General features: G+C 47.5%; 2 protein-coding genes across 4 annotated transcripts; one reads left to right on the top strand and one right to left on the bottom strand.

The window, feature by feature from the left end:
• The first annotated feature begins 38,380 nt into the window (after window positions 1-38,380).
• Window positions 38,381-82,254, top strand: PNPLA1 (patatin like domain 1, omega-hydroxyceramide transacylase). 3 transcript variants are annotated; one of them, XM_007972800.3, is made up of 9 exons: window positions 38,381-38,984; window positions 60,297-60,529; window positions 62,014-62,079; window positions 63,149-63,358; window positions 64,320-64,380; window positions 70,743-71,351; window positions 74,808-74,892; window positions 76,093-76,218; window positions 79,934-82,254. In XM_007972800.3, the coding sequence occupies exons 1-9, from the start codon at window positions 38,780-38,782 to the stop codon at window positions 80,058-80,060; spliced, it is 1,722 nt and encodes a 573-aa protein (XP_007970991.3). In that variant the 5' UTR covers window positions 38,381-38,779; the 3' UTR covers window positions 80,061-82,254. The 3 variants fall into 3 exon arrangements, with proteins under 3 accessions (XP_007970991.3, XP_037861942.2, XP_037861943.2); XM_038006014.2 differs by lacking the exon at window positions 79,934-82,254 and having other exon boundaries at window positions 38,780-38,984; window positions 60,297-60,531; window positions 62,013-62,079; window positions 76,093-76,493; XM_038006015.2 differs by lacking the exons at window positions 38,381-38,984; window positions 79,934-82,254 and having other exon boundaries at window positions 59,634-60,529; window positions 63,125-63,358; window positions 76,093-76,493.
• A 4,820-nt stretch (window positions 82,255-87,074) lies between these two features.
• BNIP5 (BCL2 interacting protein 5) lies at window positions 87,075-100,560 on the bottom strand. The gene is made up of 10 exons (XM_007972798.3): window positions 98,229-100,560; window positions 96,486-96,602; window positions 94,897-94,961; window positions 94,382-94,619; window positions 93,184-93,315; window positions 92,098-92,159; window positions 91,267-91,507; window positions 90,298-90,429; window positions 89,137-89,201; window positions 87,075-87,606 (listed from the first exon to the last, which is right to left on the bottom strand). Exons 1-10 carry the CDS (start codon window positions 98,836-98,838, stop codon window positions 87,313-87,315), a joined length of 1,956 nt encoding a protein of 651 aa, XP_007970989.2. The 5' UTR covers window positions 98,839-100,560; the 3' UTR covers window positions 87,075-87,312.
• Between the last annotated feature and the right edge of the window lie 25,416 nt (window positions 100,561-125,976).

Consider the following 125,976-nt stretch of genomic DNA (forward strand, 5'->3'; position numbering starts at 1 on the left):
GGCACCTTATGGTAGCTATTGGAAGGTCTGTCCTACCTTCCCATGCCTCACCTTCCCTGAGGCCGTGTTCCTTTAGGAGCCTCTGCTCCTCATTCAGAAGAAAAGTGACCCTTTGGACACACCTGGCACTTACCAAGCTTGCTGAACTCGAGACTCTAGGATGCGCACACCTCCAGTTTCATTGCTGCTGTTTTAATTCTATAGATGGGTAGCTGGGACACACACACAGGGGAATATAGGCCTCACTCCTCTTAAAGCTGGAAGGCATCCTTGAGCCTACCTGGTCTTCATTTTAAAGACAAGGACACAGACCAGCAAAATGAAAAGACCAAGGTCAGCCAGCTAAGAAATTGTGGCAGAATTCTGGGACAAGGATCTGGCCAAGGCTTTCTTTATGGACTCCACAGCATTTCAAGACTCCACCGGCCTATTCTGTATCGTGTTCCTCTCTCAGTGGCTGTGGCTCTGGCATTTCTGGGTGGGAATGTCCTGAAAAGCAGAAGCAGAGGAGAGTTCCCAGAGACAAACTGCTTAGTTGCTGGGCATGGAATAGCTTTTCACCTGTCCCTACTATCCCATTCTGGTCCTACCTGGCTCCTACGCTTGTCTCAGTGGTGTGGCTGAGGACTCAGGGGTCTCTTGATCACTTCCTCCATGGGGCCTTTGACAGCCTTGTCACTGAAGTCAAAAAAGTGTCGGAGTTCTTGTTTTGGCCTAACTGACAAAGTATGGCCAGTGTGGTGATAATCCTTGTATTATGTGTTGGGGCTGCAAAGACACACACCCTGGTCTCAAGACACTCACAACCTGATTTATGAGCTACATCTCACATAGCTCCGCGTAAGACCAGTGTGGGAGTCTCAGACATGTGGAAGCGTGTAGGAGAGTCATGTTTGGTTGGGCAGTAATGAAAGCTTTCAGAAGCAGCAATTAATTCAAGCCTTGACAAATGGGGTTAAGAAAGACTTTATGAGTTGTAAGTTGAATTAAAAAGACATTTGCAAAATATTTACAAAATAGGGTGAAATTACAAGCTCATTCTATAAAACATTTTAGAAATAAAAGTGGCCAGATGGGTAGGATTTTAGCACGCGAGGCTAAGAAGCGGAGGCAAAGTCATGGCTCAGAGAGAGATGGTGCATATTCCAGCTCCAGTGACTAGCTGACCTCCCACGTGACTGGAAGCCGCCAAGGTGGCAAGCAGTATACAGGGCTTAAAAGCCCTGTCACTGTCACTCACTGTGTGACCCTGGGCCTCTCTGAGACTGATGTAATAAAGGATCCCGAAGACAGGGCAAGGTGGGTGCCATTCATATATGGCAGGTAGCAGCATTCATTGAAAGATCTGAACAGGGCAGAGACTTGACCACAGCTTGGCAACTAACTAAACTCAAAGTTAAAAAGCAGGAGTGTTAAGACAGGATACCGGGTGGCTGCTGGAGGGATCACTGTGGGTTTTGAAGGGAGGAGAAAGTATAGTTTTTTGATGAGTTTGTGTTGTCTATGGGACATCTAAGAAAAACCTCCAGCAAGCAGATGGGAGTTGAGCCCAGAGTTCAAGAGAAAGATGGGAGCAGATGACAGAAATGTGGGCACACTGGAGGCCACCTGGGCAGTTAGAAGAATGGCCAAGGACAGCAAGGAAGGCGAAGGACAGACCTGAGGAAAGCCCCTTACATTTAAAGTCTGGGATTGGGGAGAGGGAGAGACAGCACCTTTTGAGGGGTCTGTTCTCCAGGGAGGACCTCACAGGGAATGCCAAACCCTCATACCACAGATGGAAGGGAGAGGCAGGTCAGAGGTGCTCGGCATCACAAAGCAGGCAAAGGCAGGGCTGGACCAGAACTCAGCACCCAGCCCTTCCTGCTCTCCACAGACTTACATATTACTCAAAGTAGGCAAAAGTGTCCTTAATAAATTTTATCAATGCTGTGATTGAAATTCATGAACTCAAGTCTAAAATGATACTGTGATATTGGGACTTGTGTTGGAGACACTCTAACTCTCGGAATAGAGAATCCCATTCTCCTAACAAGTTTAAAAAAATCATTGAAAGCATTTGCCAAAATCCCTGGTCAGCTTGGCTGCTTCCATTAATGTATTAGATGCCATTAGCACCTGAGTGTGAATGTGCCGGTGTTCAGACGGGCTCTCCTGACCTGGCTAGGCTCTGAGCTTCACTTTGAGAGAAGAGCAGGGGCTAGTGGCAAGACTACCAAGATCGGAGCAGTGCTGAAGGAGAGATGCAGGGTGTGGGCCTTGACTACCCCGAGTCTGCAGGCCTTCCACAGTGTCTGCAGTAGGGCAGTAAGTGTGCAGGTCTCTGGTCCTGCTGGCTGCAGCCACCTGGCCTCTACTGAAGCTGGGGTGAGGGAAGGAGGTCTTTGGAGGAGGGAAGTGGTTTCTCCAAAAGGTGGGGCAGAAGTTTCTTACTCTGTGGTAAGGAAGAAGTGCCAGGGAGATACGTCCTGGGCTAGAGCTGGGGGGGAGTGCTGGCTCCACCCTGGTGATAGGGGAGAGCGGCAGGGAAGTGGTGGGGAGAGAAGGGCCGGGCCCCTGGTGAGGGCGTGACCTTCAGGCCTGGCCCATGGACCTAGGTGAGGACAGGCACTCTTGTTTTTGAGCCCAAATGTTGCATTTTCTAAGACCACTCTGACCCACCACGCTCCCGACCCTGGGCCTATAAAACCCGCGAGACCCTGTCGGGCACACACACACACAGGCGGCTGGAAGTCCAGAGGAGCGGAAGAACACACCGAAAGGCACCAGCAGATGCCGATAGGCTATCCACGGCACGAAGACGTGGAATTTGGCGGGGGCGGTCGGAGTCCGGCTGCCGGGCAGCCCAGTTCCAGGGGAACACCACCTTTCCACTTCATCCTCCTTCTGGCCTCCCCATTCACCTCATTAGAGCTACCTCCACTCAATAAAACCTTGCACCCATCATCCAAGCAAGCCCACAGGTGATCCTATTTTTCTGCTACACCAAGGCAAGAACCCAGGATACTGAAAGCCCTCTGTCCTTGTGATAAGGCAGAGGGTCTAATTGAGCCGATTAACACAAACTGTCTGCAGGTGGTTAAACTGGAAGAGCACAGTGTAACACACACCCACTGGGGCTTCCGGAGCTGTAAACACTCAAACCTTAGACGCTGCAGTGGGGTCGGAGCCCACGCTCCCCACGACCTGCCTGTCTGCATGCTCCCGCTAGGGGTTTTAGCTATGGGGCACCAAAGAAGTGAGCCACAACCCCATCGCATGCCCAGCGAGGGGGATCAGGGAACTTTTCCCATTTCACTGGCACCTGGGGTGACCTTCTGTCTGCCCTTTCCCTTCGAGGGTGGCAGAAGGTAATCGGGGATAGAAAGAAAAAACCTGTGTGTGTGTGTACGTATACATACGTATTCTCTTCAACTTTAATAATAAGGCCAGAACTCCCGGGCTACACGCAGTCACACACTCAACTACTAAGCTCTACCCCCATCACAGGCTACATAGAGTCAAAAAAGCTAATTGTCCCCAAATTTCAGAAGGGCTGTGGTGCTGTTTCCGAGAACATTTTGTGTCCTTTGCTTGACACCCGTAAGGCTGGTTGGAAGAGGGTGGATTCAGTTGAACTCCTGAAGCCGTGTCTCAATCCCTTCCTCTTCCTTTCTGCCTGGTATTGGTCCCTTTGGGGGATGCAGAAGCCATACTGGGGATGCGACGTTGATGGTTCCTCATGGGCAGGGAGTGTCACATAAGGACCCAGGGGTAGACCCCTTCCCTCCAGCTTCACAGTCCTGGGTGACACCTGAAAGCGATTTTATCTAAGCTGGTCATGAAAGATTATAAAATTTGTGGGAGTTTTTGTATGTAATGTGGGAAAATTTTTAAGTGCAAAGGAGAAATTAAGAACTACCCTTATTCTGACCACGCAGAAATTACCATTTTAATGGTCTCTTGTTTTTTCTAGGTAGAGCATGTATTTTAGTTTCTTGTACTGGGTAGTTGAGAAGTCTGTTAGCTCTCTCACATCACTGTGGAAGTTCATGGCACAACGGGAATTCAAGTCCTCCCCACGCCTCCTCAGCCTAAGTCTGGCTTTTTCTTGCTTGCTGTGGATTGTGGTCTGGCCTAAACCAAGCATTGTCTGTTTGTTCCTCTGTTTTGTTAAAATATTGCTAGTCTCCATAGCATTTGAAATTAGATGGGAGCTACATATCTTCATCCTGACAACTTCGCTCTCTCGGGTCAATTTCCATGGAATTCAGTCCTAGACCAAATTCTGCCCCATGTACAAACACCTAATGAGTGAGGAAGCTACCATATGGCCATATAATTCTCCTCTTGATTGAGAAGTTCCCACCTCTGCTTTCGGGTACAGCCATCAGCATCAGGAACGAAGATCACTCCACAGCAGATACAACATGCTTCCGAGGGCAGGACCAGTTAGTGGAGTAGTCAGGTCGGGAGCAGGAGGAACAGAGCCGGAACTTTGAGTATTTGCATGTTTTAGATATAGTTTTATATACAGTAACTCTGGCACACAAATCTTAAGTTTAATCTCCATGAGTGTTTATATGTGTACCCACCCATGAAACTGGGACCCAGACCAAAATACAGAATGTTTCCAGTGCCCCAGAAGGTTCCTCATGACCCCGCCCAGTCAGGACCCCCTCTGCAAGTGTAACTACCATCCAGACTTGCATTGCCCTGAGTTAGTGTTGCTTCTTCTTGAACTTCACATTAATGGAATCGCACAGCTTGTGCTCTTTTGTGTCTGGCTTCTTTCATTTAACATTGTAGCTCTGAGCTTCACCCTGTTTTGCATGTAGCTATAGTTTGCTTTTTGTTGTTGCTGAGTAATAGTCCATCATCCAAACACACCACAGTTTGTGTATCCATTCTCCTGCTGATGGGCACTGGGTTATTTCTGGTTTAGGGTTGTTATAAATAACACTGCTGTGAACATTCTTGTACATGTCATTTGATGGACATAAGTGCTTGTATGTCCCAGGAATGGAATTACTAGGTCACGGGGCAGATATATGTTTAGCTTTAGTGGATTCTGCCAGTTTCCCATTTGGCGTTCAATTTATATTCCCGCCTGTATTCATCTGATCTTGCACAGCTCCCCACTTGTATTAGTCTGATCTCTCCCAGCTATAAATACATACCTGAGACTTGGTAATTTATATAAAGAAAAAAAGAGGTTTAATCGGCTCATGGTTCTGCAGACTGTATAGGAAGCATGGCTAGGGAGGCCTCAGGAAACGTAGAATCATAGCTGAAGGTGAAGGCGAAGCAGGCACATCTTATGTGGCCAGAGCAGGAGGAAGGGAGCAAAGTGGGAGGTGCTACACACTTTAAAACAACCAGATCTGGTCGGGCACGGTGGCTCACGCCTGTAATCCCAGCACTTTGGGAGGCCGAGGCGGGCGGATCACGAGGTCAGGAGACCGAGACCATCCTGGCTAATATGGTGAAACCCTGTCTCTACTAAAAATACAAAAAATTAGCCAAGTGCTGTGGCAAGCGCCTGCAGTCCCAGCTACTCTAGAGGCTGAGGCAGGAGAATGGCGTGAACCCAGGAGGCAGAGCTTGCAGCAAGCCGAGATCATGCCCCTGTACTCCAGCCTGGGCGACAGAGCGAGACTCTGTCTCAAAAAAAAAAAAAAAAAAAACAACCAGATCTGAGTCATGATCCAATCACCTCCCACCCGGCCCTTCCTCCAACACTGGGAATTAAAATTCAACATGAGATTTAGGTGGGGACACATATCCAAGCCATATCAGAGTGTAGTTGCTCCACATCTGTGCCAACACACAGTACTGCCGGCCTGTGGCGTTTGCTCCATACCCGCTTGTTGAGTGACTTCCATTAAGCTCCACTGTGCACCAAGGCCTCTGTTTTCCTTTATAGTACTTTCTGGCTTTAGAGGGAGAGTTATGAACTGCCAAGGTGTTTTTCAACTGGGGAATCCTGACTGAGAGGATGGTGGGGGGGGAGAGCTCCCTGGAGTGGATTCGCTGCTGATCCTGTCCTGGACGCCAGGGCATGAATGCACCTGGCTGTGCAGCCCAGGCTTCTCTTAGCACCCACTTCCGTACTATGGTGCCACCCAGATCCCTGCATGGGCTGTTTGGGAAATAGGGTCACACTGGACAGTCCTTTTTAGTTCAGAGCAACACAACCGTTCCCACCTCATCCTCCCCGTCACTGCCGTTGGGCTCTGAGGACCCACTTCTGCTCGAGGGTTGCTTTTTTATTTTCTGTTTTTGTTTTCTTGAGATAGGGTCTCACTCTGTTGCCCAGGCTGGAGTGCAGTGGCTCGATCACAGATCACTGCAACCTGTGCCTCCTGTCGCTCAAGCGATTCTCCCCGCTCAGCCTCCCAAATAGCTGGGACCACAGGTGTGTGCACCACCATGCCCGACTAGACTAATTTTGGTATTTTTTGTAGAGATGGGGTTTTGCCATGTTGCCCAGGCTGGTCACGAACTCCTGGGCTCAAGGGATTCACTGGCCTTGGCTTCCCAAAGTGCTGGGATTACAGGCGTGAGCCACTGTGCCAGGCCTGAGGGACCCATTTTTGAATACAGACCCCAGCCTGTGTCCTGAGGTGTTATACTTACCGGTGGTGCAGAAAGGACCCCTGCACATCGCACCCATTGTGTCCTTGTCTACTGGCTGATGCCCAAAATTCTACCCTTAGTGCTTCATGCTTTTACCTCTCAAGGGCATGATCCTTGGGGACATGGCAGTGACCCTGGTTAGGTGGGCCTGTTTTCCTTTAAGTGACTGGTATCCCAGTGTGAACAAAGGATGTGTGAGCAGGTTTCGATAACGCAATACAGCAAGGACACTGAGTCCTTGAGGGGAAGGTTTAAAAGGAGATGAAAAGGGCCTACTTGCGGCTGGCTGACCTTGGTGCCACAGACGCACATTTCAGCCGTCAAGGATGAAGGCTCAGAAGACTCTGAAGCAACTTCAAAGGAATCGCTCGGATCACAGGTGGGGTGAAGGTTGGAGATAAGAAGGCAGGGCCAGAGAAAGAGACCCAAGGGAGCCTCGTTTGGAAGCAGAGCTCTGGAAACAAAAGACTGCAGAGCCAGAGTCAACCTGGGCAACTGTTTGAAGCCGGCCCCATCCTCAGGTGCAAGAAAGAGCATCCTCTGGGTCTAGGCCTGAGTTGTGTGCGGAGGACACAGGCTTTCCTGGGTGGGCCCTCAGGCTTCTGGTTCCACTTGTGCCTGTGGCACACACACAGGTTTTGATAGCCAGAGCCTGGCCAGTCCTCCTTTTTCTGTTCCCTGTTCCTCCCAGGACCAGGACTTGGCCTCTCCCCTCCACCCTCCCTTCTCTTCCTCCTTCCCCTGTCTCTTTCTCTTTAAATTTTGTGATTTTTAAGTTCAGTTGATTTATTGTCCCTCCTTGTGTCCAGCCTCCCAGTTCTCCTCCCCAGAGGAAACCAATTTCACCAGTTGCATGTGTAACTTTCCAGAGACACTTTATGCACACGAGTGATGTGCATGTCCCCTTTCTCTATACAAATGGTAGCATACTTTTTATACTGTTCTAGGCCTCATTTAAAATTTTAAAATTAAATATCGAGTAGATACAAAAATAGTATAGAATATATATACATTTTAAAAACACTCACTATACAATAGGCCAGCATGGGTACCCACGCCCTGTTCTAGACAAAGAAACTGGGCTTTTGAAACCATGTACCTCTCTCCAGCCCCACCTCCTCTTCCCCTAAATACTACCATGAATTTTACACTTATCCTGCCCTTTTTGTTTCTTTATAATCCTACTGCTTGTTTATAATAGATTACAATAAATATACTATATTTTTATACTAAATAAGATAAATGTAATAAACATTATATGTAACGGACATAAATATATATAACACATTAATATGGCATACCACCTCACTTTTTTGGGTTATGAACAGAATAGTTTTCTACAGCTTGCTTTTATTTCACCCATAATTATAGTTCTGAAGTTCAGTGTACTGACATGCATGTCTGGAGTTAGTTCATTTTTCACTCTTGTATAGAATTCCATTGCATGGGGATACTATGATTCTCTTCATTGGACTATTTGTTTATTAATAATAATTATTATTGTTTTCTAATTTATTTTTTGAGACAGGGGCTCACTCTGTTGCCCAGTCTGGAATGCAGTGGTGCAATCATGGCTCACTGCAGCCTCAACCTCCAGGGCTCAAACAATCCTCCTACCTCAGCCTCCCAATTAGCTGGGACTACAAGCATGAGCCACCACACCTGGCTGATTTGTAAAACTTATTTTATAGAGAAGAGGTCTCACTGTGTTGCCCAGGCTGGCCTTGAACTCTCAGCCTCAATAGTCCTCCTGCCTCAGCCTCCCAAAGGGTGGCTTATGCCTGCTGGGATTACAGGCATGAGCCACTGTGCTTGGCCTCACTGGACTATTTTAGGACATTGGGTTGCTTTCAATTTTGGGCTTCTAGGAACAGAGCTGGTACAAATGTTCTTAATTGTTTCTTCTGGTGTGTGTTGGGGGGAATGTTGAGGGGTGGGGGTTGGGTAAGAACTTCTCTAGGGCATTTGCGAGGTCACTGGGAAAGTACATTGTCAACTTCAGTAGATAATACCAAAGTTTTAAAAAGTGGTTATAACCATTCACACACCCGCTAGTAGTTTGAGCATTCCCCTGGCTCCACTTCCTCACCAACACCTGCAATTATCAGCTTTTTAATTTTGTAGACGGTTTTGTGTGAAATTGTAACTCACTGTGGTTTTAGTTTTCATTTCCCTGGTTATGCATGCTGCATTGTTTTACTTAAAATATGTCTTGGTGACTATTCCATATCAGAGCAGTGAGGACTTCCTCCTCCTTTCTTGGCTGGAGAGTGTTCCATCGTCATATGAAAATCTTGTGGTCAATTTAACCCGTTCCCTATTGATAGACACTGAGTGGGCTCCAGCCTTTTGCAGTCAATTCTGCGATGCATAACTTTGTGTATAGATAGCAGGGCGCAGCTGCACATGGGGGTGTGGACATGGAGGTTTTTCACAGGAACTTTCTGAGATGCTTATAAGAAAAGGAAAGATAGTGTTTGCTCCCCCTGGCCCTGTGCCTCCCTATTTTCAACAAATTCCCTTAATTCCATGAGTGCCCCAGGGTCAGAATGGCATCCGTCCTGTCCTGTTTGTACTGCACCATCTTTTCTCTCAGGTGATGATGTTCCTCTCCCACCCACGTCCCTTCAGGCCACCCCCACCTCCACATAGACTCCTCAGGAATTGTCTCTACCCGGCATCTCTTACTTTTTCTTTTCTTTTTCTTCTTTTCTCTCTTTCTCTGTCTCTTTCTTTCTTCCTTGCTTTCTCTCTCTCTTTCTTTCTTTCTTTCTTTCTTTCTTTCTTTCTTTCTTTCTTTCTTTCTTTCTTTCTTTCTTTCTTTCTTTCTTTCTTTTCTTTCTTTCTTTCTTTCCTTCCTTCCTTCCTTCCTTCCTTCCTTCCTTCCTTCCTTCCTTCCTTTTCTCTTTCTTTCTTTCTTTCTTTCTTTCTTTCTTTCTTTCTTTCTTTCTTTCTTTCTTTCTTTCTTTCCTTCCTTCCTTCCTTCCTTCCTTCCTTCCTTCCTTTCTTTCTTTCTTTTTCTTTCTTTCTTTCTTTCTTTCTGCCTCTCTCTTTCTCTCTTTCTCTCTCTCTCTCTCTCTTCCCCCCTACTCCCTCCCTCCCTCCCTCCCTTCCTTTTCTTTCCTTCTTTTTTTCCTTTTTTTTTTTTTTTTGATCAGGGTCTTGCTCTGTCACCCAGGCAGGAGAGCAGTGGTGCAATCATGGCTCACTGTAGCCTCAAACTCCTGGACTCAAGTGATCCTCTTGCCTCAGCCTGCCAAATAGCTAGGACTGCAGCTGCTTGCTGCCATGCCCAGCTATATTTTTTGTAGAGACAGGGTCTTGCTATATTGCCTTGGCTGGTCTCAAACTCCTAGGCTCAAGCAATCCTCCCTGCTCAGCGTCCCCAGTCACTGCCAGACAACTTTCTTATGAACATCCCCATCTCGAGAATTCAAGTTAGTATTAACTGAGGGATTAGATTTTGCCTGACCCTGAAAGAGAGAAAGATAAACTGACCACCACTCTAGAGAGTGTTTAGTCTCAAAAGTGGGCACAGTAACACACACACACACACAAAACCAACCAACCAAACAAAAAAACAGGTAAAGGCAGACAAATCCCAACCCATCCCCTATGTGCTATGCCCTGGGCAAACCCTCTGACATCCCTCAGACTCAGCTTCTTTCTCTATGAAAAGGGACAATAACACTTACCTCTTGTGGGTGTGAGGCAGATGAGGGCCAATGTTAATAAACCACTCACATTCATGCACTCACTAGTCCAAGCTTTCATTGTTATCAATGATAATTCTAATTCAAGCAAGCTATGAAGAGGCTATGACAGACACAAAATCAGCCAGAGGGGAGCCCACATTGGAGGGCAGCCCACATCGGAGGGCGTCCTGGAGGAGATGATTGAGCTGCTTCTATCAAGGTAGGCATTGTATAGGCAAGTGGGAAAATGTGCATGAATGCATGGTAGGGGATGGTGCGAAGATTCTTGGAGAGATCTGCAAAATCAGAAGCATGGAGAGTGAGGGAGGAAAGATTTGGACATGTTTGGGAACCAGTGCGTAAGTGGGGAGAGATGTGGATTGTAAAGGGTGTGGGACCTACTGCCCGAGAGGTGGCAAGAGCTCCATCTTTGAGAACTCAGTGGGCAAAATGAAGTCCTGGGGTGGGCCCAGGAATTGGCCCTGCACCAGAAATTCAGATGCACACTTGTGTTTGAGAATTGCTATTTTCGTCTGAGGAAGGAGGTGCCGCCCAGGTTGAAGGGATGTGGGGTTCAGTAGAGCAGGACCCTACTACCAGAGAGCCCAGCAGTTAGTCTGCAGGGGGCTTTGCTGTGGGAGGAAGCCTGGGGGCTGGTATCGCATTTGGCTCAAGATATTCACCTCCCCCAACTCTGCTTTGATGTGGTATCCTGCAGGCATAAGGACTGCCATGGGCTGGTGCCTGGGGCATTGCATGGGAAAGGAAAAGATGAATTGCATGTGCCCTCCAGGAAGTTTGGAAGCCAGTCTGGAGAGTGGGAAGCCAGGGCTGACTAAACATCTATAGCAACCATTTCCAGCTAAGAGCTTTAAACTCATTAGTCTCAATCTCCCAACAGTCCACAACGGTCAGAGGCATTATGTCATTGTCATGCCTCTTTCCTGCACAGATTGAGCCCCAGAGAAGTTGAGTAGCTTGGGCAAGGTCACACAGCTGGGAAGTAGTGGAGCTGGAATTCACAAGTCCATCTGATTCTAGAGCCCATGCACAGTGTTTCTTTCTCTCCCTTCCTCTTCCACCTCCTCTTTCTCTTCCTCCTCCTTCGTCTCTCTCTCTTAGATATTGCATTTACATGGTCTCAAAATCAAAGGGTACAAAAGGATATACAGTGATAATCCTCCTCCTACTATTTCCCAGTTTTCCTTCCTAGAGAAAACTAAGGGTACTCGTTTCTTGCAACCAGCTTTAGAATATTCTGTTCATATATGAATGAGTATATTCCATAGATATTCTTCCCCATTTTTTAGACACACACACACACAAAAAGGTGGCATCCTATATGTACTGTTTGGCACTGAGGTTTTTTTCTGTGTGTGTTTTTTAACTTAGTATTTATTGGTAGTCTTTCTGTATCAGTTCATAAAGAGCCTTTCCTTATTCTGCTTTATTATCTGCATATTCAACTTATCCTCTATTTGGTAGATGTAGAGGGGGCTTCTGACCTTACGCAGTTACAACCCATTCTGTGTGAGCATCCCTGACCTCAGGTGCAGAAGGCATGAGCAGCACATCTGTCAGATAACACATCTGTCAGATAACACCCTAGAAGGGGAGATGCTGGTGCCACTCATTACCTTCTCCTCAAATCTGTTCACAGACTTAACCATAATGACACTTCTTTCTTCTATAATCTGGCTGCTCAGGCATGTTCCTCTGACAGCACTTTCTCCCACAGACTCTGTTGCCAAACTTGGGTCAGCCCACCAGGTGCAGCAAAGCCAAGCACTGACATTGGGGTTTGCAGCAAGAGAAAGCGAGGCATTTACTGCAGGGCACCAAGGAATGAGAGTCGGGCAGCCCATGCTTAAGTCCCGAACTCCTCAGTGGCTCACAGGTAAGGGTTTTTAAAGGCAGGGAGGCAGAGGTTACAGGCAAAGTCATAAATCAATTCGTGGAGGCTGTGCATCGGTTTGACCTAAAAGGGTGGGACATCTTGAAGCGGGGCCTGCAGGTCATAGGTGAATTCAAAGACCCTCTGATTTGTGATTGGTTAAGGATGCAAAGCTTTGTCTAAAAACCTGGGGTCAGCAGAAAGGAATGTTGAGCTCTGGACTGTGGGCATGACTTCCTCCAGGCCCCTCAGGAAGAAATGTTGAACAAAGAATGGTGGTCTGAGTTCAGTCCTCGGCTCCCAACTGAAGTCTCCGTGCCAGTGGATGGCATTTTCCACTGTGGGGGGCCTGGGTTTCTGAAAAACAACTCAGAAATGTACATTAAGATGTTATCTTAAGTTTCAATAGGGAACCAAGTATTTTGTGACTAACTTCCTTGGCTATTTTCTTAAAAAAGCTATTATTACCTTCTTGCTTATTGTGTTCATTTACTCTCAGAACTAGCTAGGTGCCTGGAATTTCCCTTGAAAGAACTCAAGATTTTCCTTTATTTCCATTCCTGGCAAGGGAGTTATGCCTGGCAGGCCCTTAAACTCTGTCTCAACTCTGACTATCTGGATGCTGGTCCTGTCTTCCGGGCACTGCTGCGGGGAGGGGTGGGTGGCTCTGCCCCTGTGCCCAGCACACAGTAGGTGGGCACTCAGCACGGGGGAGCTGTATCTGCTCTTCTGGGGCATTGTCATTTACCTTCAAGGAGCATTTCCTCATTTGGTCCTCACAACAGCCTTGTGGGTACCTGGCAGGAACCGTCATCCCCACGTTACAGGTGGGCAAACAGGGGCTCAGGGACATCCTGATTTGGCCTTGGCCTCATTGGCTGAGGAGGAAATCCAGGCCCCCTGACTCCCCACACAGTCTCACTCCTCGCCCCGCCCCTCCACACTGCCTCCCAGCGGCTGCTGAAATGCAATTAGTCAAGGAAGGACCTGCTTTTCAGCTTTATACTGTCTCGTTATTCCACACACAGAAATACCAATGGCACAGGGCCATCTCAGCCTGTTTTTGTTTGCCAACAAACATGAGAAAGATTAGGATATCTAGCCAACATTTTGTGAGTCCTCACAGCACTGCAGGCAGGTCTCTGTGCACATATGTGCTCATGTACTTCTCAGAAACAGAGGGGTGGGGGCTGGTATCACCCCTGCTGCACAGATGAGGATAACGAGTAGCAGGGAGCAGAGCGAGGGTTTAAACAGATCCCACAGTTTTAGATTTTTTTTTTTTTGACAAGGTCTTTCTCTGTCACCCAGGCTGGAGTGCAGTGGTACAATCATTGGTTCACTGCACCCTTCGCCTCCCAGGTTCAAACGATTCTCCCATCTCAGCCTCCCAAGTAGCTGGGATTACAGGTGCGTCCACCACCACGCCCAGCTAATTTTTGTATTTTTACATGTTGCCTGGCCATGTTGCCCAGGTCGATCTTGAACTCTTGAACTCAAGTGATCCACCCACCTTGGCCTCCCAAAGTGCTGGAATTACAGGTGTGAGCCACCGTGCCTGGCCAGATCCCGTGTTCTTAATTCCTCCTATCAATCAATTACATTAGTTATATGATACTGATAAATTGTCATTATCAATATAATTCAAGCCTCTGCTGAAACGGTGGCGATCTACTTGGTATGATTTCAGAGACAACAGGAAGGTCCTTTACGCATAAGAAACTAGACGCCTTCCCACCCAGCTTCGAGTCACTCACAATTGCACAACTTGAGCTCCATCCTTTTCGCCCATGACTTTGAGCCCCGTTGAAACAAGATCCTGCCAGGTGTTTCTCAGTCTTCTAATGCTCAGGCCTGCTTTTCATGACATAAACAGCTCTGTCCCTTTCTGTAGTTCTGAGTATGAAAACAAAAGTTTCTTCCCACATGTAAAATTACATAGTACTCTTAAATATGTCTTCTCGAACTCCATTGCACCATCCCAGACTCAGGACCAGCCTCTGCGCGCTTACCGCTGTCTCTGCTTTCTGCACTCCCTGCAGATTTTAGCTCCCATCTCATGTCCTCTCTCCAGCTCCTCCTGCCTCCTGCATGTTGGTTTCACCATCCACTTACCAGCCCCGCCGATGGTGCCCTGGCCTCCCAGTTCTTTGACCTCCTCTCCCCAGTGATCTTCTGGGGCTCAGCACTCAGGTTCACGGTCAAGCTTGAGCCCTCCAGAGAAGCCACTGTCAAACGTCTTTCTGGGTCCTACCTTGAAGCCATCGCCCCCTCAGGGCCCTACAGTCTACTGACCTCACCCCCATTCAAATCCCTACTCCCTCCTTTACCAGCCTAAATTCCAGGGTTAGTTATTCTAGTCCCTACCTTTTCTATACTCTCCCCTCTGCACCCCAAGCTGGACTGTACTCGCTTGGCAAAACCCCAATCCAGTTAGATCCAGCTCTCCACCAGCTCTGCCTGGTCTACTGTGTGTCTTACTTGCTTATTTTATTACCTCTGATGCCCCCACCAGCATGTTGACCCCATGGGGACAGGGGCTACGTCCCTGCTACTCTGCCCTAGCAGCCAAAGAGTATCTGGTACATAGTAAGTGCATATTCATTAAAGTATATAGTTGAAGAACAATTTTTTTCCTAGGTGTGGAGAAGGATCTGAGAGCAGGTTTACCATAGTATCTGGAAAAAAGTAGAGGGTGGAAGTTGCATTGTGTCCAAGTGGGCTAGAGGAGGGTCGAGGAAGCAGACGTGAGGAGGCGAAGCCCAGGGGCTCCTTCAGTTTGCCCAAGAGAATGCCACCATTCTTTCCTAATTAGCTCTTTTTGGTCTGAGAGAAGATCTTAGAAGAGTATTTCATTCTTGAGCTCTAATCATAGGATTCTGAACCTTTACTAAACTGTTGCTTCCTCCAGTCTTGGTTACTCAAGGCTCCTGAGCCCACTTTTGGACAGCTGTGATTATCTGGGATGTCTCAGGAGTGACTAACCACTTACCTCTTCCAAGTTCTGAATTTTACAACAGGAAATTGAGCCCAGAGAACAGAAGGACACATGGGTGCTGCTGGTAGAGCTGGAACTGGAACCCAGATCTGCCTCCAGTCCTGGGCTCGTCTGCCACCGTGTGCCATGCCCTCTCTCTGTTGTCACATGCAGTCACTTGCCTGATTGTCCACACCCTTAAAAGAAGCAGAGAAAATGTTTGGTGTAATCCACACTGAACACTCAGATGAACAATGCTGTGGGAGGGAGATGGTTAAAAAAAAAAAAAAAAAGTAAAAGAGAAAGAAAAGAAAAATGCAGCAGAGAACAGATTGAAGGATCCGACAAGGCTCTGGTGAACCTGCAAAACTTACTTCCTGGGCGACAGCACAGTTCTCGGGACTCTGCATATAGCACCTCATCTACTCCTCCAGCAACCCTCTGAGGAAGGCTGTTATTATTATGTCTATTGTATTGAGACACAAGGAAGTAAGGAAGTTGTATAACCACACACATTGTTAGGAAGTGACAGAGCCTGAATTCAAACCATGCTTGACTTGGGCTCATGCTTTATAACCTTATTCTTTAGGTGTCTTAAATGCTGCACCAAAATTGCTTTTCAATTTTTTTTTTTTTTTGAGACGGAGTCTTGCTCTGGTGCCCAGGCTGCAGTGCAGTGGCGCGATCTCAGCTCACTGCAACCTCTGCCTCCTGGGTTCAAGCGATTCTCCCGTCTCAGCCTGCTGAGTAGCTGGGATTACAGGTGCATGTGACCACGCCCAGCTAATTTTTGTACTTTTAGTAGAGACAAGGTTTCGCCATGTTGGCCAGGCTGGTCTTGAACTCTTGATCTCAGGTGATCTGCCCACCTCAGCCTCCCAAAGTGCTGAGATTACAGGTGTGAGCCACTGAACCTGGCCAACTTTTCAATTTAAGCAAACTTCCCCCCCAGAAGACTGAGTCCTATTGAGAAGAACTTGATCTTCTGAAACAGGATGGGTGTGGGCAAGGTCGGCACTGCTTGTTACACTGGATGCTGGCTGCATATCTGCCCTAGAGAGGCCCAACAGGGAAGGTGCAGAGACCAGGGGAGAGGGAACTTGCTCTTACAGAGTCCCACTTCATGCCATGTGTTTCCGTCCGTTAGTGCTGCTTAGTTTTCGCTAGGGGCCGAGTCATGGGGTCCCACAGCTAGGAGGTGGTATAACCTGCACACTGTCTCCTCCAAGAGACTTCCCAAGGCTTGTGTTACACAGGACATGATTAAACGTTACTAATAAGGCATTTCTGGGTCGTGAGCTTGGGGTTGGAAGTCATCTCAGTACATCCCAGCTGAGGCTCTGACCTTACATTCTTCCTTTTATTTCCTGAGAACTAAAAAATATTATACACACTGGAGTTTCCACTGAGATGAATAAAAGAGTTGGAACCAGCTTATCATCAGGTTTTGACTCCAAAAAAGGAAACAACTTGTTCTAATTTGCCAAACCTTAAGTCAAATACAGTTCTATTTTTAACCAAATTGTCCACAAGATTCCAAATTTGGCATTTTTTCTTTTTAAAGATTAGTGAACTGATGTGGAGTTTCTAAACAGAGGATGCCCAGTGTGGCAGAAAATAAAACAATGGCCTTGGTGTTGGGACTCGTGGGTTCTGGGCCTGGCTCTGACTTAAGTTTGTGCTGTGACTTGGAGCAGGTCACCAGCCATCTCTGGACCTCAGCTTTGGTACCATGGAAGTAAAGGGTTTGTGTGTGATGAACTCTAGGCTCCCCTGAGATCTAACTAACATTCTAGGATAGGAACATGGGCTCTGGACTCAGACCATGAGAGTTTACATCCCTGTTTCGTCACTTACTAACTGGTAAGTGAACAAGTTGGACAAGTTGCTTAACGACTCTGAGATCCAATTTCTTCATATGTAAAACAGAGATTGATATTATCTCTGTGCTAGGGTTGCAAAGACAGAAGGAGAAAATTCATATAACTTGCTTAGCACAGAGTTCAAGATGAACAGAAAACGTGTTCAATAGTGGTTAGTCATTACAATGATGAATTCTTTATATGCTATTATAAAGGAAGAAGCAGACCATAAAAATCTGAGCCTCTGGCCGGGCGCGGTGGCTCACGCCTGTAATCCCAGCACTTTGGGAGGCCAAGGCGGGCGGATCACGAGGTCAGGAGATCGAGACCATCCTGGCTAACACAGTGAAACCTCGTCTCTACTAAAAATACAAAAAATTAGCCGGGTGTGGTGGCAGGCGCCTGCAGTCCCAGCTACTCGGGAGGCTGAGGCAGGAGAATGGCATGAACCCGGGAGGTGGAGCTTGCAGTGAGCTGAGATCGCACCACTGCACTGCAGCCTGGGCGACAGAGCGAGACTCTGTCTCAAAAAAAAAAAAAAAAAAAAATTCTGAGCCTCCGCCAATAAATGTTTATCAAGCACATATTCCTGATTTGCGGTGGACGCTTTTGGTTGGCTACCCAAACCATTCCCAGCCCCTTCCTTGCCATCTGCAACCACAGAGATTGGAAATCCAGATATTCTCTTTCCTGGCCTTGTTCTGCCACGTGATCATGCTTTGGCTGTGAGATGTGAGCTACTGGGTGGCTTCTGGGAAGTCTTTTGTTCCCTGCTAAAGTGACAGTCCCAAGAGAAGAGCCCCCTGTGGTCCCTTCTGCTTCTCCCGCCTTAAATATGAATACTGTATATTATTTGGAGCTGTGGCAGCAGTCCTGTGATCATGAGGCACAGTCACAGGAAGGAAAGCCCAAAAGCTGAGAATATTATGGTGTAAGGCTGGGAAGAGCCTGGGTGCTGGGTGACATTGCTGAGCAGAGAAACCAACCCCAGCAGTTATTGGGTGTTAGACTTTTTGCTCTGTAAAAATACCACCACCACCCATGCTTATTTAAGCCAATAACAGTTGGGCATTTTATTCCTTGTAGCTGAGTTCATCCTCTCTCATACATCATTCAACAAATATTTATTAAGTGTCTACTAGTGCTAGGCACCATTCTAGGTATAGTTCATAAGAAGAGATAACCATCTTTAAGTTTTATAGTCTATTCAGGGACACAGGCAAGTTGTTGTTTTAATGCAATAGAAATGTAAGAGGCAGGCTGGGTGCAGTGGCTCACACCTGTAATACCAGCACTTTGGGAAGCCGAGACGGGCAGATCACGAGGTCAGGAATTCGAGACCAGCCTGGCCAATATGGTGAAACCCCGTCTCTACTAAAAATCCAAAAATTAGCTGGGTGTGGTGGCACATGCCTGTAATCCTAGCCACTTGGGAGGCTGAGGCAGGAGAATTGCTTGAACCTGGGAGGAGGAGGTTGCAGTGAGCTGAGATCATGCCACTTTACTCCAGGCTGGGTGATAGAGCAAGACTCTGTCTCAACAAAAGAAAAAATAATGAAATGTAAGAGGTGGTACAACTGAAGTCTCTATATGTTAGCATGAGGGCACAAAGGAGGAGATAGACTGTTCTTTGTTTGTTTGTAAAGGCTTTTTTTTTTTTTTTTTAGACAGAGTCTTTCTCTATCGCCAGGCTGGAGTGCAGTGGCGCGATCCCAGTTCACTGCAACCTCTGACTCCCCGGTTCAAGTGATTCTCCTGCCTCAGCCTCCCAAGTAGCTAGGATTACAGGCATACACTACCAGTCCAGCTAATTTTTGTATTTTTAGTAGAGCCAGGGTTTCACTATGTTGACCAGGATGGTTTCGATCTCCTGACCTCGTGATCCATCCGCCTTGGCCTCCCAAAGTGCTGGGATTACAGGCATGAGCCACAGCGCCCGGCCTTCAGAACAAAAGGCTTTCAGAACACATATTTCGTTTTGCTCACCAATGCATCTCCAACAAGGAGAGAAGGCGAAGGGGCCATTTCTAGTAGGGTAGGGAACCAACAGTTCTGTCTCAAACTTCCTCACCTTGGGTCTCCCGACCCCTTCACTTCATTTCTGATACTGCCACTATTCATTCATTAATTTAACTAAGCATTCATTCATTGCGTTAGTCAGCTTTGGCTAGATCTTTTTGTTTTTTTGGAGACAGGCTCTTTCTCTGTCATCCAGGCTAGAGTACAGTGACGCCATCATAGTTCGCTGCAACCTAGAACTCCTGGGCTGTTGGGGTAGGCTTCTCTGCTTAGCAATGTCATAGTAGATGCTTAATAAATATGTGTTGAGTGTGGTAACTGTTACTTCTGTTCATCCTGCACAAAGGATGATTGCTCTTCTATGCCCTTTCGAAACTAGGTGTAGCTATGTAACTTGCTTTAACTAGTAAGATGCGAGCAGGAGTGATGCATGTCAAGTTCAGGTGGAAGCATTTCAGAGCTGGCACAGGTCTTTTTTTCTCTTCCCCCTATTGCCAGTGAAGGTTTAGTTGATACCATGGCCAAATATATAAACTTGTTATTCCAAGTTACTGGTAGTTCAAGATTGTTTGTTACCACAACATAGCCAGGGGGTGGCTCACACCTGTAATCCCAGCATTTTGGGAGGCAGAGGTGGGAGGACCGCTTGAGGCCAGGAGTTTGAAACCAGCCTGGGCAACATAGCCAGAGACCTGTCTCTAAAAAAAAATTTTTTTTTAAAATTAGCCAGGCGAGGTAGTCCAAGTCTGTAGTCCTAGCTACATGGGAGGCTAAGACAGGAGGATTGCTTGGGCCCAGGAATTCTGGGTTGCAGTGAGCTATGATGGCATCACTATACTTCAGCCTGGATGACAGAGCAAGACCCTGTCTCCAAAAACACAAAAAGACCTAGCCAAAGCTGACTAATGCAATGAATGAACAATTAGTTAAATTAATGAACGAATGGTGGCAGTGTCAGGAATGAAGCAAAGGGGTGGGGAGACCCAAGGTAAGGAAGTTTGAGGCAGAACTGTCAGCTCCCTATCCTAATAGAACCTGCCCCTTGCCTTCTCTCCTTCCTCCAGGCAGAGACTGCGTCACTGTAGAGATGGAAAATGCCAAATGAGGGCTTTCCCAGCCTCCCCTGCAGCTCAGGCATGGATGCATGACCCAGTTCCAGCTAGCAGATCCTGAGGGCTTTCTAGAAAGAGTTTTTTTCTCCCCAATAAAACAAATAGTCTTGCTGTGTAATCCACTGCACATTGAGTTTTCTGTAACTTGCAGCCCAAAGCAGCCTAACAGTGACAGCATTGATTGCTGCAGTAACACAGGGAGAGATGAGGCAGCCCTGAACACAGACCTTCACGGAGGGGAGAGAGAGGTGGGGATGGAGTAAGGAAGGGAGGAAGCGGAATCGGTAGGACTTGGTGAACAATTGGGTTCAGGGGTTGGGCTGTGTGTGTGCATAGCAAAAGGGGTAAAAAAAAAAAACCCGGGCACATGTCAGGGAGCCCAAGGGAAGAGACACCAACTCCACAAGACACCAACTCCACAAGAGTTGGTGAAGACACCAACTCCACAAGACAGTCTATCCGAGGACCGAAGTGTGCTGTAGGAGTTGTGAAAGGAGGGCTGAGGACTCAGGGGAAGCCTTGTGGAGAGAACAGGACATGAAGCATGTCTGGGCTTCAGATTTGAGTGGATAGAAGAGATGGTAATGTCTAGGTAGGCCCTTCCTGGTATATCGTAGACCAAATGTTACAGCTAGTACTTCACAAAAAATCTTTGCCTTGCAATTTTCATTTTTAACTTTGTTTCAACCATTTTCATCTGTTGGACAGAAAGGCAATAGAGGGCTGGGCATGGTGGCTCACGCCTGTAATTGCAGCACTTTTGGAGGCGAAGGCTGGTGGATTGCCTGAGCTCAGGAGTTCGAGACCAGCCTGGGCAACATGGTGAAACCCTGTCTCTACCAAAATACAAAAAATTAGCCAAGCGTGGTGGTGTGCTCCTGTAGTCCCAGCTACTTGGGAGGCTGAGGCAGGAGAAATGCTTGAACCTGGGAGGCAGAGGTTGCAGTGAGCCGAGATTGGGCCACTGCACTCCAACCTGGGAGACAGAGTGAAATTCTGTCTTCAAAAATCAATCAATCAATCAATCAATAAAGGCAATAGAGGGGAAATCTAGTTCAATACCAAATATACTATGAATGTCAACATCATTTAAAATATGGCTACTCAACACAGCATTGGGTGGATACACTGTAGATCATTTTACTACTCCCTTACTCTGCAATGTAGCTTTACAATGCTTGAATAGTTAAAATAATGCTGCGGGGAGCTCTTTTGTTTAGAGTTAGGTTATTTCCTTAGAATATATTTCCACAAATGGGATAACTAAGTCAAAGAAATATTGAAAACAGTGAGTCTCACCTAAGACACAACTGTTATAATTCTTGATAATATTTTTTTTTTTAAAGACAGGGTCTTGCTCTGTCACAGACTAGAGTGCAGTGGTGTGATCATAGCTTACTGTAGCCTCAAATTCCTGAGCTGAAGCAATCCTCCTGCCTTAGCCTCCCAAGTGGCTGGGACTACAGGAATGCATCACCACACCCGACTAACTTTTAAAAGATTTTTAGTAGAGACTGGATCTTGATATTTTGCCTAGGCTGGTCTCGAACTCCTGGCCTCAAGTGATCCTCCTGCCTCAGCTTCCCAAAGTGCTGGGATTACAGATGTGAGTCACTGCTCCTGGCCAGAATTCTTGATAAATAGCAAATTGCTTTTTAGAATGGTTCTGTCATTGCACATGAGAATTTTGTTCAACATTTAAAGTGCAAGACTGGCTCACCTGAACCAGGAAGAAGTTAATGTGTCTTTCGGTTGTATTCTCACCACGTGAGCTCAGCCCTCAGCACTGTCCTCCTCTTAGATTCCTTACAGTCAGGGTATGCTGCTCCCATTCTGAGGTCATATGGTCTGAATACAGAGCTAAAGTTGTAGCTACTGTTAACTGAGCTAGAAAGCAATATGTTTTCTCACCTTAAAAAAAACAAAATTGCAAGCCTTTATTAAACAGCTAAACAACCATTAAATAGCTAAGTAAAGAATGCATCATGAATTGTTTTTAAAGATAAACCTTTAAATAATACTTAAATTTCTTAAAAACTAATTGCTTCTGTTCTTTTCTCACTAATCATGAATTCTTTTCAATCACATCCTAATCTCATCCTGGTCTTGGTTCCCTAATTGATTAGATGGGGCCATTCTAGGATGGGTGGGTGGCTCACACCTATAACCCCAGCGTTCTGGGAGACTGAGGTGGGAGGACTGCCTGAACCCAGGAGCTCGAGACTAGCCTGGGCAACATAGTGAGACCCTGTCTCAACCAAAAATTTAAAATATTAGCCGGGCGTGGTGGGGTGCACCTGTAGTCCCAGCTACACTGGAGGCTGAGGCAGAGGATTGCTTGAGCCCATGAGTTCAAGGTTGCAGTGAGCTATGATCGCACTACTACATTCCAGCATAGTTGATGACGGAAGACCCTGTCTCAAACAAAAACAAAAACAAAACAGAACAAAAAGAAAAGAATGAGCCATCTTAACTGGAGTGGACTTTAAAAGTCCTTGCAGGCTGTAGGCATGGGCCTGGCTTTCTCAACCACGAATTTGTTATTGTGGCCATTGGGTCTACCTAACTCTGAGCCTTGGATTCAGGCCTCTCTCAGGGGCTGAGACCTCTCTGGGCCATTAGTAGACAGACAGAAGCGGCTGCTTAGGTGAACTGGATTATCATTTCTCTCCTTCTGGGGCACAGGACAGCCCTGGGCATTGAGAGAGGAGCACGATCCAAGTAGAGACTGCAAAAGGATGTTCAAAGGGATAGCAGGGGCTTGTCTCCAAGTTTAATTGGGCATCAAATGCCTGCATCATTGAAAACAAAGACATAGTGCCTGGACAATGAATTGCAACTTCTTTCTCAACTACGGGACTAATCATAACTCAATATAATCTGTCACTTTACTTTGCTGAATCTTATTTCCTCTTCTATAAACAGAGGTTTAAAAAAAATCGAATGCCTGTAATCCCAGCACTTTGGGAGGCAGAGGCAGGTGGATCACTTGAGGTCAGGAGTTCAAGACCAGCCTGACCAACACGGTGAAACCCCTTCTCTACTAAAAAAATACAAAATTGGCCAGGTTCAGTAGCTCACGCCTATAATCCCACCACTTTAGGAGGCTGAGGTGGGTGGATCACCTGATGTTGGGAGTTCGAGACCAGCCTGACCAACATGGAAAAGTCCCGTCTCTACTAAAAATATAAAAATTAGCTGGGCATGGTGGCTCATACCTGTAATCCCAGCTACTCGGGAGGCTGAGGCAGGAGAATTGCTTGAACCCGGGAGATGAAGGTTGCAGTAGGCCAAGATCGTGCCATTGCACTCCAGCCTGGGCAACAAGAGTGAAATTCCGTCTCAAAAAAAAAAAAACCCAAAAAAAACCCAAAACGAAATTGGCCAGGCATGGTGGCACACGCCTCTAATCCCAGCTACTTCAGAGGCTGAGGCAGGAGAATCACTTGAACTCAGGAGGCAGAGGTTGCAGTGAGCCAAGATCATGCCACTGCACTCCAGCCTGGGCAACAAGAGTGAAACTCCGTCTGAAAAAAAAAAAAAAAAAAAAAAAAAAAAAAAAAATCTAACTGACAGCATCGCTGTGAAAGCCAAATGAGATGATTCTGTGAAGGTCTCTGAAATAGCAGGCTGAGAAATTAGTAGTAGTAGTTTTTTCATTAATAACAGTGCCACTAACATCTCTATTGCAGTTTATAGCTTACAAGAGTCCTTCTCAAACTCTAACATGCATATGAAACACCGAGGAGTCTTGCTGAAATGCAGATCTTAGATTCAGTAGGTCTGGGCTTGGGCTGAAATGTTGCCGTTCACATACCACACTTTGAGTACCAAGAGTTTCCAGCAATTTGCAAACATGAAAATTTCTAACAGTAGGTTCCTAGCAGACTTCTAGTCACCAGTTGTTTGTGTATCTCACTTGTTATATAGTCAAAATAGCCTGGGTCTTTAATATCCTGCAGGTGATATAATTGAATGATGCAGATTTTTAAGGTAGGAACTAGGGTCTACACAAGATTTTCCTAAGCGTGCTTGATATGTCAATAGATGTTACTTTAAAAAGATGTGGTCGGCTAGGCATGGTGGCTCACGCCTGTAGTCCTAGCACTTTGAGAGGCCAGTGCAGGAGAATCCCTTGAGCCCAGGAGTTCGAAACCAGCCTGGGTAACATAGGAAGAACCTATCTTAGAAAAAACAACAACAACAACAACAAAACATGTAGTCACATACATTTGGTGAACCTTAGGTTAAACAAATCAAGCCAAATTCTTTACTTCAGAGTGTTATCACTTATGATGCTCTAAGAAGCTACCCCCACATTTATTTGTTTATTTATTTTTGAGACTGAGTCTCACTCTGTCGCCAGGCTAGAGTGCATTGGTGCAATTTTGGCTCACTGCAACCTCCACCTCCCAGGTTCAAGCAATTCTTCTACCTCAGCCTCCCAAGTAGCTGCGACTACAGGCACGTGCCACCAAGCCCAGCTAATTTTTGTATTTTTAGTAGAGATGGGGTTTCACCATGTTAGCCAGGATGGTCTTGACCTCTTGACCTCATGATCCACCCAACTCAGCCTCCCAAAGTGCTAGGATTACAGGCGTGAGCACCGCATCTGGCCTACCATATTTCTGAGGTTTGATAATTTCGTCTGAAATAAACAGACAGTAGACAGACTAATAGGAGAAAAAGCATAACAATTTATTAACATGCAAATGAATGGGAGTCACACAAAGCTTGAAACTCAAAGAAGGGCAAGATGATTAAAGCTTAAATACCCTCTTCACAGGGGAGAGGAAGTAGGGGGATACAGGCAATTTTAGAAGAAGATTAAATGATTTTTAGGGGAGATGAATAGTTCCAAGGAACAGAAAATAGCCTGGGACAAATTTTGCCTGGGCTCTGGGTGTGGTGTCAACTCTAGTCTTCCTTTTTGCAATATGCATCAATTTCCTCCAGTAGGTGAAATATGTGGGGAAGGGATTCACAGCAATTAAATATCTTCCAGAGGAACCTTTAGGTAGAGAACTTCAGAGAAACCCTTCCCTGCATTTGCATGTACTCTCAGTTTGAAGTCCAAAACAGCATATTTTAGGGTATCATTTTCTGAACCCTAACAATGCTTTCTTTCTCATATTAGTAACATAAAATCCAAACAGAAATTGCTTAAATAAGGATATTTTATTTTTCTCCCAATACAAGAATTCTGGCAGCAGGGAAATTCTAATTAAATCAGTGGCTCAGAGACATGATTAAAGATCCAGATTCCTTCTATCTTCTTGCTCAGACATAGATGGCACAGCACGTAGGCCTTGTCCTCAGTATGGCTATCCTTGTGACCAGAAGTTGACTGTAGCAAAATAAACATTACATCCTGATGATGGCCAAAGGCAAAAAATGGGTTATTGCTTGTTTTTTTTTTCTTCAGATGTTGTATTTTTCAGTGCTAGAATTCCCACTGAGGTCTTTTTACAGTTTTTGTTTATCTGCTGAGATTTCCCATCTTTTCATTCATTGTGAGCATATTTGCATTTACATTCTTGAAAATGGTTATAATAACTGCTTTAAAATTTTTGTCTGTTAGTTTTTACATCTGGGTTATCTCAAGGTTGTTCTCCATTGATTCCTTTTTCTCTTTTGTATGGACCACATTTTCCTGCTTCTTCTAATGTCAAGCATCTTTGAACTGTCTCCTGAATATTGCAAGTGTACAGTGTAGGAACTCTGGATTTCTTTTGGTCTTCTGAAAAATATTACTGTTTGTGTTTATTTGTTTTAGCTAGCAGTTAACTTGGCTGAACTCTCAAACTGCAAATGCTCTTCCCTCTGCTGAATAGCAGCTGAAATCTTTATTTTAATTTTTTATTTTTATTTTTGTAGAGATGAGATTTTGCTACATTGCCCAGGCTGGTCTAGAACTCCTGGTCTCAAGCAATCCTCCTGCCTCAGCCTCCCAAAGTGCCTGGATTATAGGTGTGAGTCACTGCACCTAGCTGGGAGCTGAAATCTTAGTTTAGATCATTTAGCCTTAGCCATGCAGCTTGGAGTCTGTCCCACACATGTGGGGTTCAGAGATTTGAGCAGAGTCTATACACAGAATTTGAGGCTACTCATTTGTGGCTCCTTCTCCTTTCCAGGATTTCCTTCCTCACTTTCCAGCTGTGTAGTCACCAGAACTCTGTCCTCTGATTTTTCATGCCAGTACAAGTGTGAGCTTTATATCCTAGTTTTATCTACCCCACATGCCCCTGACTAGGGGTTTCCCTCAGCAAAAAACTACAAAAAAAAAAAAAAAAAAAAAAAATTCATTGCTATTCCCTTCTTCCAAGTATTGACTCCCTTCCAATATCCATGACTTTTGATTGCTCTTCAGGGTTTTCATAGTTGCTTTTCATAATTTTGTCATGTGGGAGGTTTGTGGTCCCATGGGAGTTACTCAGCCGCTACTGAATGCAAAATTTTTGTTAGTGTCTTTTTAAGGAGTGAAGACATCTTTTTCAGAATTCCCCAGCAGGTTTATTCTCTGTCTTATGGACCAGAATTGTTTTCATCTGCTCTTTCTTAAACTCCTTTGTTCTGGGGTCTTTTTGTCCTGTGGGGCTTGGCTGCCCTGAAGAAGGTAAACAGAATTAGGACTTGTTTAGTTAGGAAGAAAGGGACCAGAATCCAATGAAACTTGCCACACAGAACTTTTCAGTGCCTTTAATATGAAGGTTTGCATTGTCGCTCTCCAAGTGCTTATCCCAATCTCACCTGCAATCGTCCTGAAATGTACTTATTTGATTTAGAAGTCTTTTATCCACAGAGATTTGTCAGGACTGGTCTGAACTTCTGGAAGCAGCAAGGTTTCAAGGCCACCCTTTGGTTACAATGCTCAGTGTGCTACCCCGCTATGGCAGTCTGGCCAGCAGGCTCTGAGTTGTATCACCATTTCCAACTCATCATGTGTTATGAACCACAGCAATAGTTCAGAGCAAAACTTGAGGTCTGAACCAATTGCTGGAACAGACCCTCCTGGTGACTAAGTGAGTATTTTCTCAGTTTTGCACAATCTGTTCCTAGAAGGTGGATTTCTCATGAAAAATCCAAAGACAAAGGGTCTTTCCTTGGAACTACAGCTGAATTTAGGACTCAGGGCTTTATTCTGCTAATTATATTTAAGCTAAACTAAGCTGAGGAGGTGGTGACTTTCATGGGGTTATTGCTTTGCAGGTTATCTAGGGAACTCCTCCAAAACTGTTGATTATCTGCTGAAAGCAGTTAAAATATGTTTAAAGAAAAAAAATATTGAAAAGATGATATAAATATACTAATAAAGACTATTTTGATAAAGAAAGATCCCCGTAATCCCACCACACAATGGTTTTCATTGTACAGTCCCTCTCCACACACCCACATTTTTATGTACTATATTTCCTTGATTATAAAATGCTATCAGTTTTAAGATCCAACATTGATTTAGTAAAAGTTTTTCAGGAGAAAAAAAACACTGCAAGAACCTAATAAGAATGACCATTAATACTATACAACCATAAAAAAAGAACAAAATCATCCTTTGCAGCAACATGGATTTAGCCAGAGGCCATTATCCTACACAAATTAACTCAGGAACAGAAAACCAGATACTGCATGTTCTCACTTATAAGTGGGAGCTAAACAGTGGGTATTCAAGGACATGAAGATGTAACAGTAGACATGGGGACTACTAGGGAGGGAGGGAGGAGGGCAAGGGTTGACAAACTATTGGGTACTATGCTTAGTACCTGGGTGATAGGATCAATTGTACCCCAAACCTCAGCATCACAAAATATACCCAGGTAACAAATCTGCACATGTACTCCCTGAATCTAAAATAAAAGTTGAAATTATTTTTAAAAAAATGAATGACCATTGAGGCCAGGCTCATACCTATCATCCCAGCACTTTGGGAGGCTGAGGCAGGAGGATCGCTTGAGGCCAGGAGTTTGAGACCAGCCTGGGCAACATAGCGAGACCCCATTTCTACAAAAAATTTAAAAATTAGGCAGGTGTTGTGGTGTGCGCCTGTAGTCCTAGCTACCAGGAGGCTGAAGCAGGAGGATTGCTTGAGCCCAAGAGTTCAAGGCTGCGGTGAGCTATGACACACCACTGCACTCCAGCCTGGGTGATAGAGTATGACCCGGTCCCTAAAATGTAAAATAAGGATAAAAAATAATAAAATGGCAATTGATGGTGAGATACATCTAAATATCAGAAACCTTACAACATGAGGGGAAAATATGTGCCTTAGGATTGAAAAATATATGGAAAAAGTATATTTATTTTACTTTACTATGTATCAGGAAGTGTTTTAAATTATTTAATTTTTGAATCAGAGACACATTCACATGGTTCAACATTCAGAAGGTGCACAAGTATTGTCAGGGACATGTTTCCCAGCTCTCCATCTCTTGGTCCCCCCCCCAGAGGCCACCAATGTTTTCAGTCTCTTGTGTCTCATTCAGAGGTAGTTTATCCTTATATCTGCAAGTGAAGTCTTACGTTCTTTGCTCCCTTTTTTACACAAATGGTAGCATATTATACACCTTCTTCTGAACTTCATTTTTTACCTAAAATATCATACAGATGAATCCACATCAGGTCTGTTTCGATTATTTTTCTTTTGTTTTTCTAAGATTACATCATAAGCATTTCTCTATCTTTCCACATGATTGTTTTCTGGGGCAGGGAGGAGGGTGCAGGCTCTGTCGCCCAGCCTGGAGTGCATGCAGTGGTGCCATCACAGTGCACTGCAGCCTCGACCTCCCGGGCTCAAGCAATCCTCCTGCCTCAGCCTCCCAAGTAGCTGGGACCACAGGCATGCACCACCACACCCGGCTAATATTTCGTGTATGTCTTTTGTAGAGGTGAGGTTTTGCCATGTCCCCCAGGCTGGCCTTGAACTCCTGGGCTCAAGCAATCCTCCCTCCTCGGCTTCCCAAAGTGCTGGGATTACAGACATGAGCCACCAAGCTTGACCACGATCATTTTAATGATCATTTTTAATGATTGTTCAGTTTTGTGAGGTGACTAGACCACAATTTAATAAAAAATCCCTGTTGTTGGACACTTAGGTTGTTTCCAGTGTTTTGCTATGACAGAGAGCACTGTGATGACCATCACTCATTCAACAGATATTTTTCTGACCACCATGAATGGCAATCCTCCTGCGTACCAAAGTGTCTTCCCCTAAGGGGCTTACAGTCAAACAGCAGGAACAGCCAGGGAAGTAAATAAGGCACAGAAGTGCTCCCATCCCGCAAAGAGCCTCTGAGGACAGTCTGGGCTCCCACATGAGGAAAAGGGAGGAAGGTGTTGATGGGTTTACCTAGGTGTTCAGGCCAGTGTACATTAACAAGTTAGGTTACAATTCATTCATCAGGCTTGAGAGTTTGGTGAATGTGTGTCCACCTCAGACGCAGTTCGAATCTTCATGCACTGACCATATCACTGTCCTAGCTCCTAGCTGCACTAAACTTACGAAAGTGAGAAATAAAGAATAAAAACAATTAACACTTTGTAAGCACTTGCCATGTGCCAGGGGAGGCAAGTTTAATTCTTTTCCCGTTTTCTAGATGAGAAAACTAAGGCACAGAGATATCAAATAACTTGCCAAAGGTGCAACTAACATAGCTGTGTCTTGAACTAAAGACAGCCGGACTCTCTAAGTGGCCATACTGTACGGCCCTGAGAAAGGCAGCTGGACTTAACCCTGGCGGCACAACTTGTCTTTGCTCCATGGATGCTGACCCGATCCCTTTCTCTTCTTTAAACCAGGGTAAACTCAGGGTGCCTTTATTTCTCGTTTATTGGATGAACATATTCCTAGGAGGAGCATGGCTTTTTTTCCTCTGGGGAGAATCACCTGCCAGACCTTTGAGATTGGGATTCTCCTCCTCTACTGCAGGTTCTTCCAACCCTGCAGCCAGGCAGTGCGAGGACAGTGAGTGCCTAGGGGTGACCCAGACCTCACACAGGTGGTCCTGGAGCTACAGAAGCCCAGGCTGATCCTCTGGCTCAGACCGTCCCACCTTCCATCCACTTTCCCCTGCCCCCACCTCGTCCCACCCCACTCCTGTCCCACAGACAACCCTCCCATGCCCCCTGCTCCCACTCTGCCCTCAGTCCCCAGACAAAGCAAGCCTAAATCTCATCAGCCAGGCAGGGCTACGCAGCACATGTAATGAAACCTCCTGCCCCATTTCTAATAATTCAATTTCTTCATAGCTATTGGAACAAAAGGCCCTCTTCACCTCAGAATATTCCAAATGCCAAAACAAATAGCAGCGCACGGAAAATGTGACCATCCACAGCAATCCTTCTTTGTTTACTGTAATGGAAGTAACAATGAAAACAACAGAAGAGGCTGGCAGTGAAAAATAGGTTTCCCTCCACTCGCAAGCCCCAGTCCCCTCCTCAGAAGTAACCATCCTCAGCAGTTTTATTTCTGAAATGTTACGTGCATATACATAGAGAAGCGCTTCCCCTGCCTTTTAGACATAAATGGTAGCATACTATATTGCTTGAATCCTTGTTTCTTTATTGTTATTTTTCCTTCTTACCAATATATCTTGGAGAACTTTCCCTATGAGCACACCCAGGTCCACAATTATTCTTTTCAATAGCTGTAGAGAATTGCATTATGTGGCTATACCATCATTCATTTAACTAGCTTGCCATTGATATACTTTTAGGTTATTTCTGGATCTTTGCTATTACAATTGATGCTGTATTTAAAAATCCTGTGCATATATTTTTGGAGGACTCCTATGAGTATTTCTGTAGAATAAATTCCTGCAAGTATTGATTTTTAAATAGATGGTGCCAAATTGCCCATCAGACTGCAACATTTTAAAGGAGACTGAATGAATAGCTTAGGCTTGACGGTCAAATCATTTAAAATAACCAAGACTTTATTTTACATGGGAGAGAATCTTGATGCCTTTAAAACATAAACCATTAACACAAAAACATAAACTATAAAAGAAAAGAATGATACATGTTATTGCATTAAAATTTAAAACTTTTGTATCATCGAAGACACCATTAAAATGTTGATTAAAAACCGCACACCGGGAGAGGATATTTGCAGTGCAGTCAACGGAGCCGATATTAGTACCAACGTCTACATGTTATTAACAAAAAGACAAACACTCCCCCCGCCCCGCATTCCCAAATGGAAAAAGGCTAAGAACAAGCCATTCAGAGAAGAGGAAACTGGAACAACCAGTGAACGAAATGGTACCCAGCTTCACCAAAAAATAAGGAAAATGTAAATTAAACAACAGTGAGATAGCATTTCGCACCCTTCAGACTGGCAAAACATTTCAAATCTGGCAATAACAAGAGAAGTGACGTGATTAGGTCTCTTATAAACATGCAGTGGGTGTGGAAACTGGCACGCCAACTCTAGAGAGCAATCGAGCAGCTCCTTGTAGAAATGCCCACTGTACTAACCACGCTTTCTCATTTTGTGAATTTTTTGTTGTTGTTTTTTTGAGACAGAGTCTTGTACTGTCACCCAGGCTGGAGTGCAGTGGCGCGATCTCGGCTCACTGCAAGCTCCTTCTACCAGGTTCACGCCATTCTCCTGCCTCAGCCTCCTGAGTAGCTGGGACTACAGGTGCCTGCCACCGCGCCCGGGTAATTTTTTGTATTTTTAGTAGAGACGGGTTTCACCATGTTAGCCAGGACGGTCTGGACCTCCTGACCTCGTGATTCGCCCATCTCGGCCTCCCAAAGTGCTGGGATGAGAGGCATGAGCCACCGTGCCCGGCCTATTTTGTGCATTTTTGATGTTCTGGCATTTATGGCCTCACTGATGAGGGAGAGGCTGCCCCTCCCAGGGCTACCCCATTCTTAGAGATGGCAGAGGGGTGGGGTGGGTGGAGCAGCAGCGCCTCTCATATGTAAGCTAGCCTGTCCAGAGCCCATGCTCTGATCCACCCTCTCTATCTGGCTCTTATACTCCAAGAGGCAAAATCACCCAGAGCCAGGCACCAGTCAACTAGAGACCACCCCTATGACCCAGAGCCCGCCACCTTGATTTGGACCAACCAGTCCTAAGCTGCTTCCCTGCCCCGACTTGCCTTTCCCACGGAAAACACCGTAAAGGCTCTGGGCTGTGCTCTCCTTTTGTCTCTTCTGCCCCCTGAGCGAACCTGGGGCTTTCCCATGTGGTCCTGCATGGCAAGGAAATGTAAATACGTGTAATAGAAATCTCTTCGATGGTACTAGCCTCTCCATGTGGTAACTCAGTCACCTTCATCAACTGAAGTCCTGTGGGTACCATTGATAAACCCACATTGTGACCTGAGAAATTCCTGTGCAGGGCCAAGGAAGGATGTACACAAGAGCATTCACTGTGGCATTGCTGGGTACAGCAAAACACTAGAAACAATCCAAATGTCCATCAGGAGGAGAATGATACATGTTGTCCCATGGTCTCATAATGGGTCACCAGAAAGCAGGAAAATGGAAAAGACTGGAGCCAGGGATCATAATACTGAGTAAAAACAGCAATTTGCAAAATAAATGCAACGTGTTTGTTTATGTGAAATTTTTAAAAAGGTTTATAAAACAATAGTATATATTGTTTACAAAACATATCCATGTACTGAAAGTATAAAAAACATGGAAGGGAAAGAGTCCTTTCAACCTGGAACACGGTTCTCATGGGAAGGAAAGTGAAGGGTGATACTGATTAGGAAACAGTTTGAGGACGTTTCACCTTTACTTGTGATGTCTCATTGCTTTAAAACCAGGGAAATAGCTGAGCCAAATGTAGTAAAATGTTAAGACTTCTTCAGTCTGGCTGGTGGGTATATGAATGTTTGCTGCACTAGTTTGGGTACTTTACGCTAGAGCTCTTTCATTATGAGAAAAAAGATACTATTTAGGCTGCATGAATAATCTCAAGGTCCTACAAAATAACAACAGCTCAGGAAGCCAGCAAGCTTCTCAACTGTGCCCATCTCAGCTGTGTCAAACTTTCTCCTCTCTCCTTACATCATATCTTTAAAACTTCCTGATTTTTTGGAAATGCTTAAACACTTCTACCCCCATCATGGATATGTCTACATGTTTGGTCAAGTATTCAAATATTAAGTCACACACCTCAAAAGGCCAGTGCTACATTGGAGGGCTGTTTAATTAGTTATCGGGACCAGGCATGGTGGCTCATGCCTGTAATCCAAGCACTTTGGGAAGCTGAGGCAGGCGGATCACCTGAGGTCAGGAGTTTGTGACTAGCCTAGTCAACATGGTGAAATCCCATCTATACTAAAAACACAAAAATTAGCTGGGCATGGTGGCACATACCTGTAATGCCAGCTACTTGGGAGACTGAGGCAGGAGAATCACCTGGACTTGGGATGTGGAGGTTGCAGTGAGCCGAGATAGTGCCATTGCACTCCATCCTGGGCAACAAAAGCAAAACTCCATCTCAAAAAGAAAAAAAGAAAAAAGTTATCAGACCCCTACTCAGCCCAGACAAAAGGCTAAGAACAAGCCATTCAGAGAAAAGGAGGGGTAGGGAAGAGAAAAAAAATCTACTTCTCGGCTTCTAACAAAAATAAGTTGGTAAACAATTTCTAAAAGTATATAAAAATTTTCAAATTAAGTTCTTCAGAATTTTCATGAATCAGAGTTATTTTACCTACAATAACAAAGTATCTATACCTTAAAATATTTCTTTTGTTTTTACCAAAAGCAAAAGGCATATTTCATTCATTCTTTCAAAATAAGAGTTACATTTTACTAGAAATATTTAAGAGCCCTTGCATTGGCCATGAGGTTTTCAGCAGCAAAGATCAAGGGAACAGTGACTAGAAACAAAGACATTGAGTTATCTGTCGTAATAGGAAGCACACACACAAATGGTGTAGGGATTGGTGCAGTCACACAAGAATCTCATCCAGACCCAGGATTTTTGTTGCTTTCTCTTATACAATTTTTGGTGCCTTAGCCAGCCTTCAAATTTGCCCTTGATAATACCCACCCTCTGGTATTCACTTTTCCTACATTTTACCAGGGCTGGTCTGTGTGACCAATAGAATATAGCTGAGATTACATCAGAGGTTAGGTTATAAAAAGGCTGCAGCTCCTGTCTTGGGTTCACATGCTCTCCTTCTCTTGTTCTCTCTCTTACTCTCTTCATCTCTCACTGAAGAAAGTCAACTGCCACGTCATGAGCCACCCAATGGAGAGGCCCACTTGATGAGGCACTAAAGCTTTTGTCAACATTGACCAAGAACTGATACCCACTGGCAACCAGAAGGGTAGGTTTGGAAGTGGGTTCTTTAGCTCCAGTGGGCCTTGAGACGACTGCAACCCTGGCTATTAGCCTGAATGCAACCTTGAGAGACAAGAGTGAGAACCACCTGCTAAGCTATTTGCAGTTTCCTGACCCTCAAAAATGGTGTGAGGTAATACATGCTTGTTTGAAAGTGCCATGTTTCAGGGTAAATTGTTACGAAGCAATGGATAACCAATACACTCAGTGTGTCTGCCACGTTTCCCCTGACGGAGGTAAAACAGCTATTATGGATCCACACACCATATGCTCCCAGGACAGTGTCTCTGGCAGGAAGAAAAGGGGATGGAGCTACCGGGGTCTTCCTATGTGCCTTTTACCTTTTATCAAGGAGGGAAATCTTTCCAAGAAGCAATCCAGCAGAGTCCCTGTTACTTCTCATGTCCAGGGGGTGGGGTCTGATGATCACCGTGAGCTCATGATTCACTCTTAGCTGAAACCGAGGACCAGGCCTTTCAGCTGCTTTACAGGGAGGTGAGCAAGGAGCAAGTGGGCCGGAGATGGCTGCTGGTAACCAGCAACAGTCTCTGCCAGCCTCCCACAGGCTCCGTTTATCTAATTGTTTGCACCTGGCATCCTTCGTGCTCCGTATTTACTGTAAGCTGGATGTTAGGCCTCAATTAGATTCAGGTGACATCGTTTTGGCATGAATATTCACAGGTGATGTTGTGACCTTCCTACTCTACCGAATCAAGAAACTACCAGGTTCTTCACTAAATTAACATTTTCAGGATGTAAGCAGAGGGTGATACGCCATCAGGCAAAAGCCAATCTGGAATCTATGTGCATCTTTCTCCCCAGTATCTGTCCTGGGTGGCTTCACATATCTCAAACTTATGGGAAGTCCAGGTTCCTCTAGAAATTCATTTTGGGTTGTCTTGTTGGAAGTGTGTGTGATAAGCAAGCTGTTTCTCCCATGTGATTTCCTGGGATGGATGAGTCATACAAGCAGTGTTAACTTCGTTAAAAAACACCTGCGAAGATCATGCGACGACTAAAAATCAAATGCAGAGATGCTGGAAAGCGATTCTTCCTCGATGTCATTCGCTTGAAGTTCTTAGGGTGCGAGCAGAGGGTCAGGAACGAGGGCAAATGAAAGGAACCTTCTCAGGAGTTTAGCACCCAGCAGAGGACAGGCTGAGGCCTGCTACTCACCATCCCTTATTAGCTGTGGAGACCGGTCTGGCAGGCTCAGTCTTTGGGGTCCAGGTTAGCAGCTCCTTCACAGCCTTCCCAGGCACAGTCACGGATTTCTGGCTGACGTGTTTGCATGGAGGAGACTGTGCGGCACTGCTGTCTCCTCGTCCACAGGGAACAGAAACATATGTGCATTCGTGGAAGTCAGCCAGGTCCAAGGAGGTGGGGACAATGCAGGATGCGCTGTCTCTGAACGGGTGGTGCGTCCCCAGCGGCCCCAGGTGCCTGCAGCTCATGTACAGCAGGTGGCCTTGCTTTCTGTTTCACTGGGATGACCCGGAAAAAGAAACTTATCCATAGCTGTCTTCCCCATGCCATCCTCCACCGCTTACCCTTCTCTGCTGCTCAGTGGCAGGGGTCTCTGTCCTTGGTTCTGGTGCCATTCCTGCCCCCGCATGGACAGTGCCCATGTCTTGCTGTCATCTCAGATGCATCTTAAAGTAAAGTCATCCTTCACCCAGCTTCCCCACATCTGTCCCAGTTTCCCCAACTCTGCTGAAGACAGCCCCACTCCTCCCTACCCCCAGGCTAAAAGTGAGGCCTCAGCCTGGACTCGCCCTGCCCATCCAACCGGTCCCTCGTCCTGAGAGTCTTCTGCAGCAATAACTTCATTAACTTGTCTTCCTGCAGCTACCACCCTGGCCTGGCCACCATCATCCTAGGAGAATGGGCCACCATCCTCCTTCCTCATTCTCCATCCCCATTCTCATCTTCCTTCCAACGCTCTGCTGCTTGAGACCTCTCCAAGCTCCTCCTCATGTCGCATGTGGATCAAGCCTTCCCCTTCGGACCCTGCCTTTCTATTCCACCATATCTCTGGGGTCTATCTGTTCCAGAAGCCTTGACTCTTACTACCCTCTGATAACCTCAGACGTGCCGTGTGTCAGGCATCCTACAGCCATTACCTTTAGCCTTTACAGCTACTGTGCAGCATAGGAATGACAGTATTGTCCCTTTCACAGATGAGGAAAACTGAGGCCTAGAGAGATCATGCACAGGTCACACTGCCTGTAAATAGCAGAACTGGGATCCAACGTCATGACTCAGAAGGGCTCTCATCCAAAGTCCTTCATCCTGTGAAACAGGTCCCATTACACCCCTTCCCTCCTCTACCAGGGGCTCTTGCTGTGCCTTGTCCCAGTGCCCTGCCTGCTCCTCCCAGCTGCCTCCAGTCCCGCAGCCCACACCTCCGCACAGTGCCTCAGATGTTCCAGCCCACACTGCTCAGCCCTGCCTCTTAACTTTTCTGGCAGGAATCTCAGCCCTGCACAGTTTAGTACTTAATTATAGATTGCCTTGTATGGGTCTCTGCTTATTTCACATTTGCCTGTCTTGTTCCCAAGAAGCCTGCAAATGTCTGAATTGGGGATGGAGCTTCTATGTTCTCTTGTCCCCCCAGGGCCCCGACACGGCACAGGACTGGGCACACAAGCACTCAGTGGAGCTGACTTGACCTCCCAGGAAGGGGGCAGGGTCTCTGCTGTCCAAAAACTGACTGAACTCCACCCTGACACACCCGCCCCCACCCCAGCAATACGCCTCGGATATCTGCACACACACGCACACATGCATACACACACGTACGCACACACACTTTATCTCATCTAAAGCTCTCTTTTCAACCTGAGGCAATGATATGCCTGGAATTACCTACCCAAGACGGAAAACTCCCTCCTAACTGAAGCCTGGCCTTGCCCTCATTGCGGAATTCCCATGCAGATCAGTGAGTCCACCAGAACGGTGCGAGCTCCCCAGGAGCGGGGAAGCCACTGATGTCACATCCTGACAGAGAGCCTGGAGCTGGATTGGCACTTGGTGGAGGCCTTGGCGTCTTGATTCTGATTCTGGTCCTGTTGCTGTGTGGTCTTTGAGGGGAGCGGGAGATGCAGTCTTACCGTCTTTGTTATATCTCCGTGAGGGGACATTTTGTGGGTGTGAGGATCACTCCTCCCCATCAGGACCACATGATACAGCTCCTCAGGGGGCAGAACCGCAGCCCCTGGAGCTAACCCTGGTCCTCTCACACCACCTCCCTTACCAAAATGTCTGTCTGCCCTGACCCCGACATCCCCACAGGTGACCTCCCCAGCTGTTCCTCCTTGGGGTTAAACATTGCTATCTCAAACTTCTCATTTCTGAGCGGGAGGAAGAGCACGCAACACGAAGCCTCACACACTTAGAATGATCTAGATTTCAGGTTGATTTCTTCCCGCACACTTAGAAGATAGCATGAGGGCTTGGGGCTTCGCGAGATGGTACTGACCAAGGTCACAGGGTCCGTGAAGGGCCCAGGAGCAGAGACAGAGAGAGGTGCAGAGGCGGTGGTGGGTGGGGCTCCCAAAGTCAAACTTCTCTTACAATTTTACCCAGGGCCGATGCTAACATGTAAATAAACAGACAAGTGAATAAACAAAGGGGTGTTTATATAAGAAAAACAAATAAAAATGTTTGTGTAACACATCACACATACCACACAGCCTGAAGGAGCCCAGGAGGGGCATCTCTTTGGGGATGTCCTAAAGAGACAGGGTGGGCACCGTCCTCCTGGAGGGAGGTGGGCTTGGAAGCCCTTCACTGCCGCAGGAGCATGTTGGGGAGGGAGGTGTCCACCGATAACCATCACGGAGGTTTTGCAACTGAATGTTGCAGCTGAGGACTGGGCAGAGCCTGCCTCCTTGGGCATGGCCCTGTGTCGGGGAGCAGTGAATGCGCCCTGGTGTACCACGGATGGGCAGAGGGCTGAGGATCCTGTGCCCGAGATGAATCTAGCCAAGAAATGAAGCCAGCGGGGGGCTCACAGGATCAGGACCCTGCTCACACACCGGGGGACCGTCTGCATCTCATCCTGGGGCCCCTTTCCAACCTTTGGGGTTGCCTCCTGGCGGAGCTTAACAGGCCGAGGCAGCTTCCTGAGCAGCCTGAGGTTGCTCCAGCTGGGTAGAGACGGCCACATTCCAAGCTCCGGGGTGGCAGGGAAGCTGGGCAGGGAGTTCCTACAGGGAGCGGCAGCCCAGGCTCGGGCAGGCAAGCACTGAAGGGTGGTTCCTCCTTCCGCGGAAAGCCAGAGGCCGAGGAGATGGAAGAACAGGTGTTCAAGGGGGACCCGGACACCCCTCACTCCATCTCCTTCTCGGGCAGTGGATTCCTCTCCTTCTACCAGGCCGGGGCCGTGGATGCCCTGCGGGACCTGGCCCCCCGGATGCTGGAAACAGCCCACCGCTTCGCGGGGACATCGGCGGGTGCTGTGATCGCCGCCCTGGCCATCTGCGGGATTGAAATGGGTAAGGCCTGTGTTCTGGGTCCCCTGGGAAGTCTCTTGGGGGATTCCACAGAGACAGAAGGAGCCTGAGGGAGGCTGGGGATGCTTTGGGGGACAAAGCCAGGCCCGGATGGCAGGAAGGGAAGGGAAGAGCTGGTTGGGGTAGGACAGCAGCAGCTGTGACATTTGAAGGCTGGGGTCTGCAAGGCCCCAGTCTCTGACCTGCAGGGTGAGCCTGGACCCCTGTCCCTCTCCCTCGGTGCCCTTACCTGTGAGATGCTCTGTCTCCCTGTGCCTGGGAGAGTGAAGGGCAGTATCTCCCTCAAACATTGAACATGGTGCTGTCAGAAGCTACACCGAAGCACAGTCATACATTGGGGTTCAGTGTTGCTCCTGCCTGGCCTCTTTCAAAATGAAAATACCCTTGGAAGAGGCAACTCTTCAAACCTCTATCACCCTGATTGGGATGTATTGTCCACCATTTCCAGGTGGCTGGAAAGACGAACGCCCCGAGGCTGGAAGGGTAGAGAGGAGAGAGCCCAGAGTGGGAGAAGAATAGGAAGGGGTGGGGAGAGAAGACAGAAGCTCTTACTTCACCTTCTGTCCTGCTGGTCCAGGAGCCCCAGCGAGAAGGACTGCTACGCTGCTCACCCAGAGAGAGAAACTGTCCCAGGGAGCAGATGCGTCTAGCAGGCCCGAGGAACAGGCCCAACAGCCTAGTGGGCTACCTTGGAGGGGCATTTATTCATTTACGGAGCTCCTGTTCTAGACGGGGCCATGTTCCAGGCACTGAGGACAAAGTCCCTGCCCTTCTGGAGCAGAAATTCTAGAGAAAAGAAGCAGATAATAAACATCGAAACAAGGCATCTTCTAGGATAAGGTCAGGAAGTGATATGATCCATGAATAAAATTAAAGCAGGAAAAGGACTGAGAATAAAATGGAGACTATTTTAGGAAGGTGGTCAGGGAAGCCTTTCTGAGGAGGTGACATTCAAGCCTAGAGCTGGGTATGGTGACAGAACAAGCTACTGGGAGCTCCTGAAAAGAATTCCTGGTGAAGGAGCAGCCACAAAGCCTGTGGTGTGGAAAAGGTGGTGGGAGGTCAACACGGGCCAGGTCATGTGGCCTCAGTAGCAAGCTCTGATCTCACCTAAGAGAGGGGGAGCACAGGCGGCTGTGACAGCGGGTGGGGAGGGGCAGAGAGCGTGAGCTCCTCATGTGGGATCCCAGCTCTGCCGTTTCATGATGCGTGCCCAAAGCAAGTTATTGAACATTCTGCGCCTCTGTTTCTCTAGAAAAGGGAGATCCTAGTCACGCCTGGTTCCCGGCATTGTTATAGCAGCCGTCTCCAGCCTTTTTGACACCAGGGACTGGTTTTGTGGAAGACAATTTTTCCACACACCAGGGTTGGTGGGGGATGGTTTCAGAATGATTCAAGCGTATTACATTTGTTGTGCAGTTTACTTCTATTATCATTACATTTTAATATGTAATGAAATAATTATACAACTCACCATAAAGTAGAATCAGAGCCCTGAGCTTGTTTTCCTGCAAGTAGACAGTCCCACCTGAGGGTGATGGGAGCCAGTGACAGATCATCAGGCGTTAGATTCTCATGAGGAGTGTGCAACCTAGATCCCTCCCATGCACAGTTCACTAGAGGGTTCACCTCCTATGAGAATCTGGTGCCGCCACTGACAGGAGGCAGAGCTCAGGCGGTAACGTGAGCAATGGGGAGCCACTGTAAATACAGATGAAGCTTCCCCTGCTGCTTACCTCCTGCTATGCGGCCTGGTTCCTAACAGGCCACAGACCCGGGGCCATGGCCTGGGGGTTGGGAACCCCTGGTTATAGGATTGACTGAGCTAATATGAATCCCTGCTTAGAACAATACCTGGCATATGGCAAGTGTTCAGAATGTGGCAACCATCTGATTAGGCTTCTTACGATCTCTGACCGATGGGCAGAGTGCATTTGAGGGAGCAAGGTGGAAACTAGATGAGGGAAGAGATTGGGTTCAGGATGTGCTTTGAAAGTAGAGACCATGAGACTTGCTGGAGGGCTGGCTGGGCTGTGTGAGGGAGAGGCTGCAGACAATAGCCTCCTCCCAGCCCAAGCAGGGTACTTCCTGGCTGGGGACCTCTATGCTGGGTGGAAAGTCTTTATTTTAAAGAATAATAGTAATGCCCATTCACTGAGTACCTCTAATATATAAGATAATTTTTTCTTTTTAATATCTCACAAGTAATAAACACATTTTTCTTATTGGACAAAATTCAAACAATGTGAAAATGTATAGAGTAAAAGTAGAAAGTAGAAAGAGGCCAGGCGCGGTGGCTCACGCCTGTAATCCCGGCACTTTGGAAGGCTGAGACAGGTGAATCAGGAGTTCAAGACCAGCCTGGCCAAATGGCAAAACCCCTTCTCTACTAAAAAAATACAAAAATTAGGCCGGGCGCGGTGGCTCAAGCCTGTAATCCCAGCACTTTGGGAGGCCGAGACGGGTGGATCACGAGGTCAGGAGATCGAGACCATCCTGGCTAACACGGTGAAACCCCGTCTCTACTAAAAACACAAAAAAAAAAACTAGCCGGGCGAGGTGGCGGGCGCCTGTAGTCCTCGCTACTCGGGAGGCTGAGGCAGGAGAATGGCGTAAACCCGGGAGGCGGAGCTTGCAGTGAGCTGAGATCTGGCCACTGCACTCCAGCCCGGGCGACAGAGCAAGACTCCGTCTCAAAAAAAAAAAAAAAAAAATACAAAAATTAGCCAGGTGTGGTGGTGCACACCTGTAGTCCCAGCTACTCGGGAGGCTGAGGTGGGAGATTGCTTGAACCCCAGAGGTGGAGGTTGCAGTGAGATCGTGCCACGACACTCCAATTTGGGTAACAAAGCCAGACTCTGTCTCAAATAAATAAATAAAGAGTAGAAAGAAAGCCTCCATTTGCCTGGGTGCCCCTAATCCCACCATCCCTCCTCTAGCCAGTGCTAAGGGCTAGGCATGGATCTTTCCAGATCTTTTTAACGCACAGTCTTCTGTGAATGTAGCCGTTAATGGCTCTTCCACAGTGAACTCCAGGCCTTCAGAATGGGGCTAGGGTGACAACCCCTACGCTGTCCTGGAGTCACAGAATTCCTGCCTTGGAAACACCTGGTGCAGGGATTCTCCTTCCTTTTCCAGGCACCTGCGTTGCTCGTCTGCTCCATTACTCTCACTTTTCTGTCTTTATGTCATCTTAAAATATAGCATCTGGGCGCAGTGGCTCATGTCTGTGATCCCAGTACTTTCAGAGGCCAAGGCAGGAAGATTATGTGGGTCCAGGAGTTCAAGACAAGCCTGCGTAATACAGGGAGACTCCATTGCAAAAAAAAATTTAAAAATTAAAAAAAAAAATAAAAAAAAAAAGAAGAAGGAAAGAAAAAAAAAGACTTTTCAGAACTAATTTAACTCATTCAGTTTGATGAATACCGCTGCAAGCCTACTTGGCCAGGCTGTGATGGTCATGGATGGCAGTGGTGGGAACTAAAACCTATAAAAAGGACATCAAGCAGGGGGGTGTAATCAAGGACTAGACTGTGGGCTGTTCATAATGATGGCAGAAGTCCAGGGAAGGGTGAGGGAGGTATGTGTGGGACTCACTCTGTCCACTCAGTAGCATGTTTATGAGACTTGTCAGTGTCACTCCAGTCTAGTTCATTCACTCATTTAACTGCCATACAATTTACTCTTAACTAGCACTTCCTTTCTATCAGGCACCATTCTACCTCTGGCATATTAACTCAGTCCTCACAACAGCCCTCCCAGGTGAAAACTGTTATTATACCCATTTTACAGAGGAGGAAACTGAGTCACAGAAAATTTAAATAAGTTGCCTACAGTCACACGGATAGCACTTGGTAAAGCTAGAATTTGAACCCAGTCTGGCCAGAGTCTACATTCTTATCCTTTATTTATTTATTTTTTTTCAGGCAGAGTCTCGCTGTGTTGCCCAGGCTGGAGTGCAGTGGCTGGATCTCGGCTCACTGCAAGCTCCGCCTCCCAGGTTCACGCCATTCTCCTGCCTCAGCCTCCCGAGTAACTGGGACTACAGGCGCCCGCCACCTCGCCCGGCTAGTTTTTTGTATTTTTTAGTAGAGACGGGGTTTCACCGTGTTAGCCAGGATGGTCTCGATCTCCTGACCTCGTGATCCGCCCGTCTCGGCCTCCCAAAGTGCTGGGATTACAGGCTTGAGCCACCGCGCCCGGCCTCCATTCTTATCCTTTAAATTGCCCTGCTTAACAACGCACTGTTAAGGGGTTCAGAGGCAGGGTTGGGGAGTCTCTCTGAGCAGGTGGAATTTCCACACAGAACTGAAGTGGGTAAGGGAATGAGCCCAAGAATATCTTGGGGACAGCATTCTATGTAAAGCAAAAGTCCCTTCGTTAGTTAGAAGCCGAAAAGGAACCAGGGCTAGGTCTCCGGTTTTTCTTCAAGTCTCTGTGTTCCTATGCCACAGTACAGTTAGTCATTTTATTGATGGATATGACCAATTTCCTTGTTGTTACAACCATGCTTGTTTGTGTCTCCCATGCTCACATGGAATGTATATCATTCTAGGGTATTTGTGTCATTAACTTTGTTAATGACTTTGATAAGTTACTCTCCAAAGCAGTTCTATCAATTTAATCACAAGCAGCAGATACGAGTTCTAATTTCCCCACAATGTCACACTTGAAAATCTTATGCCAATCTAACACATGTGAAATTGTATCTCATCTACTGTATTTAATCTACCTATCCTGATCGCTAGTGATGTTCAGCATCCCCACGTACTTATTGACCACTAGACGTTTCCTCTTCTGCAACTTACCTGCTCACCACATTTCCCTGTTTTTTCCTACTGAGTTATCTTTTTTCTTTAATGTGTAGATGTTCTTTATATATTCTGTACACTTATCATTCACCAGTTATACACAATGCACCTCTCTTTTCCCACTCTATTTCTTATATTTTTATTTTGCTTTGATGTCTTTAGTTACTCAGATTTTAATTTTAATGCTGGCAAATGTATCCATCTTTTCATCTTACAATTTGGGTTTTGTTTTGTTTTGTTTTTGAGACTGGGTCTCATTCTCTCACCCACATCGGAGTGCAGTGGCACATTCATGGCTCACTGCAGCCTCGAACTCCCAGTCTCAGGTGATCCTCCTGCATCAGCCTCCTGAGTAGCTGGGACCACAGGTGCGTGCCACCACGCCTGGCTAATTTTTAAAATTTTTTCATAGAGTCAGGGTCTCACTATGTTGCCCAGGCTGGTCTTGAACTCCTGGGTTCAAGCGATCCTCCCTCCTCAACCTCCCAAAGTGCAAGGTTTACAGGTGTAAACCACTGCGCCTGGCCATCCTCTTATATAATATGTGTTATAAAATATCTTTATTACAATTAGTTCTTCTACATTGTCTTCCGAAAGTTTTAAAGTTTTCATATTTAGGTTAATTCCTCAGAAATTCATTTTGTTGATGGTTGAGGTAGAGATCTAATTTTTAAATTGTTTTGCCATGTGATAGCCAATTAGAGGCTATCTCCACACTTACTTGAAATGCTGCTTCTGGAATATTCAAGTGTCTCTTCTATTCTGTTGGCTCATTTGTCTATTTCTGTTTTAATCATTATAGTCTTATAATAAGGGGTTCATCACCTATGGCGAGCAATCTCCTCCTCTTCCTCCTCCTTTTTTCTTCTTCAAATACTGCCTCCATTATGTTTGGCCGTTTCCCTGCCCCATGTGAAAAGCTCTGCTGGGCTTTCGACTGAAATTGCATCTTCCCATTTATAAATACAGTTGATCTTTCTATTCTGGTCTTTTTTTTTGTCCTTCAGTAAAGATTTTGTGTGTTTTATTAGATTTATTTTTCCCTTGTAGTTTTATTTTTTATTGCTATGGGAAATGGGATCTTTTTTTTACCTATAGCATTTTCTTTCTTTCTTTCTTTCTTTTTTTTTCTCTTTTGAGACAGAGTCTTGCTCTATTGCCCAGGCTGGCATGCAGTGGTGTGATCTCAGCTCATTGCAACCTCCGCCTCCTGGGTTCAAGAGATTCTTCTGCCTCAGCCTCCTGAATAACTGGACTTACAGGCACCCCCCACCACACCCAGCTAATTTTTGTATTTTTAGTAGAGACAGGGTTTCACCATATTGGTCAGGCTGGTCTCAAACTCCTCACCTTAAGTAATCCACCCACCTCAGCCTCCCAAAATGCTGGGATTACAGGTGTGAGCCACCGCACCCAGCTAGCATTTTCTGAGGCCCTCCTCAAGGTCATGTCCCTACTTTCGTAGCCAGCTTGGGACTTTTCTGTCCTGAGATCCTGTGTTGTTTTCCTGTGAAAGCTGAGGTGGCAGAGGTGCATCTTCTGACATGTATGCCCAGTTTTGCGACCAGGCCAGTGCAAGTCACATGCAAATGTTTGTAAAAGCACTTAACACAGTGTCTGGTTTTTACTAGAGAGGTGGTAACCTTCATTAACCCATTCATTCACCTAGGAGGGGTGGTCTCCATGATTGCCACTGGGGGATCCAGAGTTTCCAATCTTGTCAGAAGTGGGGTTGGAAACATGCCTTGAAGCTGTATTTGCATAATTTTGAAAAATAAAATGTTTCTTATCGAAGAATAGCGATTTGGCAGACTTAAAACCCTACTCCCACTTAAGCTACTTCTTGGCACCTTTCTCCCCATAAAAAACTGGCAAGCCAGTCTGTCCCTCCGTCCTTCCCTTCCTCCCTCCCTCCCTCCCTCCCTCCCCCCTTCCTTCCTTCCTTCCTTCCTTCCTTCCTTCCTTCCTTCCTTCCTTCCTTCCTTCCTTCCTTCCTTCCTTCCGTGTTAGTTGAGCATATACTAGGCCCTACAGAGGATGTGAAGATATAACACAAAATGAAACTCTGATCTTGCTACAAGGAGCTTACAGTCCACTCAAACTTAAAGGCAGCTACCAAATAGTTATAATGCAAGAAAGTTCCAATTGAGCCGGGCGCGGTGGCTCACACCTGTAATCCCAGCACTTTGGGAGGCCGAGGCGGGCGGATCATGGGGTCAGGAGATCGAGACCATCCTGGCTAACACAGTGAAACCCCATCTGTACTAAAAATACAAAAAATTAGCGGGGCGTGGTGTCGGGCGCCTGTAGTCCCGGCTACTCGGGAGGCTGAGGCAGGAGAATGGCGTGAACCCGGGAGGCAGAGCTTACAGTGAGCTGAGGTTGCACGCCACTGCACTGCAGCCTGGGCGACAGAGCAAGACTCCGTCTCAAAAAAAAGAATAAAGAAAAAAAAGAAAGTTGCAATTGAATGTTAGAGAATTATAAGGCATAGGAGTGCAGAGGGATGGAGAAAACACTTCCAAACATGGAAGGCCTCATAGAAGTGGCATTTGGGCTAGTCCGTGCTTGAAAGGTGAGTAGAAGTTAGACAGGTAGAGACAGGTTAGGCAGGAACCAAGGCTTCCAGCAAGGATGTAGCATGACAACATGACAAAGCCGCGCAGTGGGGAAACGTGGTGCCTCCAGAGCATGGTAAACAGTGCAAGTCAACTGATGTCGGGAATCGAAAGGTGTAGCCTCCCCTGTGGTCCAAGTGCCCCTGCCATGTCTGCACTCCAGCTAGTCGGAAAGGGAAAAGGGAAGGGCACAGTGCTTTAGAGCAGGACTTGGAGGTGACACACGTCCTGTCAGCTACATCCCATGGATTGCAATTTAGTCACATGGTCACACCTGACTGCAAGAGAACCTAGGAAATGTAGACTTTATTTTGGGAGGCCATGTGGCCAGCTAAAAATCAGAGGTTCAATTACGAAAGAAGAAGGGGAGAATGGGTATTGGGGACAACTTGCAGTCTGCGTTGCAACAACCATAATCAATGGCATGAGGATCCTGGAGAAACTCTGCCCCTGCCTGAGACCAAGACCATGACTTCATAATCACAAAGTTGGCCAGGTGCCTTGGCTCGTGCCTGTGAGCCCAGAATTTTGGGAGGCTGAGGCGGGAGAATTGCTTAAGGCCAAGAGTTTTAGGCTAGCCTGGGCAACAAAGTGAGACCCTGTTTCTACAAAAAATAAAATAATTAGCCAGGTGTGGTGGCTTATCCCTACAGTCTCACCTACTCAGGAGGCTGAGGTGGGAGGATCCCTTGAGCCCAGGAGTCTGAGGCTGCAATGAACTACAATTGTGCCACACTGCACTCCACCTTGGGCGACAGAGTGAGACCATGTCTCTAAAAACAAACAAACAAACAATCACAAAGCCAAGTCCAGTTTGTTGTCTGGGAAAAGGCTCAGCTCTGGCCCACCAGCAGCTGCCCTTGTGGTAGTGGGAGCATGAGAGCTTCGGTCCTGCAGCAGGGGGCCTGGACAGTGTACCATGGCACCTACTGTGTCCCCTGCCTAGAATGACCCTCTGCCCACCTTTCAGAGAGAAAACCTTCTCCCCAGACACCATCCCATTGTACCCCACTCCATCTCTCTTTTCCATGATGTTCAGTTTGCCCATAAAATCTGTCCACCTATTCTAGCATTTGATGTTGTACAGTCTTAACTGTTACAGATATGGTGTCTCATTTAATCAACTAGGTTGGTTGAGCAATCTGAGATCTTGTGGGTCCTATGGCTCCCACAAACTGCTCATAAAACAAGAGCTCCTTGATAAACTCCTGGTGTTTGCTGGCTATTGGCCAGTGTGACATTGAATGTGTCTTTGCAATTTGTATTTTGTGGTTTCCCTGGCTCTTGGATGATTTTCTGTAGTTATGGATATGGATAATGCTAGGACATTACAGTGTCAAGGTCAGCAAGTCCAACTCCCTCATTTTACAGGTAATTGTATTTAGACCCTGGGAGAGAAAGTGACTAGTTGGAGACAGACCTCACTTAGGTCAATAGTTTCCAAACTGTGTTCCAGGGATCCGTAGGGTTCTGCAGATGGGGAGGAAAAGCAGGGGACAGACACGTCTGAAGCCCCGGCTGCACTAGTACAGCCCTGCTGTTGTCCATCTTATACATGGGGGATCTTTCTAAAATTATATTTGAAGAAAATCTTTCAGTAATTTCTTTTAAAGTTTGAGAATTGCTGTTTGAGCCCAGTTCCCACAAGATGCAGACAAGGAGGTTGAGGATCAGATTTTGGCTGAATTATGGTGATGAAATAGATTATTCATTCGCTCATTCATTCTAGGTCCTGAGGATCTGGCAGTGAACGAAGCAGTGGATGTCCACCCTCATGAAACTGACATTCTCTTGGTGAAATTAAACCATAGAAAATTAAACATATAAAAAAGGCCAGCATGCGTGCTCAAAGGAGAAGATAAAGCAGGGAAACGATGGGAGAATGACACAAGGGCACAGTGTTGGGTGGGCTGGCCTGGGAAGGCCCCTCTGAGGTGGATGAAGCTAGGAGAGAACCACGTGCACTGAGGGAAGAGAGTTCCAGGCTGAGAGATCTGCAGGGGTAGTTACCCCCTGGTGCAAACATGCTTGTGTTCTCAGAAAGGGAGGTGGCTTGTCCCTCTGGACAGGAAACAGGCCTCAAAGGGATCTTGCAAAACACATGAGAGATCCAGAGGAGCCGTATGTTTTGCCCCCTGCCCCGCAAATGTGTGCACAACAGGACCCAGCACAACTCCTCCCGTGGAGACAGAGCACTGGAGAAGTATTTTGATCAGCCTCCCACACCCAGGCCAGTGCTACCTTTGGCAGCTCCTGCCCATCCAGTAACTGAAATTCTCCTGAGGTCCTGGAGCTAAGGCTGGCTGGTTATTGCCATTGATAGGTGGCTCAAGGTGTATTCTGGTCCACTGGGACCGGCACTGGGCTTCCTCTGTGAGAACCTCGCTTTAGTAACTCCTTTCCTTGGTCACTCATGCACCCATCTTTGTCACTCAGTTGAGGAATGAGACACGGTCAGGATTGGTAGAGAATACAGTTCCCAGGAAGGAGGAGGGCTGGGGCTGAACTTCCAACTCTGCCCCTGAGTTCCGTGGGTTTTTGGCTGGCCAGGGACCCATCTTGCCCTTGGTTTTGCCATCTGTAACTTGGATAATTGGAAACACATCTCTTGGACGTTATGGTGAAAGACAAAAGAAGTCATGGATGCATTCCTGGCCCAGTGCTTGGCAAATATTAGTCACAAAATAAGTCTTTGAAGAATGAATGTTGAATGAATGGACGAATACGTGAAAAGAAAATTACCTTGAAATAGAAAAGCATAGATAAAGCAGCACTTTCCAAACTCAAGAATGTCCCAGAGAACGAATTAAACTTTATTAAAACAAACAGGCCGGGTGCGGTGGCTCACGCCTGTAATCCCAGCCCTTTGGGAGACAGAGGCGGGCAGATCACGAGTTCAGGAGATCAAGACCATCCCAGCCAACATGGTGAAACCCCGTCTCTACTAAAATACAAAAATTAGCATGGTGGCATGTGTCTGTAGTCCTAGCTACTCAGGAGGCTGAGGCAGGAGAAATGCTTGAACCCAGGAGGCGGAGGTTGCAGTGAACCAAGATTGTACCACTGTACTCCAGCCTGGCGACACAGTGAGACTCCGTCTCAAAAAGAAAAACAAACAAACAAACAAACAAAAACAAAGATGACTGGAATCCAGCCTGGTCTGAGCAATGTTTTTCATGGTAATCGTGAGCTCATCCGCACAAGGACTTGGTTTTTCTGCGGGAATTCTGTATGGCCCCAGCAGTGGAAGGACCCGTCTCAGCCAGTCTGCACTGGCTCTGGCCAGACACCCTAGGATTATTGCTGACTTGGGAACACTTTTCATGTTAATTACTCTGTAGGTTGTATCAATTCAAGCTCTAAACCATATGTAATACAGATTTGGGTCTTCCATTTTTATGGGAAACTTTTTTCACCCAGATCCCTGTGCAGACACAAGCCACTGGCACCTCGCAATAGCCCAGCAACCTTTGGAGGGTCCTAGTTTTAAGCAGAGGTCTCAGTTCACCCAGCCCAAGAATGCAGTCCCTGTCCCTGCCAGTTTCTGGTCTGGTAACAGTCCCCGCAGTTACCACATCATCAGCTTTCCTTCTCATGTCACTGACTTTCAGTTCCCTCTTCATTTCTTCCTTTCTCGTGAGTTCAACCATGTCTTACAACTTTGTTTTATATTTTATTTAATATTGCGCTTTTTATTGTTATAGTTGTTGTTTTTGTTGTTTGCGACAGGGTCTCTCTCTGTCACCTAGGCTGGAGGGCAGAGGCGTCATCATAGCTCACTGTAACCTCGAATTTCTGGGCTCAAGCAATCCTCCTGCTTCAGCCTCCTGAGTAGTTGGGACTATAAGCATGTGCCACCATGTCTGGCTAATTTTTTAATTTTTTTGTAGAGACAGGGTCTCACTATGTTACCCACACTGGTTTTGAACTCCTGGCCTCAATGGATCTGCCTGCCTCCGGCTCCCACAGTGCTGGGATTACAGGCATGAGCCAAAGCACCTGATCTCTTGTTTCTGAAGCTGGAGAGGTTCCTCTTTAGCTCAGCCCACCGTGCTACTGGAGCTGGAAGTTCCTTAAGACCTGAATGAGAACCTCCATTTTTTCCTGTTGCAGGTGTGTAGGTGAGTGTGAATGGGTGTGTACGTGTATATGTTGCCCAGATGTAACTTGGATTTCAGTCCTGGCTGCTGGGTACACTTTCAGAATCAAAATGTCTTCATTAAAAATCACTCCAAAAATTAGTTATCTGAGATGGCAGTGTTCTCTGTAAAAAGGTATTCTGCTCAAATTCACATCCTAGTGTCTTTCGAATAACAGCTATTTACCAAGCACTTAGAATGTGCCAGGTCCCGTGCTAAGTGCTTCATAGGCATCATTTACTCTAATCCCCTCACAACCCTACGAAGCAGGTACTATATTTATATTCACTTTACAAATGAGGAAACAGGGATTTAGAGAGATTAGATAATTTTCCCAGGTTTATACAACAGAGCCAAGACTGGGACTTCTCTAAATGTCTACATTCTACATCCTCTCTAATCATGATTTCAGAAATTGCTTTGCAAGCAACATGACAGTTTTCTTGTTACACTCCATGGGTCAAGCAATTATTTATACATTGGTTAAGAAAGTGAGATCAGGCCGGGTGCAGTGGCTCATGCCTGTAATCCCAGCACTTTGGGAGGCCAAGGCAAGTGGATCACCTGAGGTCAGGAGTTTGAGACTAGCCTGGCCAACATGGGGAAACCCTGTCTCTACTAAAAATACAAAAAATTAGCCAGGCATGGTGGCAGGCACCTGTAATCCCAGCTACTCAGGAGGCTGAGGCAGGAGAATCACTTGAACCCAGGAGGTGGGGAGGTTGCAGTGAGCCGAAATTGTGCCATTGCCCTCCAGCCTGGGCAATAAAAGCGAAACTCTGTTTCAAAAAAAAAAAAAAGAAAGAAAGTGAGATCGAATGGCATGACAAATACAAAAGGACTTTTTATACAATATTATGGAGATGGTGTCATTGTGTAGTTGTTGTTGTAACTCCCACTACCATGTTGGACCCAGTAACTTCCATCTCACTCAAAGGAACTTATGCTTTACATGTTTAAACCTCTCCATCCAAATGGGTAAAGATTCATTTTCCCCAAACAATCCCTTGGACTTTTTAGTAGAAGAACATTGAATGGAAGATCTGGTAAAGCTCTGAATGTGTTCGTTATGCAGTAGAAACATCTATTTGGAAAACAACTCACGTAGGTGACAAGTGTTAATCCATCCCCCTGGTATCAGAAGGTGCTAACTGAGCTCCTGTGAGTGCAAGACACTGTATCCCCAATAGCCTTGCTTGATCTGTGTATATGTGTGTGTGTTATTTAATTTAATTTAATTTTTTTGAGACAAGAGTCTAGCTCTGTTGCCCAGGCTGGAGTACAGTGGCAAGATCTCAGCTCACTGCAACCTCCACCTCCCAGGTTCAAGCAATTCTCCTGCCTCAGCCTTCTGAGTAGCTGGGATTATACCACGCCTGGCTAATTTTTGTGTTTTCAGTAGAGATGCGGTTTCCCCATCTTGGCCAGGTTGGTCTTGAACCCCTGACCTCGTGATCCACCTGCCTTGGCCTCCCAAAGTGTTGGGATTACAGGCTTGAGCCACAGCACCTGGCCTGATCTGTGTTTTTTGTTTTGTTTTATTTTGAGACAGAGTCTCGCTCTGTCGCCCAGGCTGGAGTGCAGTGGCGTGATCTCCACTCACTGCAAGCTCAGCCCCCCGGGTTCACGCCATTCTCCTGCCTCAGCCTCCCGTGGAGCTGGGACTACAGGTGCCCGCCACTGCGCCCAGCTAATTTTGTGTGTGTGTTTTTTTTTTTTTTTTAGTAGAGACGGGGTTTCACAGTGTTAGCCAGGATGGTCGATCTATGTTTTTAAAAATTTTAATAATAAACTTTTTCTTTTGGAATAATGTCAGCTTTACAGAAAAGTTGCTAAAATAGTACAGAGTTCTGCATATCCTTCACCCAGTCTCCCCTAATGTTAACATCTTACATAACCATGGCCCATTTGCCAACACTAAGACATTAATATTGGTACATTCCTATTAACTATACTGCAGACTTATTAGAATGTCACCAGTTTTTCTACTAATGTCTCTTTTCTGTCCCAGAATCCAATCCAGGATTCCACACTGCATTTGGTGGATCCATTTTTAAACCCACTCACTTAGTATTAAAATAGCATTGTTTTATTTGCTTCACTTTGGGCTCAAATTCAAGAAAGACAGTTGAGCTCTTTTTCCAATTCTAGGGGGAAGACAGCCAGACAAATGGTAAATAAACCTCCAGACTTTTTTGGTTCCCCTGAGTTAGGAGTTCACCCATGAATCCTGTGGGTAACCTAACTCTGTAATCATGAAATCAGCACGTAAGGAAGAATCTCCTCAGTTGAGCGTGGTGGTGCACCTGTAGTCCCAGCTACTCAGGAGGCTAAGGCAGGAGGATCACTTGAGCCCAGGAGTTCAAGTCCAGCCTGGGCAATGTAGTGAGACCCTGTCTCTAAAAAAATTAAGAAAGAAAAAACAGAAAAAGAAAGAATCTCCTGCTATGCCCTAACTCAGAGTCTAGTATGCATCCCTATGGGAGCACAAGTTAGAAGCAGAGTTGATAGAGCACACTGCCTGTGGTTTGCCCCGTCAGACCTCAAGTCCAGCTGAGTCTTAAGACTAGGGAGTGACTCAGTTCACAGCTGTGGCATCATCCCAGTGTCCCCTTTGTAGTGCAGGGGGAGTCTATAGGGCAGGAGAGGCCACAGCCTAGATGGGAGGCAGTATTAATTCCTACCTTGGAGCAGGACCCCAAAAGGACTTCTGGGTCCACCAAAGAAAACAGAGAAAAGAGCAGGGGTAATGGCCCTGAATACATGATCATTTCCAGGGAACTTTCTAGATGCATTCCCTCTCTGCCTGTTTCACCTCAGGGTGATCAGTAAGAACCTGCAGTGGGATGTTGGAGTTATGCCTGAATTCTGGGGGGAAAAGCTCATAGTGGGCTGAGGGCTGAGGCCCCAGGCCCTCTACCTGAGGGCAAGCAAAGAGTGCTGTGGACACCTTGCTAGGAGCACAGGTAATGAATCAGCGGAAGACACTTCTGTTTCCATGACAACCGGATATAAGCCAGCCTGAACTTTTAAATCCAATTCTTTAGTAAACTCTTAGGGTTAGAAGAAGGTCTATGTGGAGGATTGTTATTATCCATTAAAAACATTGTTTTGTTTGGTTTGATTTGAAGTGCTAAATAGGTCAGAGTTGTTTTGCTGTTGGCGAAAGCCTATAATGCATTCAGGACAGAGAGAAAAATGTGAGTTTTCACATACATTCTCGTTCTATTTCTGCAAACAGAAACTGTGTGACCTAGGTCCCAGGGTATGTCCTTCCTTTATCCATCCATCCATCTAACCAACCATCCAAACATCCATCCACTCATCCATCCATCTGGCCGATATTTATTGAGCCTCACCTTTTTCCTGGGCAGGATTTCTTACCTGTAAAATGTGAGAATTCATTGGGACTCCTATTTCTGACCTAGGATCCCAGAATCTTAGGAGTCTCAGGGCAGTGTTTTGGGGGCTACCTTCCTAGGGAGGGTGGGGTGATGGGACAGAGTCTCAGAACAGCCTCAACCCAGAACAGCCACATTTTTTGTTGTTTTATATATTGGGTTTCCACTTAAGATTTCTTTTGAACAAAGGCTCCCTAACTGAAAACTCACTGCCCCAAAGGGTCTCTGTAAACCTTCCAGTAGTGGCACTGTAGCTTCAAGCCAAACTGTTTTTCAATCAATACCCCTGCAGTGTAGGGCACAGAAATAAAATGGTAAATAAACCAGGGTCACTGCTGCTCGGAGGCTGGCTGTCACTGTGAAAGTAAACTGAGATAATAGGTGGGAAAGCCTGCTTAGGGAAACGATTGTTGTTAAGATGATAACAATTATTATTATTACGTTGGGGTCGGGTATTCAAGATATACCCACAGGAAAATGCAGATTACAATTCAGTCTGCAATTAGGGACCAGATAGGAGCAGCCAGTTCTCAGGTGCTCCATGCTGGGATTCTGAGCATTTGTCGGCGCCTCCCCAGGGGCTGCTGCGCCCCCCGCTCCCCGCGCGCCCACCACGCACGCTGCTCTGGGAGCAGGGCCTGCGGCGGCGCCTCGCAGTGATTGGCTGAACCGGAGGTTGTTGCTAGGCTACCAGTGCGCCCTGAGCCTGGGGCCCCGCAGTCCCGTCCTCTGTGGCTGATCCATCCCTCACTGCAGACCTAATTCCGGCCCCCTGTGAACGGCATCCTCAGCAGCTTAAATTATCAGCCCCAAGAGCCCGTCTTTCTATGATTTTTCATTTAGCAAGAGGCCACGTGGAGATGGGGAAGAAAAGCCTTCTGTTTTCATCCTCTGGGTCATCCTGAATAGCGACTTCTCTCTCTGGGCCTCAGTATCCCGCTTCAGGTTCTGGAGTTCGTTCATTTATCCATTATTCATGCCTGCCTGCATGTTTCTTAAGTGCCGACCGTATTCCAGGCACTATATTGAGTGCTAGGGACAAAGGAATGAACAAGACAGAGACCATCCTTGCCCTCGTGTAGGGGGGAACATTATCCACCTAAACAAATAAACGCATGTACAATTATCCTTTTTCTTCCCCTTTGATGATTTTTCTAGCCCCTCTTTCCCCCTACTATATCTGTAGGATCCCCCAAGTTGACAGGAGAGGGAGTGTTCTCCCAGTCAGGCCTACACTATTCTGAAACTGGGGCGCACTCTCTCGCTCCACGCTCGTATTTTGCTCTTTTGATTCCACACTTGAGCCTGACCACAGCTTGATAAGGATGTGGGGGCCGGGATCACTGTCTTCTGTTCAGATGAGTAGGCTGAGAGTCCGAAACATCCAAACGCCTTGTCACATAAGGAATGATTGCCATACCCAATGTTTGAGCATTTACTGTGTGCAGGTACTTTAAAAGCTGTCTGCCTCTTCATAATCCAGTAAGGTAGGTGTTCTTAGACTAATTTTACAGGCAACAAAGTTGAGGATGAAAGATGTTATTTAAGTGGCCAGTGATGATCTGGATAGCATGTGGTGAAGCTGGGATTTGAACCAAATCTGCCTGGCTCCAAAGCCTAAGCTCTTTCCAAGAAATGGATGTGGTCACGGAAAGACTCTTTGATCAGCTGGGCACAGTGGCTCACGCCTGTAACCCCCGCACTTTGGGAGGCTGAGGTGGGAGGATTGCTTGAGCCAGGGAGTTTGAGACCAGCCTGAGCAACAGGGCTAGAGACCCTGTTTCTACAGAATAAAAAGAATTATCCGGTATGGTGGCACATGCCTGTAGTTCCAGCTACTCAGGAGGCTGAGGTGGGAGGATGCTTTGAGGAGCCTGGGCAACAGAGTGAGACCCTGTCTCTAAAAAAAAATTTAAATCAAATTAAAAAAAGAAAGACTCTCCGAGTGGCTGAAACTTGGAAATATAGCTTCCAAGTGCCCTTCAAAAATCTCCCGGTCTCAACATCTTTTTACATTTTATTTTTTAGAGGCAGGGTCTCACTTTGTCATCCAGGCTGAAGTGCAGTGGTGCAATCATGGCTCACTGCAGACTTGACCTCCCGGACTCAAGTGATCTTCCTACCTCAGCCTCCTAAGTAGCTGGGACGACAGCAGCATGCCACCATGCCTGGCTTTTTTTTTTTTTTTTTTTTTTTTTTTGTAGAGACAGGGGTCTTGCTATGTTGCCAGAGCTGGTCTCAAACTCCTGGGCTCAAGCGATCCTCCCATCTCATCTTCCCAATGTGCTGGGATTACAGGCATGAACCACCACACCCAGCATTGACCCAGCATCTTATTTACTTATTTTTCTTGGCACATTAGACTCATAAAACCTGGTGAGCTGACCACACTAATCAATATTGTTAACTCTGCTGTCTACCCATCTATCTGGGATGATCTTGCCTTCAAGCTTTTATTGGGTAATTAAGTCAAGTAGCTCTTCCTTGGGGGCATCTCCATTGCTCTCAGGTTTTTGTATTCCTTTGTTCACATACTGAGAGGCTTGATGGGCATAGATTATGGCCCATCTCTGCCCTGGAGGCATTTCCAGCCCTCAGGGGAGGTTTCTGAAGACCTTCCTATGGGCAAAGCTCAGTGATAGGCTATTGTGAGAGGAGGAGGAGAACCAGATTTGCCCTCAGAGAAACCCCTCCTCTGAGCAGAAGTGGATGTGCCTAGGGTGGGCTGAGGGGTGGGAACAGTCAACCTTGAGTACCCTGATCAGGACACATTGGGTCTGCAGTGCTGCTTCTAATAACCTTGCTGTGGTTAGTATGGGACACTGTGTCTCAGAGCCTGGCAGCATGCAGCTCGGAAGGAGGCCTTTAAATGGGAGAAGGTGCTGGAAAATATGGTAATACATAAAGAAGTAAGCTAAATTTATCCCCTCTCTCAGCACCCAGCAATTGCTGTGCTTAACACTTAACTTTCTACCAGCATAGATTTGTTTAACCAGATTAGTTGCTGGGCGAGAGAGAAAGGAGAGAGATAGACAGAGACAGAGACAAAGAGAGACACAGAGAAAGACAGTCAGAGACTTTGAAGACAGACAGGAACACGCACACATACACACCCACCCCCCCAACACACACACCTGGAGAGAACTAAGAAGATGCAGAGCTAACAGTATCTTTTGGTGTGTGGCTTCAGCCAGCAGCAGCAGAGCTAGACTGAGAGAATCAGACAACTTCCTGCCCTCTTCCTCCCAGGCTACATGACTGGCTAGAGCATTGCTAATTTCCAGATAGCACCATTTTCAGATGTCAGTACTTTGGAATGTCGACACTGTTTCCATTATTTTGTCCCATGTTTTGTTCCTGTCACCCACTCCCACGACTGAATAGGTGAGTTGACTGTAGATGAATAATATACTAAAGCCACCATTAAAGTAAACATTATAAGACTTTAAATATGCATGCCTTTGACCTAGCATTCTCACTTCTAGGAATTTATCCTAAGGAAAATAAGTATATGGATAAAGAAGTTAGCATGAGATTGTTCATTGCATCATTTATTTAGAAAAGCAATGAAACAAACTAAATAGCCAACCACTCTTGGTTTCCTGATCAATAAATAATGGTATAACCTTACAACAGTTTTCCATACTGCTTTTAGTATTAGAGTATAGGCTGGGTGCAGTGGTTCATGCCTATAATCCCAGCACTTTGGGAGACCAAAGTGGAAGGATTGCTTGAGACCAGGAGTTCAAGACCAGCCTGGGCAACAAAATGAGACCCTATTTTTACAAAAATAAAAAAGTTAGCTGGGTATGGTGGCACATGCCTGTAATCTCAGCTACTCAGGAGGCTGAGGTGAGAGGATTGCTTGAGCCTGGCATTCCAGGGTGCAGTGAGCTATCATGGTGTCCAGCTTGGGTGACAGAACAAAACCTTATTTGAAAAAACAAATTAGGTTATAAATGAATATTTGTTGACCTGGAAAAACATTCACAACAGATTAGGTGAAAGAAGCAAATTACAAATAGTATGTATTGTATGACCCTTTATAAGTATGAATAAAAATAAAATATATAGTTTAAGGAGACAGACCAAATATTAGTCACTAGGAGGAGGGATTCTAAGACATTTTAATTTTTTTCTGCTTATCTGCATTTTTAAAAGTTTTTCCATAATGAGCATGTCTGAGTTTTGTAATAAGAACAGATTTCCTTGCTTCCCTCCCAGGGGTGGCTTCTGGTGGGAAATCAGGCGTTCCTGGCTCCCAGGCATCATGGGAAAAGTCATTGACCCTTGCTAGGTGTTAAGCTGCTCACTAAGAATTCCCTGCCCTGGCTTGACTCCCCATCCCGGCTGGTCTTATGGGCGAGACCTCAGTGATCCAACACCTTGGTATCCAAATGAGCAGTTGCTGCATCACCTGTGAGTGGGTTAGCCTCTGCCCTCGCTTGAGGGCAGACACTGTTTACCATTGTTGGCACATGGTAAGTCTAACCTTATTAAAACTGTAGGGACTTTCTGCCTCCCAGGAGCACCCTCCCCTGTAGGAGGGTAATAGCTATGATGCTCCATTGCTCAGGGCGGTCCCTACTACACATAAGCAGGTGTAATTCCGAAGGTTGAAAAAAAAAAAAGGCTGTCACCATGGCAACCCAGGCTTGCTCAGCCTCTTCATTCCTGAGATCAGTCCAAACCCCAGGGAAAGAAGGTGGGGTATGGAGTCAGAAAAATCACTGCCTGGCTGCCTGACCTCAGGCAAGACACTTAGCTTTTCTCTGTGTGAGTTTCTGCATCTGTAAAATGGTGCTGAAGCTTCTTATCTTACCTCCAGGACTGGGGTGAATAATCTGTAAACTGTAAAATACAAGAGCAGTAGGGCATCCTTAGTTTTGGCTTGTCCCCAAATTGCCATGTGACTTTGGGCAAATCACTTAACCGCTCTGTGTCTCAGCTGCTCTGTTTATAAATAGGCGAGTAAGGCACACTGATTACTTCCCAGATGTATTGCGAGGTGCCTGTGAGAATCCCAGAATCTCAAAACTGGAAGGAATCTCAGCCCTACCACTCATGCAGGAATCTTTTTGATAAACTCTCTGACAGAGGTACTTATCCAGCCTCTGCCTGGTTACCTCCCATGGCAGAAAACTCATGACCACACAGCTTCCCTTGTAGCCATTGCTACATGACACTAACTATAAGAAAGTTCTTCACTATAGCGTATTATAGCATGTTTTACAAATAAATGTTTGTTTAAAAAACTTAGCAATCCTTTCCAGAGCTACCTTTACTCCTGATTTTCCCAAAGGCTTGCACAGGGTAGAGATGAGCAGTGGTCAGCAAAAAGCAGGTGTGGGCTCAGCTCCAGAAGAAGCTTTTGGCTTAGCGTAGTAGAAGGAGCCCAGGCTCTGGGGTCACACAACCTAGGTTGAAATGCTAACTTTATCCACTTACTAACTGGCTGACGCTGACCCTGGGAAAGTTATATTACCTATCTGAGCCTCAGTTTCCTGATCAGTAAAAGGAAGATAGAAATACCTATCTCCCAGTATTGTTGTGGGAATTAAGCAAGTTATCACTTCTTATTAAGCTGACAACACAGACTTCCTTGGTGGGATTCTGGGGACTTGGGGTGGGGAACATTACACCCTCTTCTGCCACCCTGAATAGCACATCTGCCCTCTGAGCACATGGCACAGGCGAACTTTACATACTCATAAATGACCCATATCTCAGGGTCATTTCCCTCTCAGACCTGGACCAGGGCCATAAAGGAAAGGTGATGCAATGGTTTCAAGACAAAGTTCACCTCCTCCACGCGATTCACCGGCCCAAGGCCAGCACCCCCTCCCTGCCCACAGACTCAGTGGGCACAAAGCAAGTATCCCAGGGCATCACTTGGGAACAGCTTCCAACTGCACCAGTGTTTTCATAGGAATCTCATACAGGATCCCAGAACTGTGGTCTGGCAGTGAACTTCCAGGCAGAGTGACAAGAAGTTGCAGAAAGCTATTTGGGGTTGGGGTAAAGTGTTCCTTTAGCTGTTGATAAGAAGGTGTCTGTCACGTAGCGACTCCTGGACAAAGGTCAGGACGCCTGGGTCCAGCTCCACCATCGCCTAGCTCTGGGCTCTCTGGAGCCAGTGACTTCCTTCCTCAGTGTCTTGCTTTCCTCATGTTCGGGACAGCAGGCCGATTCCTGGGGCTTTCCCAGCTCCCGAATTCTAGGTTTCCCCATTTGTTGGATGAGTTGGAGAAACCACCCTAGACCTCCCTTGGCCCCTGGCCACTGGGTGGCGCCGACCACCCCCTCTTCTCTGCTTCCTTTGCAGATGAGTACCTCAGAGTCCTCAATGTGGGTGTGGCTGAGGTGAAGAAATCCTTCCTGGGGCCCTTGTCCCCGTCCTGCAAGATGGTGCAGATGATGAGGCAGTTTCTGTACCGGGTCCTGCCTGAGGACTCCTACAAGGTCACCACGGGAAAGCTCCATGTGAGCCTCACCCGCTTCACGGATGGGGAGAGTGTGGTGGTTTCAGAGTTCACGTCCAAGGAGGAGCTCATTGAGGCAAGGGGGCTGGGAGGGAGGGAGGGCCAAAGAGGGGGCGTGGGAGGGCTGCTCCTGCTCTCTCTCCACCACCCAGCCCGATGCCTCACCCATCTGCCTCACTTCCCTAGTCCTTCCCTTGCTTCAGGCCCCCAGTGTCTCCCTGTGCAAGGTGCAGTGTTAGATGAGATGGACATAGAAGCCCAGGACATACCAGGCTTGACCACCACCCTCAATGCTTCGGCCTTCACATCTGTTCTGCTCGGCCCTCTGTGCTAAGCCTAGAGCTTCACAGAGGCCCAGGTGTGACCTGCAGAGGGCCCGGGGCTCTTTCAGGCCTTCCAGGCTGGGCTGCCCTGCGTCCTCCCTGAATTACTCCCAGTTTGTGAGAACAGTCAGGGGAGATGGGCCCCCATGTCCCCTTTCTGCCCCCTCACTTCCAGTGGCCCTTGATAAGGGATTGAATTGCTACCAAATCAGTTATCACTTAGAAAAGTGCATGCTAATCACAAGTGCACTGCCCTAAGCTCATTAATATGAACTTTAGTTACGAACAATGATTGCTGGAGAGGGCTGCAGATAGGTCCCATTGTCTTTCGGGACAAAGGGTCAAGCTGCATGGCCTCCACCCCACATCTCCACTCTCCTTCCTTCCCCACATACAGGGCCTTTGCCTCCCCATCTGCATCCCATACTGGCCTGGCAGTAATCCTAGGGATGAGGGATTAATAGGCAGTGTGTACGGACACCTCTTCCACTCCTCACGGCCCCCTGGGTTTATCAGCAGCCGGCTCTTCCAGATCTGCCTCCTCACGCCCACCCCCGTTCCGACTTCATTGCCCACTGCTGCAGTTTTCTCTCCCCGGCCCTCTCCCCCACCTTCCATTCCTACCTTGCCAACCCTAGCAAACCACACACAAGCCAGACCTCTGGGCCTTCGCACCTGCTGCTCCCTCTGCCTGGGATCCCCTCCCTCCTTCCCACACTGCTTTGCCTGCTGCTGAAACCCAGTCCCTCCTGCCAGGGCACTTGCCTTCATCCCCTCCCACCCTGCCTGCACCCCTCTTGTGGAGCCACGGTGCCCATGCTCACCTCCACCAAGCCCCTGTCACCCCACTCCACCATCACCCACTTGCTCACTCCCCCTCGTAGGGCATTCCCAAGGGTGGGCCTCTCAGCCTCCTTTGCTGACACACATTAGTGGTTGTTGAATCCCACTGGATTCATGAAAGTTCAGCATCAGAAGGAACCCTGAAGCTATTGAGGACCCCCTCCCGCTTTAATGCTGGGATGTCAGGGCCAGAGGGACCAAGTAGGTTACCAAGGACCCCATTACTGAGGACCAGGCCAGGAATTGAACTCGGAGCTTTGCTTCCCAATGCGGCACCTTCACTTAGGATTTAAGGAGGTCCAGGCTGGTGGTGGATGGCCCAGCGGCTGACAGACGAGCCGTCCCTACCCCGCCCCCGGGCCTGCGGCATCTCAGCCCTGTTCTCTCCATACAGGCCCTATACTGCAGCTGCTTCGTCCCCGTGTACTGCGGCCTCATCCCCCCGACTTACCGCGGTGTGGTGAGTGCTCCAGCACGGTGAGGGGTGAACCGGGATCCAGGGGACCTCGGGTCCCTGTGACTCACGCCTGGGGGAGCAGGAGGGTGGTCTCAGAATGCAGTGGGAGGACCTAGAGTTGGAGAATTTCTCGTGTTGTCACTCAGAATTCCCAATGTAGATGGCTTTCTGGGTCTTTAAGATGAACTTCTCCAGCTGGGGTGGGCTCCTCTCTGGATCCGCCTACCCACTGCCGAGCCCGGCAAATCAAGGCTCCACAGGCTTGGCAGGCTTTCCCAGACTTCTCGGAACAGAGGAGGTGGACCCTGAAGCGCTGGGACCTGGAACCTCAAATGATGAGGATGTTTTCTGAGGCCCTCTAGGCCGGGGCCTTACAGACTTTAATGTGCCCGTGAATCACTCGGGGTCTCGTAAAACCACACAAGTTCTGATCCAGGCGATCTGCGGCAGGGCCTGAGGATCCGCCCCTAACCAGCCTCAGGTGCTGCCTATGCTGCTGGTGGGTGGGCCACACTCTGAGTAGTGATGGTCTAGCTCATGCCCCTTCCTCATTTTATATGCAGAGAAAGTTAGGACCAGAGACTAGGATTCAGGTAGTAGATGGAGCCCGTGTTGCACGTCAGCCAGCCTGAGAGTTAGAGCCTCAGTATTTGTCATCCTTCATTCATAGGTGAGAAAACAGGAGCCCCAGAATGGACGGGGCTCGTGGGTGAACGGGTGGTGGGGCTGTGGCAGAGGGGCACGTCTCCTGCTTTACCCAGAGTATGGGTCCCCTGCACACAGAGCCCTGGGAGCCCCAGTCTCAGCACCACTAAGATAGTGGAGGGAGGATCAGTGCAGGACAGAACACCAGGCTGGGAGTCCAGAGGCCAGTGCGGACTCACCAAGTGACCAGGGGCACACCACACACCCACCAGGACCTCCATCTCCAGGCTTATCCTAAAGGGTCTTCTGGACCTTCCTTGATGGGCCCTTGAAGCTGGTACCATGTCCCATGGGCCGTTCCGAGGTACTCTGAGTGGGGCTGAGAACTCTGGCCCCAGGTGAGCATTTCTCACTCTGCCCCACACAGAGGTACATTGATGGGGGCTTCACAGGCATGCAGCCCTGCGCCTTCTGGACCGACGCCATCACCATCTCCACCTTCAGTGGGCAGCAGGACATCTGTCCCCGGGACTGCCCCGCCATCTTCCACGACTTTCGCATGTTCAACTGCTCCTTCCAGTTCTCCCTGGAAAACATCGCCAGGATGACCCACGCATTGTTCCCCCCGGACCTGGTGGTGAGAGGCAGGAGGGGTCTGGGGAGTAGGGGAAGGTACCAGGGACTAGGGGTGGGGTTAGAGAGCCACTGGGGCCCACTCAAGTTCCATCTGAGTCTCCTCCCCTCAAATGATCCCTTAAACTTCCTCCTAGACCTGCCTACTGGCCTTGCTTCTAACTAGCTATGTGACCTTGAACAAGTGCCTTAAGCTCTTCCAGCTTCAATATTCTCCCCTGTAAAGTGAGATGATGTCAGAAGTGCTGATAGAAATATTAACTGAACCCTTCCACTCAGACAGTTCATGTACCAAAGCAAGGGTCGGCAAACTGCAGCCCACGGCTGCAGTCTATGGCTTGTTTTTGTACAGCCTGTGAGCTAAGAAAGGGGTTTCCATTTTTAGAGAGTTATGGGGGAAAAAAAGAAGAAAAAGAAAAAGAACATTAGGCAGAGACTGCGTGTGGCCAGCAAAGCCCAAAATAAGTATTTACTATCTGGCCCTTTACAGAAAAGGCTTTGTGGGCAATATCTCATGTAATCCTCTAGCATCCTCGGTGACCAATATTATTGCTGTCCCCATTTTGTAGATGAAGACATTGAGGCTGTGAGAGGTGAGAGCAACACAGCCAATAAGGGGCAGCCCAGAGACCTGAACTCAGGCTCCAAACTTTGCTCTTCATATGGCCCCGATGCACCTTGTCTGGTTCTGCCACGAGCACCCAACACTTTCCCGCCCAGGGGAGGCTGAGGATCCACCATGAATAGTGTCACTCATGAACGCAGCATCACTGGGGCATGTGACCAGGAATTGCTCCCCAATTCTTCTTAGCAGATAGTGAGGGATGGGACACTGGATGGGTACGTTTTGAAAAGTCCATCAAATAAAGTTCAAGAGCAATGGGAGTAGCAGCCCTGGGTCGGGGGAACTGTGGCTCCCTTCATCACTGCAGCCTTGGTTATTCTCCCCGTGCCCCTGCCCCCAGATCCTGCACGATTACTACTACCGAGGGTACGAGGATGCAGTTTTGTACTTGAGGCGACTGAGTAAGTACCGGTGGGGCCCCAGGCAAGGGCAGTGTTGGAGGGTAGGGACAGTTCAAACAGTAGAAGGGCTGGGTGGAGGGGTATTCCCCCCAAATATGTGACCTGGAGACGCCCTTCACCTGGGAGAGCTGGAAATGGGGGTGGGGATCTAACAGGCTGCATCACCCAGCCCAGACCGCTGGGTCTAGAAAATAGGATCTCCATGTAAAGGGGGCTTTGGGGTTAACTAAGGGCACAGTGTCTAGGACAGTTGTACATGTATGTTTATGAATGTAAAAACTCTATTTAGGAAATCCAGAGTTCAGATCTCCCTGGAGAATTCCATTTTCATGTCATTTCGTTCTCTTCCACTTTATTCTCTTTCCAGTAAAATCGCATTATTAAGGTAGAACTGGATGTCACTAGTTTATATTTGTATAAGACTCTGAGTGACCAGCAAATCACAGAGAAGAGCCTTTGCCCTGTGTAGGTTTGGAATGGTGGTGCCTCCACCTATATATTCTCTGTGCTTTATCAGGGTGGAAGAAACAATTCCAATGACATGTCTTTTATGTGCTAACTCCATGGCAAACATCTTTGTTACAAGAAATGAACAGGACTGGATGTGGTGGCTCATGCCTGTAATCTCAGCACTTTAGGAAGCCAAGGCAGGAGGATCACTTGAGCCCAGGAATTTGAGACCAGCCTGGGCAATTGTGAGACTCCCATCTCTACAAGAAATTAAACAATTAACTGGGCATGGTGGCACATGCTTATAGCCCCAGCTACTTGAGGTCAAGGCGTCAGCGAGCCATGACTGCACCACTGCACTCCACTCTGGGCGATGGAGTGAGACCCTGTCTTTTTTTTTTTTTTTTTTTTTTGAGAAGGAGTCTAGCTCTGTTGCCTAGGCTGGAGTGCAGTGACCGGATCTCAGCTCACTGCAAGCTCCGCCTCCTGGGTTTATGCCATTCTCCTGCCTCAGCCTCCCAAGTAGCTGGGACTACAGGCACCCGCCACCATGCCCGGCTAGTTTTTTGTATTTTTTTAGTGAAGATGGCATTTCACCGTGTTAGCCAGGATGGTCTCGATCTCCTGACCTCATGATCCACCCGTCTCGGCCTCCCAATGTGCTGGGATTACAGGCAAGACCGTGTCTTTAAAAAAAGAAAGAAATCAACAAAAACTTTGCCATATTTAGAATCAATTATTTTCAGAAAAAGGGATCACTAGATCAAAGGGTTTACCTAATGTTACATCAGAAGCATTTTCCTTGTTGCCACACGTCTTTGTGACTGTCTTTTTTGGCAGTTGTATAATATTCCGTCATAGCTATACAGAAAAATTTGCTTGATCATTCCTTTGAGTTTCCAAATGTTTGTGATTATGAGTAATTCTGTGGTAAACTTTTTGTGTATGTAGCTTTAAAAAATACTCTGTGGGTGAGATTAAGGGGTTGGATGAGATTTTCTTCCTAGGAGGTGTTCACTTATTTTTCCCTTCTTCAAAATTCCTTCCTGCTTCCCAAGCTCCCCTTATCCTGTCTCTACTTTCTCCTGGGTCCTTTCTCCCAACAAGGGGGGCGGACAGGCTGGACAGATAGGAGAGCAGGATGGAGAAAACCTGGGCTCTAGAGGCAAGTAGCTCTAGGCCCCCACCTCACCCATAAGCTGTGTGACCTCCGGATAATCGCTTCCCCTCTCTAAGGCTTGGTTTCCTAACCTATGAAAAAGGGGGTTTAGATCCTAGCTCCTGACACCTACTAACTGTGTGATCTTGAGCAGGTAATTAATCTCCTGGGGCCTCAGTTTCCTCATCTGTAAAAGGGGCCTAATCATGGAACCTTATGGTTTTATTTTGAAGATTAAAGGAGCGAAGCCACAAGACCTTAGTACAATGCTCAAATAAATGGTAGCTCTCATGAGGCGTGCTGAGTCCTAGCCACGGTCAGTCCAGCCTACTGCTGGGTGAAACCTGATGGTGGCACTTCAGGAATCCGCCCCCAAAATTGAGCCAGTATATGGATGGGGGCAGGTTTCTTCAATGGCCCTGGAATCACTCCAAGTAGGAACAGATACAACTCCTAAGGGAGAAATGGTCTCGTGCTGACTACCAACTATTTTTGCTTCCTCTTCCAATTTGACAGTGTACGGCAAGGCTTTTTCAGCGCAGATTTCACCTCCACCACCTCAGTCCTCTTGGATTTGGTGGGAGTGGATTTTTCTCTCTGCATCAGATGTGAACAGGAACTACTGACACATACTGAGAAATTGCAGCTGGTCTCCAGAGCCACACTCTTATCCCTACCTGCCATCTGGGAACAGAAAATGGGAGTTCGCCCGGCCTCTCTCAGGCTGCTTTCTGGGTGGGGGGTCACCTCCAGTAGGAAACTATACCCCAAAAGGTGTCACCCTCCATTTCTCAGCTCACGTTCTCACAACCTCTTTCTCCTCCCTCCCAAGGGAGGAGAATTAATTATTCCTGCTGCCAGGCAAGCCACTCTCTCTACACTCGGCCCATCCTGGCAGCGGCCTTCTGCCAAAGGGAAGGGCAGTGCACGCTGGCGTGCTTGAAAATCCGCATTCCCCACACAGATGTATGAACGTGGGTGCTGAGTGAGGTTGGAGCTCAGAGGATGCCATGTCTAAAATATCCATCCGGCATTCAGGCATGCCTGGCCAAACCTCTTTTCCGCCTTCCTCCCCGACTCCCTTCTTCCCTCTCACAGTTTGGTAAGTGTCTCCCTCTCTGTACACACACACACACACACACACACACACACACACACCCCTGTGAAACCATCGCCACAATTAAGATAGTGAATAATTCGTCATCCCCAAAATTTCCTCATGCCCTTTCATGATCCCTCCCACCTTCCCTCACCCCCTGCCTTTCCCAAGCAACCCCGATCTGCTTTCTGCCATCACAGATTAATTCACTACAATGTGAACTCTTTTTTTAAAATCTGAATTCTTTCACTCTGCATAATTATTTTGAGATTCATCCATGTTGTTGAATGTATAAATAGTTTGTTCCTTTTTACGTTCCGTGCCACTGTATGAATGTACCACAGCTCACCTACCAAAAGAGTTGAATATACCACTGTATGCATAGGCCACAGCCCATTTACCCATTCCCCTGTTGATGGACATTTAGGTCATTTCCAGATTTGGGCTATTATGGATAAAGCTGCTGTGAACACTCATACATGAGTCTTGGTGTGGACATATGCTTTCATTTCTCTTGGGTAAATACCTAGAAATGGAATGACGGGATTGCGTGGTACATGCATGTTTAACATACATCCACAAATATTTTAATCGTGGTAAAAAAAAACACGTAACAAATTTTAAGCACGCAGTTCAGTTGTGTTAACTATGTTCATATTGTTGTGCAGCAGATCTCTAGAACGTTTTCATCTTGCAAAATTGAACCTTTACACACACTGATCAACAACTCCCCCTTTTGTCTTCCTCCAGCCCCCAGCAACCACCATTCCACTTTCTGTGCTGATGATTTTGACTACACTAGGTACCTCATATAAATGGAATCATGCGGTATTTGTCTTTTTGTGACTGGCTTATTTCACCTAACATAATGGCCTCAAGGTTCATCCATGTTGCAGCTGTAGCATGTGACAGGATTTTCTTCCTTTTTTGAGACGGAGTCTCGCTCTGTTGCCCAGGCAGTGGCACGATCTCGGCTCATTGCAACCTATGCCTGCTGGGTTCAAGCGATTCTCTGGCCTCAGCTTCCTGAGTACCTGAGACTACAGGCACGCGCCACCACGCCCAGCTAATTTTTATGTTTTTAGTAGAGATGGGGTTTCACCATTTGGCCAGGATGGTCTTGATCTCCTGACCTCATGATCCGCCCGCCTTGGCCTCCCAAAGTGCTGGGATTACAAGCGTGAGCCCCTGCGCCCGGCCGATTTTCTTCCTTTTTAAAGCTAAATATATTCCATGTTTTCTTTGTCCATCCATCTGACAAAGGACACTGGGGTTGCTTCCATCTTTCGGCTATTGTGGATAATGCTGCAGTGCCCATGGATGTATACATGTCTCTTCCAGATCCTATTTCAATTCTTTTGGATATATAACCAGAATATATGTTTGACTTTTTAATAAACTGCCAAACGGTTTCCCAAAGCAGTTATACCATGTTTCATTCCTACCAGCAGTGGATGAGTGTTCCCATTCCTCCAAAACTTTTGGTCTTTTTAATTAACGCTCAGAATTTTTCATTCTAGCCCTTCTAAGAGGTACATGTCAGTAACATATTGTGGTTTTAATCTGCATTCCCCTAATGACTAATGACTTTGAGCATCTTTTCATTTGCCTATTTGCCTGCCATAGATCTTCTTTGGTGAAGCATTCGTTCCACTCTTTTGCACATTTCTCACCTAGACTCTTAATAAGCTTTGTGTTTTTAGGGTAGTTTTAGATTTATGGATAACTTGTGAAAATAATACAGGGTGTTTGTCCCACATCTGTTAGATGTTACAGAATGGTACATACATACCATGGTATTCAGTCCGGCACCTTTGTTACAACTTATGAACCAGTCTTGATATATTTTTAAGTAAGAGCCATTGCTTATTCAGATTTTCTTAGTTTTTACCTAATTCCTTTTTCTGTTCCAGGAACTCTCACCCAGGGATCATATTACATTTTGTTGTCACATCTCCTAGGGTTCCTCTTGCCTATAACAGTTTCTCAGACTTATCTATTCTTTTTTTTTTTTTTTTTTTTTTGAGACAGAGTCTCATTCTGTTGCCCAGGCTGGAGTGCAGTGGCGTGATCTCAGCTCACTGCAAGCTCCGCCTCCTGGGTTCATGTCATTCTCCTGCCTCAGCCTCCCGAGTAGCTGGGACTACAGGCATCCGCCACCAAGCCTGGCTAGTTTTTTGTATTTTTAGTAGAGACGGGGTTTCACCATGTTAGCCAGGATGGTCTCTATCTCCTGACCTCATGATCCACCCGCCTCGGCCTCCCAAAGTGCTGGGATTACAGAGACTTTTCTTATTCTTGATGACCTTGACAGAGTTGACTATTGGTCAGGTATTTTGTAGAATATCCCTCAGGTGGGGTTTGTCTGATGTTTTTCTCATGATTAGGCTGGGGTTGTGAATTCTGGGGAGGAGACCACAGAGGTAAGGTGCCATTCACATTGCATTACCTCACAGGCATATGCTGCCAACGTGACATATCCCTGCTGATGTTGACTGTGACTGCCTGACTGAGGTAGCGCCCATTGGGTTTCTCCATTGTAAAGTACTCTTTCTCCCTCTATCCTTACTGCAGTCTTTAGAAGAAAGTCACTGTGCACAGCTCATACGTAAGGAGTGAGAAGTTATGCTCTACTCCCTAAAGGGTCAAGTATCTACACAAATTATTTAGAATTCTTCTGCAGGGGAGCTTTCTCTCTTCTCCCTGATTTACTTACTTAGGTAATCATATGTTTATATCAGTATGGACTCACAGTTATGTTATACTTTGGGTTATTATTCAATACTACTTTATTTTTTTCCTCGAATTGTTCCAGCTTTGGCCATCGAGAGCCCTTTCAGTTGGCTCTGTTACACATTTTGAAAACTGAATTGTTTGTTTTCTTATTTAAGGGCGGTTGTATGGTCTAGATAAATGGCCCTCCCCCACCCATCCTTTTTGAGACAGGGTCTCACTCTGTCACCCAAGCTGGAGTGTAGTGGCACAATCATGGCTCCCTGAAGCTTCAACTTCAGACTCCAGCAACCCTTTTACCTTTCTCAATGAGTCTTACAACCACAGTGACCTTCTCAGAACCAGCCTCAGCTGGTTGTCTCCCCTGCCTAACAGTCGTGCTACAATAATGCTTGCCATGAAAACCAAAGATCTTAGCTGCTGCCTACAGCCCTGACATGGTCTGGCCCCTGCTGCCTCCTCAGCCTCCTCCCCCAGCATGGTCCCCTCACCCCACACTGACCTTTCAGGCCCCCCACCACCTGGAGTGTCCTCAAACTTTGTGGCCTTTGTGTGTGCTGTTCCCTCTGCTGAAACACCCTCGCCACCCCCGCTCTGACCATCCTGGGCCACATGCCCTTCAGATCTCTGCTCACTGCCAGTCCCTCAGATGACCTGCCGTCTCTCACAGCACCACGCTCCTCTCTTCCTGCCCTTGCCTCTGCTGAAACTCTAGATGGTGGGCAACGCCTGCTCCCCCACACTACACCGTAAGTGCCAGGAACCATCACGTTTGTTTTCACTCACTATAAATTCAAGTAAGTACAGAAAGACCTTTGAAAAGCACTGATCCTGTTTAGGAAAATAACTCAAGAAACCATTTTCACAAAAGCCATGCTGCTGCCTGGGCTGAGTAACACCCCATGCTGTTGTTTCTCCTAGATGCTGTTTATCTTAATTCTCCCTCCAAGAGAGTGATTTTCCCCCGGGTGGAAGTGTACTGTCAGATAGAACTCGCCCTCGGCAATGAGTGCCCTGAACGCAGTCAACCAAGCCTTCAAGCACAGCAGGCCAGTCTGGAAGGAGCCCCACGACCTCACACGGAGTGGGTTCCCAAAGGGGATGGAAGGGGCGGCCACAGTCCGCCTGTGTCCCCACCTGTGCAGACACTTGAATCCACATGCGAGTCACCTGTTTCAGCACCAGTCTCTCCACTTGAGCAGCCACCTGCGCAGCCACTGGCCTCTTCAATGCCACTTTCTCCAACTAACATGCCACCTGTATCATTCCCAGCTGTGCACAAGCCACCCAGCTCCACACCTGGCTCATCACTACCCACCACACCACCTGGACTGTCACCTGTGTCACCTCAGCAGCAGGTACAGCCGTCTGGATCACCACCCAGATCCCCACACTCTCAGGCACTCACTTCACCCAGGCCATCCCTGGGGCCTTCAACTGTGGGGGCACCTCAAACACCACCCCAAGGTTCTTTTTCAGCCTTCCCTGCTCAGCCACCTGTGGAGGAACTAGGCCCAGAACAGCCCCAAGGTATGGACCCTTCTGGCTTCTTACGGCTTTCTCATTCCTGGAGCCCCTCGGCAAGAGAGCAAGGACACCAGGGCTGATAACTGCTTCTTTAGGGGTGCATGGATGAAGTTAGCAGTGAGCTTTAGCCTCTCTGTCCATTATGAGGACAGTCTGCCACAAGGGGGCAGTATAAAGGACATTGGTTCATTCCCTTGGTGCAGTGCTTCTCAAAGTGTGGTCCCCCCACCAGCAGCAAAAGCATCACCTGGGAACTTGTTAGAAATTATAATCCTCAGGTCCTATTGCAGACCTACTAAATCACCAACTTTGGAGGTGGGGCCCACCTGTCTTTTTGCAAGCTCTCCAGGTGATTTTTTTGCCTACTCACATTTGAGACCGCTGGACCAGTAGATTTTTACTGTGAAACCTGCTGTGCTGGGCAATGCTACTCAAAGAGTGGTCCGCAGACCAATCCAACCCTCAACTGTGTGTTACTAGCCCACCATGGAGTGAATGCAGAAATTAAGAGTAATCATTTAGAAATGTTTGTAGCACTAAGGTATTGCCACAACATCCTGGAGCTTGACCATTTTTTACTGATTCATTTGCATTGTATTTCACAAAAGTACCAGTTTGTTAGACTACAAAGAAATTTTTTAAAAACTAGTTCCTTACTACTACAGATGATTTCAGAAGCACCACTATATAGGCTGCAAAGATAAACTGTTCTCAATTTCTTACTCAGGAAATCTCCCTTTCAGCAGAGGAGATAACACAGATACTAACCTCAAAAATACAGTCAGGGCCTGGGTGTGGTTACTCACAAATGTAATCCCAGCACTTTGGAAGGCCAAGGTGAGTGGATCACCTGAGGACAGGAGTTCAAGACCAGCCTGATCAACATGGTGAAACCCCATCTCTACTAAATACAAAAATTAACCAGGCATGGTGGTGCATGCCTGTAATCCCAGCTACTTGGGAGGCTGAAGTAGGATAATCACTTGAATCCAGGAGCTGGAGGTTGCAGGGAGCCGAGATTGCTCCATTGCACTCCAGCCTGGCCAACAAGAGTGAAACTCCATTAAAAAAAAAAAAAAAAAAAGGAAGTATTAAGTACTATATAACTAACAAAAACACAGTGTTGGAGGGTATTCGTAGAGAATAAGACCACTTCTCTCTGGGGGAGTATGAAAAGCTTCTTGGAGGTGACAGGTGAGTTTAAATGGGCAGGATTTTGAACATCATGGTTTGTGGGATATATGGGATGGAGTAGAAAGAGCATTTCCGATTTTGTTTATTTAAGACGCTCAGTTGCAGTGCAGGGTACTTTCAAGGTACTTTAGGAAGGAGAGGACATGTGTGTGGCCACCATGGATGGTCTGGGTGGGGACAGAGGGACAGAGACCCAGATGAGGGACTGAAGCCAGATTGTAGGGTGCTCATGGTCCTCAGCCAAACTTCCAGAGCTATTATAGTAAACGTCACAGATCGGCAATGTCTCCTCCTCTGGGAATTAGCCCCAAGTTGGCAGAGATGCCCTTTCTTTGGAACAGGTTTACTTTGACTCTTTTAATGAGACAGAAACAAAAGGCCATTAAGAAAATTAGGCTGTGGCTCATGCCTTTGAGAGGCAGAGGCGGGCAAATCACTTTCAGTCAGGAGTTCGAGACCAGCCTAGCCAACGTGGTGAAACCCCATCTCTACTAAAAAACAAAAAATTAATCGGGCATGGTGGCAGGTACCTGCAGTCCCAACTACTCAAGAGGCTGAGGCAGGAGAATCACTTGAACCAGGAAGACAGAGGTGGCAGTGAGTAGAGATCTTGCCACTGCACTCCAGTCTGGGCAACAGAGTGAGACTCCGTCTTAGAAAAAAAAAAAAAAAGAGTCAGAAAATTGGTCACAGTGTTTTACCTGCTCTCTTATTTCCTGTTGAATGCAAAACATTTGTTTTACATTAATCATACCTGTGCATGAAGGTGGCCATCTTCAGGTACCTGAGCAATCCTGGGCCCCAAGTTGGCATCCTCACTCATATTGGGGGTGGATAGAGGGCATATATAGTCTAGTGATTCTCCACGGGAAGTGATTTTGTCTCAAGGAGACATTTAGCAATGTCTGCAGACATTTGGTTGTCACCTAGTGGTTAGAGGCTGGGGACACTGAAAAATACCCTATAATTCACAGAATAGCCTCTGTAAAAAGCGCTAACTCTTAGTGTCAATAGCACGTACTGAGATTGAGAAACCATGTTATAGCCTACAACTGAGCCGCCACGGTGACATCCTAGGCCATCTGTGCGAGTTAGGCAGAGGTGAGACGCCCTAGAGCAAGCGTATCCAACACGCGGCCCAGGACGGCTCTGAATGCACCAGTCTATAAAAAATTCATAAACTTTCTTAAAACATTGTGAGATTTTTTTTGGATTTTTTTTTTTTTTAGCTCATCAGCTATCATTACTGTTAATGTATCTTCTGTGTGGCCCAGGACAATTCTTCTTCCAGTGTGACCCAGGGAAGCCGAAAGACTGGACACCCATGCCCTAGAGTTTAGTAGTATCAGTCATTTAATGGCCATTGGTGGCGTTGGGGAACAGGAAAATTGTTAAAAGCCCCAGGAAAATCCAAAAACAGAAGGACAAGCCTCATTGTGAATAGATTTGGGAGAGTTAGGGACATACAACAGGCCTCTAATAAAATAACTTCAGAGGAACCTACATATACTTTATATTACTTTTATTTATACATAATACATAATTACATATTAACCTTCATATATTATGTACCCCCATACTCATTAGAAACATGCAAAGAGCTCACTTAAGAGCAACGGTTGTGAAACTATTAATACTCTGTTCCAAGAAACAAGCAAAAAGCATTACATGAAGCATGTGATGGAAAGTCCAGCCCCCTCCAGGGGATTTTCCTGAAAACCTTCCCTAACACACTGCTTTCTGTGAGGGCGCTATTTTTTTCTTTTCCTTCTTTTTTTTTGAGACAGTATCCCACTCCCAGCTCACTACACTCTCAACCTTTGGGGCTCAGGTGATTCCCCTGCCTCAGCCTCCCACGTAGCTGGGATTACAAGCATGCACCACCACACCCAGCTAATTTTTGTATTTTTAGTAGAGACAGGGTTTCACCATGTTGGCCAGGCTGGTCTCGAACTCCTGGCCTCAAATGATCCACCCATCTTTGCCTCCCAAAGTGCTGGATTACAGGCGTGAGCCACTGCACCTTCCCTGGGAGTTGTTTCTAATGTTCCACCAAGGGTCCGAGTCAGCCCCTCCACAGATGCCGCAGGCCTGCATCTCAGTCAAGTCCCACAGCATGACTCTGGTTGTAAAGATGAGAATTTGAGGACAAGAGAGTTCTTTGCTGTTTTTAAACCTTCTTATTTACTTACTATTGTTATTTCAAAAATGACTCCATATCCCTCCTCCCCATCTCCCTCTCGTTTCCTATATTTTTACTTTTAGCTGTAGCTCCTCTTGTCTCTTCAAATCCAAAAAGCGCCGTGCCTCTGGTTCATGTGAAGGAAACTGTCAGCAAGCCTTATGTCATGTAAGTTTCTCCCTCGTGGAGCACGCTCTTTCCTTTGGGCGGGAGAAGGGAGCCCGGCTAAGCCATATCTTCCACCACCTTAGCTGCCCCAGGAACCCTGGGATCCTTTTCTGGTGTGTGTGATTGTGTGATTACAGGTCCACCCCTTTACGTCTCACAAAGCCGCCTTCTCTTGTTCAGTGAGGGCAGTGTGTGGGGAAGGAGGCTGTCCGTGTTGATGTCATTCTCTTCTCCTGCACACTGGGAATGCTCCTTCTCTGAGTGCAGTGTGAGAATGCGCATCCCCTGCTCTCGTATTTTATTCTCCGGTGATACCACCGTTCAAGAAGGCCTGCAGGCATCCTACCTCCCAGCCTTAGGCAGCTCCTGCATGGCATGAATTAAGGATCTCTATCAAAGGCCTTCCTTACTCGAACTATTTTCTATTAGCCTCATAATGACCTGATAGTCCTAGATTGTAGACTGTCCCCAGAAAATCTTTTTTATTATGCACATCAAGTGTCTGGGTTGTGCAACATACACTCCATTGTATCTTTGCAATAACTATGAGAGGGCCTGGGGATCTGCATTTTTTTAAAACATCCCTGAGGACCACATTACCCAGGCTCCCTTGCTGGCTGAATGCCGTTTGTACTGGCAGTGGGGGAGGCACCGCAGGAGATCAGAAATTGGGTCGAGGGTATTTCTCCCCACAACCCCAGCCCTCCTCTCATCCCTCCCTGCCTTGGGACCACTCTGGCAGTGGCTGGGTTTCTCCATGACCACAGCTGCAGGTATTGAGAGAGCAGGGCCCGAGGCATTCTTGCTTTTAATGTTTGCACTCTCTCTCACATCAAGCGTATTAAAATTTACCTGCTTCCCACATTAAGTATAATTTTAACCATAAAACTTTTTGAAAGAGTTTGTATGAATTTAACAATTTTGAGCTTAGGCATAAGTTACGCATTTTGTTCACATAATTTAAACCTTTTTGCATTTACATATAACTGTATAAAAGTCTGAGTTTCAGTTGACTCATGGACATGATGTTACTTAGATAAATATTCATTGATTATATTTTTAAAAGTTTGCTGGGAAATCCAATGCTCAGCCAGGGTTGAGAACCACAGCACGGTTGTGCCCACTTGCGGAGCTGAGCAGGCCCAGATGTTGGAGGGCCCAGGCCAGGCCCATAATGAACCACTTAATCTCTTTGCCTAGGGAGAGCCCTGCTGAAGACTCAAACTGGGTGAATAAGGTCTTCAAGAAGAACAAGCAAAAGACAAGTGGCACCAGAAAAGGTTTCCCAAGACATCCGCGATCCAAAAAACCAAGCGCCAAAGTGCAGTGAGCATGACTAACGTTCCTTAAATCCCACGGAGCGGAGCAGCTTTGGGAACTGTGCTCAGGGAGATTCTGAGGAATGGAGGGGAGAGTAGGGAAGTAGTGGAGGGGTGGGAGATTGGGCTTTGGAACAGACACATCCGACATAAAATTCCTGCTCTGCCACAACTCCACTCAGGGATCATGGTTGGGACACTTGCTCTCCCTGAGCCTCCATTTCCTGTAAAATGGGGATGATATCATTTCACAAAGTTGTGAGAGTTTAATGTGATCAATGATGTAAATTGCCTCATAGAATGCAGCATGTGTAATAGCTCACAATAAGTAGATGTTATGTTTACATAATTCCCAGAGGTTAGCTGGGTGCCTCTCTGCTTCTGAAGAGATGCTACTTAAAAACAAAACTAGACAGGCCAGTCACGGTGGCTCTAAGCCTCACCTAAACCAAGTTTTAATTTTTTTTTACTGAGTCATCATATTTTAATTAAAAATATTTAATTTTTTTACTGAGTCATCATATTTAAATTAATATTTAGTTTTTTTACTGAGTCATCATATTTAATTAATTTTACTGAGTCATCATATTTTAATTTAATTAATTTTAATTTAATTTAAATTAAATCATCATCATAATTTAATTTACTGAGTCATCATAATTTAATTTTTTACTGAGTCATCATAATTAATTAATTTAATCATGCAGGTATACAAACACACTCACAAATTCAAATGACAGCCTCAAATTCAAACCAAGCCAGGTATTATTTACAATTATTTCATTGGGTTATCAATGTATTTTCTGAATTGGCCAGGCATGGTGGCATGTGCCTGTAGTCCCAGCTATTTGGGAGGCTGAGGCAGGAGGATTGCTTGAGCCCGGGAGTTGGAGTCTGGCCTGGGCAACACAGTATTCTCTGAATGGAACAGACCCACACTGCTATTTAATTTGCTTCAAGTCTTTGTTGGTCAGAAAAACCTCTAATCATTCTGAGCAACATCCTTCCTGGTTGTTCTTGTCCCAAGTGGGGTCCCTGGATGAGCACAGGGATTTATCAGACAGACAAGGGTCAGAGGCTCACCTGGTGGCCAAAGACCCACCTCGAAGTCTAAGCAATGCACTTGGTGAGTGGTGGGAAGCAGTATGGTAGGAGGAGATTCTCAGAGCTGCTGCGGGAAGTGGAACAAACCACATGTTCTTTCTGGATGACAGGTAGGTAAGGGACCATACAGGATGGCAGCTAGAGGCCCCTGGGGTCATGGGATCAACAATCCCAACCTGGGATTCTTCTCACTCATTCTTGGTCTCCAGCCCCAATGCTTTCCTGACCTTTGAGTGTCCTTATCTCTGTCTGTAGGAGCTCATGGTCAAGTTCGGCCATGGGAAGCCAGGCAGGTCTGCAGTGGGTGTGGGGAGCCTCCCTGGGGCTAGGAGCACTATCTGGAAGCCAAGCCCAGGCTCCAGTTCCTTGATTCCAGGGCCAGCTCTCTTCCCACTGCAGCAGAGAAGCAGGAACTGTAAAATTCAGCAAGAGCCACTTTGGTCGACAAACCTTCTGGGAATGAAGGTGCTTTACAAAGAAACAGGCTGTGATAGAAACAAACAAGACAACATTCATAAACTGTGGGAAGCACTGTTGTCCTTGGGTCACACCTCCTGCACCAGGCAGGTGGTTGTCTGCTGCGTTCCTTCACAGAACAGATGATGAGCCTGCCTGGAGGTGGCAATTTACCAACTGATGGTCTTAAGCAATTCCAAAGGCTGGGGTAAGGGGTAGAAAAGAGAAGCTCAAAAATGTTAGGGATAGAGAAGCGGGGAGTGATTCAGGAAGAGGAGAAATCTGCTCATTTCCTCCCAAACTACAACTACTGTCACATCCATGGGCTAGTCCTGTGCAAACTTCCAGCCCCCAGCTGATATCCCTGCTGACAAGCAGAGAGAGGCTAGAACAAAAGCTAAAGTGTAGATGTCCCACACACTAATTAGTGTTGCTTTTTAATCAGAGGTCGAAATTCATACTCTGATGCAAATTGTATTAGTCAGTTATTGCTGCTATTATAATGTTGCATAACAAACAATCCCCCAAATCTCAGTGGATTCCAAGGACAAACATTTGTGTTTCTCTTTCATGGGGCTACGTGTTGGCTGGGATAGCTGTATTTAGGCTGCAGGCTGGGTTAAGTCTGCTCCAGGCCCCTTTCATTCTAGGACCAGCAGTGATGCCAGACTTGCTCTTCTCCTGGAGCGTGGGTGGGTGTATGTATCAGCCTAGCTTTCCTCTGCTAGCCTGGGCTCTCCTCCAGTAAGAGTTCAGTGGTCATCTGACTCTGGATTGTGTCACTGGCCTCAAAGTGAAGAGACAGACTAAGAAATTGAGAGGCTGCCTACAGGCTACAAGTGAAGAAGGAGGACCCCATCTTGCCCCCAAATCCTCCTAATTCCTACCAAGTCTGTGAGATGCCGCAAGTTTCCACCATAAGAGATCCTTTTCTTTGAGTTTCTGTGGAATTTCCCCCATTACAATGTGAGTGTAATAATAATAGCTACAGTTTACATAGTACTTATGTGCCCAGCACCATGGCACAGAGAGGTTAAGTAATATGCCCAAAGTCACACAGTTGGTAGGTGGCAGAGCCAGGATCCCAATCCAGGTTGTCTGTCACCAGTGTCCTGATGTTCCAACTCAGTGACACAGCCTATGAGGGTGGTAGGAGCACTGGAGTGGGAGTCAGAAGTCACAGAGGTTAGCACTGGTTTCTCCATTCTGGCAAGTTAGTCAGTGGGAGTTTCAGTTTCTCTCTATAACATTGGCCCTGCCTTCAACCCATGGTTATTTAGGACTTAAATGAGAGGCTGAATGTGGAAGCGTCCTGTGTGATTCTAGTAACAAAGACATGTCAGACCTTATGACCAGTGCCCAGGCCTGTATGGGACATTTGGGAGGGTCCCGGGCAGTGTGTAGGCTGGGGCACCGAGACAAAGGAGCAGAGAGAGGGTATCTGAATGTGTGGTTCCTCCTAGGAGCTTTCAGGAATGCAGATTCTTGGGCTTACCCTGCACCTGCTGAATAAGAAACGGGGCTGTGGCCCAGCAGTGTGTATTGTGCATGGTCCACCAGATGACTGATGCACGCTGGAGTTTAAGAACCACTGGATTACTATGGAAGAGAAGCACAGAGGAGAGGCAGCTAATTCACTCTGTTAGCTTGGGGATCTCAGGGAACCTGGTGGAGGTGTGGAAGAGGAGCAGAAGTCAGTCAGACTGAGGATGGGGGTGTGGGAAGGTATTCCAGGCACATGGGATGGCCCAGAACAAGGAAGTAGTCTATGCAAGCAGTTAACTGCGGTTGCAAGGATGGAGGTAGCGGAGAGGCCTGGAAGTGAACTTGGAGACGTGGTGGAAGGTAGGTCAGGCTGGCTTGAATGACCGGCTAATGAGGCTGGACTTCCCATGTGGTGCTGGGGAGTCATTGCAGGGTCTAAGCAACAGAATGATAGATTTGAAATTTATGGAGATTTGAAAATCATCCAGGAATGTACAAATCCACATCCCAGTGTTTTTCTGGGCTCCGCAAGTGTTTTCCTCCGTTTTCCTAGAGAGGGCAAGTTACTTGCCCAAACTCACACAGCAGGTGGAGGTAGGGCTTGGAAATGAGGCCTTCTGATTCTCCCTTTTGTCTCCCTTCTTTTCACCTGTTCTTCCTCGGCTTCTCCTCTCCAGGTCTGCTCCCTGCCCACTCCACTTCCCTCTGCTCTCCACTTCTGAGACAGTTTGGCTCACCTACAGACCTCATCCCAGCCGGATCCAGGAATGCAGCTGCCCTGAGGTGTGGAATTCCTTAGGATGATCTTGGAAGGCAGACACTGCCTGTCCTGTTCTGGGATGCTGTGGTGACTCCTGGGTCTCATTGATCCAACTCCTCTTGTTCTCCCACCTTTCCCTTCCTGGTCACAGTCAAGGTCAACACTAGCCCAGGCAGCACTTTGTGTACTAAGAAAATAGCACCCCTTCCTGGAGAACCTGACTACCAGCCACTGGAAAATTGTCATAATATACTGATTTTGTTAGAGTAAGATACTTGACTGACAACTGCTAGAAAACTACAAAGAACATGCAAAGACATGCATAAGTCTACGAATCGCCTACCCCCTTTGTATGGCACTGTATCCTTGTATAGCGTAAACTCTGTACAACTGTACTCAGCCATCCGGAGACCACTCCAGCCCTATCCCCTTCCTAAAAAAACAAGTATCTGTTGAACTTTCACACATGGAATGATGTTTCAAACACCCTTGTATCACCTCCCACTGGAGATTACATTTGCGAGCAGCAAAAGACCCTTGGGTAATGAAATGAACCCCCTAACTGGCTTTTGGTGTAACTTGAGATTTCCAATTTCCATGCATTGGCTATAAAAGGCCTGGCTACTTGCTCAGGGCTGCCCAAGGTGTATGAACCTACCTGTAAGGGTGATCCTTGGTGGAACTAAGGTTAGGGAAGCCCTAGATGGGGGACTCAGAAATGACAAATCTGTCCTTTTCCTAGGAAGCTGTGAGCCATGAGAGAGAACTGGAGCTGGAATGGGAGAGAACCTGAGGATCCTGAGGCCAAGCCTGCTTCTCACTGCTGTCCGGCACACTCCCCTGACTCTAGGCCTTTTTGAGGACCGGGGACAAGACCTACTGCCAGTCCCAGTGGTGCGCAAGATCTGTTTCCCTTCCAGGGTGAGCATCTCAGCTTCCCTGCGATCCTTTCAACCCTTCCACTACCCTACTCTGGACAGACTGATGGACACTAGCACTGATCGGTGCTCATGGACCTTCCTCCCAACCTTGGCCTGAGCTTGCTTCTTTGAGATGGGCCGGATCATTTCTACTCTCCCCAGGATCCTGTCCAAGGGCAAAACTCTTGGGGGCCCAGCAGAACTGAGCCAACGACACACTCCCTCTTTCCTGTGGTGGCAGGAGCCCAAGTTCTATTGTTTGGTTTTTAATTCTCACAGTGTACTAACGGCTTGGCCTGAGCTGGTCACTGGAATCACTGGCTGAAATTGCTCAGGCAGCCCAGGCATTGAGATCTTTAGAGCTCCCCCGGGATTTTGTGGTGCTGGGACGTTGAGACAGGCTGCCCTGGAGTCCTGGGTGGCTGTAGAGGATGAAGGAGGCCAAATGTCCCTCCCCTGCAGCCAACACAAATGAGGGCTAACTCTCTGTCTGCTGTTCACACCTCAGTGAAAATGTTCCATGAGGAAGACAACTTCAGCCTCAATTTTTCCAGCCTGTCCAGAAAATAATTGCCCCCTACCTCCCCAGAGAGCAGACAATCTCCAGCCCCGCCAGGCCCAGCAAGGAAGCCCCAGCTGCCCACAGGCCTCAGGTACATTTGCTTACCAAATCCTGAAATGCAAAACCCAGAATGAATGGGTGGAGGACGATGCTAAACTGGCCTTAGGAGCCTGAGGAGGCCATATGCAAATTTAAGCCTGGTGGGGTTGGGGATTTAGGGGCTTGGAGCTCAGCTGTGGCAACAGACCCCACTTAACATGGCCATTTCAGGGAATAAAATGTACCTTTGAGACCCTGAAAAGGGTCAAAGTCCCAGGGGTCTTGCATCCTCTGCCTACTCTGGTTGATCTGTGACCAGACCAGTCAAAGGAAGCAGCTGGAGGTGTGTGCTTGGGGGAGACTGACCACAGAGGCCCGCCTGGCCTGAGGCCTTTCTTCCAGGAGTGGCCTCCATGTTTGCAGAAGCCTGAGGCCTGGGAACTAGGGGGAGGAGAGTAGCCTCTTTTGCACAGCCCAGGAATGCTTGTTCCCTGGGACCCAAGGAAGACTCGAACTTAATCATAATTATTGTTTTAATTCAAAGTCTGTATTTAGAGCTCAGATGCTCTTAATGTCATTTATGTTAAAGTATTAATACATCTACTTGCATATTTCCCTTCACTTGGGTTAATTATTTTTCTTGTTTTGAGGTAATTAAAATAATTGTTCTTACATTAGTTTCAGAGTTGCCAGATAAAATAGAGGACATTTTGTTAAATTTGAATTTCAGATAAACAATGAATAATTATTTAGTAGGAGTATGTCCTCAATATTGCAATTATTTATAATTTATCTGAAATTCAAATTTAACTGGGTCTCCTGTATTTTTATGTGCTAAATCTGGCAACCCAAACTAGTTTCTTTCTCCTTTTTCTCTTTTTTTTCCTAATTAACATGAATGGATTATTACATGTCAGCCACTGTGCTTGGAAACTGGGAGGCCTTGCTTGTACCAGGGGCAACACCAGAATGCTGTCTTTTCTTCCAGACAAGCACCTCTGACTGATACCCACAGCACAAGCCCGCTGCAACCCAGCTAACACCTCCAGTTCACACCTCCCGCTCAACCAGTTCTCAGCTGACCCCATTATCTCTGACTCACCCACTTAGGCTTCTGACTTCTCAGAGGGAGGGAATCAGGTTAATTATGTTATGATGTTACTTGCCCACATTTTTAAAGCCATGCAAAGCAGCAGGACCTCCATGCACCTCAGTGCTCTTGTAAAAACCATCTGTGTTGCTCTACATACTTGCCAGCACTTGGGGGAAAAAAACCAAAAACATCTATGGTGGGAGTTGAGGGGCCCCACCCCTCCACAGCACCCACACATGGTGTCCTATATTCATATTGGCACAAAAGCCCCATAACCAGTGGGGCCTGTGAGCATCCTGAGGGCAGGGGTTGTGTCTTTTGCATTCGTGTATTCCACACAGTTAGCACCAGAGCTGGTACATAGTAAGTGCTCAATAAACATTGGTTGACTAAATGAACTAATGGATAAGATCATAAGTGGAGGAATGGGCACTAAAATAGGAGTTATCAGAGCCTGATCCTGGCTGGGTTCTGTCTGTATCTGGCTGTGTGACTGTGAACAAGGCACTTCCCCACTCTGAGCCTCTGTTTCCTTATCTGTGAGAGGAGGATAATAATGTCGTCTCCTCCTGCTATCCTTGGAGCATTAGGGTGAGCCTTCGGGGACTGAGGAACAAATACTCATGTGTCACCTGAGAGAGGAGAAAGAACATCGTCAATATCTGTCCCTGGAGACCACATTTTATGGACCAAAAACCTAGTGCTGTGTTCTAACAATTTTTTATCTTGGCTCTGAGTGACAGAATTTAAGTACCAGATTTGGGGGACTAATAAGAGACAAGGTAGAATCAGTACTGCTCCTGATTTTCCTGGACATACTATGAACTGTCACATTGAGAGTCAGTGAGTTGTAGAATGTCAGGTCTGGAGGGCAAGTATCTTGTCCTCAGGGTCACCCAGCCTGGGGGCAGCTAGACTAAAACCCAAGTCTCCTGACACCCAGCCCAGGACACTTTTTTTTACTGCATCAGCGAGCTGGCACTCCAAGGATGGGACACCTGGAGGGGATCTAGGCAGGGACAAGGAGGCCAACCCCCACAGCCTTGCAAGCACCGGACTGTCATAGATGTGGCAGGTGGGTATCTGTCTTGCTTCCATGGTGAATAACCCAGATCACACCTTTGTGCAAGTTAATTTCTTTATTTGCTCAAATAACAGTACAAAAATGAGACTCAGATGCCAGCATCAGAAGCACATATCAAATACTCATAGGGCTTCAAGAACATCATTCCAAATAAGAAACTATGTACAAAAGGTTCCTGACCTTCATTTCATAACTTATTCTGACCCTTCATATTTGGGTGATCGTGAACACTGCCTAAAACAAATCCACAAATAGCTCACCTCTCCCCCACTTCTCAGAAGCAGCAATAAAAACTAAATGGCGTTCCAGATAGGCTGAATTGAGCTTATGAAGCCGGTGCCTCAGGTTGGAGGCCAGTCCCGTGTAAGCACCCAGGGCCTCTCTGTCCTAGGCTGCTCCTCCTCCCCAGTCCTACCCCGTGGTGTGACAGCAGGTTCAACACAGCAATACCATGTCCCCAAGGGTCACAAGATCTCACTTGCCATCCAGGTTTAACACCCTTTCCCCCGTGACCACATGTTCTGGGCAATGTCCAAGGGCGCCGGCTGTCTGTCTATAGTCTTGTCCTTCCTGCACATAGATATGAACATGTGGCAAATTTCACGCCTGAGTCAAGCTGTTGAAACTTGAGCTGTTCAGAAGGCAAAGCCTCTGGCACCCCCATACTTCACCTTTGTGCAACTACAAAAAACAGCCCTTTCTCAAGACGTGTTACTGCTATCAGCTGCAAAACTGTCATCATAAATCTACAAACCCACAATGTCTAGCATATGAATAGCACCTCCTGGAGTATGGTGCTCTTGAGCAGTGCACCCCTGTGCAACAATCCATGGCAGTCTAGCCCATTGAAGCCCTTCTCCACTTCCTGAAAACTACCCAAAAGAAGCTATAGTACATACATGGACATGGCACTAGGTAATTTTCAGAACTCTTCACACCCATTTTCTCACTGACTCCTCGCCAATCCCATGAGATGGGAGAGGTGCAAGGTATCAGCTCCATTTCTCTAGTCACAGAATGTCAGGACACAGGGTCAGAAGGATTCTGAGAGACCAAGGGTCCACAGTCTCTAGGTCTTTCCATCTGGGGCCTGCAGAGTTCCTGGGAGGCATCTACAAATCCGTATGAGCACAAAGAACTGCCGGTCAACTGAAGAAATGATGGGATACACTTCGATGCACATCTGCTTGGATGCATGTAAATGTTCTGGTTGGAGATTAAATAAAAATTTAGTTTAAAAACTAGACTCAGTTAAAATGAACATCTGAGAAAATATCAGTAGGCTTTCTGGGTGGGCTACTAGACTCCAAATTCCAGAGAGGAGTGGGGATGTGTGGAGGGTCACGCAGCAATTCTGGGGTAGGTCCAGCAGGTGGAACCCTGGTCTCCTCACTCCCAGTCCAGTGCTGATTTCCCCAGACATGGCCTCTGTGTCTTGCCTTGTGGAAGAATGCTTTGTGCTTCTCAGATACTAGGCTATGGACACAGAATGGTTGTCTGCTCTTGTCTTCCATCGCATTTGTGAAGCAGGGATTGGGACATCACAGAGCATCTTCAGGGTCTCCTGGCTAAAGCTGCAAACCGTTCGGCTAGTTCAAGGGAATTTGAGTGCAAGACACAGGTTTCAATCTGGACTTTGAATCTCAGGACTTGTGATGTTCTGGGAAGAGAAAAAGAACATAGATATTAGCCACAGCTCAATTATTTATGGGTTCACTCTGGAAACAACAGACTTCCCATTATCCCATTGACACCCCACCCCAGCCTCCATCTCTGGGTCTTTGATCTTGCAACACCTCCTGCTGACATTGCTCTCCTGATCCTTTCTCCCCAGACAGCCTCCCCATTCTCAAAGGTCAAAATCAGCACCTCCACCTCCTGGAAGGCTCCCAGGACCAACTTGCTTCATGGGCCTCAGTTACCATTCCTTTGGCATTTGGTTGCTATTTAATTTTGTCATCAAACAGTTGTCTTTTCCATTGGCAGATGAAGCTTTTGAAGGCAGAACCTTCCACAGAGCCTCACAGCACTTCGCACAACTAAGCACATAGGAGGCTGTCAACAGCTACCAGTTAAATGAATGAATGAATGGATAGATGGTTAGTAAAACCAGAAGATAGAGTCAGGGCAACTGAGGATGTCAGAACTGATGTTTCTATAGTATCTTTCACGAATAACTCAGATCAACCTGTAAGCTATTACCTAACCCACCCTAGAGGGCAAATTATCTGTAACATTCCTGTTCTCTCAGAGAAGACAGTGAGTCCAAGAAGAGAGACAGGTCTATGGTAAGGAGGATTTCCCACCAGGATAATGAGCCAAAGTAGAGCAGAGCATTCGAATGACAAGATACAACTATCATGAAATAAGCCAGCTATCTTGAGAGACTTTTCAAATGGCTTCTAAAGGTAATTCCAAGAAAGACAGAAGTGTTTCGGGTGATAGTAGCATCATTGCAGAAGTGTCTGGTTTCCCAGGGAACCACTTGGATGTAGAAGTTCTGGTCCTGTTTGTCCAACACCAGCAAACAGAACATTTCATTCCTCTAAAGTCACACCTTCATTCAGTGGTTTCTGTACTGCGGATCTGGGTCAAATGTTTGTAAGCAGGTTATGTTAAGTGAATTAGAAAAGGATGAAGAAATCTTTATCAGAGTCCACCAGAAAATATGAGAGATCAGAATTTTTAAAAAATCAGGCCAGGTGTGGTGGCTCATGCCTGTAATCCCAGCATGAACTTTGGCCTGGGAGGCCAAGGTGGGAAGATTGCTTGTGGCCAGGAGTTCAAAACCAGCCTGGTCAACATAGTAAGAACCCATCTCTATATAAAAAAATAAATAAATAAAAAATAAATTAGCTAGGCATGGTGGCATGCACCTGTAGTCCCAGCTACTTGAGAGGCTGAGGTGGGAGGATCATCTGAGCCCAGGAAGGTTGAGTCTACAGTGAACAGTGATTATATGATTGCACTCCAACCTGGGTGACAGAGCAAGACCCTGTTTCAAAAAAAAAAAAAAAAATCAGTGACAAGCATCATCTCTCAAGGGAATATCTCAGCGACTTGGAGGGGGGGAAATTATTAGGAAAAGCATCAATGCACTCAGAACAGTGAAGGTGACGTCAGGAGAGAGGCTGTTCATTAAGCAACCAAGGCCAGGTCAGTGAGTGATCGCCTCCTGGAAGCCTTCCAGAACCAACAGCCCATGGAGCCTTCTTGTCTACCTCAGCCACCCCTTATTTGATAGATAACCTTAGTTTGTTATTTACATTTTATGACAGCCTAGAATTGAGAAGGCAAGCAACAAAGCCCACAAAATAATAACAAGGCAAGCTAAGATCATAGTCCATCCAATATGCCATTCTATCAAAAAAGCATGGAAATGTACATGTAATTGAAGACTAGAACCAAATCAAGAAGATGCTAATTATGGAGTAAAATCAGTGAGGTTTCAGAAAAGAAAAAGGTCGTCATGGTTTAGAATTGTCTCAGAAGGCCTCAGTGAGGAGGTGGCATAGACCCCAAAATTCTGAACTGAGCAGGGGAGGGGAGAGGAGAATAAGTAGATCCCACTGGAGGCCAGCTGTGAGCCTGCTGTCACTTATGCCACATCGCCATTGTCTTCCCCGCCCTCTCTCACCGGCTGGTCCTTCCTATATGGGAACCGGGTGCAATTGTAGTGGTCTCTTAGGCCCATGAGGATGCACATGGCATGACTGTTGTTGCCAGCAAATTTGTTAGCTAAGCTAACATCAAACTGGTAGAGTCTCCTGGCGCGGTTCCTGTCCAGCTTAGAGGAGTGGGCCACCTGGCTGCGCAGGGTGGCTACCAGCTTGCTGAGGGAGGAGTCCGAGAACTCATAAAAAAACCTCTTAAAGCTGGGGTGGCGCCTGATCTGGAAGCGGAAATGAAAGCAGGTCATTAGTGTTGCTGGCAGTATCCCTCCCGCCAACTGCCCCTCCTGCAACTCCATGCAGCCAGGCAGGGCACCTCCTCTTCCCTGGGATGAGCTCTGCTTGTTACATCCCTCCACTGCCCCTAGCCTCTCAGAATCTGTTCTGCAAGGTCCAGCTCAAAGCAGCAGGACAAAGTAGAGGGCAAGGGTGGAAGTACAGGTCTTTAGACTCAGATAATTCAGAAGCAAACACCCCACAGAGCCTTCTCATCTACCCTAGCCACTCCTTATTTGACAAGTAATCTTACTTTATTATTTAAATGTATGACAGTCTAGAATTGGGATGCTTGAGTTGCACTTACTAGGTATGTGAGCCTCTGGTCATCTGTAAAATGTAAAATATCCACCCAGCCCCAGGATTGCTGGGGGGGATTGGAGGGGGAATGAAATGAGAGAGTTTACAGAAACGATTTAGTGCCGAGTAGATGTTAGAGGAATTTTAGTTCCTTCTAAGCCTCCTCCAACAAGCTCCGTTCTGTTAATAACTAAATGAGTTCCCCAGAGGCAGACCCAGACACAAGGAATTGGGTACAGGCATTTTATTCATTAAATGATCCCAGGAAATGCTAATGGGAGAAGGAGACCTGGAACAAGAATGGGAAGGCGGCCCAAGGGGTGGCAACTGGAGCTTAATCCACTCAGGGCACCTTGGAAGCCAGCTGAGAGCATGTTCCTCAGTTATACCCCACACAAGCGAGGGAGCTGGGGTCTCTATCCACCAATTCCCACCAGCCATTGGTTGAGGGCTGCTCATGGGGAAGTGGAGGCTGTTAATTGTGCCCCCGACATGGGTTGCAAAATGGCCCTGTGTCCTCAGGCACAAGGAGGCAGGAGCTGGCAGCTGGACGGGCCAGTGTCCACTCTGGTGGTGAAGAAAGGCACCTAGAGCATCCACTATGCTGATTACTCATCTTTAACTTGACCTCTTCACATGTGATCTGTGTTTGTCTCTCCAAATAGACTGTGTTTTCCAAGGGTGGGGAACCTTCTGTTATAGACTGCCTATCGGGGAGGAAAATCAACAAGCTTGAAAGAATGGGAGACCAAATAAATGCTGAAGGGCGTGGCAAGACCAAGAGTGAACCGGGAGACCACAGGGAATGGAATCGGCTGGGCGGGTGGGGCCAGGTGTGGGCGGAGGAGGCTTCCAAGGACAGGGGACATGAGCCGAACTTTAATAGCTGATTTGGACAGGAGTGGTCCTGGCTGGGGCAGGGAGGCCACATGAGCTTTGTGTTATTTTAAACAGTTCCCTCATCTGCTACATGTCTGGTGCTTTCTACATATGCATTAAGCTTGGTCAAGGAGGTAATCATCTCTCATTTTGGAAAAGAGGAAACCGAAACTCAGAAAGGTAAAGGGACATGCTCAAAGTTGCCCAGAGGTGCAGACTTGGGGATGGAACCCAGGTCTCAGCTGTGGGTAGATGAGGCCCTGGGGTTGGCCTGGGGAGGGCTGAGTGGTGCTCACCTGCTGCCCCAGTTGGCCATCCACTTCTTGGAGAAGCTCCACAAGCTTCTGGATGATGATCTCCTCTAAGGAAAAGAAAGGAGGATTGAGTGACTGTCGACTGGGTGATGCCCAGTTCCCTTCCAAAAACAAAGTGCTGCAACGACACATCCACCTGGGAAAGACAGTATTTTCTCTCTAAAACCCAGCACACACGTTAGTTATGATGGACCAAGACAATTCTTGCCTTAAGCTAATGCTGGAGTGTGAGAGCCTTGTTTGGGTTCCCTTTATAGAAACAGAAGGGACTTTGGCTTGCTGGGCCTCACCTGTAACCACATTCAGCTTCATTTGATAGGTGGGAAACTGAGGCTCCCAGTGTCCCTTATCTAGGCTACAGACTAGCACAGTCAAGAATGGGAGTTTGGACGAGGAGCAGCACATCAGAATGCAGGGAGGGGACATGCCAGGGCTACTGACCCGTTAGGAATGCACCCGTCCACTTGGGTTCTAAGCAGCGGTGTGCCAGGGCCTGGTCGTACTAAATTCACTGTAAATATTCAGGAAATTTGTGGACTAGTTGTCTTGTTTTGTTTTAGACAGAGTCTCGCTCTGTCACCCAGGCTGGAGTGCAGTGGCGCGATCTCGGCTCACTGCAGCCTCTGCCTCCTGGGTTCAAGTGATTCTCCTGCCTCAGCCTCCCGAGTAGCAGGGATTACAGGTGCACACCACCATGCCAGGCTAATTAATTTGTGGACTAGTTGTTACAAACTGTTAGCAGCTTGAAATCAGCCACAGTAAAAATATTTATGCCATGGAAATCTGCAAATGCTACAAAGTTGGGCATTCTCCTCCCAATGGAGAGCCCGTCTGCCAGCACACCACTGCTTATGAGACCTGGAGCAAGCTAGGAATTTCGTATGAAACATTCAAGCAAACGAATGGGGGGGTGTTAATTACATCCGACAGGATAGACAGGTGTCCTCTACCTGCAACTCTGCCCCAACAGCCCCAGTTTAAGGCCAAGCCTGTGCCCTCTGCCCCCTCCTAGAGTCTCCTGGGGTCTTTGCCTGCTGCCTTCCCCATTCCTTCCTCAGAACCCTCCCCTATTCAGCCTGTGAACTCCATGTGGAAGAGAAGCGCCCGGGAAGCTGTCCACGTAAGCGCAGGAGTGGTACTGACTAGATTCACACGTTCCATTCGGCTGAGGTGCCCCTTCTGGCGTGTGGCCTCTGGCCTGGGAAGGTGCTTCTGAGATCACAACTGGCTCCCCTTCTGCGGGCAGGGGCTCCCGGCCCGCGAGATCTTCTGGATCTAGGGCAAAAAAGAGTTGTTGAGTATTTTGCAGAGAGCTGAATCTAGTTCCTGACAAGATGTTCGGAGGCACGAGCATCAGCGGGGGCTGGTTCCAGGCTTCTCCGTGAGTTTCCTGTCCCCGGCTCTGCCTCAGAGGAGTTCGTGGTACACTCCTGGCCTTCTCCAGAAACCTGACTTTTGCCCACCAACCCTTTCTGCTTCCTCAGTCCGGGAGGGGCTCAGTTAAAACAGGTGTGTCAACAGGGCCCACCAAACAAAACCCTCTCCCTCTGCCAGGTTTTCTGGGTCCCTTAGCCTGTCTGAACCTCACTTTCTCCAAGTGTTAAGTGGGAGTAATAAGATTGACCTCACAGGGCTGGGAGCAGGTTAAATGAGATAATATGTGTGCAAGTAGCACATAGTAGGCACTCTGTGATGTCAGGGGAATTACTGTACACCAGTGGCCCTCATGCTTTGGTGTAGTGAAAAAACAGGCCCACACCATCTCCTACTTCGTCAAACCCAGTCTCTGTGCTTTTCTATGAACTGGCCAGGTGATTCTGATGCACAGCGGCACAGATCCCCCACCACATTTGTTGTTAAGTGTTTGCATGTGGAGAGGGAGGCGAGGGCGTGTGCTGTGAGCAGGGGCTACCGGGGGGGGGGTCCTGCTGGCACCTGGCCCCTCACCTTTCCCCACACTTCCGCACCCCTCACTCTGCTCAGCAAGGAAATAAACAGGGCTTTCAGCAACAGTGGACATCCCCCACTATGCCAGCCTGTCAGCGACAGGCCACACAGCAGCCCTGCCCAAGAGGAAGCCTCTGTTACCATGGCAACACCAGGCCTGCTCACCAAGGCTGCTGGAGGTGGACGGCCGATGGCCACCGACACACAGGGGCAGAAAGCTGGGCCTCTTGGGCCGTCGGGCCTCCGGGCTGGCAGCCCCTGCTGCCCCCGGTCTCCTGGGTTCCTTGGAGCTGTGTTTCTTATGGTAAAACGCTCTCCTGAAGCTCGACTTTTTTTCTACAGATTTCCTTCTGCAGTGTGGGGCCGGGTTTTCTAGACCCACCTCTTCCTCCTGGACTTGAGGTTGCTGTGGGGGAGATAAGAGAAACTGAGTCGGGGCCCCTGACCTTGAGGAGATCTCAGGTGAGCTGGGGAAAGAGACCCACAGCGGGCTAGGAGGCGTTGCCCAGAGGAGAGTGGTTGATGCTCAATGCTGGGGAAATATGTGTGGTCTGGAGAGGGCTGGGGAAGCTTCAAGAAGGAGAGACTGGGTCCTGGTGCAGTGGCTTACGCCTATAATCCCAGCATTTTGGGAGGCTGAGGCAGGTGGATCACCAGGGGTCAGGAGTTCGAGACAAGCCTGGCCAATATGGTAAAACCCTGTCTCTACTAAAAATACAAAAATTAGCTGGGTGTGGTGGCGCATGCCTGTAGTCCCAGCTACTCAGGAGGCTGAGGCAAGAGAATCGCTGGAGCCCAGAAGGTGGAGGTTGCAGTAAGCCGTGATCGAGCCACTGTGCTTTAGCCTAAGCGACAGAGCAAGACTCTGTCTCCAAAAAAAAAAGAGGGACTGGAGTAGTGCTTTGGCAGAACACAGAAGAGTTTGGCAAGGACAGGGAAGGCAGGGTTGGGGAGCCCACAGTGAGGTCACGGTTACGTGGGGAGCGTCTTCCTCACCTCCTCCTCCTGCTGTTCTTCCAAATCTTGGAGCATGGAAATGATCTTCTGAATGAATTCTTCTGAAAAAGATCAACAGGCATGGTTACACTGTGGTGCTAGAAAAGCTCTTCTGCGATCAGTCTTCATTTCCTAATGTCCTGGTGGTTCCCTGGGTGATTCTCCAGGGGGCTAAAGAGCTGCCAGAGGTGGCCTGACGGCGGAGCTGGTTTCATGGGATACACATTCACTTTACCAATGAGGGGCTCTAAACAGACGCCCAGGAGAAGCCCCTCAGGGCCATCTGGAAAGGCCCATTCTCTACAGGTGCCCTCACCCTGCACCTTCTCCCTGTCCAGGCAGAATCCCCCTTCAAGGCATATTTTCTATGAAAAGCAAACAAAGCAGAATGGCAGGGGGTAGGGGGCAGAGATCTTTCCAGGTCTTTTCAGGCCTGCCAGTGATTTTATATATATATATTTCTAGGCCTGGCTCTGCCAATGGTAGAATAATAATTACAGTGATGGCAGCTGCTATTAGCTGAGCTTCCCTCCTAAGGCTCCTACCCCTCTCCCTATCCTCTTTACTTCTGAGCTCTGCTCTCAAGCTGGGTCACCCAACAACGACAATAAGAGCAACAAATGGCACCTAACACGTATTAACCACTGTCTAGGACAGGGGCTGTCCTAAATGCTGCTGCCAATTCTAGAAAGCAGGTACTTGCTGTCCCCATTTCACAGATGAAGAAACTGAGACCAGAGACGAAGTAACTTGCCCAAGTCCAGACGGCTCAAAGGGGTCAGAGCCCAGACTCAAACCCAGGTCCGTAAGATCACCCCATCGGCTGAGCACTTGTTGTGGGCCTCCCGTTGCCTCCTGTCTGCCTCATCAGGGCAAGCACCAACACTATTGCCATTTATCGAGGTTCAGTCAGGCAGCCTGGCTTGGGCCTGGGCTCTGGACCCCAAGCTGCCTCCCAGCCTGCTGTACTCAGAGGGAGGTCTGGACAGGTCACTGCCTCCCTCTGGCTCAGTGTCTCTTTGCAAGTGGGGGAGTCAGAGCAGAAATTTTGCAAGGGGTGTCTGAGAAAAGGAGAGGAGTACTGACTGTATTCCGAGGCTCTGTCCAGCTGAAGCTCCTCTCCAGGTCTCCAGCTCTCTGATGGGGTGGGAAGCACGAAGGGACCTGGAGCCCCAGCCTCTGTAGATGCGGTCTCCTGGACTTCAGGCTCTTCCAAGCCTGAGAAGCAGAAGGAAAAAGGGGGTGTGTTTTGTCCATCTGCGGCTGTCAACTATGCACAGAAGCTAGCACAGACTCTACAGTGGGTTCCGTGGCTGGATCACACTAAGGCCTTATGGGGCTGGAAGACAGCTGCTGGGCAGGGCCGTGTCTCTGATTTACTGGCCCAGACCAAGCTCCCTTATCCCTTTGTGCTTCCACAGAACTGGCTTTCCTGGGCTTTGTTGCCCTCTCCTCCCTCCACCGTTTTGACTTGATCCACAAGTTGAATAGTAGAGGCCTGTCATGTCCCATGACATGAATTAATGAATCACAGCCAGAATCCCCCTGCATGAAAATATCTCCCACGTGGCCTGAAATTCCCCTCTTTGGTGTTAAGCATCACCCCTCCTTTCTAAGCTATAAAGTCTCCTGGCCGGGATGACCTAACAGGATGGCCTGTTCTCCCTGATGCCCAGGAAGAAATGACTCGTCTGGTCCTTTCCCCCTCGAGCTCTGGCCACATCATCCATGGGCCACGTAACCTTGAACACAGTGTGTTACCTCCCAAAGCCTCAGTCCCTTCATCTGTAAGGTGGGGATAATAGTTGTACTTCATCTGATGGCTGTGAGGACTGATTGAGTTATCGATATGCAGCAGGGAAATGTCTCACTTTACAGGTGAAGAAACTGAGGCACAAAGATGAGGAATGACATAGACAATATGCTAGAACCCAGGTCTCCTGCCTCCCCTGCTCCAGCTCCTTCCTGCACACACTACTCCCCTCCCTGCCAGGGCGCAGAAGCTGAGGCAGCCAAGAAATGTGGATGGTTGGGGAATCACGGAACATAATTTCCATCAAGGGCTTATTGGGGTTGCCTAGACCTCGCTGAGGTTTTGTGTGTGGAGGTGACTCGCTGGCATTCTTTCCCTCTTCCCACAGTCATCCTCACACCGCTCAGGGCAGAGAGCAAAAGTCAGACCAGGCGCAACGCAACCTTTAAAGTGGCCAATTCCATCCCTGGGGAAGGTTCCAGAGCTGGAGGCAGCTGCAGGGTTGCTATGGCAACTGCAGAGCCTGCTCACCATAGCTGCTGGAGATGGAAGGCCGATGGCCGCCAACACACAGGGGCAGAAAGCTGGACTTCTTGGGTGGCCGGGCCTCTGGACTGGAAACATCTGCGGCCCTCCTCTTGGCCTCCTCAGAGCCGTGTTTCTTAAGAGAAAAGGTGCTCTTGAGGCTTGTCTTTTTCTCTTGGGATTGCTTCCTAACAGCCAGTGCTGGGTTTGGCAGGGCCACCCCCAGCTGTGAGATCAGAGACTGCTGCGGGGAGAGGAGAAAAACTGAGTCAGGTTCATGACATTGAGGAGAGGGGGAAAGCTCTCTGGATGCAAAGTGAAGAGTAGCCAAGCTGCAGGATGGCCCCAGGAGAGGGGAGGCAGCAGAGGCCAGAGCAGGGGGAGGACTGAGTTCTGAAGCTGCAGAAGGAGGCTTCAGGGAAGGAAGGGACTAGAGCCCGGCCTGTAAGGACAGGTGGAGCTTGACAGAGGAGGAGGAGAAGGCAGAGAGCCCCTGGAGACCTGCAAAGTTTACTCCTCACCTCTTCTTCCCACTGGTCTCCCACTCTTTTGAGCAATTCCACAATCATCTGAATGATAGCATCCTCTGGAAGAAAGCAAATGCATCCGGTTATTCTTTCTAAATGCACAGACAGCTCCTTCTAAATTACTATCTTGGACAGTTCTCTTAAACAACTCTTTAGGCCACACAATGGAGGGAAAGCACCACGTCCCAGGGGCAGGTCCTTCTGAGAGAAGGCTGGAAGATCCACGGGGAAGGCACTGAGCCAAACCATGACACTTCATGCAAGACATTTCAGGTCAGCCCTTTAGGCATTCAACTTGTGCCCCACTGTTTCCTTTGAAAGTCACAGATCTCGGAACATCTACTCTGGGTTCAGTAAGCTGTGTGACCTTGAATAAGTTTCTTAACCTCTCTGGGCCTTTATCGCTCCCAGTGAAATGTGGGTCATAATCTGTGTCCTGCCTCCCCCAGAAGGCTGTCAGGCTGTCATATGAGGGACTGGGCTTGAGAACACTTTGCAAGGCTAATGCTGATCTTCCAACCTGCAAAATTCCAGCGGGAAAATGGTGGATACCTGGCCTCACTAAGGTGGAGGATGAAAGGACATCAGCAGGCATGACACAGAGAGAGCCTGCCACACTGATGCCTCAGCCACACCCCCATCTCTGCACAGAGAAGCCACTGACAATGGAAATGGTTTCCTTTGATACTCCAGTCAGCCTTTTCAAGGACAATGTGCCCACACTGTCCTCTGATAGGTACCAGCTGATGAGTTTACATGAAAAGAGATGCAAACAAGGTTCCCTGTTCTGAGGCTATCTGTGGGTTTCCTTTTTTTTTTTTTTTTTTTTACTCCTAACTTCCCTCTCTCACTTCCCTCACTTATAAATTGTTTGGCTTTTGTTGCTTGACTCAGCTACCAGCTGGTTCCCTCTCATGTAAGAAAACAATTAGCTGCAAAATAACTAACTCAATGCCTTTTAGTTATTCTTCGACACACGCATAGCTCCTTCATTTCACATGTTATAAAATATGCTCATCTTTTTTTACAGGGAATTAGATGAATAGGGGATTATTCTCAATTTATTAGGAGCACTCATGGTATTGTGGTTTTGTGTGAGACTGTACTTATTTTTTGGAGATGCATGTTTAAGTATTTAGGGATGAACATGATTTACTCCAAAATGATTCAGCAACAAAATGATATGCACACAAAGCAAACTGGCAGAGTGTAAACAACCATGAATATACAAGTTGTGGCAGAGTGTAAACAACTGTGAGTATACAAAGCATTGAACTATACTTTCACTCTTCTATATATTTTTTAAAGTAAAATACATTTTAAAAGACTAAGAAAAGTTCCGTTTTCATTAACACATAAGGCAGAAGCGTTTGCCAGCAGCCTTTCCAATTCCCTAGCCTCCCTTCTGTGAAATTCTAAAATAAGCAAACGTGGCCAGAAGCACCAAAAGAGGCAAGAAAGGCCAGTGCATGTATTTTGAGAGCCACCATCCAAGGTCTCAGTAATCCTTCAGAACAATCCGTCTCATTCAGTAACAGCCACCTCAGTCAGAGGCAAAAAGGTCACTAGAGATTCCGACTCACTATCAGGCTTTTTGAGCTCCTCTTCTTGCCGGTGACCTGTGGCGTGGGGAGAAACATCCAAAGCTCCAGCACCATCCACTTTGATGAGGAAGGAGTGGCAATCAGAATCTTCCCCACCTGGAATAGAGACGAAAGCAAACGGGTATGTAGGTGTGTATGTGCGTGTGTCAGCGACATTCTCCTGACTTTGTTCATCAACACGAGAAAACAGCACAGAATTCTCAGTGCAACAGGCACTGCTGCAGCCTGCTCTAGGCCTAACCAAAAAACCAGAAACCCACCAAGGTTTTTATCTGAGAAGAGGCTACTTCCACCAAGACACCTCTCTTGCTAACCCCCTCCCCGCAAACCCTCAATCTTCTCCCCATCATAAACACCGAGTTTTGAGTGCCACGAGGCAGAGCCCCCCTCCCTCTAGGTGCCAGTGGGCATTCAGCTCCAGAGCCTTTCGAGGCAGAATAGGAAGGCACCTTGGGAGCCAGCACCCTCATTTACCTGTGGGGAATCAAAAGTTCCAGAGGGAGCAGCTCAAGCTCAAGGTCACACAGCAAGTTTACTCCTGATGGAGCCAAGTCTAGAACCAAGGCCTGGAAGCAGCAGCCCAGAAGCACACAGGCATACTGGTGTGGGGTGGGAGTAGGGCTTCCCTCCTCGCCTGACTCCCTGCCTTCTCATTTCTCCTAGGTCTGTGCTCCTGAAACTAGAGGAGTTGGCAATAACAGCTCTTGTGCACTGAGCACTTTCCTTGTGGGCTGTGGCCACTCCATGAGACAGTAACTATTTATCTTCATTTTATCCATGAAAAAAGTTGAGGCTCAGCGAGGAAACCTGCCTCCCTGGGCCACACAGCTTGTGAACGGCGGCACTGTGAGTGGGCGAGTGGTTTTCCCTGGAGCGCTCAGCCGTGATGCTGTTCTACCTCAAAGAAATGTCACAGTGGGCCAGGCGTGGTGGCTCACACCTGTAATCCCAGCATGTTGGGGGGCCACGGCCCGTGGATCACTTGAGTCCAGGAGTTCAAGACCAGCCTGGCCAACATGGTGAAACCATCTCCACTAAAAAATACAAAATTAGCCAGGCATGGTGGCAGGCGCCTGTAGTCCCAGCTACTCGGGAGGCTGAGGCAGGAGAACGTCGTGAACCTGGGAGGCAGAGCTTGCAGTGAGCTGAGATCGCGCCACTGCACTCTAGCCTGGGGGACAGACAGAGACTCCATCAAAAAAAAAAAAAAAAAAAGCAAACAAGCAAGAAAGGAAGAGATAAAGAATGGAAGAGAGAGAGAAAGAAAGAGAGGAAGAAGAAGGAGGAGGAGGAGAGGAAGGAAGGAAGGAAGGAAGGCAGGCAGTCAGGAAGGAAGGAAGGAAGGAAGGAAGGAAGGAAGGAAGGAAGGAAGGAGGGAGGGATTCACAGCGGTGCGGAGGGAGGGAGGGAGGAAGGAAGGAAGGAAAAGAGGGAGAGAGGGAAGGAGGGAGGGAGGGATTCACAGCAGTTTGGAGGGAGGGAGGGAGGGAGGAAAGAAGGAAGGAAGGAAGGAAGGAAGGAAGGAAGGAGGGAACGAAGGAAGGAAGGAAGGAAGGAAGGAAGGAAGGAAGGAAGGAAGGAAGGAGGGAGGGAACGAAGGAAGGAAGGAAGGAAGTCACAGCGGTGCGGCCCCTGACTATTCTTGTCACTCTGTGGAGAGGCTCCTGGAGCAAGTTTAGAGCACCCTAGGGGTTTCCACAGGAACAGGCACGGTCCACTCACCCCTGCGAGCTGGGCCCAGGTCAGCCTCCCCAGAGCGAGAGGCAGCAGCCGCCTTGGACAACCCTTCCTCTTGGCCTCTGGCATCCTGGTCTTGAGCTGCTTTAGTCACCTCGGCTGCATGTTTCTTGTGACCTTGCTTCTTGCGACTGGCCTTCTTGTCGTGGTGGGCTCTTTTCCTGAGGGCTGGCTCCCCTGCTGCTTCCAGGGGCTCCAGAGGCTGGGAGAGGCCCTCCTTCCCCCTCGGCCTCCTGCTGGCCTTTTCTCTGGGCTCCTCAGGGCCCGTCCTCACGAAGAAGTTCAGCACGGTCTTCAGCCACCCCTTCTTGGTGTCTTGCGAAGGCCTCTGCTCACTGGGGAGAAACTCTCCGGTCTCCTCGGGAGTGGGGGCTGCAGCGGTGGTGCAGTGAGCCTCAGCAGACGGAGCTGGGCTGTCTGAATGTCTGGCCCAATCACTGGTCGCCCAGTGAAGCGCCTTCCTGGAGGGGGCAGTGGGCAGGGAGAGGCAATGGCAGTCCCACGGCTCCAAGCCTTTCCCGGGGGCCAGCGGCCTGTCCAGAGACCTGGCTTTCCTCTCCACCAGGGGCTTCCTTGGGCACCTTGGATTCTCCATCGGGCTACAACCAAAACAAACAGCTCCCTTAGTTTTTTTGGTTTTGTTTTGTTTTGTTTTTCTGTTTTTGTTTTTGTTTTTGTGACGGAGGCTCGGTCTGTTGCCCAGGCTGGAATGCAGTGGTGTAATCTCAGCTCACTGCAACCTCTACCTCCTGGCTTCAAGTTATTCTCCTGCCTCAGCCTACTGAGTAGCTGGAATGACAAGTGTCTGCCACCACACCTGGTTAATTTTTGTATTTTTAGTAGAGATGGGGTTTCACCATGTTGGCCAGGCTGGTCTTGAACTCCTGACCTCAGGTGATCCGCCCGCCTCGGCCTCCCAAAGTGCTGGGATTACAGGTGTGAGCCACTGTGCCCGGCCCAACAGCTCCCTCAGCAGAGGCCTCCTGGGCACGCCGAAGTTGGCTCCCAGCACTGACCAGTGGACCCATTCACCCTGCCTGCTAATGTGAGTAGTGTCAACTTCCCATGTCAACAATTTCTCAAAGCTGTTGTCTTGTGCAAATTCCCCCAAAACCCTCGGGGAATGGGGGTCATTATTCTCATTTTCCAGAGGATAAAACTGGACCACAGGAAGATCGTGCTCAGATCTCAGGGCTGGTCAGCTGCACCTCCAGAGCCCCTGAAAGGAACATAGCCCTGTCCACACCTAGGTTTTAGTCTCTCAAGACTGATTTGGGACTTCTCCAGAACTGCATGATAATTAATTCATCTTGTCCAAAGCCACTGGGTCTGGGGGCTTTTGTTACAGTAGCAATGGAAAATGAATACAGCCGGAGCCAGAGGCCTAGTCCTGCCCCTCACTAGCCTTGGGACTTTGGGCAGCTCAGGCACCTCTTCTGGCCCCATGTGCTCATCTGAAGCATGCCTGAGCCCTGCCCTCTCTCACAGGCTGTCGTGAATATTCCATGAGGCAGCTCCGTCAGTGGCAACTCTTTTCTTACAACTGCTCAAGCCAAAAATGTAGAGTCACCCCGACTTCTTTCTTTTTTTAAAAAATAAATAATTTTATTTAGAAAATAGATATGGGGTCTCGCTGTGTTTGTCTGGGCTGGTCTCAAACTCCTGGGCTCAAGCGATCAACCTACCTCGGTCTCTCAAAGTGCTGATTACAGGCATGAGCCACTGCGCCTGGCCTCCTTTCTTTCTTTCACTCCCACATCCACCCATCAGCAGAGCCTGTTGGCCTCACTCACATACAGCCTGTCCTCACCACAACAGCCCCCTGCGGTCTCTAGGTCCCCATCTGCACTCACCTGAACTGTTACCACCACCTCCTAACTGACCTCCCTGCTCTCCTCTCGCCCTCCCCAGTAACTTCTCCTCTTTGCAGCTATGGGGGCTTTTAAAACAAAAGTTACTTCCCTTCCTCCAAGGGTCCCCTTTCACTCAAAGTCTTTACAGCAGCAGGCACGTCCCACACGTACCAGCCTCCATCACCGCTCTGACCACATCTCTCTCACTCCACTCCACACACACAGCCCTGCTTGCTGTCCTTTAGGCCCGCCCGCCTCAGCGCCTTCACACTGGCCAGTCCCTCTTTCTAGAACATTCTTCCCTCATGGAAAGAATGAGTTTGTTCATGGTTTGTTCCCTCACTTCCTTTGGGGCTGTACTCAACTGTCACCTTCCCATCGAGGCCCTCCCTGCCCACTTCCCATCAGCGTACCCTTTCCCCTCCTACCCTATGGGCTGGTGGTGTGCAATGTCGTGTCTTTATGTGTTTAGTTGTTTCCTGTCTGAGTCTCTCTCCATCTCCTGTGTCTATTTTGCTAGGTCTTCTATCTTTGAGTTCCTAGAACAATGTCTAGCATATCACTGCTACTCAATAAGCACTTATTAAACAAATGCATAGATGTATAACATTTAGTAAATGGCACAACACATAAGGTATCTTTGGATGTGTAGTTAACATGAAATCACTGCTTTCAGGCCAATTTCATCTTAGAGCAGTAGGGACTCTTCCATTCTCCATCCAGAATGAAGCAGTGGCCAATGGAAAAAGACAAAAAAACCCTTTCCCTCCCGGGCAGCATTTCAAGCAGGCCTGGGTGTGGGCGGTGCACTTCATTTGTGTGTCTTTAATTTAATCTAAAACTGTTGGGGCTTTCCAATTTTTCCAGAGTTGTTCAGAAGGCCTCTTCCCTTCAGTGGAAGGTAAAAGAAAAATAAAATATGGTTTTGAATGCCAAACCTGAGCCCCTGGAGAGTCCTATGGAGTTTAGGACCACAGGTTGCCTGCTCTAATTTGTCATTACAGCTTTAGCATGCATTGACCAAGTAATGTTTAGTGGTATGGGATGTACTCTAAAATGTATTCTATTGCTATGCTCAGCTTAGAGGCAAAAATAAGAATCTATAATTGCAATTTCTTATGTGTGGGATCCCAGGAAAGTGAAGAAGATACAGAGAAAGAAGAAAAGAAATGGGAATACACATATTTGAAGGTGACATGAACATTTGGGATGCCTTCCCTCCTCCAAGCACCCGTCTGGGAAGGAAACCAGACGGTACTGCAGCCCCAGGTCGCCGAGGCCAGAGGCCATTGGAGCCAAGTGTCCACACATGGATGACCTTGGAGGAAATGAGAAATCAGGTCGGGGTGGAGGCAGGCAATTTAAAAGGACTTATTTGTTATTTAATGTTCCTTAAAAGGAACATCTGGGCTACACGGAAACTTTTAGCAATATGTATCTGTACCTTATATGGAAATTCACTAATATTCCTGAAAGACTCAGAGACTGGCTGCCTTACAGTTGTGTTTCCGAAGACAACGCGGGGTAGGATAAGGAGAAGAAGTCATGGGGAAAAATTTATGTTTGTTCTCACTTATTTCTCTCAACAAACATTTAATAAGCTCCCACTCTGCACCAGAAATTATGCTCGGTGCTAGGGATACAATCATGAACGAGATGCAGTGTGTGCCCCCAGAGGGAATATTCTGGTCTTCTCTGAACGCGCAGGAATAAGGATGTGAGTACACAGTGATGACAGCAATGTTCCATTCCCCTGCATCTGCTGTCTCTTCAGAAGCACATGGTCTTAAAAGAAGATAAATTTAGGTTGAAGTTCTATGTGATTTAAGATCATATTTAAAAAAAAGTAAGCCGAGCCAGAAATATTTACTGAATGGTGTCAGGGTTCTCTCTGCGTTTTCCATATGTTCCTGTGGTCAGGGCAAATTGGATGGGGTTGGCAGAGAAGCTGTTCATTAACAAAACCACAGAACCAGGACACTCTTGTTCAGCTCAGCCTCTCTTCCGTCTGCACAGATTTGGCTCCATGGGACCCATCGCACGGAGGGCCAGCGCTTCCTTACCCAGTTAACGGGAAGAGAGACGCAGTCATCTTTTAAAGAGCTATCATCGCCATGGAAACGGTTTTCGCCACTGCCAATGGCGGCAGTATCCTCCTAATGCATTCCAAGGACACGCTGCTCCTCCTGATCAGAACATTAACACAATCCCACCAGCACATGCTTTCCCTGATGTTTTTTCAGGAAAGCTACTGTGATTTGGCCGCCCCCTCCCTGGAATAACCGGTGCCCTGAGCCCGTGGGGAGATGCGAGAAACTAAGGCCAGGAGCCCCGCAGCTGCTGCTGCAGCCCAGAGGCAGGAAGGGGGCTGGGTGACGCCCAGCCTCTGCTACCCAAGAGTTTCCCCAATGAAGAGATTCCAGGGTCTCCCAAGGCTTCCTAATTCCAAATCCAGTGACCTCTTCCCATGCCTTGTCCTCCCTAACGTGCTGCAGCATTTGATACCAGCCCTACTTCCTTCTTTTCTCTTTCCTCTCTGGGTGGCTGTGACTGTGCTCAGTCCAGCTCTCTCCTCCCTCTCCCCCGCTCCAACTGCTCCTCCTCTGTAATGTTTCAAAGATTGTCTTCAGCTCTGGGCCAGGGATTGAGAGAGTGCGGCTGACTGGGGAAGACACACCAACACGCCCCCAGGAAGACCCCTGAAGAACCTCTGTGGATGATGTGTCCTCAGACTTTTAAAGTCTCTAAGCCCTGGGAAGCTTGTCTTTTAATCCTAATAACCTCCTCTTTCCTACATGGGCCAAAATTAAAGACTTTCCAAGTATAAAATTCTGCTATCCAGGATTTATCAAAGCAAGACTTTCCTTTCTTCTTCTTTGTTTTGTACCCCAGGTGCTCAACTACATTCAGCCCGACCACCAGGGAATCCCACCCCGCGCAGGCTGTGCTCCAGACCAGGAACTCTAAGCCAGCAGCGCGGCCTCACTATGCGGAAACCCAGCTGCTCTCATAAACTTGTTGTGGATGTCAGAGCAAAGTCCAAATCAGCTCAGAAATACCCGAGTGATCTACAGATCACAAGACTTCTTCTGATAAGATGTGGCATTTACTGGTGACATGTCCAGCAACAGCGACAAAGAACCAGAGAAGGCTCACAAAGCTGACCCTGGAGCAGGAAGTTTGCCTGCCTTCCCCAAGCTTGCTGCTGTGTATTGTTTACTTTCTAAGTTGCACGGTGACCTCATCTCTATGCTGTTTGCTAATTTGTTCACCTGGCTGCCTTACTCTCTAACTGCTTTGGTGCCTTTCATGGAGATAACTTTGCGGCTCCCCTTTTCCACCCATGATTCACACAATAGAAACTTCACAGAGAGAAAACCTGCGGCACACCCACAGCAGCACCCTGAGGGACAGAGTGTGTGGCACACACACGTGGACCCACAGTCAACACCACAGACATCCATGTGTCACCAGAACACACTTGTGCACACCACAGACATACACAGACTCAAGACGCCCTGTATTTCTCCTGTCCCAAGTGTAAGGGAATAATTATATGACCAAGCTCACTACTTGCCATCGGTGCTAACTCTAAGTTCCATGAGAGGGGACCTGAGCCTGGGAGGCTCTCGGTGTTCGTGAAACAAATAAATGATACATAGGCACGTGAAAACCCAAACCATCTCACCTTCATGCAGCCACACGGCGTCCAGAGAGCCCTTTCCTTTACATGATCTCATTCCATCTTTGCCAAGGGCTGTGACTCAGATGGGCTAACAGTGGTGCACTGAGGCTCTCAACCATTAAGAGACACGCCCCAGGTCACATAGCCGGGAAGCAGAGAGCTGAGACTCAAATTCACTTCTCCCGATTCGAATCCTATCTTCTCTATTCTACACCAAATGGCCTCATGTAAGCATAGATACACATGCACACATTTACATATGGACTTAGAGGGGAGAAACCTGCTCTTTCACACTGATGGAAATAACCACATTCACATACACGCCTACAGTGACCTGTGCACACAGAGTCACACAATCACGTGTGCCTAGGTATAGACACCCATGCCCTCCCCACCCCGTTCTGTCCTCTATCTAAGACCACAGGCAATGCAACACTGCATGAGGAGTCAGTCAGGACTGTGGGTTATAATCCACCCCCAGCCTCTAAATTCCCATCCAAGAAAGCAGTAGACCATGAGTTTTTTTAATAAGATCTCCCCGTTCTTGGACTAACTTCCGAAACCTTAAAACTCATAGAATCTTAATTCAACCATAGGTAATAATAACACCTCCCATTTATCGGGGGTTCCCTCATGTACCTTCACATAAAGTCTAGAACTCGACCTCTACCACATCCTATAGGGAAACTAGCAGGTGAGCTATGTAATGCTGCCCCAACCTACAGACAAGAAAACTGAGGCCCAAGGAAGTGAAGTTCCTTGCTCAGGGTGCCGGCTAATAAGCAGGATTGGGACTTGAATACAGAGTTTTAAGTCCAAGTGAGCCCAGAGCTCTTTGAGAAACACCCCATTGAGATAATGTCACTGAACCCTGCTTCATCTTTTCAGAGATAAGAAAACTGATTCCCCCACCTCCACCCCTGCTGCCTCTCTGGGAGGGCCCAGCATGCTGGAAGCAGAATTGGAACTGGACTCTTGGTTTGACTCCCAGGACTAAACTCCTCTCCGGACCCCAAGATACATACCCACTGCTCCAGCCCCCAAAGGAGAGGGTATTGTTCAACCAACCTTGGACCACAGAAATCGCTTTTTTTCCTGAACACCCGGGGCTGGGATCTTCAGACAAGAGGTCTCTGTGTTAGGCTCTCCTCTCTGTCAGCTGGAAGTTGTGTCCAATGAGAAGTCAGACCCAGCTCTCCCAGGGAGAAGATGCCACGACTTTGGTGCTGGCAATTTTCTGAGTGTCTCAGAAGATGCTTTGGCCATCCATATATATAGTATCTCCCAGGAGCTGAGCTCATGGCAGCCAATCCAGAGAGCCATGGGCTGGCTCACCTGCCTCCACCTGTTACCGCCCATCCCAGGGCTGCTCCCCGCTCCTCCAGTGATAGGAGGCTTAGCTCAGCTACCCTGGAAAAAACAGTTTCACTTGACAACTTCCTTATTGCACCCAAACCCCAATAAGAAACCAAAGCTCAGAAAATAACCTAAGGTCTGGCTGGGGAAAGCCCCACCTTAGAGTTGAAAACAAGCCTTAATGGGAAACGCAGGTTAGGGAAGAAAGTGGAGGTAGCTTTATTGCCTTTACAACATCCCTCAGTTATCTTTGAAGATTAGTGGGTACCTAGAAAGAAAGGTCAGCGATGGGATACATACGTGCCTTGACCTGGAGGCAGCCTAGAAGAAAGAGCCCACAAGAGCCACGTGCTCCAGATCTGCTGCGCCCGGGAAGGGTTGCCATGGATCTTGAGAGAACATTCTAAGAAGTCCTAAAAAGTCAGATTTCCACTTTCTGTAATGCCTTATTTTAAAAAATAGAGTGTAAATACATGTTTATAATCAGAAAAGAAAAACTAGTTTTATTAAAATGAAAGCAAAGGCCAGGCACGGTGGCTTATGCCTGTAATCCCAGCACTTTGGGAGGCCAAGGCAGGTGGATCACATGAGGTCAGGAGTTTGAAACCAGCCTGGCCAACATGGTGAAACCCCATCTCTACTAAAAATACAAAAATTAGCCGGGTGTGGTGGCAAACACTTGTAATCCCAACTACTCAGAAGGCTGAGGCAGGAAAGTCACTTGAACCCAGGAGGCAGAGGTTGTAGTGAGCTGAGATCACGCCACTGCCCTCCAGACTGGTGACAGAGCGAGACTCTGTCTCAAAAAAAAGTTAAGAAATTCTATTTTGGTTCATTAACACAGAGAGGCATTACAAAATAAATACGGAGGCACCAGAGTTTGGAGTCAGCCCCGTCTGGAGACACCTGTCAGCTATGTAACCTCAGCAGAGGACAGAATGTCGCTGAGCTTGTGCTCACTTATAAAACAAGTGGTCATCTCAGAGGGTAGTTGTAGGGCCAAATGTGCTAATGCTTATAAAGAAAAGAAGGAGGCCAGGCATGGTGGCTCACATCTCTAATCCCAGCACTGTGGGAGACCAAAGCAGGAGGATTGCTTGAGCCCAGAAGTTCAAAACCAGCCTGGACAACCTAGTGAGATCTTATCTCTACTAAAAATTTTAAAAATTAGCCAGGCATGGTGGCACATGCCTGTAGTCTCAGCTACTCAGGAGGCTGAGGCAGGAGGATCGCTTGAGCCCAGGAGGTCAAGGCTGCAGTGAGTCGTGATCATGCTACTGCACTCTAGCTTAGGCAGCAGAGTGAGATCCTGTGTCAAAGGAAAAAAGAAGAAAGGAAGGAAAGGAAGGAAAAAAAGAAAGAAAAGAAGGAAGAAAGGGAGGGAGGGAGGGCAGGCGGAAGGAAGGAAGGGAGGGAGGGAGGGAGGGAGGGAGGGAGGGTATGGAGTGCCAAACATCTTTCTTTCTGTGTATTAACAGTACCTGGTACTTGTAAGGATTCAATAAAGGCCCAATATTTTATTACAGGCAACAGAGTTATTAATGCTTCATTCATTCTGTCAACAGGTTTTGGATCCAGCTATGTGCCAGACACTGTCTCAGCACTAAATTTAGAATTTATTAGTCAAGAAGTCACCCAGCCTTCAAACAAAGGTTAAATAATATTACATATTTTTCATTTATTTAATGAAACTATTCTGTCACCCACTTCTTCCAGGCCCTGTGTGTACTGTATGTGTTCTTTCTTATCCTGAGGTGAATATGCCTGGCCTGGCCCAGCCCTCACAGAGTCCACAAAGTAGTTGGGAAGAGAGAAACACACAGAGAAAACCATACAAGCAAGCAGAAGGGAATGGGAAGTTGTTTAATGCATACAGAGTTTCAGTTTGAGAGGAATGTTGTACCACCACCTCCACCATTGAACCATCTCCACAACTTTTCAGATGTGGAGGATTTTCACAAGGCAAACTCAAATTCAACTTTTGAGTTGTGAAGATGGTTCAGTGGTGGAGGGTGGTACAACAATCAAAATGTACTTAATGCCACTGCACCGTACGCTTTATAAAGGTTAAACCAGTCAACTTTATGTCATGCATATTTTGCCGCAATAAAAAGAAGGGGAGGGGCGGAGAGCCACGTGGGACACTGTGCAGGCACCTCCCATGTACCCAGCAATCCCATCTACAGGTATATGTGCTCCTAGGTTCTCACAGGAGGGAGAGCCATCATGGGCCGCTCTGAGCATTCCACACCTTTTCCATCAGGGGTCTGGGGGAGCAACCTAGCCCTGCCCTCAGTGCCTCCCAAAGATCACATCCTGGGCTGGAAATCTGGAGACAGACTCTGGCAGCTACCCGACCCGGGGCCAAGGTCGGCTACACTATGTGTGAGCCCCCATGCAAAATGAAAACAAAGCACCCTTGCTCAAAAAGTATTAATAGTTTCAAGACAGACAGCAGAACTCTAAACCAAGCACCAGGCCCTTCTGAGTGCACACCCTGTGCAACTGTCCAGGTCACACAGCCTTGAAGGGGGCTCTGAAGGTGACAGTTCCCAACCCTGTGCTGGGAGGGAAGATGGGAGAGGGAGACAGAGGGAGATTGAGAGAGAATATTTTTTAAATGTTTATTTAAGTATAACGTATAAAAAGGTGCACAGATCATAAGGAGATAGCTCCATGAATTTTCACAAAGGGAATAAACCTGTGTAAACCAGCACCCAGATGAAGAAAGAGAACATTCCTGGCACCCCAGAACCCGCCTTGTTCCCCTCATGACTCCCAGATTAGATTAGTTTTGCCTATTTTTGAGCATCATCGGTCTGCATGTTTTCTTTTACGCCTGGCTTTTTTCACTGCATGTCTGCGGGACTCAGCCATACTGCTGTGCTGTTACTCTCAGACAGACAATCCCAAGTGTCAGAGCCGGTGCGGGGCAAACAGAATTCTCATACGCTGCTGGTAGGAGTGGAAAATGGTGCAACTACTTGGAAAAATCGGCTGGCAATATCTACCAAAGCTGAACAAACACCTGCCCTATGACCCAGCAATTCCACCTATGGATAGATACATAACAGAAATGCATTCCCTTGGCCCCCGCCAAACAACTTTTATATGAATATGTATAACAGTGCTGTTTGTGATAGCCAAACCCTCAAAAACTTGAAATGACTTAAATGCCCATTAAGAGGAAAATGTATAAACAGTGGCATATTCACAAATTTGAGATTTTGTTGTTTTTTGTTTTTTCCCGGAGAGTCTGTACATTTGTTTAGAAAGATTTTTCACCCGCTTGTGTGGCCTGGGTGTGCAGCGCAGGGCACGGAAGATAAAAGTGGTCTTAGATAAAAATGATGGTAGCCAACGGAGAGGGGTGGGTGGAACACAGGGCCCCAGTCTCAGGAGCGCAGGATGTGGTGGTTCTGAGTAACAAACCTCAGAAGGATTTTCACAGGGCACCCTCTAACCTCTCTGAGTGTGAACGCTGCTTCCCAGAAATCCGTCCCCATCCCGCCAGAATTATCTACATATGGAAATGAGCCCGGGCCTTCATTTGCTCTGCGGCTCCTGTTCACCGCAGAGCAAAGAACAAGCTGGTGAACTCTCACTCCTTTCCCGGGCCACACCCTCTGCCTGGCGCCTGGTAATTCGAGGTCCACCCTCCAACCCACCGGCCTTCCCCAAGTCTCCTTCCCTGTCCTCAGTGAGAGGTACCTGAAAGACTATGACCTCACTCCTTCTCAAGCCCCGTCAGGACCCAGGACCAACGTCCCCAGCCCGAGAATAGCCTCAGAATATCCCCTCGGTTGCTGTGTGCGAGGCCTGATTTAGGTCTTGTGCCGGAAGTGCTCAGTGAATTCCAGTTCCCCTCCAGACTCCCCTGCCTCGTGGCTCCCAGCGACTCCTAGACTCTCCTCTCCCTCAGCGGTCTGCGGGTCCCCGCTGCAAGTGGGGGCCTCGAGTGCGCATCCCCATGGAGTGGGAAAGCGGTGGCTTTGACATTAGGCAGACCTGCGCCGCAGCTCCGGCTGCCCACCCGCAGGGGGCGCGCTGGCGATCGCAAAGACAACGGCCATTCGCCAAAATGGTTACCAGACCTTAAGCCCCTGGCAGGAGCTTCTAAATACGTGAGTTTTGCCCCCACAATAATGTTCATAAAGCGTATATTGCTATTTTACAGATCAGGAAATTAAGGCTTACAAAGATAAAACAGGCCGGGTGCAGTGGCTCACACTTGTGATCCCAGCACTTCGGGAGGCCAAGGCGGGCAGATCACTTGAGGCCAGGAGTTCAAGACCAGCCTGGCCGACATTTCGTATTTTCGTAAAAATACGAAAATTAGCCGGGCATGGTGGCGTGCGCCTGCAGTTCCAACTACTCGGTAGGCTGAGGCAGGAGAATTGCTTGAACCTGGGAGGCGGAGGTTGCAGTGAGTGAGCCAAGATGGCACCACTGCATTCCAGCCTGGGCGAGAACAAGACTCCATCTCAAAAAAAAAAAAAAAAGAGCAAAATGCTTAAGTGATACTAGTAAATGGCAGATTAAAACCTGCCAGTCAGCCAGGCCTTGTGGCATGCAACTGTGTTCCCAGCTATGCAGGAGGCTAAGGCAGGAGAATCTCTAGAGCCTAGGAATTCTAATCTGGCCTAGACAACATAGCAAGACCTTGTCTCCAAAAAATAAAAATAAAAATGTGCCAGTCTCCAGAGTACATTCCACTGTTCTTCTGAACCTCAATTTTCAAACCATTACAATGGGAATAAATGATACCAGCCTTGCGGGAAACTGGAGTGAGGCAATGCAGTGAGCACTCGGCACAGGATGCTGGTGGGCACCTGGGTAGTGGGAGCATTTGCTGTAGAGGAGCCCACAGTGAGGTCTCATCATGGGACTGGGGCCCACAGCTCTCTCACAGAACTTGCTCCAAGTCCAACACTGTCACATGGCTGAGCCCAGCGAGGATAATTCCCCAAATTCCTCTTTCCTGGGCCCTAAGGTGGACATTGGCCTCCTCAACCTCCAGTGGCTCCAGCAAGTCCTCTCACACTGTGCCAGTAAAGGAAGCACCTGGTTAAGGCAGGGTTTCTCAACCTCAGCTCTGTTGACATTTTGGACTGGACACCTATTTGCTAGAGGGGACGGGGGTTGTCCTGTGTATTGTAGGATGTTTAGCAGCATCCCTGGCCTCTACTCACTAGATGATGGTAGTACCCCACCCAGCAGTGAACACCAAAAATGCCTCCAAATCCCCTGGAGAGCAAAATCTCGCCCAGCTGAGAACTATTGGCTTAAGCAATAACAACATGCAATGATCTCAGGTTAACCAGGAGTCCCTGAAGGCAGGTAGTTCCAGGTGTCGGCCAGCAGCTTGATGATGCCAACAAGCACCAATGTTGTCCTAACGCTCATCACTTCATGATCACAAGATGGCTGCCACAGAGCCCATTGTGCCACCACCACAGTCCCACTCAAAGGCAGGCAAGAGGGGGAAAGCGATGGTGTCATCTGTGGCATCACCTTTAATCTAGGGAGTTTTCCTAGACACTTCTCAGCAGATCTCCCCTATGTCTCATTGGCCAAAACTTGGATATATATCCAGTCCTAGCAGCAAGGGAGCTGGGAAAATGACTAAGTGGCAAGGGGGAAGAGGGATGGAAATGGTGGACCCTCCCTGACCTGGCAGAATAGACACTCCTCATACTTGCAGAAATTATTTTTAAATCTATCTGCTTTCCCTCACTAAGCCTTCAGGACAGGGATTCACGTGTTTTCCTCTGTATCCTCAGAACTTAGCCTCGTGTGCAGCACTTAGAAGGTGTTTACTCCATGCTCGCTGAATGAATGACTGAATCGATCAATTGATCAATTATTTGACCTTCCCCCTTCCTTGCTTATATCACTAAGAGCCCTAAGTAGGTGATTATTTATCTATATGCAAATTAACTTGTCTAATTACAAATAAGCCTATGATACAAATAATAATGCAAACATCTCCCAGTTTCTCCAATAAGCCCTGATCCCTCTGGCCATTGAATATGCTGTTCCACTTGCCTGGAACATTCTTCCTGCCACCTCTAACCTCCCCTCACCCCTCTTCAGCTGGCCAGCTCCTTGTCACTCCTAGGTCTCAGCTTAGATGTTACTGCCTCTGGGAAGCCCTCCCTGATCTCCTCAGTGTGGCTCCAGGTCTTGGTCGCCTGTGCTGCGCCATCCTAGCATTTATCACCCTGTGTTGTGACTGTCTCCCTAGCAGGACAGGAAATGCCCATGGAGACCAGAACAGCTTGTCCTTCACCAAAGTTGAAGTTCTCCGTAAACTTTTATTGATTGAATCATTTCTGCCAAGGGTTGGCAAAGCTGCTCTGCAAAGTGCCAGATAGTATTTTCAGCTTTGTGGGCTGTATGATCTCTGTTGCAACCATTCGACTCTGTGGTTGGAGGGAGAAAGCAGCCATAGCTGATACTTAAACAAATGAGCATGGCTGTGTTCCAATAAAACTCTATTTGTGGGCACTGAAATTTGAATTTCATATGAATTTCACATGTCATAAAATATTATTCCTTAAAAATTTTTTCAACCATATAAAAATGCAAAAACCATTTTTAAAGGCTCACAGGTTGTACAAAAACAGGTAATGAACCTTAGTTTGCTAACCCTGATTAATACTGAGAGTCACATGTTTGGGATTTTCTAGGTCATTCTCAAAGATACAACAGGATCGCATAAAGCAGTAATGCACAGTATTTCTTAAGATCAAGCAGTAAGTTAAACTTGAAAGTGCTTTAAATCACTTAGCCATCACAGCCCAGAAGACTGTATCTCAGGAAATCAAAGATTAAGATTAATTTAAGACTGGAGCTGGGCACAGTGTCTCACGCCTGTAATCCCAGCACTTTGGGAAGCTGAGGTGGGCAGATCACTTGAGATCAGGAGTTTGAGACCAGCCTGGTCAACATGGTGAAATCCCATCTCTACTAAAATCACAAAAAATTAGCCAGGCCTGGTGGCAGGTGCCTGTAGTCCCAGCTACTTGGGAGGCTGAGGCAGGAGAATCGCTTGAGCCCAGGAGATAGAGGATGCAGTGAGCTGAGATCGCGCCACTGCACTCCAGACTGGGAGGCAGAGTGAAACTCCATCTCAATTGAAGAAACTAAAAAAAAGATTAACTTAAGACTGGGAAACTGTTACTATCAGGGAACCATATCAATAGGTTCAAACAAAAATGTGTGATAATTTCTATATGCAATTCTGTTGGAAATTTTTAAAACTAGGCAGAAGGATATTTCTTTTCCATAAAAATGATTTCTCTGAAATGATATTCAAAACATTATCTAGATTAATGAAAGTAGCTGGGATGTCCCAGTCTACATCTTTCTCCTGTGCTGGATGCTTCTGGCCCTCAAACATCAGACTCCAAGTTCTTCAGTTTTGGGACTAGGACTGACTCTCCTTGCTCCTCAGCCTGCAGACGGCCTATTGTGGGACCTTGTAATTGTGTGAGCTAATACTTAATAAACTCATATATATATATAAATTCTGTCCCTCTGGAGAACTCTGACTAACACAGTAGCCATTGGAAAATTGAAAACAAATTAACTGAGACTAGTTGTCCTTAGGGCATAGGAGTGAGGGTGGGAAATAGGAGTGAGGGTGGGTTTCCCATAATGCTAGTTTGTTGTTGTTGTTTTGTTTTTTGTTTTTTTGAGACAGAGTCTCGGTCTGGCTGGAGTGCAGTGGTGCGATCTTGGCTCACTGCAACCTCCACCTCCCGGGTTTTTAAGCGATTCTTCTGCCTCAGCCTCCTGAGTAGCTGAGACTACAGGCGCCCGCCACCACGCCCGGCTAACTTTTTGTATTTTTAGAAGAGACGGGGTTTCACTATGTTGGTCAGGCTGGTCTCAAACTCTGGACCTTGTGATCTGCTCGCCTTGGCCTCCCAAAGTGCTGGGATTACAGGTGTGAGCCACCACGCCTGACCTGTTGTTGTTTTTAAGCCAGATTTCCTGTGTTGGCCAGAACATTCACAGGGGCATAGAACTTCCATGCACTGCTACAGGAGGCTATATGGACTATTGCAGCCATTCTGGAAAACAATCAGGCACTGTTAGTCAAAACTGGTGTATATATTCCCAGGACCCAGCAATTCCACTCCTGCATGTATATTCCCAAAAAATTCTTACACAGGCCAGGTAGAGTGGCTCACGCCTGTAATCCCAGCACTTTGGGAGGCTGAGGTGGGCAGATCACCTGAGGTCAGGAGTTCGAGACTAGCCTGGCCAACATGTTGAAACTCTGTCTCTACTAAAAATACCAAAAAATAAATTAGCCGGGCATGGTGGCAGGCGCCTGTAATCCCAGCTACCTGGGAGGCTGAAGCAGGAGAATCACTGGAGGCGGAGGTTGCGGTGAGCCAAGATGGTACCATTGCACTCCAGCCTGGGTGACAAAGCGAGATTTGGTCTGAAAGAAAAAAAGAAAATTAGTTACCAGTGTTTCTCTGGCTCTGTCCCCCACCAGGTAAATTACAGAAACAGGCCCTTTTTGTCAAAGGCTGTTTGATTCCAGGAGTACCTGCCACGGTGACAGTTTCCAGTCACTCTTCCCCACGGAAAGATTCCTTCCCATCCACTCTGGGTTTCACACATTGGGCCCTCTGAGTATCACAGAGAAACTCCAAGCCAGGCCTCCTCTGTCACAGTGAAGTTATGGCTCCAGCTCTCTGGAGACTGAGCAAATCCAGTTGAAGCCCTGACACTTGGGGAATGTGGAGGGATTTCCCCACCAGCACAGGCCTGGGAATGACTATGAGCACAGAGGAGGGGAGAGGATTTCAGAAGGAGTTAACTGTCTGCCCCAAATGCCCATCTACTTCTCTTTCCATTGAGCATCACAGTTTCTCCTGCAAATGGGCCCCATTATATCCACCCTCCAGCCAGGTGTGAACTGACTGACAGTAAGTTGAGTCCTAGAAGTCAGGATTCAACTGCCAAGGCGGGGCTTGGACGCCAGGCCAAATTGAGGACTAGGTAAAACCAGGACAGGGCGAAGCAGCTTTCCATAAGAGATGCCCATCAGTGCGCCATGTCAGTTTACCATTGCCATGGCAACACCTGGAATTTACTGCCCCTTTCCATGACAACTACCTGGTGACCTGGAAGTTACCACTCTTTTTCTAGAAATTTCTACATAATTTGCCCCTTAATTTGCATATAATGCAAGTGGGTATAAATATAAATGCAGCCCTGCCTCTCAGCTGCTGCTCTGGGAACACTGCCAATGGGGTAGCCCTGCTCTGCAGGGAGCAGGACCTCTGCTGGTGATGTACACTGTCGCTTCAATAAAATTTGCTGTTTTAACACCACCAGCTTGACTTTGGATTATTTTTGGGGCAGAGCCAAGAACCTTCCTGGGCTAAGCCCCAATATCAGGCTCACCTGCCCTGCATCAAAAGGATGTAATTGAGGCCTCTGGAGCTGGGACCTCTTTTACAGATACGAGATTACATGAAAGGTTAGGCAAGGAGAGGTTGGCCGCCATCACGCCACAGCCATGACTAATTAATCGCCGTAGCTTGAGGGAAGGAGAGCAGCAACTGGCCTCAGCTGTGTCGGGTCCCTCTCCGTCATGGCTGGAAGAACGGCCCCAATAGGATACGTCCAAGTCCTAACGCTCAGAACCTGTGAATGTGACCTGATTGGAAAAAAAAAGGGTCTTCACAGACATAATTAAGGATTTCAAGATGAGATCATCCGGGATTTGGAGGGGGCATAAATCCAGTGAGAGTGGTCCTGGAAAAAAAGGCAGGAGGAGACCTGAGGTTCACAGAAACACACGGGGAAGATGGACACATGAAGATGGGGGCGGGGATGGGAGTGATGCAGCCACAAACCAAGGCATGCCGAGGTCTGCCCGCCAACCCCAGAGGCCAGGGGCTGGGAGACACACAGGGAAGGGACTCCCTGTCAGAGTGCCCAGAGGGAATCAACCTCCGCTTGATTGTGGACCTCCTGTGAGACGATTAATGTCCATTGTTTTAAGTCCTCAAGTTTGTGGTAATTTGTTACAGCACCCCAGGAAAATAACACTCTCTCACACCCAGCCACGCAGCAGACTGGGTCTCCAGGTCCTGAAGCCCCCACCCAGCTCGCTCAGGCTCGTGGTTGAGCTGCCTGTCAACCGGAGTGTCCCCCTTCCTGCTAGAGGGCAGGGGCCCTCAGGAGCACTGACTTTGATCGTCCTGACTGTCCCGCTGAAGGGGTGGGTGCCAGGCAGGTGGCAGAGCCTGAAGATCTTCCATCCTGTCACTCTCAAAAGTGTTCTCTTTGTGGCCCTAAAAAATAAGCAAATAAAATGATGTAAAATAATTAATCTTGAAGTAAAAAATGTAAAACCAATGCCGAGGCTGATCCCTAAAGCACCTCCTCGCCCTTTTTCCTACCCTTGGTGACTTTTGTTCTTAGCTCTGACCTTCAAGTCCAGGGTGAGACCAGGTTTCCATGCACAGAGGTTGCCCACAAGGTGAAACTTGAGGGCCAGGCCCTCTGAGCTCAACAAACCGCAGTTCCCAGGAAGTATGATCAGATGGCGGGATCTCAGGCACCAGGCCCAGGCAGGAAGGGGCTGTATTTCAGGGAAGGAGCCATATTTCAGGGAAGGGGCGGGCCCTTGCATTAGCAGGTGACAGTCCTCTCAGTTGATAAGAACACCCCATTAACCAGAAAATGGACTGTCCAAGACAGACTTTGGTCTTATCAAAGCAGGAGCAGACAGCCTGTCGAAACAGCTTGCTGGGAGCCAGGCTGTTGTACTGCAACAATTAGTACATGCCTGTGTCTCATTTACAACACCACAGGCTCCACACTTTAGCGATGGCCACTGAGGGTTTTGTTACCATGGCTGTTGTTTGCCACTTTCCTGCCTAGGAATAGCCACTGTTTAGAAAAAGCTCTTCCAGGATATTTTTTGTACACACGTAGCATCATATTATTCCTCTTTTTTTTCTTTTAATACAGGGTCTCACTCTGTTGCCCAGACTGGAGTGCAGTGGCATGATCACACCTCATGCAGCCTCAACCTCCCCTCACCTCAGCCTCTCAAGTAGCTGGGGCTACAGGCAAGCACCACCACACCAAGACAATGGTTTTTTTTCTGGTTTTTTTTTAGATGGAGCCTTGCTCTGTTGCCCAGGCTGGAGTACAGTGGCATGATCTCCACTCACTGCAACCTCCACCTCCTGGGTTCAAGCGATCCTCCTGCCTCAGCCTCCTGAGTAGCTGGGACTACAGGCATGCACCACCATGCCCAGCTAATTTCTTGTATTTTAGTAGAGACAGGGTCTCACCCTGTTGGCCATGATGGTATCGATCTCTCGACCTTGTGATCTGCCTGCCTCGGCCTCCCAAAGTGCTGGGATTACAGGCGTGAGCCACTGTGCCCAGCCACGAATTTTTTAAATTTTTGGTAGAGATAGGTTTTGCCATGTTGCCCAGGCTGGTTTGGAACTCCTGAGCTCAAGTGATCCACTCGCCTCACCTCAGCTTCCCAAAGTGCTGGGATTACAGGCGCGAGCTACTGGCCTGGCCTCTTTGTTGTTAGTGGTGTTGTATTTTGTTCCAGTGGTGGTGGCAGTTCCCAAAAAACATTATCCTAAGGGAGCTTTTGGTCACAGAGTGGGGAAGACTCCCTTCTCTCTTCCAAGTCCCAAATAATTTCTTTTTTAAAACTTAGTGAGGGAAGCTGTTCAGAACTCCAAGAGACCATCACTTCTCAGGAAGGCGGGTTTCCACACAAGGGGACATTAGGAATAATTGCATTTCACCCACATGAACTTCTCAACCTTCCGCTGATGACTTTTCCCTTTGAAATCTTGCAAAGTTGGAGTGGAACTTGCAGCCCCTATTCCCACTCCAGCTTAGGCAGACAGGGATAGGGTAAGGGGACAAGCAGGTGAACCCAAATCAGTTTGTCCCCAGCAAGATCACTCACTGCCTCTCTCCCCAAGGCAATGCTCCTCCCTTTTGGAATCCCAACACAGTTGACAACACATCCAAGTCCAATTTTTCTTTCACTTGGGGCACTTGAGAGGTAAGTAAAATTCTCATGACATATGGAAGAGACACAGACTAGAGAATATCCCATAATTTTAGTCTAATTCCTTGAAATAATTTATAGAAATTATCTTATATAACAAAAGCAACTATGCCTTGCTGTGCCATGTTCTCTGAATCATCATCCATTTTACCACCTCCACATGTTCACAGACAGGGCAGCATCACCACTTGGCAGATGGCCCAGGAGCCCCAGCCTTGCACCTGCAGAGGCATCACGCGTCCTTCCCCATCAGTTCTTGCAGATCTTCTCTTTATGTGAGCTGCAGGGTTTTCCGCTGTATTTACTTACCCAAACCCCATTGCTAGACCTTTGGATTTTCCCCACGTTTTGTAAGAATAACCAGTGCTCCAGAGAACATCTCTATAAATATATGTCTGCACGTATGTGAGAAGTTTTGTGAAAGTTGTATTCTCAGAAACAGAATGTCTGGGTCACAAGGGAGACACATTTACAACCTGGGTAGGCCCTGCTGAATTCCCTTCCAAAAGTGCGTGCCTCTTTCCACCACCAGCTATGTCAATGAGTATGGCTGCTTCTTCACCCTCACACTCACTGTGGACACTGTGGAGCCTGTTCATTGCTGTCCATCAGATGAGCCACTCTTGTCTTAATCAGCCTTCCTTTCTTTCCTTTCTCTTTCCTTTCCTTTCTTTCCTTCCTTTCCTTCCTTTCTTTCTTTCCTTCTTTTCTTCTCTCCTTCTTCTTCTTCTTATTATTATTATTTTGGTAGAGGCAGGGTCTTGCTATGTTACCCAGGTCTCCAACCCCTGGGCTCAAGCAATCCTCCTGTCTTGGCCTCCCAAAGTGCTGGGATTACAGGCATGAGCCACCGTGCCGGATGTAATTTGCCTTTCTTTCACAGTGAAGTTAAGCATCTCCTCAAATGCTTCTTGGCCTCTGAGTTTGTTCCTGAGCAGCAGATTCTTTATTGGGGGAAAAAAAATCCACTTACAAATTCTATTGTTTCCTCCTGGAAGTGTTCATTATAACCAAGAGAATACGTGGAAGCCCTGTCTTCCTATGGCACACAGACCCTTCTCACCTCGCAGGGAAAAGGAAACTGTTGATGTCAGCACCCACCAAATGCCACATGCCGGGAGCCGATTCCAGGACTGCTCCACAGGAAGCCGCTTCTCCAGCTTTTGAGGGCACCCGTGTTCACAGACAGGACTTCAGAGGTCAACTTACAGACGCCACAGAGAGGAGGAAGTCACTTCACACCGCAAATATAGTTTTTATACAGACAAAAATAAAAGGATTGTCAGTTATCTCAAGTAAGTACTGAACCAAAGTACATGTTAAAATCTTGACGTAGGGTCCTGGTGGGTCGGCCTGGACCACACCATCAAAGGCCCTTTTTCTCCCTCAGAGGCGGGGAAACTGAAAAGTAAACTCCCCTGGCCCCTTAGCAGCTGGAGTTTCTGATGTGAATTAGGATCTGACAATTCGACGCCCTGGCCCAGGTTCCCTCTCAAGTGCTCCAAGTGAGAAAAAAAATTGGACCTGGATGTGTTGTCAACTGTCTTGGGATTCCTCACCCAGGAAGTGAGGTGAGGGCATTTTCCTGCGGGTCCCGTGCTGCTGAACAAGCAAGGTCAAGGAGAAGCTGCGCGTTCCAGCAAGGCTCGCGTGCTGATACGCCTCCATGCGCGGCGTGGTTCCCCGCGGCCGCCTCACTGCTGCGGTGCTGAGGTTCCGGCTCATCCCAGGAGCCCCACCGGGAACCTGCTCCTCCCCTCTTCCCATGACTTTGTAAACCCCTGAGGCCTTTCCCGCTAAAATTAGCTGCTGTGATTTCCTCCAGCGGAACCGTGACTGATACAGCTCACAAATACGCTTTATCTTGACGAAGGCAGCCATGCAAGATAAGAGAAAGAAAAGTCTAGACAAAGGGCAACAGGGGCATGAATCACGCTTATTACGGTTTTCCTAATAGCACTTTAATTAGATACCTCGTCCCTTTAGACAATGTGAAAACTAAGCAGAGGCACAAAGAATGAAATAAAAATCATCTGTTATTCCACAAGAATCAAATATTGATGAGAAGAAAACAGCCAGCCCCACTGAGATGCTGGGCCTAGCAGGCCAGCTGCTGTTCATCCCAACGCAGACTCACCAGCTCAGCTGAGGACAGCCTGGGCTGATCTGGGTTCACACTTAATATCAGATGTGAGACTGCAGAGGAGCTCCCAGCTCCTTTCTGAGAGTGAGGGGAAAAGTTGTGGCAACAAAACGCGATGGTAATAACTTATGTCATTTTTCTCCTGGCAGAAAACTTGAATACCAGAGCATCCAGTTCTAACCCACAGACCTGGCAGCCTAGCGGGAGGGAGGCTGAGTGCCTGTACTTTTTCTGCCTCCAGTCACCGTCCCTGAACCCCTACTGACCACCCACCATGCCTGGAGAGGGTCTTCCGTATCCCTCTAGCGCACGCTAGAACCTGAAATCTATTTGTACTTATTTAAACTGGGCCTATTCTTTCCATCTTCAGTCCAAGGTCAAAGTCGCCTTCCAGAGACTCCTTTCCTTCTTTTTTCCAGAGAAAAAAAAAATGATAAAACTACCTATCATTTACTGAATATTCAAAGCTACCAAGAAGTTAACCCTCATAAGAACTTCACAAAGTAGGAGTTATTCTCATGTTACAATTGTGAGGTTCAGAGAGATTGAGTCCATTTTCCAACATTCCACAGTTCATGAGACATGGAAGCAGGATTCAAACCCACAACCGTCAGGTTCAAAGCCTGGGTTCTTAATCCTCATGCTACATCCCACTTTACCAGGCCTAGGAAAGTGCCCCTGATTTGCTGCCCTCTTTGGGGAAGCTGCCACTCTATGCAGAGCCTGTGTTTGCTCATAAATTTGTTTTTTGTTTTTTTAATAATAACTCCATTGGGATCTCATTCACATGCCATAAAGTTCGCTCTCTTTTTTCACTCTGTCACCCAGGCTGAAGTGCAGTGGCATGATCTTGGCTCCCTGAAACCTCTGCCTCCTGTGTTCAAGCAATTCCATGCCTCAGCCTCCTGATGTAGCTTTAATTGGAGGCATGTGCCACCACACCCAGCTAATTTTTGTGATTTTAGGAGAAATGGGGTTTTGTCATGTTGGTCAGGCTGGTTTCGAACTCCTGGCCTCTAGCAATCCACCTGTCTCAGCCTCCCAAAGTGCTGGGATTACAGGCGTGAGCTACCACGCCTGGCTAAAATTCACTCTTTAAAAGTATACAATTCTGTGGGTTTTAGTATATTCACAGAGATGTGCATTAATCACCACCACTGCCCACTTCCAGAGCATTTTCATACCCCTGGAAAGAAATCCCATACCTGTTACCAGTCCCTTCCCAGGCCCTCTCACCCGCAACCCCAGTCAACCATTAATCTCCCATCTGGCTGGGTGGATTTGCCTCTCTGGACATTTCATATAAATGGAATCATACAAGCACATGTTGTGACTGGCTCCTTACACTCAACACTATTTCTTCAAGGTTCACCCGTGTTATAGCATGTGTTAGAACTTTATTCCTTTTTCATGACTGCATAATGTTCCATTGTGTGGCTAGATCACATTTTGTTTATCCATTCAGCAGTTAATGGACATTTGGGTTGTTTTCGTTTTGGCAACTACAAATAATGCTACTGTGAACATTTGTGTACAAGTTTTTATGTGGACATAGGTTTTTAATTCTCTCAGGTATATAGTTAGAAGCAGGATTGCTGGGTCATATGGTAACTCTATTTTAGCATTTTGAGAAATTGTTAAGCTGTTTGCCACAGCAGCTGCATCATTTTATGTTCTCACCAGTAATGTATGAGGGTTCTAACTTCTCCGCATCCTCTCCAACACTTGTTAATGTCCATCTTTTTTTTTTTTTTTTTTTTTTTAATTATAGCTCTTCTGTTGCCAGAAAAAGAGTCCCAATCCAGACCCCAAGAGAGGATTGTTGGATCTCGCACAGGAAGGAATTCAAGGCAAGTTACAAAGTGCAGAGAGAGGATAGTTTATTGAAAGCTACTCAGTTACAGAATAGGGCATCCTCAGAAAGCAAGAAGAGGAACATGCCATCTCTGTCTTAAACTCTTCTCATATAGGAGTCTCATCTATGTAAAAGCTAAGATAAATTATGTCTATGTGTGGGTGGGCTGACAGCATGATAAAATTTAGTACTTTGTTGATGTAAAGAAAGTTATCCTTGGCATTTTAGTGCATAACTACATCAAAGCATGACTATAGTCATCTTAAAAGCATATCTTGTTAAGGATAGTGGGACATCTGGATTTTTTGTTATTGTAGGAGTGTGTCCTTACAGGTATTTTTAAGGTGTTTCCTCAACTGTAAACATCTTAGGACCATGAGTCATGACTAGCAAGGAACGTGCCTTGATACTTTTAAGATGGAGTTGATTTTAAAATGATGTCACTGTGGCTCTCCTATGCTTCTGTTTCCCTAACAATCTTAGTGAGCGAGAAGTAGTATCTCATGGTAGTTTGTTCTTCATTTCCCTAATGATTAATGATTATTGTGGTTTGACTGTGTCCCCCCGAACCCCTGCCAATTCTCATCTTGAATTGTAGCTCCCACAATTCCCACATGTTGTGGGAGGGACCCAGTGGGAGGTAATTGAATCATGGGGGCAGGTCTCTCCCGTGCTGTTCTCATGATTGTGAATAAGTCTCACGAGACCACATAATTTTATAAAAAGGAGTTTCCCTGCACAGGCTCTCTCTCCCCTGCCACCATGTAGGTTGTGACTTGCTCCTCCTTGTGTTCTGCCATGATTGTGAGGCCTCCCCAGCCATGTGGAACTGTGAGTCAATTAAACCTCTTTTCTTTATAAATTACCCAGTCTTGGGTATGTCTTTATCAGCAGCATAAAAATGGACTAATACAATGATGTTAGCATTTCTTCATGTGCTTGTTGGTTATTTGTGTATCTTCTTGGGAAAAATCTCTATTCATGTCCTTTGCCCAATTTGGGGCTATTTGTCTTTTTATTATTGAGTTGTAGGAACTCTTTGTCAGTCCTGGATACAATTCTCTTATCAGATATATAATTTGGAGATATTTTCTCCATCCTGTGGTGTTTTTTGTTTTTGTTTTTGTTTTTTTTGCTTTCTTGATGGTGTCCTATGAAGCACAAAGGCTTTTAATTTTGATGGAATTCAATTTATCTATTTTTTTTGTTTTATTATTTTCTTTTCTTTTTTTTTTTTTTGAGACAGAGTCTCGCTCTGTGGCCCAGGCTGGAGTGCAGTGGCCGGATCTCAGCTCACTGCAAGCTCCGCCTCCCGGGTTTATGCCATTCTCCCGCCTCAGCCTCCCGAGCAGCTGGGACTACAGGCGCATGCCACCATGCCCAGTTCAGGTCTCCTGCTTTGTCATAAGCCCTTTTTCCTTTTGGTGGCCGATCAAGACCCAGCTTGGTAAATTACTCACTGGTCAATCAGGAAAAAAATAATGTTCTTATTGCAAATCACTTTAGAGTTTGCAGAGGGCTAGAGTTGGCATATTCTGTCCCTAAGGTTGGAAGGGTCCCTGGCTGAAAGTCCAGAATCTCAGACTCTCCAGGTCCACCTGGTGTTCAGTTTCCCCATCCCTAAAACCCTAAAACTGGGTCAGTTCACTGACGCTCGTGGGGGTGGTGGAGAAGAAAGTGCCTTTGTTGGTGCTTTAGAAGCTCTCTAGAGATTTGCACGCCACGTTCAGCCATCCACAATCAGCTGTCCCCTAAGAATCTGATATGTACTCCCCATCCCACACCACAGGTCAAGAACCTGAGCTTGTCACTGGCTGGAGCATATGATCATCTGACTGAGGGGAAATCTCTTCCTGCTCAGAATTGCTGGAATTTTAAGAGCCATGTTTAGAACTCTGGGGCTTTCCAGCCAGAGCACTTTCAACAATACACCGTGCTTCCTTGAGTTGGGATGTTTAGATAGGCCGGATCTGGAGAGCTGAGGTCTATTCAGGAGACTTTATGATCTCAGTGGTCTTAGCTGATGGCTCCCCCAAAGGAAGAGGATGGGAGAGGGGAGCTCTAGGCCAACGTGGTCTTCTCCTCCCAGCCTGTCTACGTTATTCATATCCATTAAGATTGCATTGGATTGCACATAACAAACTAACAACAGTGTCCATCTTTCATGGTGTGACCTGCAGGTTAAATAGAAAGGGGATGGACAGGCCGGGCGCAGTGGCTCACACCTATAATCCCAGCACTTTGGGAGGCCGAGGTGGGCAGATCACCTGAGGTCGAGAATTCAAGACCAGCCTGGCCAACATGGAGAAACCCTGTCTCTACTAAAAATACAAAAATTAGCCAGGCGTGATGGCGCACACCTGTAATCCCAGCTACTCAGGAGGCTGAGGCAGGAGAACCGCTTGAATCCGGTGAGCCGAGATCGTGCCATTGCGCTCCAGCCTGGGCAACAAGAGCGAAACTCAGTCTCAAAAAAAAAAAAAGAAAAGAAAAGAAAAAAGAAAGAAAGAAAGGGGACAGACAGACTACAGGGGAGAAAATTACATAGATAAAGCTGACTTGTTCCTACTTACACGGTTTTACATCTCCAACAGCTCAATTTAAATTTGGCCGCTCTCACTTGATTCTATTTTATTTTCCTTCACAGCACATATCACCACCTGCCATTACATTCTGTTTTGATTTGTTTATTTATCTGTCCTGGTCACCACGATATTCCTGTTTCTAGACAGTGCTTAACCTACAGTAGGTGCTCGATGAATGTTAACTAAGTGAATGCATTATTTCATTTGAAATTTCTCAACAACTCCATGTGCTAAGCAGGGCAAAGGATGTTGTCTTTCATTTTACAAAAGTGAAAAGTGAGGCCTAGAAGGGTAGTGTAACTAAAGCCAGCAGAAAATTAAGGAAGCCTCAGTCCTTTTTTTTTTCCTTTTGAGACGGAGTCTCACTCTAATGCCAGCCTAGAGTGCAGTGGTGTGATCTCAACTCACTGCCTCCACCTCCTGGGTTCAAGTGATTCTCCTGCCTCAGCCTCCCAAGTAGCTGGGACTACAGGCATGTGCCACCATGCTCAGCTAATTTTTGTATTTTTAGTACAGACGGAGTTTCACCATGTTGGCCAGGATGGTCTCGATCTCTTGACCTCGTAATCTGCCTGCCTCGGCCTCCCAAAGTGCTGGGATTACAGGCGTGAGCCACTGCACCCGGCCAGTCTTTTTGATTCCTAATCAGGTCTACATGGGTAGGGTGAGGGTAGAGAGGCTTTGACATGCCCCTAGCAGATGTTCCAGATCTGAAAGAGGCCTCATCTAGGCCCCTGCTGACAAACTACTCAAGGATAAAGTGATCATAAGAAGAGGAGATAAGAAATTACTCCCAATAAAGAGACTGGGAAAATAGGAATTGCAGAAACCAATGTCCTGTGGGTTAGGAGAGGAGGCTGACACTATCAATGGACAGTTGGCTTTTTGGTGCCCCTCAATTCCGCCCCCACCCCTGCTACTTACTTTGTCCCCTGGAGGTGTGAGTTCCCCGTCACTGGAGGTGTTCAAGCAGGGCCTGGATGTCTACTTACAGAGCATGCCTGAGCTGGAGAGTACACCTCCCCATGAGAGAAGGCAGGCTTGCCGTCCATAGAACATGCAGCCAGCCACCGCCCGGCCCCACACTAACACAAAAAGAGGCTTTTGCACCACCTAGTGGACATGGTTTTAAACTGCAGGCCTTGGCCAGGCGCAGTGGCTCAAGCCTGTAATCCTAGCACTTTGGGAGGCCGAGACGGGCGGATCACGAAGTCAGGAGATCAAGACCATCCTGACTAACACGGTGAAACCCCGTCTCCACTAAAAAATACAAAAAACTAGCCAGGTGAGTTGGCGGGCGCCTGTAATCCCAGCTACTCAGGAGGCTGAGGCAGGAGAATGGCGTAAACCCGGGAGGCGGAGCTTGCAGTGAGCTGAGATCCGGCCACTGCACTCCAGCCTGGGCGACAGAGCGAGACTCCGTCTCAAAAATAAAATAAAATAAAGTAAAATAAACTGCAGGCCTTTCCGTGGAGAGAAGCCCACAGCCCAGAATCCCATTTCCCATGCAGTCTCCCTGACCCCTCAAGGATCGGAAGGCCCACAGCCCCGCTGTGCTGCTAGACCTCAGCCCTCCAAAAGGGAAGTTGGAAAAAGAGGGCAGAAACCTGTGATTCTCCGGAGGGAAACGCTCCCTGGTGCCTCTCAAGCCGAATTCACTGGCACCACTTTGTCCAGCACTGTCCCCAGGGGGTGCACTTCTCACGTCATCTCTCCCTGGGGACTGCAATGGTTTGCTCATCTGCTGCCTCTGTTTCCCCTACTTCTATACAAACTTTCCAAGCCAGGGCCCTATTCCCCTTGTTTACTCACCATCACTCCCCGTCCCCGGTATATGAGCAAGTAACTCACAAGAATTTTGGATTTTAAAAAATCAAGATCACGATTAAAATATTTCTGAGTTGCATATACTGGTTTCAGAACAACCTGCTTTAAACTCCTCACTCAGGTTCTAGGGCTGTCCCATTGGTGGCTTAGTTCCTGCTGAGGTCCTTTGAGGGCTGAGGTCTCACTGAGGGAGCTCGCCAGCAGCGCAGGGCCCTGACACCAGCATTCAGCGGGCTCCCTCTGAGCCCACACTGCCCTCCCGTTTACCACCAGATCTGGACATTTCTGCGGTACAGGCCCTTGGCCTGTAAAGATCTGTGTTTTCTGTGTGTCTCTACAAA

Source organism: Chlorocebus sabaeus, chromosome 17 (assembly GCF_047675955.1).
Source record: "Chlorocebus sabaeus isolate Y175 chromosome 17, mChlSab1.0.hap1, whole genome shotgun sequence".
Classification (NCBI taxonomy): Eukaryota; Metazoa; Chordata; class Mammalia; order Primates; family Cercopithecidae; genus Chlorocebus; species Chlorocebus sabaeus.

Coding starts and splice junctions, on each gene's coding strand:
- PNPLA1 (XM_007972800.3), top strand. CDS start 38,780: ATGGAAGAACAGGTGTTCAAGGGGGACCCGGACACCCCTCACTCCATC. Junction 64,381..70,742: donor TTTGTACTTGAGGCGACTGA/GTAAGTACCGGT, acceptor TGTTTCTCCTAG/ATGCTGTTTATCTTAATTCT. Junction 76,219..79,933: donor AAACCAAGCGCCAAAGTGCA/GTGAGCATGACT, acceptor TCTCCTCTCCAG/GTCTGCTCCCTGCCCACTCC.
- BNIP5 (XM_007972798.3), bottom strand. CDS start 98,838: ATGGAGAATCCAAGGTGCCCAAGGAAGCCCCTGGTGGAGAGGAAAGCC. Junction 92,160..93,183: donor GGACAGAGCCTCGGAATACA/GTCAGTACTCCT, acceptor GATCTTTTTCAG/AAGAATTCATTCAGAAGATC. Junction 87,607..89,136: donor ATGGCCAACTGGGGCAGCAG/GTGAGCACCACT, acceptor TTCCGCTTCCAG/ATCAGGCGCCACCCCAGCTT.